Source organism: Aplidium turbinatum, chromosome 1, assembly GCF_918807975.1.
Source record: "Aplidium turbinatum chromosome 1, kaAplTurb1.1, whole genome shotgun sequence".
NCBI lineage: Eukaryota > Metazoa > Chordata > Ascidiacea > Aplousobranchia > Polyclinidae > Aplidium > Aplidium turbinatum.
This window is the reverse complement of record NC_137472.1, coordinates 42,869,699-43,013,877: the sequence shown is the minus strand read 5'-3', so window position 1 is coordinate 43,013,877 and position 144,179 is coordinate 42,869,699. Positions and strand designations below refer to the sequence as shown.

Genomic DNA, 144,179 nt, shown 5'->3' with positions numbered 1-144,179 from the left:
TGAAACATTGTGAAGCAATTCTCAACAGGTGTGATAGAAGTCTTACGAACGATGGTGCAATCTTGGCTCATTTTTTAGGAAAAATTCCATGACGTAATACGCTAAGATTCAGTAGACCTGAACGGTTTTTATATGACATTTGATTTAGTGAACTATTGTCGGGAACATAGCGGCCCCTAGTTATGACAGTCTAACATGGCATAACTAAAAAAGAATTGACGACAATTGTGAGCCAATGAATAAAAACACACGATACACAAACTGTTTGAATCACTCACGTTTAAGTTAATATGCAAATACAAAGGGCATGCAAAGAATGAACAGCAATAAGAATAGTACGCGACGATACATGAAATTGGTACCATAGGTACACGCTAAAATGACGCTATATACAATTGTTGCGATAATAACTGACTGTTCTGGGCTCAGACAAGTGTCGGCCACCGCAGACAAAACCAGGCTCAAACCCTAACACTTACGTGTTCTTTACGGGGGCGAGGCACGAAATATCCCTCAACACACAGTCTACTTTCACTTTCCCCGTACTCTCATCATAGTTGCAGACGGCAACTTTAGCTCTACGAACCACAGGCTTCCCTTTCCTAATTTGTGGAACTACCTCATGCACCCTCCCAAGTTGATACTTCCCACGTTTACCAATGTCCTGGAGAGAACCTACCACTACAAGTTGACCAGGCTCCAAATTCTTGGCCATTTTTAGCCATTTTTTCCGGCCCTGAAGACCTGGCAAGTAAAAATCGATCCATTTACTCCAAAACTGATGAGAAAGTGACAAATTGAACCGATAATCCCTTCTTAATTGGTCACGATCATGTGGTTGCCCAACAGCACAGTATGGGTCTAAGTATGGGGTCAAAAGTGAGGCAGGGGTGATGACAGTAAAATCCCTAGGGTCGTCACTCAAAGGTACCAAAGGGCGTTCGTTCACGATCCGAACGGCACTGCCTGTGTACGTAAGCAGTTCAATAAAATTGGGCTTACGACTTGAAGAGTCCAAAATGTGAAAAAATGCAATTTTAAATTGTTTAACCATTGCCTCCCAGGCGCCACCTTGCGCCGGAGCATACGGTCTACGGTATACGAGCATACAGTCCAAAATGTGAAAAAAGTACTTGGTCATATCGGCCACGAAACCAAATCTACTAAGCCGAAATCTAGCCAAGACATCTGCCAGAGGGTTTAACAAGTCAGGACCCGAAAACATTACATCATTAACACAAGTTCCTCGAAATTCAGACTTGCCATCGTAAACAATGCGCTTTTTTAATTGTGACGTCACAAAGTATGGTAAATACCACTCAAATCCCTTTACATTTTCTGCTTCACCAGCACGCTCGATATAACCATTAGATTTAAGATCCTTCATGGTGTCAGTAAGGAAATCACGAAGTTCCGGTTGTTTTAAAGCCTTCTTCCTTAAAGCAGCAGCTCTATTTGCCGTCAACATAAAATTGTTAGGTAAATCAATATCTTCCTTCAACGGTACAGGTATCTCAAATCGACCATCTTTCAACTCAATATTCGGTTCAACAAGTTCTCTAGCCAAAATGTCATTGCGAGACAATTCACAGGTTTCATTTTGCAAGGTCAAATCCTGAATGACTTTGTTCAGGTCTGCTATTTCCATATCACGAGACTCAATTTTACGCTGAAAGCCAGAGATGACATCCGACTCTGAAGACGTCTGCACTGTGCACACATTAGCAACGCTTTCATCTAAGGGTGACTTACCACCACAAGCCAACCAACCGAGAGGAGTGAGTAAAGCATGCGGTTCACTACGATTTTCACCAACACGCTCTTCTTTAGCCCACATCAAATAAGCGTTGTCGTTGCCAATCAGTACATCTAAAGTACCGTACTACAATCATTCAAATGAAACGTATTCACGTCATGAAAATGACAAAAACCACTTAAATCCTGCTTATGCGGTAAAGTTTTAACATCGTCAGCCCAAGTTGGGTTAACCACCGAAGTTATATCACAAAACAGTTCATTCGTCTCTAACGACTGGATGTTGAGTTTAACAAGGTTAGCACAAGTAGGTTTCTGACCAGCCAGAGTATCCATTTCAAACGACGCTTTATCATACGGTTTAAGGCCAAGTTTGCACACCAAATCACTCGAAACAAAAGTCAACTGCGAACCAGGGTCATGCTGACAATACACCAACTTCGATTTGCCAGTCATTGGATTCAAAACACGAGCAGCAGTAATGCGGTTAAAGGCTGCTTTAACATTTCCAATCTTAACATTACGCACAGGAACTCTGGCACCAGCATCATCTTTGCTGACCGAATCCAGAGAATCACGTGACGTCACATAAAAATCATGCAGAAGAAAATAGTGTTTCCTATCGTTGTTAGGCCCACATTGACGATAGTTGTTTGCGTGATTACAGTCCCTAACCATATGTTGGCGCAAACAATTCAAGCATGTGCCAGCTTTCACAATAACATCTCTCAGATCTTTAGGTGTCAAGCGCAAAAATTCTTTACAATTAGACAAAAAATGATGTTCGACTTGACCCCGTGACGAACAATAAATACATGCCGGTAGGTCCTTACGTCTGGCCTCACCACCGCGCGGTGAGCCAACAGCAGTCGAGTACTGCGAACTACCTGACAGCACATTATCATGGGGTTTTACCGACGTCTGCCTAACCGGACATGAAGGCAATTTTCCTTTGCCAAACTTTTTGAATTGCTGCGACTCACCAGAATCGGCCATTAGCATAATGCTAAAATCAGTCGACTTGCGCGTTTCCTCCCGTACTACAAAATCGAACAAACTCTGAAAAGTAGGCTCATCAGTGCTACCATACTGATCACCTAAAAAGTCAAGATAGCGTTGTTTAGAGTCAAACGGGAGTCGCTTAGCCAAATCCAAAACAAAACGTCCTTCCAATTTATCTCGCTGACCATAAGCTTGCGCGTAAAGCAGACACTGCGACAATTCATCTTTAAACTCTTTCAAATCACTGGAAGAGATCGAAGTTAATTTGCTACCATAGCGGTACTTTCTAATTTCTGGTTCGACGAAAAGACCTCCACGAACTCCAAAACGTTGAGACAAGCGAGCTATTGACATTTCTATCCTGTCTTCCTCTGACAAGCCAGGAGTGTCAGAAACCAAATTAGCAATCGTCTGCGCAGCTGTCTTAACACAAGCTGCTTGTAACAAAGTCAAACGAGTTCCCTTTAAAGGGCGAAGCTGCCATCAAGGGGTAACACGATTTTTAAAGAAGATAAATGGCATATTGTTACCATCGTAACCAATCAAGGCCGCCTTATCGAAAAACGTCCTACTATTTTGGTACGGTATTCAAAAAAGCAATCCTGTTGTTGTGAACTCGATTTAGCGGGAGAAGACAAGCTATTTTCCTTAAGGGGCTGACGGGGCTCAGTCACATGCACAGCCCGATCAAGATCCTCACAAACGTTAAAATCAGGAGACGCGACACGCCTCTCACAACCACCCAAAGCTGGGCGATCAAAACCTAGTGGCGCAGAAAACTGTGAAGGGGCAAAACATTACTTCTGATAGCGGCCCCGTGACCTGTACGATCTGGGGCAGGAATTCGGCTATAATTCGCAGGCCTTGGCTTTAGATCCTTCGGAAGATCCTTAGCAGCGGCCCCAAGACCTCCTGAAACAGCTTGAAAACATGTGGATTGTACTGGACCGCTTACGGATTGAACAGGTGTCTGGAAAGGGTTATTTAAATTTAACCGCGATTGATGTTCACTTCTGGAATGCCTAGAAGATCCCTTCTTAGAGCTACGCCGGAAGCCCGCCTCTGATCGATATTCAGCTAAAGCTACCTCCTTACGTTGTTCAGCCCTCAACTGGGCGTCTTTGAGTGCAAACTCAGCAGCTCTTGCTTCGGCCTCAGCTCTCACGGCAGCCTCAACTTGAATGGCCTCAGCTCTCGCGGCAGCCTCAGCTCTCACGGCAGTCTCAGCTCGAATGGTCTCAGCTTTCGCGGCAACCTCAGCAGCTCTCGCTTCGGCCTCCGCTCTCACGGCGGCCTCAGCTACTCTCGCTTCGGACTCGGCTTGTATCTGGAGCTCCTCTCGTCTTAGCTGTAAGTTAATTTGTGCAACTATCCGTGACGAGCTCTCAGACATCCTAGTGCTTACATTTGAGGCGCTATCCTCAGGATGTATGTCAGCATCCAACATATCTGAGAACTCACTTACTTTTTGTTCGAAGTTATTTTTTAACGAGTTAAATTCGGGATCTACCCTATCACGAAGTTCTGCCAAAATTGCAGAGTTGAAAATTTTACTCAAAAGTGCATGGAAATGCCGTAAATCCTCTTCCAAAGTAGAGAACTTAGATCTAAAAATTACCAGTTCCTGCTTATCACTCAAAGAACCTAGGGCTACAGAAAGTTCTCCAATTTGATTCAAAATATCCCTTCTAAGATGCCGGGCCTCTCGAACTGACTTAGCCTCATCGTTAATGGGTCTCTCCCCAGAATGGCCTGCCCGACCGAAAAGAACATCATCAGCCTTAAACTCAGTCGAGTCGACGGCGGTCGAGTCCCTGTCGCCACCGAGTGTAAACATATTAAATGTTGGGGCTAAATTTAACAATTAAAAAATTAAGTTACACAAACACACAAAATTATTACAGTAGTCACAAAAAAACTTAACTGCAAAGACCGTAAAAATACAAAAAGAATTTAAATGAACAATACCGTAGTTGTAGGGGTATAGGCCTATATATGAAGTCCTCAAGTTCCACAAAACTTGCTTGGATTCGTCCACTTGAATCTTCAAGCACAGATCGATTGTCTTTAATCTTTTTTCTTGCTAATGAAAGTCAATGTTGTTTTTTCTTCAAAACCAACAAAGAAACGCCTTTAATTTTTAACTTGAAGTTCTTCTGCACCAACTGAGAAGAAAACGGCTTTAATCTTTTGCTTCTGTAGACTACCAACCAACAAGATCGTCTTATTTTGCTTCTTTAGCCAACCCAGGTAGCAACAGTCATCGTGCAGCTGGCGTCATCAGGGCGGCGAGCGCTCACATTGGCGACATCGAAAATCGTTAGCGGTAGGCTAGCGCTTGAACGGCGAATATCGTCATGAATTTTTTTCTTTAATGTTTATCGATTTCTGCTGGCTTCACGCCATCGACTTTCGCGCGAGAGACGCGCTTTCGATGTTCGCTCGTTTTCCGCTGACAACGCGCCGTCGAGTTTCCTACGACAGGCCTTAGAAAAATTTCGTCCTCATACCGTTGTAGTTGCACTTGACTGAAGTCACGTGCCATTTCAAACAAGCGGTTGGTTTGAGTTGAAGCCTGTTTGTCCTTTGTCTAATTGTCAGTGGTGCCACTCCTAGTGTTTTTCACCAGATCTAGTGATTTTGGATTGCATCTAGTGTTCTAGTGTTTTTTTTTAGCGATTTAGCCTTATGTTGATGTGCATAAGTTTGGACAGTGTTTAAAGTAGCCTTATCTATTTTTTTTTTGGTTGTATCAATGTGTTTGTAGTGCTTTTCAAAGTGGACAGCAAGTTTTTTGTCTGGTGACACCCAATGATGACCAAATTTGAGATATTTAGCATAAATACTTTAAAGAATACACACAAAATTTGTGTTCGATCTTAACGCTAGTCCGCTAGCCAATGGCTAGTGAAAATTTGCGAGGACTAGTAGAAATAATGCAGTAGGCTACTATAGTCCGATTGGCTAGTGAAAATATTCGCTGGTGAAAAGTTTTGGTTTACAAAATGGCGGTTGGTGGCGTCACTCTGAAATACTGCAAATATTTGCTTGCCAGAGGCGAAATTGCGCGAAGAAGGCTGCAAAGTCGGTCAATGAGCACGTGACTACTTTTTTCTCGCAACTTTGCTAGACATGACACGTGTAGTAGTGAGCACGCCTGCACAGAGGTCAGAGAAGCCAGCAATCCAAAACACTTATCTTAATACGTCATCAGACAAGTGAAAAGTCAGTAAACTGGTCGGACTAGTGAAAAATCGTGCGGGCTAGTGAAAAAAAAGTTAAGATCGACCCCTTGAAATTTTCAAATGAATGTGAAAAGTGTTTAAAGTAGCTAGCGTAGCCTACCGTACCTTATGGTAGGCTTGCATTTTGTCGGCTTACATTTGATGAGTATGGAGTTCTTAGACTACACTACCTCAGAGATTGTGAGTAATATTGCATTTTTGACATTATATTTGCAAAGGCCAAATTTGGGAAAATTTTGTTCGCCCCCCCCCAAAAAAAAAATGTTTTACTTTCCTACGGCTATGATTTCAGGTCTCTCACTATCAAGGAAATTCAGTTCTATTTCGAAATTTTAAGGACTTTTAACACTCACTAACGCCATTGACTGTCATTTTAGATTTAAGCTTTGTCTGTGTCCTGATTTATATTTTAGTTATAAATTGCTCTATCATGCTCATGCGTCTGAATATCAACCTGGTGCATCAAAACGTTTAGCTGCTGCTTCTTCAGAAAGTGAGTTAATGTTACATTACAGATGTTCATGTTTTTTTTTCGCTTTGCAGGTGGTAACTACGGTAAATCATACTTAAAAAAGATTAGAACCTTCTAATTATTCAACTGCTCAGTTTTAATTTTTAAAACTTGTTTGTTTTGCTCTAAACGCTTCCACATAGACTACATTTTGTGTGCAGAAATACTTTAGTTTGTAAAATAGAATCATGTTTATTAGACCAATTTATGATGATTTTTAAAGCATAACCTAACGATTAACCAATATATAGAACGTGTAGTTGTTTGGTTTGAGTTCACGATCTAGAGTTCTAGACTTGGCTTGTTACCTTGTTCAGTTTTAAACTGACTATTGAGTAACGTGTGGATGTTCATTTAACAGCGATGGAAAATAACAACGGTTGGAGAAAACGATTCTACCGAAACTGTGGGGAGAGTTATGCGACTTTTAATGAATGACGATCTGGCCGCTCAGATTAATTGGACTGGAAAAAATGTAAAAACTGCCTTTCTTGATCTGAAAATAAAAAAAGTGTTATTTGGTAAGTTTGTATTTATATAATTGTATATTTAAAACAATGAAAACTATTAATACTACAAAAAGTGCTCAATGCCAAGCAAAAAGGCAAAGCAGAGCGAATTAAATCAAATATAGTTATTACTATCTGAAGCCTTTACAAATTGTTTCACCTAACGGATCATCAGAAGGTCTTATTCAAATAGAATTCTATTTGAATATATATATATTTGAATATATTTGAATATATTTGAAATAGATTCTATTTGAATAAGACCTTCTGATGATCCGTTAGGTGAAACAATTTGTAAAGGCTTCAGATAGTAATAACTATATTTGATTTAATTGTATATTTACGTAGTTTTACGAGCTATCGTCAGTAATAAGTGCTGCCAATGCTAACACCATGCATACTACAGTACGATGGTGGAAAATGCCAGGCCTCATTGTTTTTATGAATGCAAGTTAAATATAAATCAAATCAACTGAGGATTGACAAATTGGAAGTTTTATCAAGGAATGGAATATTTTTCTGTAATATAAACGTTAAAATGTGACAACGTCCAGTATTAGATTAGCTTCTACTATTTAGCCCTGCCTTCCCAATATCACATGCGTGGTTGTTGTTGCTGGATAAAACATGGGTTTCAGCAGTACCTTATCACAAAAGATGCTTAATGCTGAGTTTATCACTGATGAATTACCGGTATATTATATATATCACTTATGTTATCGAAAGCGTTACGTAACGTTTTGCTTGAACCTCCTCCCCCCAATTAATGTGACGCTAACGTAACGCTTTGCATAACCCCCCCCCCCCCCCCCCGTCGAAGGCGTTACGTAATATTTGAACGTTCCCTAATTACAATTTTTTGACGTATTTTTTATATTACTACCCGTCTTGCTACGTCATTGGAGGTTTATACTAATATACAGTACATTTAATTGTGAGTTAGTAGTGTAACTAAGTTGTTGTGAGCGAAATTGTTTTCACAGAGAGCTCATTTTGTATTATTGCAGATGTGATTCGAAGGCAAGCTAAGGCGAAGGACAAAGATATCGAATCTGCAATGAAGCGATATTTGAAGGCGGCTGGTGACAGAAACGAAAAAAAAAGAACTGGGCAAACAAAACTTCCGGCGCAGATAAAAATTCCGACAATACATGAACGCTATCTGTTTTTTGATTGTTTGTTGACCTTTTAGTGTTCACTTTTAATATGTTTACTGTTGTTATTCAAACGTGTTTTCGGAGGGGTGTTTTGCCGCCAGTCCTAATCCCTAAAATTGCCCCGAACCCAAGCTCTTTGGCGTCAAAACGACCTGTTCCCAGTTTTTTTTCATATTTACCTAATGGATGTCGAAACGCAATAATCACTAGTGATTGTTGATATACTGCATATATCGTACGTGGGTTTACGATTTTTTCATGCAATGGTAGGCTATGTTATGAGGGTTTGAATTTTGTGTTATCTGGCTTTGAAGGTTACCAGCATGACAGCCACAACAAATGTGCAAACGAAAATGCGTTGTTGTCGTCGTTCAGGCGGCCCTTCCCTATAATTGTGGTTGCCGTGTTGGCAACCATCAAAGCCAGATAGCACGAAAAACTCATTAATTTGAATTTCTCTACTGGCTGTATATTAATCTTTATTACATCATAGAGTACAGTGGAAGCAATAGTGTTCTTGATGTTGCTGTGTATTTTCTTCCAGTGCTGTGATTTTGACGTATTGGAATACCTACCATATATGCTTATTGGTTATTTGTAAAAGCCCCACAGCTGTTAAGTGAATTTTGACAGTTTTCGCGCAAACAATAATTTTTAAGGAAATAATAATAATAACATTTAATAAAAGCCCAACAGCTGTTAAGTGAATTTTGACGGTTATCGCGCAAACAATAATTTTTAAGGAAGAAATTCTATTAAAAAAAACTTTCTTGGTTTTCGAAACTAGTTGTATAAGTATAACTTTACAGTTATATATTACTATTATATATATTATAGTTATATATAACGATATATAACGATATATAACTAAATATAACTATGTATAGTTATATAACTAATAACTATAGTTATGATAGGCCTACTGTAGTATGTAGTACACAATTCGTTTATAATCGGAAGTAAATTTTACTTACCCTTAACCTAGGGTAAATCGTGCAAGCAAAAATTTGAATCACACTCACACCCATTATAGTTTCGAAAACCAAGAAAGTTTTTTTAATAGAATTCTTCCTTAAAAATTATTGTTTGCGCGATAACTGTCAAAATTCACTTAACAGCTGTTGGGCTTTTATGAAATAACCTCATGTTTATAGTCTAGCTTTGCTCTCACATGGCTTGGACTTGTAAATTGTTTTGTTATTTGTATTACAAATGATCATAAAAACCGCCATTCATTAATTACTGAAACATTTTTTAGCGTTGTAGGCTATTACGAAAATGGAGCTGTGGGAAGACTGTGTATTAAAAATCTTCATTGTTTTCGTTGTTTTACATTCTTGAATTGCGCCTGGCTTTAACCACAAAAAGACAATTAATACACAAAATGCTTCCAAAAGTTTTAGTGTTTTGTTTTGGTAATTTCGCAAAACAACAGCTGCTGATGGTGGCCGAAAAAAAGGGCTTCAGCAGGGCGGCATTCGTCAGCCAAGCGACAGCGCGCGCAGCCGGAAAAACGTGCCAGTAAGTTTAGCGAAATTCGTTGACATACAGACAGCGCGCCGTTAACTGACTTGAGCGACTTTCGTGTTCTAGGCGTTTACTCGCCTTCAACTTTATTGTCGATTTTCGCCAGCGTTACGCCGGTTAAACGATGAGCAGATCGGTGGCGGCTGGCTGGCGATTATCGCTGGCGCGTCGCCAATAACTTCGCTAGCGTGGAGCTGGCTAGACGCCAATCTTTGCTACTTGGGAACCAACCAACAAGATCGTCTTTATTATTTATGGTCACAGCGGTAAACCATAATCTCTTCGTGGGAAAATTGTAACATAAGATTCTCGGATCCGTTCGTCTGTATGTAATGACCGAATAAAACACTCTTTTGAAACCGTCTATTAAAAATTGTATTTCTGTAAAATTAGCCACCTGGCTGTCGAAATTGGGACGCAACACCGTACACCACTAAAAACTTGTCACTACAACAAACTACTTAGATAAAGACGGAATTTTCGTCCAGCTGGCAAGCACTAAGCAAACAGTTAAATATGCGACCAACTTTCAAGCAACCATTTTACGAATGACTAAAATACATTGCTATATCTCAAACTCACGTACGCAGTTACTGTGACGTCATAGTGAAACATTGTGAAGCAATTCTCAATAGGTGTGATAGAAGTCTTACGAACGATGGTGCAATCTTGGCTCATTTTTTAGGAAAAATTCCATGACGTAATACGCTAAGATTCAGTAGACCTGAACGGTTTTTATATGACGTTTGATTTGGTGAACCATTGTCGGCAACAATAGGTTATTCCTGGTAGTTTCGCATACTTGTAGAGGCTTTTGACTCAAGGCCAGTTATCGAGATTGGCAGAGGGAAGTTTTCCGATTGTTGAAGTGTTGTTGCCAAGAAAATTATTCCATTCACTAGGTGCCGCTGAGTGGAGAGCAGTCTTGAAATGCGTTGCTCAAGCGCACACCCCGAGAGTCGAACCAGCGCCGCGTGATCTTAAGCCGGGCGCGTAACCATTGAGCTAACGTGCTAAGATAACATAATATAACATAATTTACTATACCGGTACGCATATATTATCATATATTATCATATTATTATCAGCCTGAATGAATGAGGAATGATTACTATCTTTACTCTTCCATGAATAAGTTACTATACCGCATTGTATAATTTCATATTTGCCAGATAAGAATATATCACTAACGCATCATGTTAATGGTCACAGCGGTAAACCATAATATCTTCGTGGGAAAATTGCAACATAAATATAAATTTCCCGTATCCGTTTGTCTGTATGCGATGACACGAAAAAATACTTTTCTGGAACGTCTTTCGAGATTTGTATTTCAGCAAAATATAGCCACAGGCTGTCGAAATTGGGACACAACACGGTACACCACTAAAACTTGCCACCACAATACAAATTACTGAGATAAAAGAAGAAAATTTCGTCTAGTTGGTAAGCACAAGCACACAGTTAAATATTCGATTCAGTTTATGATTCTTTCTCAATGGTTGGTGTCATTTTTATCTTGCTCCATTTTAAAGTTGTTAAGTTCGGACGTTGCCGCATTGCTTTAACAATTGGCACTCCAGTTATTTGAGGAACGAGGAGACAACTGATTCCTTCAACTAATTCATCTATCTCAAAGCTCACTTGGTTAGCGCGTGACTTCTGGAACGAAGAAGCTTCAAGATCAAGCGGCGCTGGTTCGACTTTTGGGGTGTGCGCTTGAGCAACGCACGTTAAGGATGGCTCTCCATTCAGCGGCATCTGATGGATGGAATAATTTCCCGGCAACAAGACTTCAACATTCGGAAACTTCACTCTGTCAATCTCGGTGACCGGGCCTGCATCAGTAATTCAAAGCCTCCACAAGTATGCGAAACTGCCAGGATTAAGCTCTGCAAGAAGCTTTCCCAGTCCGAGGATAAAGATTCAATCAATCAATCTACGCTGCTTGTTTCAGCTATCCATCCTGCCATAAACGAACTTGTTGCCTTAATGAGGGTTTTTGCCATCGTTTCCTTTTGACCGTTTGATTGCTGTCTTTCATTTTCACAGTACCGTCGATGGAAGAAGACAGTACCGTTTCTTTTGCGTTCCAACAATGAAAAATGAATTAAATTGAACTGACTTACAGTATTTAACCATATTTAACCAGTCTTTGGTTTCATTCATTGCAGCTAAAACGTAAATGTAGCGGTTTCTGGTGGATCAGCCCATAGTGTTTTGCGCATGCGCACAACCCAAGCGTGTGTTGCTAACTTCACAAAATTTTCACAATCTGCTATCAGCGTGCATTGTTGAGCTGTGTGGGTTTATTCGTTGGAGTTTGTATGTATCCGCAGTGATCTGAACCCGTTAGCTACCAAAATGCCTGCAATTCAGGATGCTTACAGTATTAATGTTAGTAATAGATTTGATTTAAGAGATGATTCAAAAGAAGATCAGGAATCCGACACCTGTGAAGAAATTGACCCTCTGGAACAACTTCGTTTAATTGAAGAACGAAGACAACGTGAGCGTGAACAAAAAAAGAAATTAAAAAATCAGCAAGCTAACAAAAAAGTACAAAGCGACAAGCGAGATGTACAATTTCGAGAAAACAAAGATGTGAATGTTCCAAGCAAGAAAGACTCTGCTGGTATGTTTTGCCATTTTATTTTAGTTGTCAAGTCAACTAAAATTGTCATTGTAAACATTGTTCCTCAGTTTATAGCACCATTCAGACATAAACTAAGGGACATAAAGCGAAATTAAAGTCAAGACTGATAGTGAAATCGACTTTAAGTTAGGCTATGTTGCGCACAGTGAGATTAATGATATGGGATGCAACCTAGTTCGTACTCTGAACAGTTCGTACCCTGAAAAGATCGAGAGAAAAAATTAAAAAAGCGGAAGTCGCTGATCGCAGTTTTCGCTAACCCTTACCCTAACGCTAACCCTCGCTCATCGCAGTTTCCGCAAACATTTTTCCGCAGTTTCTGCTAACCCTAACCATAGAGTAATCTATGCTCTAACCCTAACCCTCGCTGATCGCAGTTTTCGCAAACATTTTTCCGCAGTTTCCGCTAACCTTAACTATAGAGTAATCTATGCTCTAACCATAACCGTCGCTGATCGCAGTTTCTGCAAACATTTTTCCGCAGTTTCCGCTATCCCTGACTATAGTGTAATCTATGTTCTAACCCTCGCTGATCGCAGTTTTTGTAAACATTTTTCCGCAGTTTCCGCTAACCTTAACTATAGAGTAATCTATTCTATTTCTATGACCCTAACCCTCGCTGATCGCAGTTTCTGCAAACATTTTTCCGCAGTTTCCGCTAACCCTAACTATAGTGTTTTAGTGTAATCTATGTTCTAACCCTCGCTGATCGCAGTTTTTGCAAACATTTTTTCGCAGTTTCCGCTAACCTTAACTATAGCCTAGAGTAATCTATGCTCTAACCCTAACCCTCGCTGATCGCAGTTTCTGCAAACATTTTTCCGCAGTTTCCGCTAACCCTAACTATAGTGTAATCTATGTTCTAACCCTAACCCTCGCTGATCGCAGTTTTTGCAAACATTTTTCCGCAGTTTTCGCTAAACCTAACCCTCCAGTTTGTTTCAAATTGTTTGGGGAAACTCCAATCAGCGACATCGGCTTTGTGCTATTAAAGTGCGATCAGCGACTTCGGCTTTTTTCTATTTTTTTTCTCGATCTTTTCAGGGTACGAACTGTTCAAGGTACGAACTAGGTTGCACCCAATGATATGGCGTCAAGCAGGGTGACATTGTTTACTTTTATACTTACTAATTGGTTATATATTATATCATCTACCGGTACATACCGCCTTTTTATGCTTTTTTTACTCGCAGTACTGTATTAATTTTAGTTTAATTTGAGGTGAGTAGAATTAAGGCAAGTTGAGGAAAGCAGCAATGTGGGCTTGACAAGAGAGGATTCGTTAGACAGATCGATGTGGAAGCAGGGTGTGAAGGCAGTTGGAGGTGAATCCGGCCACCCTCATTAATGGGGACATCACCGGATTAAAACTGAACTATCACTAACTACTTAAAACTAGAAAAGGAGCTTCCCGATGGCAATGGAATAAGGTTGCTCTGGGAAAGGCTACTGTACCGTACGTCCCTAAAACTTTTCTTGAAAAACAACCTTCCTGGTGTACAGTGGGTTCACCAGCCTGCGGACAGTCACCAACCTGCGGACACCGACGGTTTTTCATTAATAACTGCTTTTATTCTTCATGTTTCCATCTGATTTTTTGCAAGTACTCTCAGCGGTGCTTCAGTCACACACAAAAAAAAAATGAAAAGTTTTGGTTAAAAAACAATCATTCTAAGACGACTTAACCAAATTTTCTGATAAAGCATGCATCTTTTTTTCTTGAAATCAGTTTTTACTCATTTTCGCATATACAAACATTATACAAAATCCTCCAGGCGAAGCAACATGATTTTTGCACATAAAACTCTTCAATGCTTCTTATCACTGATGCGTGAAAACGGGGTTTCCAACTGACAGTTTTCTATTAGAAAATCACGTTTTTGTTACGACTATCTGAAATAAGGCGGCGCACCAGGCTACGGACACTTCAGTTTGGCTGCCAATAAGCTACATCATCTGGTGAGGTAACAATAATCTGCCGTAGGCTACACTGTACTGGTATATAGTTACTCTATGTTGATGTTGTAGGCCTACAGTAGCAATTCAATTCAATTTATTTTTCTTTGTCAGAATACAAAAGAAATGATATTGTGAAAAAGAAATACAGTAACAAAACCAACATCGAGAAAGGGTTAGTTTATGCAGTAACTCAATTAAAGATTTTAGCGACTTATACTCCAAGGTTATGTATTAAGTTATTGGTGAGATATTATAGCATTTTTACTGCATTTTCAAAATGTACACGTTGGTAGGATACTTAAAATTTACTAATAACTGCAGTAGGCCTACAAGCATGCCAGGTCAGAAAGCTGTAAAAAAATGTTCGTTTACGCAAGAAGGTCTGAATACCGCCCTGAAAGCTGCACAACAAAAAATGTCTTTGTGAGCAGCTGCTCTTATAAGCTATACAGAATTGGATAGGACTAACAAAGCCTTGATAGGTTATTCCTGGTAGTTTCGCATACTTGTAGAGGCTTTTGACGCAGGGCCGGTAACCGAGATTGAAAGAGTGAAATTTCCGATTGTTGAAGTGTTGTTGTCGGGGAATTATTCCATCTATTAGGTGCCACTGAATTGAGTGCAATGCTTAGCATGCGTTGCTCAAGCGCACACCCCGAGAGTCTTCTTCGTTCACGAAGTCACGCGCTAACCAACTGAGCTATCGGGGCGGCGAAATGTAACGCTTTAGTGACGTAGCCTACTTCTCATTTCAAAAGATGCTAATGAAATAGCAATCAATGAATTCGAAGTAACGCACTTTTTTATAAGAAATCTTAGTTTGTTTTACTTTAACATTTAGGATATCGACGTCACGATATTTAATATTTACTGACAAATCGTCAGTTCCAGTAGCGGTACATAATAAATTGTTAGTGAAGAAACAGCCGTGTTAGTCTGCTAAACAACAACACATAAAGACTGACTGGGAGAAACGTTAAAACCAACACAAAAATGATGTCTTTGTATAGTAACGTAACAATGATTTAATGCTTGAGAAAAAAGATAAAAATTAATCAACAAAATTAATTCTGACAAGACCAGAAGTAGAAAATCTAAAACAGCTCAAAGATATAATGCTATCAGAAACTCTAGCTTGTAGTCTAACGCAAAATCTACACCTTTTTTTTCATACAAAAACTCAATCTTTTTCCATTTTTTGCTTTAGCAAAGTCCAGGGTCAAGAGTCCTTTTACTTTATCGAAGACTTTTAAGAATAATGACGTCATATTTATGTCCGCAGCTTGGTTCTCTGTCCGCAACTTGGGGATTTCTAGGTTGTCCGCAGCCTGGTGCTTTGTCCGCAGCTTGGTGCTCAGAGTAGGGTAAAGAAAATGAAAGAAATGGTATTAACTAAACCAAGGAAAGTGACCATATCGTAGACGTAAGTAGAACAGGAAATTTCCAATCTTACAAAAAAAAAATTGGCGTTCTAGCGTCACCCAGTCAAAAGTTATAGCAATTTTAAGAAAAGTGTCCGCATGCTGGTGAACCCACTGTAATCTTTACTCAATGTCATCAGCAAACATTTTTGGAAATGTTAACAATTAGACAGTGGTTATTTGACCGGCGCCGGTCTTTGAATCTGAAACACTATTTGACCGGTCATGACATCACTATATAGGCCAGGGGTTCTTAAACTTTTTGAGCCGCGCCCCCCTTTGACGTGCCATCCAAACTTGCGCCCCACCAAACTACAAAATTAGCAAACATTAAAGTGTAATGACTACAGGAACTTATATTTAGCTTTCATCAATGTGAGGGATGTAATTGTTTTTCGGAAACCAAAAGTTTAATTTGAGGCTTTGTAGCTGATAATGCACACTTCAGATCGGCTTCACAATCAATAAGTTTGTTTCGATGTTTTGTTTTTATGTTCAAAATTGTAGAAAAGCCACTTTCGCACAGATAAGTGGACGAAAACGGAAGAAGTGTGCGTATCGCCACGCTACCCACTCCCTTGTATATGTGCAAATATTTAACCCAAAAATCAGTTAGTGGCATTGCTTCATAATCGTCTTTTGCAGTGGAGTTACACTTTATTTCCAAAAATTCCTCTTGCAAACCGTCAGGAAGAATGTCCTCGTTAGCACGAAAGGGATTTCTTGTCATCTTCCATTCTGGAAGGTCGGTGTCACCCAAGTCTGGGAAATAGCGTTCGAATTCTTGTTTCAAAAGCTGAAGGTGAGCCTCCACTTCAGCCTTAAGCTCACCTTTCAGTTCAAGTTGCTTTTTGTCAAGTGCAGTATTTAGGTTGGTAAATGAAGCTGCATTTCCTATTTGTATTCGGCGGTGCCACAACCCCAGCTTTGCCACAAATGCTCGAATGGAATCATAGCTAATAATCCGGTTAGTATTTCTGCCCTGCAAGAGCAGATTTAAGTTATTGAGGGCCTCGAAAATGTCCACGAGGTATGCCAACTCCAGCTGAAACTTCTCTGATGAAAATGGCAGAAAGAGATCTTGCTTCCCATGAGCTTCCAAAAATAGCATCAGTTCATCTTTCATTTCATACACGCGGGCTAACTGATTACCTTTCGATATCCAACGAACAGATGTAAGAAAGAGGAGAGTCTTATGGTTCGAATCCATATCCTTGCACAGCTTGGTAAACAGTCTCGTATTGAAGGCACTGGTTTTGACGAAGTTGACGGCTCGTATGATTACTGTAAGCTTATCTTTCATTGCAGCTGGTAGAGTCTTGGAGGCCACAGCCTCACGGTGAATCACGCAGTGAGATCCAATGGCATTGGGACTTTTTTGCTTTATCCTGGCAATAAATCCACTTAGTCACATGCGTTTAGTCACATAGTTTGACATCGCTCGCGCCCCCCTTGTGAACCTTTTGCGCCCCCCAGTTTAAGAACCGCTGATATAGGCACTTCTTTCTTTTTCTCTTTCAAAGCAAAAGACGAGAAGAGTGCATATATAAGTTCTAAATTCGACAATTATGTTCAACTGATTCAGTGGCGTGTAGGATACGTCTTGGGCTGGTCTTCCAGAGGGGATGAGTTCGATACTACGCGGAAGCGTTTTTTTTTAAATTTTAAACTAAATTTTGACCCGAAGTGACTCAATCGTTACGCTGTTGCATTTTTGTGGTCAATTTTTAATTTGAGTAGCCTACAGCCCAATTTTTTATGTCTTTTCAACTATGAGTAATAAAGTTAAAGTTTTTAATTTTCTGAAATTTGAGAATTTCTCTGGGTAATTTTCCGTTCGTCATAAGAGGATGTGACCGTTAGGGTGCATCGTGTGCCCCCAAAAATTTAAAAAATGATCGAAAACAAAATTATTTTTTTGTTGGTGAGGCTTGACTAAAAAAGCAAAACTACAAAATTTCAAAGAATTTGGTCAATGTCTAGGTGCTCCACATCCCAATTGTCCGTATCCCCTTGTTAGCTTGACAATAGGGTGGATTGCAGGCATAATCCATATATTACACTGGTCTACAAAAAAAGATTTTTTTTTGCTCCATGAACTTTGAAGACTGATTTAGAGTAATTTTGGGGTGCTGAATCCGAATCTGACCTCAGATTTATCCTATCACGTCAGTTTGTGAGATATGATAACAACAAATTGTTACTTTTGTCAAAAGTGGAAGATTTGGCGTTGCGTTCACCACCAACATATGCAGTGCTATAGCGAAAGGTTAGTGTTAGACAGGCCAAAACAGCCTTTAAGTAAGGTTACTGGCTAAGCATTGCCATAGGCCTGCTAAAAATTTTGTAGTTTTATGCAAAACATTGATGGGGGAGGGGGTCAGTTATACTTTTAGCCTCCCTTTTAGCTTGTTATTACTGCCTTGTTAATAAGGTTGCTTAGAAAGCAAATTGGTATCAAAATTATAGTTGGTGAGTGTATTCCAGCTACTTATGCACCACATGACCTGGATTTCTGGATATAGCACAATGTGTAACGTGCAATAAACGCAACGTCAAATCTTCCACTTTTGACAAAAATAACAATTTGCTGTTATCATATCTCACAAACCTGACGTGATAGGATCAATATGAGGTCAGATTCGGATTCAGCACCCCAAAATTACTCATCAGTTTTCAAAGTCCATAGAGCAAAACTCGTGCTGTTATGTTAAAACAAGGTATTCATGGACTATAGGGTCAAATTCCTGTATTTTTAACTGCAATGTGGAGGACCTAAACATTAATATTTTTTGCTGAAACTTCATATTATTGCTATTTCAGTGAAACCTCACCATTGAAAAAAAATAATACAAAAAATACGAACATTGGGGCACATGACGCACCCTAGTGACCGTGTTTGCCGAACAACGTATTACATTTTTGCTCTCAACAAGTTAGTTATATACATTATACAATGTTTCTTTTAAAAAAATGGTAATGGTATGTAATGCATCGCTCGGCAAACACGGTCACATCTTCTTATGACAAACGGAAAATTACCGTACCCAGAGAAAATCTCAAATTCCAGCAAATTAAAAAACTCTAACTTTATTACTAGGGATGGGCAATTCAGAATACCGAATCCAGAAGGATTCGGATCCTAAACTATCCGAATCCAAAACGGCAATAAAACCGGGTAATAAGATTCGGTTTTAAAGATATCCATAAGTCTTGTGCAAGCTGTCAGCTTGAGACAGTGAACTGAAAAAAGTGTGGTTTACTCACTTTTTTCTTTGCACTGACACCATCCGCAGTTCCGCACCTTCAAAAAACATTTTGCATGCGTTGTGCGCGCACGACGCATGCAACCCTACGTCACTCGCTCGCATGAGCAATCAAAGAAACTAAGCGCGCAATTTTCTTCACGCTTTGTACACATGCACAATCGTGCAATGCTTTTTTCCAATCCACGTGCGTATGCGATTCTGCGATAGTTTGACTGGTAGGCGTAACAACGTTGAGCAGATGCCCCGGCTAAAGGAGTTTTTTATCTCAGCATATCTGGGGACTTAATTGCGGTCAACAAGAAACTTAATTAAGTCCCCCTTTTTTCTAACTTATTTCAAACTTTGCGCGCGATAAGTTTTTGTCCAGAAGTTGAATTTTCATTTTGCATGTTTAGTTGTTTTCAGCAATATGTCCTGTGTTTTGCCATGCTAGACAGGTAGTCACTACCTTGTCTAGCCCCCTGAAGAAGTCAGTCGTGTCTGATTGACGCAACGTCGGAATAAAAGCAGATTGTCACTGTATACATCTTGTGATAGTTTAGCTTAATTTGCACCAGTAGAACATCTTATATCATTTAATTTAATGCCTGGTGAACAGCCTCATTCAATTTTCAATTTTGAACATACTTATTTGCCATGATTCAAACTGCATTGCAAGTATAATAACGCCTGGTCAATTGTAAACTTTCCCTGCTTGTTATGCAATATGCAAAGCTCATGAAACAAAGTCTAAATGCTTGAAAAGTCAAAAGCTGTACCCTGGGTTTTTTTTCGGTAATTTATCGGTTATTGACCGATTTTTTAGCAAAATGTCCGAAAAAATATAGTCAATTCGGTCAAAATGTCCGAAAAAATAGTCAATTCGGTCAAAAAGGAAATATTTTCATCAGAAAAAATGACCGAAATAAATAGAAAATGACCGAATTTTTTCAAGTCATTTCGGACAAATGACTGAAAAGTTTCAGCAAAAAAAATAAACCCAGAGCCGTACTACAGTACACCTACCAGTACCACCAATGGCAATATTCAAGCTTCATTGTTTGACAGACAGTTAAACAACTGTAAATAAAGTAACGTCAAAATATGTATATTTGCGACCAAAACCATTAAACATCTCTCTTGTCATTTTTTAATTTAATTTTTACATAATATGATGAGTGTCTTTGCTTCAAACGTTATGAGAAGTCTTGATTGCACATTTTATTGGCTTTAAACTCAATAGTCTTGGTCTGTCTTTCAAGGGGCGCTTCTCCAGTTGTTGTGATACTGATATGTTATGATACAGTACTACTGGATCACGGATGTGCTTTTTCGCCTCACTAAAACAATTGTTGGCAGGCACCACCCTTTTTTTACATTGATTCAACGTCTGCAGGCATTAAATCAGCATACAAAATGGTTGATTTGCTAACTGTTCCCATAGCAACACTATTTAACATGTGTTTGAAATTAGCATCAGCACGTTTTTTGCCAGTTCCTATATTGTTTGATTACTTTTCCATTAGGGTGGCCTGAAACACACTTTTTTAAATTAGAATAAAAAAAGTGTTTTAAAAAGCTGTCGAATGAACCTAGAAATCATTTCCCAAAATTTTAAAGAGTGGTCCCCGCTGGCCTTGTCCCACCCATTCCAAAAAGTCAAATTGCCATATCTCGTAAACTACTAAGACAGAAGGGTCAAAGAAAGCTTAAAAGAAGCAAAAACACAAAATTTCTATCTGTTAAAGAGATTTTTTTTATCAGTTGCACTATAAATTAAGATTACTAAGTTATATCAGCTCTGCTGAACAGTGTATTGTTAATTTCTGCTTTTCAGCAATCTATGACTGCCACAGGTCAATTGATATAAGTAAAATGGCAAATCAAGGGGTCTGACAGGTGACTAGGCCAAGCAACTTGATAGAGGTATTTCACTTTTTCTACTATTCTCAACCAAAACTTTTTGTTTTTTATTGACAATCTCAGTGCAGATCAAGACTGCGCTTACAATTTGTTTGGCACTGATGGTTGGATCTGTTAATATAGAAGCTGATGAAGCTTGACCCAATTGTGCACTCAAGGTGGCTAACCTGGCTGTTTTCTTCCTACATTTTGTATACCGTACTGCAATAGAAAATCCCTTACCTACTTCAGTGTTGCTAACAAAATTTTGGATGCTGATATATTTTCTGTCCTGGTTTGAAATAAAGCAAAATTAGGCATGGATCAGAAAACTTCTACAATACGCTTATTATAAAGATCATAAGATTTCCAAACAAAAAAAATGTTGAGATTGCCTTTGAAGTTGTGCAAAAAAAATGGCCTTTTAGCACATTTTAAACAGGTTAGTTTGGTAAAGCTTGCACAGGAGGACGAAATTTACAGGCAAGTTGTAAACAGAATGTTATCACTGCTTGGAAGGACCCCTCAATTGAAATTAGGCAACGATAACTTAGACGGAGGGTTTTTGGAAATAGAAAATCAAGACAGGCAGAGCCAGAAAGCAGCAAGTTCAATTTGGAAATTTTTGAACTCTTTTCCGAAGATCAGTACGAAAGCCTAGACATTTAATAAAATAGTGAACCTGGGTTTTCCAGGCCTTTGCAACTTGAACATCCATGTCACAATCTAAACTGTAGAAAAACATGTCAAATTTGTAACTCAAGCATCCAGTTTAGTTGCAACATTTGAAAGGGAGGAGACATCAGTTTTCACAAATATATAGGGAATCAATTCAAAGTTTCATATAGATGTTTTTCAGAATTTCAGTAATACGTTTTTATTTTAACTCCAACACATGTGTCAGAGTTAGTTAGAACTATTAACCCCAAAACATTTCATATTAGTAGCAAATCTTAGTAATTAAAACCGCACAGTACCCCTGATAATATGTGATGCGACCTAAACCAGGTGAAAGGCAAGGAAAAGTAGAAATTCTTTCTGTGGACAGCAATTTAGACATAGACAACTGGGTTTGTTAAGAGTATTATAATTATGTGCTGCATATATATTTATATTGCACTATTTGGCATAACTATTGATACAAAGTACTATCCTTATCTTATGATATTACTGGTACATGCAATATTTTTAAACACTCAATTTGTTTAGTTTTGGGAAAAAGCGAAAAGCAATTTAAGCCCAAGAAGGAGTCGTTTGGGCGTGACCAGACTATAAATGAGGATAGACAGCCATCCGGAGATGAAAATCGACGGCCTCCACGTAGGAGAGCTGAACCTCGCCGTTTCCAAAAAGGTGATGATGGAGACCAGTTTGGAAAGTCCTATGACGAGCAGGGAGGTCAATACGGGCGAAGAGGGCCTCCTCCCTCGGAAGGAGATGGACGAGTGGAAAAGCGAGGAGGCAGTGGGAGGTCAGTATTTGTTTTCAAAATTTGACATATTTGTATCGTGGTAAGTTCAGCTACTGTACTTCATTCGTTTATTGGTTAAATCAAAGGTTGATTATTATTATTCATCATATTTGAGAATTCACGCCACTTTTCTAGTTACAAAATCTGAGTTTTACTGCGTCGTCATTGGCTCCTGCTCATGTGTGAGCAGTGATTTCGCTTTTTATCAAGACAATATCATTCATGATTGGTGTCAATGATGAATGTTCCTTTGAAATTCCAGTCAAGATGGATCAAGTAATGAACAAAAGTCCCAATGTGCATTCTGCATATTGTACAACTTAAAATTATTGGGATATCTTTGCAATGATAAAGATTGCAATTTTGATTCAGATACGAGCGATACCGAGGTAGTCGTGGTGGAGGAAGAGGACAGGGTGGTGGGTCATACGGATATCGTTACCGCAACGATGGTCGGGATGACCGTGGTAAACGTGAGTTCGATCGCCGCAGCGGAAGTGACCGATCCGGCGTGCGACCAACAGAGAAGCGTGACGGAGGCGGTTCGAGAAATTGGGGCACTCCTGGAAAGTAAGAAAAAGTTTATGTTTTTGATTCGTTGACATAGCATTGCGTCCATGTCATGTTGCTTGCCTGCTGTTAATTTCTTTTGTTAGTGAGAGTTAGTCATTGCATTCGTCACTAACTGTTATACTTGGCTTGGGTTCTTAAAGACACCAAAATAAAACATTGCCATATGTTAGGGTAATTTATACAATACATATGTTAAGTAGTAATTAATGATGGGACTAACATGCCTCAATTTTCTCAGTTTTGTATCAAAATTTTCTTTATTTTAAGCGAGATTGAAGAGACTACGAACGAGGTTAATGTGACTAGTGAGGAGGTCGGAAACTGGGCCGACCACATCGACAACGAGCCACAAGCGAGTGAAGAGAAGCCAAAGCAGTGAGTTCTCGATGTTTTTTTAGTTGCTTAGTTGCTTGGAAACCAAGTATAGCAACTTTTTGTTGGTACTTTTAGTTTTAAGCCATTATTATTTTACATGGTAACATCATACATCGGCAATAAATGACATTTTAACAACTCGAAGTTCTAAGTCCGTACATACGCCACGCTTCAACTTCCAGTCCAGTGTAGACTAGAGTTTTTCGCACATTATTGCAACGTCTTTTGCAGAGAGGAAGAGACTAAAGAATCTGAAGAGGAGGTGGAAGAGCCAGAAGTGGAATTGACTCTGGATGAGTGGAAAGCGATGCAGCGATCGCGCAAGCAGGAATTCAATATCCGCAAGCCAGGAGAAGGTGAGTTTAGTAGCATTGTGAGGAGATAAGTGCGTATTTCGTTTCAGCCTGAGCAAATTCAATGCTGTGTTTAGAGCCGGCTTTGATTCACAGCAAGATAAATGTGCAGTTTATCTTGATTTTGATGTTGGCGATTGACATGTCGTTTTGGAGAACACGCACTCCATGTTTCCATTGTATACTGATAAAGAAGCTAACTGCAGTTTGATTTAATGTTTTGATTGTTTATACAAAGCTGTTGCTTCTGTTTGGCGCAGTGAAAGTTTCCAATCTACTTTTCGTATCTCAGGCGAAGACAGCAGCAAGTGGGGAAACATGAAGATGATCCATGCTTCCACAGTTAAGACGGCTGAGCCTGAGCTCATCCTGGAGGATAGCCACAAAAAGGCTCCTGCTAAGTCACTTGTTGAAGTTGATATCCGCTTCACGGATATGCCCACCAGAGGAGGCAGAGGTGGTCGTGGCAACCGAGGAAGAGGAGGCCGTGGTGGCTATAGAGGAGGATCACGTGGCGGTGGAAACAGACAGGGGAACCGATACGTAAGTAGTTACGTTGCCAGTCAAGATTGCTGTTTTATTTTTTTAGTCTTTTTCTTGCCTGTCGTCAGTTAACTTGTTCTACTTATGAGCCAATTGTTTGGCTTTGCTGACGATAAGCTGTTAGCGGTTCGCTGCTAACCTTTTTTTATCACCAACAATCAAAATCTACTCACACGGACCTTTTTTTCGCAGACCCAACAGCTTCCACCTGATCTGAACGACGTGGAATTTCCCACTCTCCCCGCTGCATAAAAGCCACGGAACCTATCACGATCCCTTCACTTATCGGTCCAGATTGACAGACTTCCACAGCAACTCGCATGTCCTATTTCCCGCTTCATCCTGTGTTTGCTTCTAGTTTGGATGTTTCGTGTATTTTTGTGGAATCATGTGACAATCGCGAGCGAAAACAAACTCCAACAATGTAGCAAGATTGTTCTGCTAAGCCTTGTTGCGCCATTTTGCGTGCATATGATTTGTAGCATATGTGCTTGTTTTACTTAAATAAACTTAAACCAGCACCTTTTTGTTACTTTTCCACATGGTGTTGATGTCATTATATTTGTGTGTTTTGTTATGACCAGCAATTTGTCTGCGTAAGAAGATCTTGGATTATGTGCACTAGAAAGGAACGTCTCTTGCTGATGAGTGACAACATTTTAAGTATTATCGATATCAGAACTGCTGTACGATTTTGAGTTAATAGGTTGACGAACGTCATCAAGGAAGGAGTGAAAAAGTAGGGTTGTTCGAAGCAATCATTTCGTTTGAGGCGAAATCTCAATGTACAAACGTTAACATGTCGAAGTCATTTTGCACCTTGTTAAAAAATTTGATAATGATTGACAAAACGAAACGTGCCTCGCGGATGTAACTTCCAGAAGTTGCCAAATTGTTTACTTATCGATTTGCAGATGTACCGAAACGTCAAATGAAGAATCGAGACTGTTCGACAGTTTGTTATAAAAAGTTTGCAATTCACGGAGAATTTTAAGTTTGTTAATCTTAACTTTGCATCTTATCGTTTGATGTTGATTTGAATTCTAGGGATGCCAGATACGTCCATCCCTTTTCTCTTTGATTGTATTCATGCTCGTTGGGGTTTCAAAACAAACAATATTTGCGGTAAGCGCAATCACTGCAAAGTCAATTTACTTCGTTTTCAATGTTAGTACCGTGCTGGTGCTTTTCACTCCATCACAAGCATTCATTCGTTGACGGCAATATGCTGCACCGTTTTACTCAATTATGCAACTTCATACTCTTCGAGAGGATGACATCTTTTTCTAGCCTACAGCTTTCATACAAAAGAATTTGTTGGTAAGACCCATCACTGCAAACATTGGATAGAAACTTGTTCAATATGGCGTCATGTAGACAAAGTGAAACTTGATGAGGAACGTGTATCCGTTTGTTTGAATAATTTCTCTTCGATTACGTCATGTAAATGGAAGTGATTGACAGGTTTTGAACTTTCTAGAAAGCGAAAAGAAAAAAAAAAAAACTTTCTACACTGGTGTTAAACTCGAAGGGATTAACAGCGTACATCATTACCGTATTATAAGATTACTTTGGAAAGATACAGGGTGATCAAGCCGAGTGTAGACTAATATTTCTTGAAATAACAGTAGCTTACATCCAATCAGGAAAAAAAATTACACAAAGAAAAGTATAAATAAACAAAAAGTACTTTTATTTTTCAATATATCCTCCCTTTGCCTTCACCAAACGCCTCAGTCTGTTGTGCACTTGACTATGGTGTCTGATGATATTTTTTTTCCAACAGGTGCGCAATTTTGCCTTCAGAGTTGTAACGCTTGAATGATTTGAAAAACACTTTTCACTCTGAGATACTTCATATTGCAAAGTCCATTGGGTTTAAATCAGAGGTGACGAACCTGCGGCCCGCAAAACAATTCGACAATCTCAAATGGTCATCTGTTTTCGGCAGCACGTACCTATGCGAACAGTTCTTTTCTAAAATGCACTTTACAAAAAGTCGTTACAGGTCGAGGCTGACAGATGAAAATCTTTGTATGCAGTTGAGTGTTGCCACATCGTCTGTTCGACCTAATATTGAACGCTTATTCAAGCAAAAAACTTTTCAAAAATCCCACTAAGCAAAAATTCAATGCTTCAATGTTATTTTTTAATATTTTTATGCTTCAATGCTGCATTAGATAGCTTAATTCAGCTGTAAATGATTCGCATGGGCTTTTGTTTGTTGTTCGAAAAAGAAATTTCATTAACTGATTTGTTGCTTCGGAGTATAATGGTAGAAACATTCAGTCAACTTGAGCAAAAAGGATAGAGCCAAAAAAAGAAGAAATCATACTCATATGAAAGCAAACACTTCGAAAATTAAACTTGTCTTTATTATCAGTGCAAGTACTGTTGCTCTATCCTTTTTGCTCAAGTTAATTTTTTTTTATTTTTTACTGTTGTATATTTCGATTCTGCGTAAGACTTACGCAGAATCGAAACATACAGCAGTAAAAAATAAAAATAAGATAATTTCAACTGTGGGTTTTATTACTTTCATCTGCCGTTTGTTACTTTTCATGAATAATATCTTGAGTCGCTTCTAAAAGATTTCATAGTAGGTTACGATTAAAAAGTTGTGTGGCCCGATAACTCATGTGTAATTGACAAAGTGGCCCGCGACTGCCAAAAGGTTCGTCACCCCTGGTTTAAATCAAGAGAGGATGGAGCAATAATTTCTTTGGCCAAATCCTGCCGCATTCTCTTTAGGGAACGTTCAAATATTACGTAACGCTTTTTTTCCGAATTTTTGACCTCCCCTCCCCCATGTAGGCTAACGCCAACGTAACGCTTTTTTCAATCCCCCCCTCCCCCCATGTAAAACGCTTTTTCACTACGAATTCAGCACAAAAATCTACCATTCCGTACTCGAAAGCGTTACGTAACGTTTTGCTTGAACCCCCTCCCCCTCGAAGGCGTTACGTAATATTTGAACGTTCCCTTACACCAATCCTGGACAAGATTCGCTGTGTCGGACGTAGCTCCATCTTGTTGAAGAGTTATTCGGTCTTCTCCAAATGTTGCATTGATCCAGAGAATCAATTTCTCCAACATTTTGAAATAAATATGTTGATTAACTTTACTCCCTCTTCAATGAAGAACAGGAGAGTTTTTTTACCAGTTGAAGTTTCCCCAAACCATCACAGAGGCTGGTTTATGTCTCTGGAACATCAGCCTTTCATTCAGAGAAATGCCGGTACCTTCTTTATTTTTTTGCATAAATACGGTCATTTTGATGATTATGCACAGCCTGGAGAGTGAATAACTGTTCGTCCGTCCAAAGAACTGGTGGCTGCGTGCCTAATGCGGAACAGACGGTTTGGGAGTTTATACTAAGGGGTTTGGTGAAAGCAAAGGGATGATATATTGTTTATATACACTTTGTTTATATATACTTTTCTTTGTATTTTCATATGTGTAATGTTTTTCCTGTTTGGATGTAGGCTACTGTTATTTCAATAAACATTTGTCTTGGCTTGATCAGTGATCACCCCGAAAATAGTATAATCAATTGAAATTCAGAGTTGTTTTATTTTTCAACATGGCACAACTAGATTTGTGTGGCCTTCAATGCATTGGTGGTTTGCAGGCAGACTGCAAATATCTTTTTCTAACCTCGAGTGGAGGCCCAAAACTTGTTTTGTCCAACAACGATCAAGATTTGTATTTTTTTGTATCCAGGCTGACGCCCGATGGTTAAAGATTTATTAAATGGATGGGAAAGCAAGGAAGCCAATGTTTGTGTCCACCTTTAAGTATCTTACCTAATAAGACACAGCTGCATGCTGCTGAACGGTGTCGAGGGGACGCGTTTTGGATCGTCTTACCCGGGCTCTCACCACTCGGCTATGCAGCTGGCAGCACCTTTGCATCGAAAGACGGGCATATCCACTGTGTTGAGACAAGATTTTGAATCCTGTCATGTGCTTCTTTTTTGTGTCAGATTCAACATCTGTGTCGCAAAAAAATTTTGGCTTATTTTTTACACTCAGAAAAAACCAACAAGTCAATTATTTTTGTTTCGGGGTCAATAATAGCGTATTCAACTGAATCTGCGTGATACCTATAGAAAATGGTACTTTTTGTTCGGCAACGTTATTTGCAGCGTGAATAAGCAGAAATTCTTGACAGATTTCTTGAATTTGTCGACTCATGGTTTACCTTTTTCAAATTGCGAAGAAAGCTCACTTTCATCAGAATTGGTAAATTTTGTAGGGTCTAGTGCAGGTACCATGTAGGCTAAAGTTTAAGCGAAAAGTATTCATATCCTGTTATAGCCAGTATACGTGAGGAACAAGGTACTAGTGCTAGATTTAATAGAAAGCATTCTTTTGTTGTGTGATTCTAAGCGAGGCTTTAATTGTGGTTTAAGTTGCATTTACAATATTGGTTTTTAGGCTTTCGATATTGGCTATGGCTGTCATTCATTACTACATGTGTGCTTCTCTCTGTTTTTGTTTTATTTTTTGCTATCTGTTTTTTGGGTTTTGTGGCCGTGCTAACTACTGATATATAGCCTACTACATAATTTTTCATTCAGGCACGTTTTAAGCCTTTCAAGGTTTTGCCACCTTTTCCCGTTCGTTAACGTGCTGGTAGGTTTATATCGATTTTTGTAGTTAGTATCTTTTTCGTCCCAGACGCGTTAATGGCGAAAAATAAAATGATTGATTGATTGATTACACTGTATAGTGTAACAGCTTCAATGGCGTTGCCAGGTAAGGAGTTTTTAGTCCTTGACAAAGATCAAAACCCTAACGTTATACCTAACTCCAACCCTAACCCTTCTTAACTATGGCAACACCTGATTGTAACCACGGCAACCAGTGTGTAAAAATAGCCACATTGTTCAATATTCTCTGCTCTAACAATGACGAGCGAGATTCATAATACAAGGCTAACTATATCCTATATACACATGCCATTTTAGCCAGGACAGTCTTACCATAGTTGAAAGGCTGTGTCCCAGTCAGGTAACCAAAAAACTTGAGCATTCATTTTTCCAGCATAGCAATAAACTAATACAGAATGCTGTGATTGGTTTATGAGCTTAGCAACTGAAGAGTGATGTTTGGTCTAATGTATGAGTACTGATGGTAATTTGTGGCACCAGGTTGAAAAAATGGTCCAGTAGTGCCGTAGCTTATGGTACCTTTAAACATCTATTATTTGACGTGGTCAGATATTTTCAGATTTTGTTAGACATTTTAACTGATTGTAGGAATATTGTTAGCCCTACCTTAAAATATGTACTCTGGTTATGGGTTGATTGCTGGCATATTTGCTAGTTGATAATTAATGTAGTGTAGGAGATGAGCCTAGCTCTTACGGAAATGCATTTCCAAAAATGTAGCTTTCATGGCTGTTTTGCCGAAAAAGGTTCTCGACTCCTGATGTAGAGATTCATTTTCATGAATAATTATCATGAAGTAAAATAATGTTTTTTTTTTAACTATTGTACCTTCTTCTTCGTCGTATGAACTGTTCTTCCGGACTATATGTTTGGGCATGATGTCATCAGCCACTCGACAGTCTTGTCATCCAGGGCCTTCAGTCCAAGCGTTCCATGTGGTGGTTGATGGATTGGGCAGTCATGAACGACATGGTCTACTGTCTGATCTGTGGCACCACACTCGCATCCCGGTGAGGGAGCCAGGCCCCATCTGCACATGTCTGAACGAAAGCGACCGACGCCGGTTCGTAGGCGGTTAAGCCGGACCCACGCAAGTCTTGCGAGGGACATTCCCCGAGGGTGGGGATCGACGTCGGGTAGGAAATGATGGAGTCGGGAGGTGTTGTTTTGCCAACATGTTCCATGTGTAGTTCGTCCAGTGTGCCGCAGTTATTCCAAGATCTTCAACGTTGTTCAGAAGCTGTCGTGCGGCGGGCACAAATGGGTGTCTTGATTTCAGTCGCTGCTGTCCTCCAGGTAGGCGCTGGAGTGTAGCCTACTGTGGAAGAGGTGGTTGGGGTCCAGTGCGCGACGAGCAAGGGAAATCATGGCTCCTTTACGGCGAAGCTCAGCAGGTTGGATGCCTGCAAGGATGGGAAGGCAGTCCGTTGGAGTGGGACGCAGGCATCCAGTCACAGTGCGTAGTGCGTCATTGATGGCGGTGTCAATGTGGCGGGTGTGAGAGCTGCGGCACCACACTGGTGCGCAGTACTCAGCGGTAGAATGGAAGAGGGCCAAGGTAGCTGTGCGAAGGGTTTTTGCATCAGCTCCCCAGCCGCCTCAAAAGTGCAACGCGCGCCGATAGTTTTTTGCGCAGTGACTCCAGGTGTCGTCGGTACGTGAGTGACCTGTCCAGGGTTACGCCGAAGTAGGTGGGTTCGGCGCAGTAGGGGAGGTGTTCGTCATCGGTGGTGATGTTGATCTCACGTTTTACTTCCTTGTTGTTTAGATGGAAGGCCGCCGACACTGTCTTTGCCTTGCTGAGCTGTAGCTTCCATTTCTGGAGATATGTTAATATAGTTGACATGTCCTGGCTTAGGTTCCTCTCCATTGACTGCCAACCTCCGGCTGGATGCAGGAGAGCCAGATCGTCTGCGTAAGCATACTTCCTGGAGATGGTGTCAGGCAGGTCATAGATGTAAGTGTTAAAGAGGAGGGGAGCCAGGACAGAGCCCTGTGGGACGCCATTCCTGAGTCGACGTAGTCTACTTCGTCGGCCGCTACCGGTGGAAAGGGTAAAGCTGCGGTTTTGCACAAGTTCCATAATCATATGGACCATGTGCCTGTCAGGAAGGAGACGGAGTAGTTTGCAGGTAAGGCCGCTGTGCCATACAGTGTCGTAGGCAGCCGTGAGATCGACAAACACGGCGCCAGCCTTCTTTTTTGCCGAGAAGCTGTCCTCGATGTCTTGGGTCATCAGAGTGTAGATAAGTCTTTCGACACGGGCGTAGATAAGTCTTTCGAGTATCTTGAAGGGGATACAGAGCAGAGAGATGGGGCGGTAGCTCTTCGGATCCCCTGGGGGCTTCTTCGGCTTTGAAACTGCAACCACTAGGGCTCTTCTCCAGATTCTTGGGATGCGCAGGTGACGCAAGCAGCAGGAAAGGAAGTCTTTTAACCAGGACCTCATAGAGGGGGCAGCTTGGAGTATTAGTTCTGGGCATAGGTGGTCAAGGCCCGGGGATTTGCCTGGCTTTAGGTGCTGGAGGGCGGAGGCAATTTCTTCTGGGGTAAACTCACCAGAGATGTTGCCCTCGACAGGTGTTGGGACCTTCCAGAGGTCCGTCATTTCCTTGAGGACGGACTTGTCTGATTCACGGTCTCTCGTTCTGTGCACTCCATTTTTCACAAGTTGTGAGGCGATGGCATTTGCTGAAATGGGGCATTGGCGACGAGAGGCACGTGATCTGCCAGTGAGGTTGTTGAGTGTACTCCATGCTGTGCGGCTGGAGTGCGTGAAGTCGATTGAGTCTATGGCTTCTGTCCAGCGCTTCTTCCTCTTTGAATCCAATCTTGCCAGCAGGGCTGTTGGTGGTGGCGGTGCCCTGGGGGGAACGGAGGAAGTCGCGGTAGAGCCTGTCGCACTCTACATCCCAGCAAGGTATGTAGTTTTTTCGTCGACCTCGCGGGATGGAGTCTTTTGCCGCAGATATAATTGCATCACAGAAGTCCTGGTAGGCTTCATCCACTTTGATGGTGCGTGGGGATAGGAGGTACTGCGTAGCTTCGTTTGTGAGGAAGCTGTAGTATTCCCAATCGGCTTTTCTGAAGTTCCATCGCTTGACAGGCTTGCTCGGAATAGGTGTGGCAAGCAAGGTGGCCGTGATTAGTGAGGGTCGGTGTTGAGACCTTGGGAACTTCTCTAGCACACGTCTGTCCGGCTGGCGATCATCGGGGTCATCACTTGCGAAAGCCAGGTCTGGGTTCGTGCCAGTGTTCCAACGATCGGAGTGGAAGCTCGGTGCGCCCTTAGGATCGTATAAGAGGGCGAGGTTGTTGTTGGTTGCCCAAGCGGCCAGACTTTCTCCGTCGTTGTTGATGGAGTTGTAGCCCCAGTCAGTGTGGTGGCAGTTAAAATCGCCAGCGTAGAGGCTGGGGTGGGGGAACACTGGGATGGCTGTTGATGTTATCCGCGAAGGTGGGGGCTTGTAGACATTGACGATGTTGTAGCCTGCTACATCTACACAAAGCCACTCGATCTCCGATTGAACATGGGATTGGTCAACCAAGGACCAGCTCAGCCGGTCATGGACAAACGTAGCGAGGCCGTGTTTCCTGCTGCAGGTTGCGCCTGCGAGTGTGAAGTTGGTTATTACCAACTTATCTACAGATGTACAGTGAGTCTCCTGGAGGAGGATGATGAGGGCTTGATGCTTGGTGGCCAGGTGCTCGATGATGTTGAGCTTGCTGGCCGTGATGCCCTCGGTGTTCAGCTGCAGTACGGTGGGTCGTCGGTACTTTTCGACAGTGCGAGCACTGCCATGCCCTGAAAAGGGCATTTCCTTACCCACCCTGCGCTGAACAGTCTCATTAGCTCTTGTTTGACAATCTTCGTTTCGCATACGTGTTTTGCATAATTTCGTATGTTACTGACGGGGGGGACCACGTGAAGGTGCTTGTCTTCCTCCCCTTTCAGGTAACTATTGTACCTGAATCAAATCATAACCACTACTTGTTCACTGTTATGGGTTGCTATACACGTTATTTTACAGCCCACCACATGCAAGATGTCACAGCAGAGACTGTTTACGATGCATTTTTGAAAAGTTGAATTCAATATTTAAGGGCCCCTCTTTCAGTTCTCTCTGATAGTGGCCTTGTCTTGTCTAAGAAATGTCAAGAATTTATGACTATGTTAACTACGAAGCACCAAATTGCTTGTTCCTATAGACCACAATATTGTAATGGTTTAGTCGAGTGCTTTCACCTCATGCTGTTTTGTTTGTTTGTCGTATCCAGGCTAAGGCTTACACCCGGTGGTTGAAGATTTAGATAAAGTGGACGGGAAGGCAAGGAAACCAATCTTCATGTCCACCTCCAGGCATACCTTTAAGTGTCCTGCCAAAGACACAGTCGCATGGTCTTTAGTGGTGTCAAACCGGCGCCCTTTCGGTTGCCGTTCCAGGGCTCGCTCTCAACCAGGGTTGTCGGTATTTTACCCGACCCAAAAAAACCCGGGTGGGTTTTTAAAAAAAAAAACACTTAAAAAAACCCATAAAAAAACTCAGAGCATCATATTTGTCCAATTTTTATCAGAAAATTAAAAATGAACCAAAGTTCTACAAGGTACTTAAAACAAACTTCAAATTAGGACTTGAGAATGTGATTGTGAAGGAAATTTCCAAAGATAAATTGAAAATACAGTGGATATTTCTGTACACAAAAATCAAGTAATGCTACTTTGTACTACACTAAAACTCATTTATGCAAGAAGGCCTCATAGTTAAACAGCCATAGTGCATTACTTTATTGAGTTATGCCAGCATGTACTGTGAGTGAGAGGCACTTTATTGGTAAAAAGTAGTATTTGAGGTAAAATAAGCACGAATCTACCTTTTTTGCATCTTTTTCAATTAAAACCCAAAAAACCTGGATTTTTTTAAAAAAACCCATGCAGGTTGGGCTTTTTTAAAAAAACCCGGGTTTTTCTCAACCCTGCTCTCACCACTCCGCTATGCAACTGACACCTCATGCTAAAAATATGTTAAAAAGGTAAAGGTGGTCCAATACCTGATTCAAGTGTCGAGTATGAGAAGATAAGTTTCTCATTGTAGTAAGCCTTCGGCACTTCGGAGAGTAGAGTGGCCAGTTCCTTTCTCTCGGCCGCCTTTCCTGCAGTAATTATGCCCACCCAATTTATTACACCCTAGGTAGAGGTGAATGGTGTTTTCAACAACCAGCTGAAGCCGGGAGTCGAACCAAGTTTGTATAATTGGAAAGCCAACGCCTTATCCGTTGTGTCATCCCACCGTGAAATACCTTGTACATTATGTATTGGAAAAACTTGTTTCATACCCAGTTTTCAAAAATCTATTATGGGTGACTGTATATTTGATACGTTGATCAACAGCCAGAAACATTGGCAGTTGAAAGATAAATCAATGCTAGGCACATAATCTTTTACACGTCCAAAAAGTAACCTCAATTATGCCCATTGCCCATGTTGTGCAGTCAGAGATGGGCGTGATCTTGATCTTCAAGATCACTTTTTTTTAGGTGATCTTGATCTAAGATCGCTTTGTTTTGTGTGATCCTGATCTTGAAGAACAATAAGATCAAGATCACTTTAAAATTGAAATTTACTTACTAAATAGAGGCATTTTTTTAGAACTCGTGCTGTACAAAGTAGTTAGTGGCAACTACAGTACTAACATTAAGCCACTTTTAATATGATATGTGTCCAACAAAAGACGATTTAGACTCTAGAGTCTCCATCTAATCTGCTCAGTGTTGCCATTTCAAAATTGAAAAAGTTTTCTGTGTTGGTCATAATAAAGAAGTCAACTTCCGTGTAGTTTATGTTGACGTATAATAAAAAATGGTTTAACTTTGTTCACAATTTCCATGTATGAATTTTAAAGAAATGTTTGTTTTCTTTGACCCAATTTAGATGTTTCAAAAGTCTAGAATGGCGGTGTTAAAAAATCTGGACTCTAGCCGACTTTGGACATGTAGCCTAAAGTAGTTTATTGCAGCAAATCAACCAGACTAAGACTTGTTTAGTGTCTGAGTATGGAGTGGTTTGTCTGACCGCAAACCTCTGAACTTTTTTGATAGCAGACAACAGTAGCCTAGCAGACAACAGATGGGTAATTGTGCAATAAACATTGACATAATACAGTGAAAGTTAAAACTACTTAGTAACACGAATAAAAACTCCCACATGAACCAGACAAAAATTTGGTAAAAAATGATGCAGTTCAAAGTTTATATTTATTTATTTATTATAAATAAAAAGTATAAAACTAATTGCAAATTTTGCGACCTTTTCAGTACTAATGTAACTCGGCCTTGGGTGTGCGTGTGACGTTGCGATTTTACGCAAATTACATCAACAATTGATAAGCCTAATAGCAACAATCACTGACTTATTACAATTCTTAGGCCAGCGATCGAGTAGTTAAAAGTTAGCAATACCAACTATATACCTTTACCCAGGTTGCTTATAGTAATTATTTTTTGCAACATCATTGATCAAAAACTTCATTTTTTTCAAGTACACAAAAAGTGATCTTGATCTTCAAGATCACCAATACTGGTGATCTTGCCCATCTCTGTGTGCAGTATTGGAATATGCTAAATCAGTTGCTATTTGTCGTGGACAGAACACATTATATTGATCATGAAAGCAGTCATTTTACATTATCCAACTTGTGCGGTCTTCATTTATATCACTCTTTACTGTATTTCAGAATAGATTACTTGGACCATCTAGCCTCACTTAGAAAGTTCTTTGTTATTCAAGATATTTTAATGGCATCTTCTCATTCGGATAGTGGTGTGTATTGTATTATTGAGTAAATTACTACAATGTCTTGTATTGAATTGGATATAATTAATTACAGTATGGAACTTTTGTTTTGTTTGAATATAAAGATTTCATAAAGTTTTGAGGCTTTTGGTTTAAGGCTGTATAAAATTAAATGTGCTTGTAAGCTAAAATGTTTTTTCAACACGTTTTGTTAAAATCTTCAAAAATATGAAAATATTTACTGAGTGACTTAAAATTAAACATGAAGCATACCATCAGATTTCTAATAGCTTGTTTATCACTTACGTTTGAAAACTGTGTTTAACTTTTAACTAATAAATATCTAACTAAATAAAATGAAACTTTGTTTAATTTTATTTAGAAAAACTTGAACTGGTGTTCTTGAAGTTAGGTCTTGCTGAAACTGACAATGAGCTTCAGACGGTGATCACCAAATTTCTTCCTCCTGTTCTTCTCATGGTCGGCAATAGTGACAGTGCAGTGCGAGCTAAGGTGCTTTTTTACATTCACTGATGCTTGTCTGGTTGTGATATGTATTTAAATTTAACAAGTCTTTTGCATTGTCTAAGATGGTACCCAGACATTACAATATTAAATTGTGGGAAAAGCATGATATAAGTCTTATAGCCTAGGCCCTAGACATTGTTTTGAAATTATTTAGTAACTTTATGAGATGTATAAATGTGACATGAGTTCTTTATACAACAGTAACATGTTGCTCCAATACATAAAGAACTAGACTTTTTAAAACTTCCACGCTTTTTAAGTTTTCTTTTAGTGATACAATGCATAATTTCAATGTTATGAGAGATTATTCATTGTTATTACTTGTGCATATTGTTCCCACTAACATTTCCAGTTTGCAGCCAAGATGAATGCTTGTCATCTGTCTGTGCATGTTTTTTGCAGGTACTTGAGTTGTTAGCTCATTTGAACAAAAGACTGAAATCTCGTGAAAGCGTGCAACTTCCTGTAGATGTACTCCTTCAACAACTCAATAACAGTTCGGTTGGATTATTTGTAAAAGTAAATCAACAATCAATCTTTGTCTTTTTTTTTAATAGTAACAAAACAGTGCTCAAGCTTTAAACATTGGTAGTAGGTATGTGAAGTTTCATGTAAGCTATTTGCAGTGTATGATTAAATTTTCAATGCTCTATTAATATATGCACTTGCTTTTTTCACTTGAATTGTATTTTAATGTTTTACATAATTATAGAACTTCACCATTTCATACATAAAAATTGGATTTCCAAGACTATCAACAGAAGAGCGCATTGGACTGCTGCCATTTATCTTCACTTCTATACAAGTATTGCTCAAACAGTATAATATACTTTTGTTTATGTGTTGCTGGTGTTGTTTTGTATGATATAACTTTAAGGTTTATTTAGTCGTTTTTTCCTTTATCTAATACCTAGCTCGATTCTCAACTAATATAGCCTATTAGCCTATTCAATTTAGTTTCTAACTATTTTAATTTGAAATGTTTTCTGTAACCTTTGCCATGCTAAATGGGCAATTTTTTTGTTTTTTGTATTATACTTCAAAAGATGATTTCTTCTGGCAATTTGAAGAACATCTAGCATAGGGGTGCACAAAGTTTTGTAGCCATGGGTCACATTTCACTATTCTCAAGTCTTAGCTGACCACTCATTTTTGTCCTTGAAATTAGAAAATTTTTGAATAGGATGTATTCTTATTGCATTACAAAATAATTACCAACCAAAAGCCACGCACGTTTCTCTGCATTATTCTGACTTGTTGGTTTTTCAGGCTAAATGAGACCTTTATACTGTATTGGGCTACAAGTTTTGGAATTCATGTCGGTTCAACTACAAAAATTCCTGGAAATCAGTTCACAACTACCGTATTAAGTTTTTCTTCATCATTAGCGATATGACCTAGGTTATGAGCCCAGACAAGGGCCGCACACATTGTTCCTGCGCCTGCACTTTAGGCACCCATGATCTAACAACACTGTTACGCTACTCAGTGCTCACTCTGCGATGTGCAATGAGCTGGACATCTTCTAGGAATCAGTACAGTACAGGCTTGTAGGTCAACCTCTGGATATTTTAATATTTTCAGTCTGCATTTCCAAATACAACATTAGTTGATTAACATATTTTTTTATATTGTCATTTCGCAGGGAAGGCCTTCCATGCAACAAGATATTTTACTTCGTCTTTATGTGGAAAACCTACGGCTTGTAACTTCAGACCATTCTTCTGAACAACTTAAAAGATTATTTGACTTTTCATCTCACAGTGAAGTGACAAATCTTGTTATTGATTACTGCTTTGATTTTCTCCTTCTTCCATACAGGTTGGCTTACGAAGATTAGAACATTCTGAGAAGTTTTAGTTTTTTTAATGAAGTGTTGAAAAAAGATTGGCTTTTGTTTTACATCGGCGCCTTCCTTAGTAGAAGTCACAACTTAGGTTAGCAAAATTAACAATGCAAATGCGTAAACAAACCAATGAGGAAGCCTTAAAAGTTGATTGGGTGCAGTTCGTACAGATGGTCGTCTTTGGTTGTGTATTGTCACTCACATGTGTCTGTTTCTGAGTAAAGCTAATGTTCTGACACAAATAGTGATCTTTTCAGTGTACGGGGATCTTTATGTGAAAAAGGATAAACTTTCATGCGAAGCAGATGGTGTGACTCTGGTAAAATGAAAAACTGATGTATAAGAATTTTAGTTTTGATCATGTGCGGCATAAATCTCCAAGTAAAGCCTAATTTTTACAAATTCCAAACAATGTATTTTATTGCTTGCTTTCAGCTTTTCCAACCTAACCGAACCTCCTTCTGGCTTGAGCTCAATCACGATGAAGCGGTTGACAAGTGGCGACTCTACACTGACACCCGAGATAATAGAGCAAGTCAAAGTAAAAAAGAAAATTCTCTGACCAAAATATTTTTCGAAATTAATGGTAGCCTACACTACAGCCTACACTTTTGATTTTATCAACCAAAACCCAACTATCTAAGATTAACACTTCTTTTAGCGTATTTATTTTTTGTACTTGTTTAGATTTCAATTTTGAAACTCATCAAGGCTGACCTGCTGAATGTTGATGATGTCGTGTGCCACCTTGTTGTAGCTAGTGCCGACACGAAACACACTGTGACAACAATGGCTGATCTTGAACTCCGTCGCCATATTAGGTACTGGTAGGATATAAGAGAACCGGAGTTGCCTGTGCCTGATACTTACGGTATTCCCAAAGATTAGTTATTACTTTAGTAAAGCTATAAAAGGGTAACTACAGTTGGCATAAAGTAATAGGTTTTCAGTGTACGCTATGCAATTGCAGTTAAATGTTGTAAAAGTGCTTCTCACCACTTTGCTTTTTTTCCAGCGACGTGAAATGGAGCAACGTGGACTCGAAGCTATACCGGGTTTATCTGGGTGATGCTGCCATGGCAACGAAGAAACCACGTGACCCGGCCTCCAAAAGACAACCGGCTGATATCAGGTTTTATTGTTTCTATTTTGCATTTGACAACCGAAAATCCTGTCGACGTCTTGAGCTACGCTCTTTATTACGAGCAGCGCTGAGCCACGACACGCAATTGCTCATGATTTAGCTTTAACGACGGGTTTTCTGAAGAGTTTTTTTGTTGTTTTTTTCCTAATAGATTGACTTATCATTTAGAATGAAACTGAAGATAGTGACGATCCTGACTCGCTCCGACACAGCTGCTCTTCGATTCCCGCACACCATTCAACTCATCTACGATGGATTGTTTGGAAAAACCAACTCCAAGCTTCAGCTTCTAAGTGTGCAGTTTGTCCACAGCGTTGTTGATAAGTAAGCGTTGGAATAGTTGTGGAAAGTCGCAGATAAATACATATGTTTCCTTTTTTGTTATTAACTATTATGGGACAATAAGTCACTATTTGCGAGATACTAGCACTCCAGTAAACAAGAAAAAGTGTAAGACTTTGAGGTACAGTATGTAAATTGATAATGAGAAACGTGCCAATTATGCACCACCTCTTCGAAAAAAATTTTTGTCCACCCGTGGCCTTTAGTAGTGTTACGGCTAGCTATGTCACATTTTGTGAGCAATTTTTAAAAAGCTTACGTTTGTTTACTTGAACTTTTCAAAAGTAAAGAATTGCAGTGTTTATTAAGGTTACTGACAGTTCGGTAACCCCACTTCCGTTTAACTGCATCGATGTACAATTCGATGTACAAAATCAAGAAAGCCATTTGTACGCGCTGCACAAGACCTTCTGGCAGCCTCTGGTGGAAGCCCTAGCAAACAGTGGTGCCACGCGGCGTGGTGTGAACAATGGTTAAGCAGCACGTCCCCACTTCGCCAAGTATTCAGATCCCCGTCCGAAAACCAGCTGGGACATGGCCTCTCTAGACTTGCCTCATCAAGGCGTAACCGTTTGCTCACTGGTGTTGGACGCTATGGTGCAGACATGTTGCGCTGGGGCTTGGCAGAGAGTGCTGCTTGTGAGTGTGGCAAAATGCAGACGGCAGCCCACATTATCAAGGATTGCCGGCTATATAGACCACCCCATGGTATGGAAGGCCTAATTTCCATCGATGACGACACCAGGCAGTGGCTAACCAACGGATGCCCTGACATATAGCGACAATACGAGAGAAGAAGATGTACAATTGTACATTATGGCTAGGCCATAGACCATGAATATTAGTTTTAACTTTAAAGAAGTTATTTTGGGTTGATGTGGTGCATTAGTGCAGTACGTTTCATGTTCTTCAGTTGAGATGTGGACCCCCAGCTTTATATACTGTATTTCTTCGTATGTACACCAGCGTGACACTGATGCAATGACTGACGAGCCAACTGGAATTTTTAATCAAACTATTTCATGGTCAGTTGGTCACAACAAGTAACGCTATTTTTTCTTGTTAAAGATGCTCAGATCAAGTTGTCATGAAGAAACAATCTACTTTGATACTGGAAGCATTGCTCAAAGTAACTACAGACGCGAATGTGGCAGGAGCATGCAGGGGTCTTGCCTACATTGGCGTGGCTAAGTTGTGCAGAAAAGTGTCTGACATCTTCCAACAGCGTATCTTTCTCGTACAGTCGATGGTGGACGCTCTTGCTAAGGTAAGTTATCAAATGCCTTTGCAGATACCGTTAAAAAATTAGTGAAAAAACTTCTTAATTTTCTTTTTCTTTTAATTTTTTTCTTTGTTTTATTTAACCGGTTTGGTGGAGTGTCCGGCTCTGAATCGGTTGGCATGGGTTAGTTACCTTGTCTCAGATTGTCTGTCCGAGTCATACCAAAGACTTTCAAAGTTGTATTGAATCTTTGTTGCTGCTTGGCATTCAGTAAAGGCACTTCAATATTATTAGTGTCAGTATATCAATATTGCCAAGCATGTAGCGTAACGCAAGATGCGTATTCCTATTAATAAGTTTGTGTGTAGGAGGACGATCCACAACTGAAGTCATCCATCCGTGAGGCGTTGATAGCATTCTCCTACATCCTCCGCGACATCCCGTCATCCCATGCTACCGTGCAACTCATTGTGGAGAGCAGCATCATAAGTGAGTTGCGGGTTGTTGTGGACGTAAGGGGTAAACTTGCTTTCTGACGTCTGAAGCAAGACTTCCATCTGCCACAGGTTTTGCATCGCTTTGCTGCACGTCGAGCAATTTTCTATTTAGAAGGCGAGACAGTGTTTTACTTTAACACTATCTCGATGTTTAATATTTTTTTGGGATCAATAATAATCGGTTTAACCATGAATTTAAAGTTAAAGTTTTTTTTATCACCAAGCTTACCCAAACAGTCAATCGCGGTCCACTGATAGACCACCGACTCATCCAAGTCGACCGCGAGATTTGTATGGCCTAAATAAAAAAAATCCTGTATTGGCTTTTAATAAATCACCTGCGCCTTACAATAAGCTTTATAGTAAGATTAGTCAGAAGCCTTGTAAGTTTGTAGTATGCTCAGTAAGCAGGTTCTACTTTTCAAGGGGTACGATTTGAACGTATGACATGCTCGTATTTTCGTCAATACGAATTGTTTTTTTTTGACAATGAGCTGAACGCTACTGAGAGCTAGCGATAACAGTGACTGTGGACATCTAGCCAAAAGGAAACAAACCAAGACCTACATGGACATCATACAAGTGAAGGTTATTTTTGTTTGGTCTCAATGCCAGTTTGTTTCGTATGCAATGCAACGGTGGCGTTGACAAAGAAAAACATTCTAACCGTGCACGGGTTCTTCGAGGAACGCCTTTACCCGTCACTAAAATGTTAGATTTCAAAGCACAGCTTGCAATACGACAGTTAGTCTTCACCAAGCATAAAAACCATGGGAATGCTGCGACTACAATATTGCTTCATGTCGTGTCAGTTACATCCTTGCCAAGCACAAAAAGCCATTCAAAGACGGCACAGGTAGCAAAATCCGTCAATGTAAAAATTGCCGGATTTATTGCGATATTGTGAATGAACTTCTTGTCTTTATGGCGAATTCTCTTAAACACGCGCCTTGAAAACCATTGAAAAAGTGCAATCTTCCGGCAATACTACTACTGTATAATAAGGTGTGAGGGAATGGCTGTTTCTTCGTATTTGAGTGCCTCCACAAAGGACTTCTCTTTTTCACACTCAAAAATATATCTGTTTTGTTTCGGCTGCTGTCTTTCCACATGAGATGCATTCGACTTCCGTGAAAGAAATATATGTGCCTTCATCCTTCTAAATCCTGCGGGTGTTGATTTTGTAAAGTACTATATTTACTTTCGTTTTGATAGTCAGTTTTAGACTTGAATTTATCAAATCCAGCTGAGCTTTAGCTTATTCCTGAACGCACTTGTTACAGGCAATGATGAACAGCTACAGATGGTTGGTATTCACTACGCGTCGACCGTTTTCCCCAATGACGATGTACCATCACGTTACCAACTTCTTCTTGCTATAGGGCAAGGTCAGTTGTGCTGGATTTCATTGAACAATTTGTGAAAGTTTTTATTTTTTATGCAGAGTTTCCCCTCAAACGAATCGGAAATTGTAACTTATGTTTTTCCATTTCAGGGTCAGAAGTCGTATCCACTCACGCCCGCAAAGCCTTGTTCGGCGGTGACAGTCGTGATGATGGATCAGCAAGCACCACAGCATTACCATCCTTTGTATCGATGGTGGAATATGTTCACCAGAAGGTAATGTGTACGTTGTTGCATGGATACACCAGCACAGCGGCTTATTTTACACCATGGTACTTTACGGTACCATGACAGTTGATCGAACGACAACTTATGGAACGGCAATGAGATCAAGTGGATTGGGATATGGAGGACAATCACCCAATATCGTAATCCTCCAAGTGTCCCTACCATTCGATTAACTGTCAGATCACGTACTTGGACATGTACAAAGTTACTGTCTGACGAGTTTTTGTCGCTTACGAATTTTAATTCCCTAATTTTAATCCCGTTAGCATTTAACTCCGGACAGAATCTTAAATCTCTCCAGCTCAACCACTAATCATCCATTCCATCTACAGACGACAGGCAGACTATCGAGCGGCAGGGGGCATTCGATAGGTGGCCGCATCGTCCCATACCTGCCTTCCACGTTTCTGGCCCTGGTCAGGTACTTGCGCCGGTGCATGGCAGGCGAGACGGAAGATGATGACGATGTGGTTGTTGCCGGTAAAATTAGGTGAATTGATGTCGATTAAAAACTCGATTTGAAATGAGCTGCGTATGTTTTACCCATACAGCAAATCGGTGGTTTTTGAATCAATGTAAAATACGACCGATTTGCTGTCAGGGTAATTCTCGAATATTCAAGCGAAATTGTTCTACTTGTATGTCCATGATGTGTGTTTACAAATGCTTTTGTCCGATTTTGTCCAACGCGATTTGTTTTGTAATTCACGCCCAGCCTTGTGACCCAAAAAGGTTGCCAGCCCAAGTATTCATACAATTTGGGTGAAGAGATTAATTTTTTCAACCGTAACAGACAAAACCAAGCAACAACACGGCTTTAACATTGATGGAAGAAACAAAAAAAACTTTTTCTTTTGTCTTAGCTTTTTCATCGTGTTAATTGCCGTGTTGCTGTCGAGTTTCGTCTGCTTCAGTAATAATAGTTTAAAAAAGCTGTAGTGTTAAAGTTTACGTCGATGTGCACTCGTCTCGATTTCCAACTGTTAGCGTTAAACATCCGATAGCGGTTAGGTAGTAATAATGCTTCACTAGCACGTTTATCACAGGACGATGGTGGCGGAAAATCCATCAAAAACTGTTCAAGTTTTAAAGAAATACATCGATTTGTGCTTGCAGCTTTCAACTGCGGTATCCGGTGAGTAAACGAATTTTTATGGCTGTGTCATCAGTGCTTAGACTGGCGCGGGGGCGCCCCGCTGATCAATTTAGCAATCTCTTCGCTACTGTACCAAACATCTCCTTGGCATATTGCGTAAGAATTCATCTTGTAGAGAATTGTTTCGGCCACCCCCAATCTAGCCACGTCTAGCCACGCCACCACCCAATCTAGCCCCAAATCGGCCACCCCCACTAGTGGGGAACAAACCGACGATGGATTATGATGATTTAGTACGTTAGAAGCGCAAGACTTCTGTCTTCAAATATTTGACTTGTTCTCTGCAGAACCATTGGTGTGCCAGGGAGAATGTTTAGCTTTTTTGAATAATACAAATCGGATTATAATAACACTTTCAAGTGCATTGAAAGGAAGTAGAATAATTTGTATGCCGTTCCGAAGTTTAGTCACATGTAATTGTATTTTTACATATTTCAGATCCAATTGTGATGTCATACATACTTGAGGGAATTGCGTCATGCCCTGAAACCATCACTGCGGAACAGTTGCTTTTGCCGCCCTCTGGTGACACGTCTGATGTAGTGGCGTCGCGCTTGAAGTGGCTGAAAGATCAAATATATCACACGAATGACAAGGCAAGATATTGTTATCATCTGGTTGAAGAATATTGTTGGATATTCTGATAAATTACATGCGTTTGCTGATATACACTTTACTGTTGTTTTAAGAAATGTGATTATACACATTCTATACAGGAATATAATGGTAATTTAGTACAAAATAGTGTCAATAAAAAGTTTCCATAATCGTTGATTTTCAATCAATTTTCGTAGTTTTTCTAGGCCAGGGGTCACCAAACTACGGCCCGCGAGCCGGAACCGGCCCGTGAACTGATTTCATCTGGCCCGCCACGTGCTGCGGAAATAACAGCTGCACTACAACTGTTAAGGAAAAAAGTTACCAAAATTTTTGTAAAGGACTGACTTTGCTGTTTATCATTAGGCCACCATAGCCCACCACAAATGGGTACAGCCTGGGCCAAATTTGGAAAGGTGCAATGTTTTTTCAAGAGCACGATGCCCTGTAGTGTATCACAGCAGGGGATAAATTTTTCAGCAACCTTTCGATTTTCATCACAACTTTGCTATTCCACCGCTAACTTCGTTATTTATTGTGCTCAATTCAAGTCAATGGAGGTTCTAAATAATTGTATATCTTTTCGCAATATGCATTCGGCCCGCGGCAGTTAATCTCATAGCAATCCGGCCCTCAGAGAAAATAGTTTGGTGACCCCTGTTCTAGGCTGTGCTATGTAGCGTACACAACATGTATTGCATATTGCATTTATTGCAAGATTGTTTGAGAAATTTGGTTTTGTCGCTTCTGAAAACAACGACGATTGAAACCCTAGTTTTAAGATATAACGTGTGCTTGTGCAATCACTTACTACACGTTTTCATTTGCTTGTACAGATCCGAGTGTCTGCTGCCGAGTTATACGCGATAGCATTGCGCAGAGATGTTGGTTCTCCACAACGCTACCATCGATTTGTTTCCAATGTACTGCAAGACGCCAGCAGCCAGGTTTGTGTTTTTGCACCACCATTAGTCGTCATATGAATCCCTGGTTTGTTGTAACAACTCTCCCACCCTGTATGTTTGTCCCTTACATCAGTGAATCGAACTGTGCGTTGGAAGCTTGTGGTCTGACCTCTACGACAAAGTTGCGACTGTTCTTCATTGCTGTTTGATCAATATTGCTTCATGCCTATTTTCTAAAATTGTTTAAACGTCACAGTGGAAGTTATATTGTTTATGATACCCTTTTAGAAAATAACTATAGACGCAAGCTAGCACATGCTTCTACTATATGGCGTCAGTGAATTGCAATATACCGAGTGCATGTTGCAGAGATATGAAGTCAAACACGGGAGCCTGTTGTTGTTAGGCCACCTTGCTGGCGATTGGTTGAATACAGAGGAAGTTGGTGAGGGACAAATCGGTCGACGTCACTGCATCACGAAGATCATTTCATTATTAGGTTGGTTCATCTTGAATAGTGCGGAATGAGTCACGTGATTAAGCGACGCTAGTTCCAACCCTATTGTCCTGTGAAGATGAGCAGCGCTCTCCGTTCTACGGACAATAGAGCAGCTTGAAAGCAGCACTTCAACAACGATGGTTGTTTTTTGTCTGCGGCAGTGCTTCAAAGCTCCAACAGCCATGCGAGACTGTCACCATTTACCTTTAGAAAGTTTTTCCGCTGGTGAATAAAATTAAAAAAGCATTTTCATTCCGTTTGCGATAATATTATCTAAGTCGCTTTGTCATCTCAACGACCTGTGAAGCCATTTGACTTAAATTGGTTATTTCCTCATCAGTTGACGCGGCTGCCGAGAAACGTGACGTCACAATGTGTGGTGCCGCATGTTCGTCCATTGGTGAGATAGGTCGAAAAGCAGTGTTGCCCATTCCCGACGGTGCAAAGGAAGAATCAACTTCATCAGATGATAGTGCGACGAAAGAAACAACTTCGCAAGGTTGGTGATATTTATATACTTTTTAGAAATAAGTTAAATGATTTACATCAAATATAGTTGCTACTTTCTAAAAGAGGGATCATCAGAAGGTCCTTATTCAAATAGAATGCCTATTTGATATTGATTTATTAAATGATTTAAATGCATTTCTATGACTTAGGCTTACAGGACTTGAATTCTTCGTTAACTCACGCAGTTACATCGCAAATTAGATGTAGCTTTTATTGATTTGTTTTTACTAACTTAACACAAGAGCAAACGGCATTTTTTAAATTCATTTTAGTGACGAAACGTGACGTCGTCAACGTACTGCTGTCACTGTTGACCAGTCAAACGTCACATAAACTACGGGAGGTTGTGGTGCAGGCTCTTGGTCGTCTCCCAGTGGGCGATGAGCATTTCCCTCACACTGAACTTATTCTAACTCGACTTTTACAGACTTCGGAGGTATGGGCTTCTTAGTACATTTTTTTAACTTGTTTAAATTTATATTTAAAATGTAGGACATTTCACGGTTATAGACCTATCGTTTCTACGCAATAGCCACTGACTTTTCGTACGAGTGATCCACTTGCTCTCTATTTCCGTTGACAATCTTTATTGCCTCAGTTGCTACTTGTTCTTTCAAACGCTATATATTCACTTCCTTGTGCGAGATACCTTTGTTTTTGTACATAGTAGATTCTTTCATGACATGACTAATTTCTACGACGCCCGTGTAAGCCAATCCTGTGAAGCTTTTTATTGTCGGTTTTATGAATTCCCGTCAAACTGTTGGCCTGGGATGAAATGAAATTTGTTGCTCACAGATCAAGGACGTGGAGCTCAACTTCAGCGCTGGTGCAGCATTATGTAGTGTCGCGTTAGGCTCGCAATCGCCGGAGCAGTATAGCAGGTGGCAAGAGAAGCCGAGTCGTGACTCTGTCGTCACTGATGGCGACATGATGCAGTGGCTTATTCAGAAAGTCCTAACTGAGTATGTTGGCCATCGGGTTCCAGCAGTGAGACAGGTGCGAATCCACTCTTAAAAAGTTTTCATGGCGACAAACTAATTTCGTTCCTATTAAAAAACAAAAGCGCTCGAAATTATATTATGGTTTGTTAGAAAAGTTGATGATTGAAAAGGACGTTGTTCAGGATTTTTCTTCACATGAAATTGTTGGTTTGAATCTCAGGCTTCGTGCATCTGGCTGATGGTGATGCTTAAGACTGACTCGTGTATACGTCATCCTCACCTGCTGGATCGCTTGATGGATCTTCAAAACGCTTTCCAATCGCTTCTCGCAGAATCAGATGGTATGCCATTGCTTATATCTTGACTTGTGTTCGCCAATTGAACACATTTTGTGACCACAAAAGTAGAATCATATATGTCACACTTGTTCGCTCAAATCTCCCAATCAGACTTCCGACCCACCTCTCAAAACTCGTCTCACATGCCACTGTACGTTGATGACGTCTGTTTTTCAGGTTTCTTAGTAAATGTGGTAAGATAGCCCTTAGGTTATTTTTAGCAGATCATTTATTCTACAGAGTAACGACTGGATTGAAATGTCAGATAGCTTTTATCGAAAAGACGTTGTTTTGACGCACGCCAAACGGAGACCGAGGCCGTGCTTTCAGCAAGGGACATGCTTGAAGGGAGACAAGCAAATTGGCTTGCTTAATTTACGCGTCCACTAAATCTCAATCTTCAAATTTCAAGCATAGCCTAATTTTCATCTGGATTTAAAAAATACATTAAAACTTATGCGACTGTAAATTACCGTTTGAACTTGATCCAGATCTCACTCAAGACATCGCTTCAAAAGGCTTCGGGCTTGTATACGATCTTGCTGGTACGGACTTGAAAAAGGTGTTAGTGGACCAGCTCGTCGAGTCATTGACTGGATCATCCAGCGCTCCGACTTCTAAAGTCCGCATCATTGGTCAGGAAGGGAGTGGACTCTTCCATGGAGGATCAGTGCAACTTGGCAAAGCTCCTGACGGGTTGAGACATAAATTTCTTTTAATCTTAGTTTACTAAGTAAATGTTGAAGAAAAATGGATTTGTGTATTACAGAATGATGCTAAGTTGTGAAAGTGCGGTTTTTAAATACAGTGTGCGGTTGTAAAATTTTATGATAATTCACTCAAAAGCCTTGTCGCCATTATTCTTCTCTTCGCCATAAAGGTCTCAACGTTCACTTTTATAAATTCGTGTGCAGTTTTTTTCCATTCATTTGTGTAGCTTTTCTTTTGACTTATATTCATCTTCAGTACAAACCTCTCCACATACAAGGAGTTATGTTCGCTGGCGTCGGAACTCAACCAACCTGACCTTGTCTATAAGTTTCTCCATCTTGCAAACCATCACCTCTACTGGAACACTAAGAAGGTTTGTCTTACAATTCAGCACAACAACCAACGACTGTGTTACAATGCAACGACAACAACCAAAGATTAATCGATAATACTTTTTTGAAGACTGATCATTAATCAAGTGCTTCTTTTAAAATGTTGTATAATTTCATGTTTCAGGGGGCGGCCTTTGGAGTTCGCAGCATCGCCACGGCAGCCAGGGACCAGTTACAGCCCCATCTTCCCCGCATTGTGCCCCGATTGTATCGCTACACCTTTGACCCTCAGCCCTCGGTGCGATCGGCGATGACATCGATTTGGAATGTACTTGCTGATGATTCAAACAAACTGGTGCGTTTTGGAGAGATCATAAACTTCGTCCACAGCATGAAAATGTTGATTACTTGAATTGGAAAGCAAAATGTTTATCTTAAGTTTTTTTCAAGTTCATCATGTTCAGTTTTAAACTCACATCTTTTGAAATTGAGCAAAACTAAATTCTTCACTAAAAAACGTACCGGTAATCAGAAACCAAAATTTTTGTCGAAACGAAAAGTTCCACTTTGTTTTGAACATCCCTAAAATCTGCCTAGTTTTTTTTGCAAACCTGAATCATACGGGATTAAGTATGTTCTTAACCGACCGGCGACGTCTTTTGGCTTACTAGATAAGAGCTATTGTACCCAAGAAAATAATTCACAGTAACACGTCCACTTGGTGACTTTGCATGATGTCCGGTTTAGGTTGCAGAGTATCTGGAGTTGATCGTGGACGATCTTCTGCGCAGCGTCACTGACAAGGCGTGGCGGACGCGTCAGGCCAGTTGCCACGCGCTTACCAAGCTTCTGCAAGGCGGCACGACTCAAGGAAATTCGAATCCACTTGTTGCCAGACTTGCTGAATTGTGGCACAACATGCTACGTGTGCGAGATGATATCAAAGAAACTGTACGAGACGCCGCACAGGACACTTGTACTCAACTAAAGAAGGTAGTCCTTTGTCTTGCTACACCCGATTGCCGAGAAACACATGTTCCTGATGCATTGTATCATGCAGGTCACCATCCGCATATGCAACGAAATAAACGGCGGCTCCCTACCAAGCGACAGTTTGGCTGAAATTCTCTCTGTTCTACTCAACGACGGCTTGAACAGCAGCGTGGCTGAGGTCAAAAGCTTGAGGTGATTTTGTTTCATTTTTAGAACGTAAACTACTGTATAAAAGTTATTGACGCCTTCTGGACAATGGATATTTTCCTAATGAAGTTTTTTAATGACTGCGCTATTTTACCATATTTGATGGAATAAAAAGCCAAAAGTTCAACTCTCAGTTTGAGATTGAACTTGTAGGTCTTAAAGCCTTGACAAATTTAAAGCCCCATGTGATCTGATTTGGTTACTGCATTATCGTAATTCTTTATGTCTTTTGTTTTGTTTGAATTTCAAAGCTGCTGAATGAATAACGTTACGCATATGATCCTTCAGTTTGTCGACTCTGGTTGAGATATCGAAGGTGAGCGGTGGATTGATCAAGCCCTGCCTTGCACAAATGATAGGAAAGCTTCTAGAAGCTCTCAGCGCCACCGAGGCACCGGTAAGATTACAACTTAATTTTCATGGACGATATGGCTCTTCGTTCAAGTCGGTTAGAAAACTTTGCCATATATTTTTAGACTAGCAAGTCTCTCCAAGTTTATTAGATTTATGATATCTACTTCTACAGACTTTGGCGCTTGTAGTTGACACAGCACAGACAGCACGTTTCACAATTCTACTTTAAATGCTGGTTTGTTTGTTTCTTTACAATGCGCCAGGTGCTCAATTACGTGCACACACGCAGCAGTGGCAACACGCAGGAGGTGTTGGACAGCGTGCGTGTGCAGTCAGTGAAAGGCAACCCCCTCATGGAAACCACCGCCCGATGTTTGGAACAATGCGACGAGGACACAACGAAGGAAGTGGTCGCTGTGTTGGTGGATGTTGCAAAGCGTGGGGTTGGCCTGCTCACGAAGGTGAACAATTGTAGCGGTCGAATAGTAGCAGCTAATTTGAATTTTCTAACCTGCCTGATATTGTTAACAAAAGTTTAGTGGCCGTGTCTGTTGCGGTTTTAAAGTTACTTTTTTTGTTTACGATTGCTGTGGTTCATAATTAAGTGCGACACTGCATCAGTTTTGTCATCATTTGTTGCTGCCAGTACTTATCCACTACTAACCTTCAACAGGCGGGCAGCTGTCACGCCATTCAAACAATGGTCTCCGTGTGTGGGAAGGACTTGACACCGTTCTGTGGCAAACTCATCAGTGCATTGACAACAGGTAAGTTGATTGGACAGTAGCAAGCACATCCTTCATTGGCAAACTTTTTCATCATATCAATAAAAGATCACATTTGTTCCGATGGAAACTTTGTCAGAGCAAATTTGAAGCAAAGAAGTCGCCTGCGTCACATGATAAACATTGGGTTGCTTTCCTGACGAAAAAAATACCTGGTTTCATCACTCTAAAAAACAAGTAGGAAAAATTAATACGCATCAAATCGACTTTTACTATTTTGTGGTCGACACACCCTTAAAATGCTTTCACCACAGTCCAAGTTATATTCCTGTATTTTCATGCAAGATTGTGTCGATCTTTCCACAGGTGTCCAAGATCGTTCCCCGGCGCTTCGTCGCATTTACTCGCAGACTATTGGCGCCGTGGCATCTGTTGCAAGTGACAACTCTGTGGAGAAAACTCTACTTAAGATGAAGCAGTGGTATATTGATAAAGACGGTAGGTATATACTGTAACTCCTGTCACCGCAATATCAAGCTTTGTAAGGAGTAGCTCTAATAAGATGGCAGTAAAGTAAAAGTAGTAGAAGTCCAGTTTTAATCCGGTGATGTCCCGGGGACATTGTCCCCGTTACCGAAGGTGGCCGGATTCACCTCCAAGTGCCGCAATCGCCTTCACACCATGTCTCCACATAATCTAACGCGTCCTCTCTTGTCAAGCCCACCTTGCTACTTTCCTCCTCAACTTGCCTTTTCTACGTTTTCTTGGTTAAAGTAAAGGCATTAACTATGCCAATGTGGATATGTTGATTGTTTGTACCTAGACAACAAAATCTGTCATTTTTACAGTGATTCAACGTTTGCAAACATAAAAATGACAGATTTTGCTGTCTGGGATGTTTGTTCTTGCATCTTTTTTTAAAGATTTCATTAAAGCCTCGCCGGATCACACTCATTAATTTACTGGTCGACTTTATCTTTCAGACGAAGATACGAAGCATGCTGCTGCCAGTGTCATCCATTCGATTGCTCAGAAGTCCCCGGATGTACTCAACCGTCATGCCACTGTTGTGCTACCTCTGGCCTTTTACGGCACTCACGAACAGAAGCAGCTAGATGAAAGGTAACCTAGAATTCGTTGAATGTTTCCTGATGTTTAGGCTTCAGAAATTTTGTTGTTTCTGTCATGAGAATATATGTTTGAATTTATGCAATATATGAGTATCTTGGACCTTCAAAGTAGATGTAACTTTCAAAGTTTGATGTGCACTGGTATTCACATTATTTTCTTTAACAATTACGTTTCATTTTGTGTCGCATGTGTATTTGACCTTACGGCTTTAAATTTTTAAGTTCACTGGCATACTGAAAAAATCCACGATGTTTCTCGCTCTTAGTGATTGGTGAGAGTCATTTGAAAACTACTGCAAGTTTCCACAAACGTTCCCGTGCAGTTTAAAATCTTTTCTTAGTTGCAATTATTATTCTGCTGCTTCCAAACAAATTTTATAACTTCCATGATTTGACAGGAACAAAGAAACCGATGTTTCAATGATGTGGAAGGAAATATGGGAGGAATTCACTCCAGGTGAGGCTCCTCCGTCTGGTTGGCTTAGTTAATCTTTGATCTAAATCAGGTTTAAATGTTTTAACTTGTTAATTAACAGCAAAAACCGACAAGAAATAATCATGCGCTGCTTAAGGTTTCACGTTAAAACAATCCCGGGCTTGGTCAACCGCATACTTATTCAAATAGAAATTCTGTTTTTTTTTCTGTTGATTGAAACTGAAATTGCTGTTAAAATTATTGGCTCTGGCTGCTGCATTGCACATTTTTATTTTCAATTATTACCTTGATTCTGATATGTAAATGTACACATTTGCATGATAAAGCTTGTTAGTGAACTTTTCACTAGTTTTCATTCACATTCACTTTCATGACTTATTACTATTTTGATTATCTTGTAGGTCTCGAAACCGCCTTGCGATTGTACATGGGTGAGATAACTGAACTCTGCTCTACCTGTCTTCAATCCACCAAATGGCTCACCAAGTCACAAGCCGCTGCTACACTTTCTCACATGGTCAAGAAGCAACATTCTCCAGCGGTTGTCGACTCTCATCTTTCCTCCATTCTGCAGGTAGATTGTACAAGCTCTGAAGTTGTGTTCTTTGCCATGATCGAGACCAAAAAGTTCGGCTTTCACCAGTCTGGTTGAAAAAGCTGTTATCGTTTGCTTTATAGTTTATACACAATCTTTGTGGTATCTGAGTTGAGAACTGCATCGTCGTTTTCTTCACCAGGTGCTCTTGGAAGGTTTACGTGGTCGAACGTGGGAAGGCAAGCATCATTTGATCGAAGCCTTGCGAGATGTGACTGTACATTGCAATCTCAATGAAGAACAATTGACAGCGGTAAGAATGAATCCAAAAGCAGCAAACCTTCATTTATCGAATTTCTATTGTTTTGGGCTCGCAAGCGATTAAAGAAATCACTTTCATTGATTCCTCAGGTGGTGACAACTCTGGAGGGCGAGAGCCAACGTGGCAAGCCGAGCTACCGCACCATTGCAGCGTCATCACTTGCCAGTGTTCTGGAAGCACAAAAACTTGACGCTTTTGATCGATTTTGGACGATTGCGTCTCCTATCTTTTCTAAAGTATTATTATTTTTTAATCTTTTGTTGTCGTTTTTCTTGGTTGTAGACTGTGAATGTTTATGCGAGAGTATTGTGCTATAGTTAATTCTGGTAAAACGACTGGAACTTTTGTACCTCGATGTCCAACCGTTCGAGCCAGGCAGCAAAATACGTCATTTTTACATTAATTCAACGTCTGCAGACGTTGAATATCCTGAACTATGGTATTGCCAGAACCTGTATGGTGGATATATCGTTATGTAACGACACACACTAACCAGCCAATGTTTTTAAACTTTTCATCCCAAACGTTGCTGGACGTTGAAAGGATGTAAAAGTGGAAAGTTTTGAGTTAGTAAATGAACCCTTTAACACGTTTTAGTTTGGGATTTGTTGACTTGTGGATTCCCCGTCAGTGTTGTCACCGAAATATTTGCAGGGCAATTCTTCTGGGAACAGCAGTGATGACGACAACGACAGTTCGACCAATCAAAAGGATTCTTGGCAAATGAAAGAAAAATATTTGAAATCTCTTTCCCGCGCTTGGTCTGCGGCATCTCAATCCACTCACGGTCAGGCAGCCGAGTCTAAATTATGGTGTCATTGTGTCAATATCTTATGCTTTGTATTATGTCGGACCTTTCATCACCACACTCCTATGTTAAGTCCGTATGACATTTGCCATCAACTAATACTACGTAATATGACTGTTCATACTTCTTATGTCATCGTCATCTTCAGTTTATCCAAACCTAAGATGACGATCTTTAATTTTGCTTTCATCACGTTTTGAGACAATCCCTATTCTTCCTTCCAAGTGGATTGAAGTTTTCTACTTCTTGGTGTGTTTGTTGACATCTGGTCATTTTTGTGCGTGGAAAGACAAAAATGTTCTCGTCTCTTCGTGATGAGTTTTCCATTTTTGCATTCACGCAGTTCAGCACACTACAAATACCTAGACAGCAAAATGCGTCATTTTTACATTTATTTAACGTTTGCAGACAATGAATCAATGTGAAAATGATGGATCTTGTCTGGGTAGCAACTTGCAGAATAATGAACTTTTGACCTCAGGCGATCACTTCAATAAGGTTTTTACCGTATTGGGAGACTACGCATCACTGAGCACCCACGCCATGAAAGTGACGTCTCTCCAGTGCATTGCCTCTATGCTTCCTCACGTCATAGACCTCCATGCGTGCCACCCAACAATGCAACCTATAGTTTGTGACGTTATAATTCCTCCACTGTGCAATTCATTGGGTATGTAGATTGTAGAATCATGCTGGCCGCTTGTATGTTGTCGCACAAGGTTTTGATAATTTGTTTTCTTGTGAATTGTGTGTGACCATGAGAATCTTTATTCTCGTTCTGAGAAAACCTCTGTGGAAGCTTTAAATCTGACAATTTTGCATAGTTGTACAATGTATAACTTTATTGCATGGTTGTCTACATAGGCATGTCGAGCTGTTTTTGAAGTATGTTGTTTAAGTGGCAAGTACACACCCCGAGAGTCGAACCATCGTTGCTTGGTCTTCTTATTGCTTCTAATAACCTTTGGTTGTTCGTAACTAAAACCATGTCTGTTGCTTTAGAAAAACAGTGATTTTGTAATAATTATAATCTACGCTCGTCAAAATACAGTAGAATTAACCCATATTTGTCACAAAATAGAAAAACAAATGTTCTACTTTCTTGTTTACACGTCCGCTTTCAGGTGATATCAAGTTTGCCACAATAAGAGAAGAAGCCTTGACTGCGATGAAGCCTCTGGTCGACTTCATGCTATGTACGTAATGATATTGTACACCGGGTAAATGGCTGAGTGGTGTTGTATGCTCACATTTGAAAAACGTTAGTGTGACGCCTATTGCTCATATGTGGCTGTGTTTTCGCAAGGCACTTAATAACTTGCTTGAAAATAAACACAAAGATTAGGTTGTTTTTTTTATTCACGTTTACTAAACTAGAAAAGAGCAAGCCTTGAATGGGACAAAATGTCGTCTCTGCAGTACTTTCTTTGACGGTCAATGATACTACCTACTGACTGAATCCATATTTTCCAAGTACTATGTGCCTATGGCTCTTCAAACCTTTGTTGAGGTGAACTTACCTTGGATGATACTAAATTGAATTGTGTAGCTATCATTGCCAATCCTGCTTTTGCATCTTCCTGTTCTAGCATCCCTTATCCCATCTTCTTAGCCGATTATTATCTATTTTTCATACTACCTTACATGTTTTTGTTAAACCAAGTGTCTGTAAAACTAATTGCAAGGTTTTTTCAGGTAAAGAATGCCAGCCTGACAAGCAGTTACTTCAGCCTCTTGTTGAGGCGCTGACGTCATCACCTCTCTGCACAAGCTCCTCTCCACAGTATGACGTTGTCATGAAATTGTTGAAGCGTTTATCTGAACCTCCTCCAGTTACATCTATGATTACTGAGGACACTTGTTGAAATTGTTTTAATATTTTTTTTAAATATTTGTTAGTGTTGAATGCGTGTCAATCCTTGGCGACGAGTTGTTGCCTTGTTGAGAGCTTTTTACCGATTTTAATGCATTTAAACTAAAACTTTCAATTGTTGCAGCAAAAAGATTGCTTTCAGGTCTTCTACCAATCTTGTAAACGTTTTGAGCATTTTGGCATGCTGAACAATTTGAATATTTCAAACGGTTCAAAACTATTAAAGGTTTTAGTTTGAATTCAAAAATTTAAAACTGGTTGAAGACCCAGGTATACCATCGTCGTATGAGGGGTTAATGACATCACACTTCAACTTTTGCAATACAGTCAGCAAACTATTGTAGTTTAGGTGGATGCGCTCTTTGTACCCACCCCACCAATCACACACATTTTTTCGATATATAAGAAGTGTGCAATAAATCTGGTTATTAATATTTCACTGTCGTTTAACCCTATCTTAGTACGAGCTGTTTTCGTACGCGGAAAGTACGTCATGGGCTATTTTAGCCCGTGCTAATTAATCGCTAATAACAGAAGCTATGAAAATCACAGAGACAAAATATTTCACAAGATAATAGCCATGTGATTGTGCATTGTGCGTATAGAAATTAAATTTTTCCAACAAATTTATTGAAATAAATTGTTTGAGATGAAAAAACGTCAGAAAGTCGGTTTTTATTCTAATTTCCCGAAAATAGCTTCAAAATTGGCCGTTCGAACGCATATTTTTGATAGCATTACATAGAGTAATGCTAAACTAAACACCTTCAACTGGGTCATCGTAGTAAACGAACCACTTTTTAGTTAATATAATTTCCGACTGGTAATGATATCGTTACAACTTAACGTAACCCAGCATGAAAACAAGAAAGCCTTCTCATAATGACCTCACCACACAGGCTATAGATTAGCTTCATTCTGATGACAAGCTCCTACAGATGGTCAGACGAAAGTAGTTTCTAGAAATACTGCTACTGCAGTTTTGAGAAATAAAAGACTCTTTCCTCGTCATTTTAAAGTTTTGTAGCCTACCACGAATCAATGTGAGACTTAGTTAAGCTCTCTATTCTGTGAATGAGAAAACAGCAAGATCAAGCGGCGCTCGTTCTACTCGGGAATGTGTCGAGTGTCGATGGCACCTAGTAGATGACATTGTTCGTTGTTTTGCATCAAATCGGTAGACATTTAAGTACGATATTTAAAATCCATTTCAATCAGGTAACAGGCTAAGCATTGTAGCCTATCTGGTTAAATCCAACAATAGCGTAGGCTCAACTAAGACTGCTGAGAGGCTGATGACTTCCTGCCCTCCAATCTAGCATGGAAAGACCTGCTCATACGACGACTACGAACTAATGTTATAGGCAGAAGTGGCCACCCGCTACTTTTAAGAGTAGTGCGCTACCGCTACTTGGACCAAACTAGCGCGCTACCCACTACCAATTTACAAAAGTAGCGCGCGCTATCGCTACTTTTGTATAAAAGGACACTGGGAAACACTCTTCAAGTTCCTAGTGACGCAAAAATGACCTTGAAAACGAATGTTTCGAAGGGAAATTTGTTACGCATCTTTTAAAAACACGAGCATTTCAAAATGAGAGTCACTAAGTCCTGCCCGCTTTGGCTTAAGCACATCTTTTCCAACAGAAAAAAGTCTCCCTACCGCAGCACTGGAAGGAATGGGGTGTTGTATTTAATGAACAGATGTTTTAACTCGGTATTCGAAAAGCTCAAGGACTTGCTCCTGCAACCAAACCGATTATATAGGCTAGCCTATATAATAAATAAACAGATGAAACCAAGCAACCACACGGCATTTAACATAATATATTAAACTGAACATATACTATCTACGAACGTTTTCGGCCATACACATGTTAGCCCTTTTCAAGTAACAAAAAAATAACTGATTTTACATCGATATTGAAATAAATAACTGATCTTCACACTAAATTTAGTGTGAAGATATGGTAGTTTTGCATACTTGTAGAGCAGGGGTTCTTAACCTTTTTTGTCTCGTTTACCCCTTGCCGAATGAAAAAAGTAAAATTTACCCCCACCGTTTTGGTGGCCTCTTGTGATGTCATCGTGTCCAGTCAACCATGCTTCACACAGATAAGTAGTTGGAAAAAGTATAATAACTTCGAATGCATGCTTAGTTAGCGTAGCTGCGTAGGAAACTCTTCGACTAATCCCCACCAAAACTTGGAATAGTCACCATTGCACGATAAGAATTTGGAACAAAGCGTTGTTGAACATTGAAAATCAATCAATTCATCTTTGCAAAGATCATCGTCAGCAATACTTTCTAACTTGACTTCGAAAGGATGAGTTATCCAAAGAGCAGTAGGCTACTGTTAAAACTTTCACCTTCGAAGTAACCGCCAAAGTTCTTTTTTAAGGCGACAAGGTGCAGCATATGTCGACTTCGAGGTCAGAAATCTCGTTGCGACTTTTTAATCATCAAATGTCGGAAAATTTGCGTAAATTCCTTTTCGAACTCTTCTACTCCACAGATCTAATTTTGTCTGAAAGCCCTCAATTTTATCATGTAGGCCTACATCTATAATGGTAACACTTTTTCCTTAGAGAGCCACCGAACTTCGGTGTGATAAAGGAGAACAGAGTGTAGGCTACTGAGTACTGATCCCATCTGATCACAAACCACTTTGAAAAGACGATGATTAAGAGCACGTGCCCTGATAAAGTTCACACATTCAACCACATGCTTCAATACTGCTTTCAAATATTCTGGAAAGGTTTTACCTGCCAGTGCATGTCGATGAATAAGGGCACAGTGAGTAGAAATGATGTTCGGTGCGTGTTTTTCCCCAGAGTTGTAAAGCCAGACTTAGCACCGAGCTACTGTGGCAGTGGCTTCACCACAAGGGTTGTTTGGTTGCCTATTTGCCAGTGATGTACGCGCATACAAAAGTATTGACGCCGTCAACGCAAACGTTCGAAAAACTATACGCCGTATGCGTCAACGCAACTTGTAAAAAAAGTTGGCAGCGTCAGCGCATACACTAGCACAGTAGCGTAGCCAGCAATTTTGAAAGGGGGGTTTCGCCTAAGACGACACTCAGCGGCTGGGGTGCCTCCCCCAGAAAATTTTGAAAAATTAATTTGAATTTGATGCATTCTGAGAGCATTTTCAACAGAAATGTGGGTATGAATATTCCTGTAAAATGGTGCCGTCCGGTGGCATAGCAAAAGGATAAGATCATGTTTTCTTCGGCATTTTTCGGAAATAAAGCTAAGTCTCTATGTTTTCTTGTTGCTAATTCTTGGCTGAGATGTTTGAATGTTTAGTATTGGCAAAACTCGCTCTTTTAATGCAGTTTTGTATAAAATTAGGCAATTTTTTTTTAGACTGAAAGCATCATTCTCAATATCGTGACGTCACACGCGTGCCAAAAGGGGGGGGGTTGTAACCCCCAACCCCCCCCCCCCTTGGCTACGCCACTGCACTAGTGCAAACTCATTTTGTTTGCTAGGTGCCAAACATTCACACGGTATAAACCACTCGAAACAAACAAGTGCCTTTGCCGGTTATTTTGAATTTCCACGAAGAAACACAAGCATCTGAAAGTGTTCATCTGACATTTTGCTGCGTTTTGGTTTCAATATGTCTTTGCCCATTGAAAACATTCTTTCAACCGCAACACTGGAAGGTATTGGCGTGTTGTAGCGAAAAAAAGTATTTTGGAAATCTTTCGTTGGAAAAGCGCCTACGGTTAATGGTCCTTTGTGTGGCCTCTCTTCCAAGTACGCTTTTACAACCTCGTCTATGCTGTCTTCGCCAGTGTCCTCATAAAGAGCATGGAGTAGCCCACGGGGTTCGTTGTAGCTGGCTTCCTTCGTCTGGTTGCAGTGGCTTTCAGCCTGAGAGTTTTTTAACAACTTTGATATGTGGCGAGTGCCTATCAAGAAAATTCTAGTATTATACTAACTGTCGCTCCCTAAAAATCCATTATAAAAAACACTATTTTTAAAATGATTCCGTTTGAATAAGACTGATGTTGCTTTTAATGCCATAATTCTCTCAGTAAGCTCTATGCTTTTTTCTGATAAGATTTTTAAAAAGTGGGTTAATGGAAGACAAAACTGCCAGGCACAAGCAAGTTTAGATTCTGAACTGCACAACTCTTTGTTATTAGCATTCAGGGATAGTTAGCATTAGCCTACTAGTGTTATTAGCAGTAGGCTACTCAAAAGCCTCTCACAATTGGCCCATGGATGTATGTTTTGCTAAACTGCTCATCAAGTTACAAAACATATATAATTACATACTTACGCAACAGAATGTATAAATTGCCAAGTAAAAATTACCTTAGCTTGATAGTCTACTGTATGTAGGCCTACACATTACTACGCTACATAGCCTACAACAAGAATAACCGGCAAAGGCAAAGTAATGTACTACATATAACATACAGAGTACAACATCATGCAAGCAATCACGGTCGGAGACTAAATATTTGAGTTTGTTTAGATACATAGGCTGCACTGCTCATTGCCTGAGAAGTTTCTGATTTGCCCCAAAATCAAAGACTTAACTAATATAAATTAAAGTGCTCACAATTGCTTACAAACGCCTTCAACACTGTTTGACTAAAAATACTTCACACTACGAAGCCAAGTCGTTGTTTACATTTTACATGGAGCGACATTACCAACCTACCTACTTGCTTGCTTACATTATATTCCTGTTCTGACCTGTAATTTACTAATTTCTCAGTAGGCCTAAGTTGTTTTAACTAATTCTTTTTTTTTTCTGCAAGACTTCAGTCTCCACGTGGGACTCTAGCGTCAAAGGCAGTAGTGCGATATACAAACAAACTCCAGCTGACTGAAGAATTATAGATGACACTGTGACACAACACTAGAACAATGGGCAATTGCAAGACGTCAACATTTCGCAGTTTGACAAATAAAATTGCAAACAACAACTAAGACATTAAAAAGTATGCGTTGACGCTATGCGCTAAAAAACCGCGAAAACTTTACGGCGCAGCCTCAAGCGCAAACTATTCAAAAAAATGTGGCCGCAAGCGTTAGCGCAAACAAAAAGTCTACGCCGCAAGTATGCGGCGTAGAATTTGCGGCGCATACGTACATCTCTGCTATTTGCAGAGGTGGGTACCCGCTACTTTTAAAGTAGCGCGCTACTCGCTACCGCTACTTGGGCCAAAATAGCGCGCGCTACCGCTACACGCTACCAATTTACAAAAGTAGCGCGCTACCCGCTACTCGGCCAAAGTAGCGCGCGCTACCGCTACTTTTTGCGCTACTTTTGTCTAAAATGACACTAGGAAACACTCAAGTCCCTAGTGACGCAAAAATGACCTTGAAAACGAATGTTATCATTCGTTTACGCTGTCATTTTAACGTCGTTACAGAAAGCACATTCTAAGGGAAATTTATTGCTACCGGTACCGTAGGCTACGCATCTTTCAAAAACACGAGCATTTCAGAAGGAGAGTCACAAAGTCTTGCCCGCTTTGGCTTAAGCACATCTTTTCCAACAGAGAAAAGGCTCTCCACCGCAGCACTGGAAGGAATGGGGGTGTTGTATTTAATGAACAGATGTTTTAACTCGGTTTTCGAAAATCTCAAGGGCTTGCTCTTGTCCGAAAAAAAGGCGTCCACAGTTGCTGCTTTCTTCTGCACCGACGTTTACGGGATGGCGCCAGCACTCCAAAAAATACATTCTTGGAGTCATGACTGGTGTTGGTGTCACATCTTCTCGGTATCAACCTGGCTTGATGTCTCCCGCAACAGTCGAATTACATCGATCTTGACTTTTTCTCGCAGTGCGTCAGCATCATCCGTGGAAACGTAGCCTAGTGCAGAAATTGTAGCCACAACGTCTTGAAGGAGGGATGAAGACATGATGCCATAACGCATTTCATGTCGTTAAAGCACTTGCTAAATTGTTTCTTCACCCCTTCAAGGACTTTCACTTTCAACTCCTCACAGGTCACAAGATCACTGATCTCGGTCAACTTCTTCGCACAAATTGTGATGGTTGGAAGCAAGACTCTGTAATGAGATGCGGGAGAGTTGAGCCAATTTTTGCGTTTGAGCCCATATTTCCGATTGTATGGTTGCTGGTCCAAATGTTGTGTGCTTATGTTGAAGTAGAACCAATTGGCTTCCAATCACTCTGATTAAATGTTAGTCAATATCAAAAGTATTTTTAGAATTTAACTTTAAAAAAGTTTTGCCAAATGGCTCAACTCTCCTGCACCTACAGGAGAGTTGATCATAGTGTTAAGGAGAGTTGAACCGGATAAGGAGAGTTGATCCATGTAATGTAGAAGTTCAAAGTTAGAGTAGCAATGTTCTGCAAAAGCCTCATAAACCTTGTGAGTTATAGGCTAATTTGTGCTTTCGACAAACAATCAGTGCAGTTAAGAATGACTTTTTCTGTTAAACAGTAAGCTATCTGTAAGCCTAAAGTAGGCCTTACTGTATATTTATGCACCACAGAATTTTATGAGTGCAGACTTTTTTTAAAGAAAACATCAAGCTTGTAAGCAGTATGCCATAAAATACACCGGGATTTCTACTCGTAGTAGCTCTGAAGAAGATCTCCAGCGTGCTGCTGAAGCAAATGAACGTGGCACCTGGATTCGATCAGCTGCAAACGAATTTGGGGTCAACAACAGGTCCACTTTAGAGCGATATATTAAGAAACGCAAAGAAAAACGTCATGACAATTTTGGATACAAGAAATGTAAAACAGCTAATATGATATTTACAATGGAAATAGAAACCGAGCTAGCCAATCACGTGAAAGACTTGGCCTCTACCTATTATGGCTAGTCAAAAGACAAATGTCGCATGCTTGCCTACGAATTTGCTGTGAGAAGTAACGTTGTTATTCCCGATAGCTGGAAAGAAGACAAGAAAGCAGGACAAAGCTTCTGGTTGGGATTCAAAGATCTCCAAAAGTTGTCGATACATAGCTTAGCCTACTCCTGAAGCGACATGATTAGCAAGGGCAACAGCATTTAATATTTTTCTCGGCAGCCGATTTGTAGCAAGAATTGACAGCGATAGACACGTGTTTCGCCCATGAGGCTGGGCTCATCAGTATGTTTGTTTGTTTTTCATATCTTTATCCTGCACTGCGGGAAAGCGGACTTGAGCGCTATGCATCGGTGTACGCCTTCCGACGTACACCTGACCTACGCTGCAGCCAACGGCAATGTCTATTTCCGGTTGTATATACTCTACTTATGACTTAAATTTGGTACTACCCATTACTCGAAATCGATCACTGGGTAGAGGCAATTATCGTAAAGTTTCTTGCCCAGAGAAACAACAGCAAGTGCGAGTGGCTGGAGTCGAACATGCAGGCTCTCGACTGCGAGCCCAACGCGCTAACCACTCGGACACTGCTGCCTAATAGATACACTGTTGGTACCTTCTTCGATAAACTTGCAACTGAATGGATTGCTATCATTTCCAGCCACAAGACATATAGCCTGTATTTAGACTACGGTACTGTATTTAGGAAAAACAAGTTTTACTCAATGTGTCCGCCATTTGCGTCGATAACAAGTCGGAGACGCTTCGAAAAGGACCTGCGAAAGTCACAAATAACTCTTTGAGGTATTTAGGTCCATTATTTTTTCAGATTAGCCTTTAGCGCTTCCAAACTTTGGTGGTGTTTAGTCGAAACCTTCTTCTCCAGGTAAGACCAGATACCAAAGTCCAGGAGGTTCAGGTCTGGAGATGAAGTTATTCCATTATTCCGTGGAAATGAAGAACGGCACATTATAGCTGAAAGCCAGTTTTGCGTTCTTTTTGCTCCATGTGAAGGGACAGAATCTTGTTGGAATGACCAGTTAAGTTTTTTTGAAGTGTTTCTTTGCCCAAAGCAACAATGAACCCTCAAGAATATCATTTCAGTAGTTTTCTTGGTTCAATTTCACTCCTTGGTCCAAAAAAATCAATGGACTCCTTCCTGCTGATTCGTTGACTGCGGCTGACACCATCACTGCTTTTGCCGCCCCTTGTCTCCGAGTGACTACCCGGGGTTCCATGTAACCATTTCTTGACCAAACACGATCATTTTGACTGTTAAAATGATGCTAGACATCAAATTTCTTCTCATCGCTGAACACAAGGTTTGGCAGCGTGCCCCCTCCTTCAATGCGTGAGAGCAGAATTCTGGCTCTGGAGAGACGTTTCTCAATAGTATTAACATTTAGCAACTGTTTCTTCATGTGTTTAAATGGGCTCATCTTCAAATCCTTCTTGAGATTTGTGAACAAGGTTCCATAGGCCACGTTCGCCTTCTTTGCCAGTTTTTGAATTGGATCTCTTGTAACGTTAATTATTGATGACCCTTGTAATAGATAGCCTAAGCCGTTAGGTTAGCTATTCAATCACAGTATAACAAATAATTCAGCAAAGATAGCTTGGGCTCTCTTGTAGAACTCACCACAATGCCTGAAACATTTGCATGATTGGCTAGACTGTTTTAACAAATAGGTTGAAGCAAAAGTCCAGTTGTTTTGATGCTTTTGCTTCAATAATTAACTGTTGCAAGCAAGTAGGCCTATAGGCCAATCGTTTTTAAACATGAAACAACAATTTAAACGCTAGATCTGTAGATTTGAGAAAAAACAATTTCTTTAACTAAAAGGGAGAGTTGAGCCATGTGGTTCAACTCTCCTTGACGTGGTGGTTCAACTCTCCTAATCGTAGCCATTTTGAATTTAGCGTGGATTTCTTCAAAACGCTTTTAAGAAGCTGCATGGTAATTGTTGCATACAATCACCTTTTCCAAAGGTACCCTGCACTATATTTGTAATTTAAATATCTTTTATAGATCTAGAGTTATTTAAGCAAATGCTGAACTTTGTCAAATCTACTTTTTGATACATTTTTTGCATTTTCAAAGATAACTTTCCGTGGCTATATCTTGAAACCTTCTTGATAACAGTGAAGCTGTAACATTGTTTTTTCATACCACTAGTGACAGTAGAGTGCAATTGTGTTAAACAGAATTTCTGCTAGAGGTGGTGGTTCAACTCTCCCTGTGCCTCAACTCTCCTGCATCTCCCCTACGCCTTGGACTCGCCCTGGAGAACGTCTATTCTAAAGCCTGGCAGATAGGCTTCATCACACGAAGATATTCGCCAAAGAAGTTGACGTCAGCTAGAAAAGACCGAAGCTTTGCAACCAAACCGATTATATAGTTGCTTGACCACGCCTACTTTGGAAAAAAAATAGCACCGCTACAGCAGCCGCTACTCCAACTAAAAAGTAGCGCTGCTACCGCTACTTTACCAAAAAAGTAGCGCGCTACTGCCCACCTCTGCCTACTTGGTTTATCTTAGAAATGAAAATGCATTTGTTGCACTATCTGTCACGGAATCTGAAACATTGTTCATCAAAACGACATTTTCACAGACCAGATTGTCATTCAAAATTGCATTTTTTTTAGCTTTTGTTGGCTGCATAGTCAAGTGGTGAGAGCCTTAGCCTGGCGTTCGAAACGTCGTCTGTTAGACACTGCTCAAGAGGATGTGGCTGTGTCTTTGGCAAGACACTTAAAGGCATGCCTAAAGGTGGACACAAAGATTGGATTTTTTGCCTTTTCTGGCCTGCACTTAATCCTATGCTAAATCTTCATCTGCTAGACGTAGCCTAAGCCTGAATACCAAAACCGACTCACCATTTTGTGCACGTGGCTGAGATTTTCGGACTGCATACCACATTATCTACCAATGTGCTGTATACCCAGTGGCTCCGAGAGGGGGGGAAGTCGGGCCAGTTTCCCCCCTAGCAAAACATTGTAAAGGAAAAACGAGTAGTTTTTTGTTTTTGCACTTTTGAGGGGGGCCTATTTTTAGTACTAAAGAAAAAATGCACCAACTAAATAATCAACAAATTCTTAAATGAAGTGCGTAGTTCCAAGTATTTCTCAATCATTGTAAATGTCACTCTCGATGCTTCTCATCAAGAACAAATCATTTTCGTGTTAAGATAGGCGGTGTTGAACAGCTTCAAGACGTAAAATCTGAAGCTGAAATCATTTCTGTATCACTGAACGGTTTCGATTGTATTGATAGTTTCAACTTGAAAACTGGCGATGTTTTAGCTAAGCGGGAACTATTTTTGTTTGACAACTGAACCTTAACTTCAAAATCTGCGTTGGCCAGGCATAGGATGTTGTATCCAACATAAGTTATCTGGGAAAGTTAAAGGTATCAGTCCAAGCACGATTAAAGAAAGTAAATCCTGTGTATTTTTTGTTTATGGATCATCATCATCATCAGCCATTATCTCCGCCTGCAGCAGATTGCGCATCAACATGAGTTATTTGCTTCCAAGAGTGGCGATTTTGAGCCAGCTCGCCCAGTGTCGCCAAGTTGAGTCCGGTCCATGATTGGATGTTGTCTTGCCGTCGTTTTGGTTGTCTGCCACGTTTTCTTTTTCCTTCCACTTTTCCTTCTGTGCAAACTTTGCTGATTCCGAATTATGATCTTTTAGTGTGGCCGAACAGTTTTAAAACTTTTGATTTTATTAACTTATTGCTGCAATTGGATGTAACTTTGCCATAGTTAAAAGATTTTCTGTTTTCGTGTGGTCAAGTAGCCTTTTGTTGGTCATGCTTCTCATGATGTGATTTTGGATGGCAGTGAGTTTTTTCTTTATTAGAGTTTTTTGTTTATGGATGTTGTTGCTTAGGCTAAATCTAGTTGGAATTCACAATGTTGCCTACAGACAGCGTTGTTCAAATATCTTATCATTTTTGGAGTAATTGATTTATCTGTAAGCTTGTGGCATCTTTAAAGTTATAGCCCAGTCAGAGGAAAAATTCTGAAAAATCTAAAGAAAGCTGTCCTATCATCTTGCAAAGAAAATTGACTTCGAGAATGTAATCAAGGCGTGGTGCAGTCAAACCCAATGCTTTGCATTACCCTTTTGCACTTGGAGCTCCAAAGACGTTTCTTAAATGCATCAAGTTGGAACCAACAAGAGCTTGATCGTAAGCTGAGTCAATGCTAAAGTAGCCTACAACTAGCAGTTATGAATTTGTGACTACTTTGCATTATGTGGATTACGGTCCTAATCAAGATTCACTGATGCATTTAATGGAATTAAAGGAAGTTGTAATCTAAGTAAGAGAAAGCTGAGAAGAGTAGGCTACTACTCGCAAGCTAAAGTTGCAGTGGCAATTATAAAATTAAAAGAAAATGACTTTGTTTTCCTGAGGACAGAACGCTTTTATAAGTCCACTTAACTAGCTGAATCATTCGAAGGAAATGTATTCTACCCTACATTGCAAAGAATTCGATAGTTGTTGAAATTGACAAACGTATCAACAAACTTAAACATATCGTCGATGAGTTTGAAGTTCCATGAAAATTTCATGGTAGCCTATGTCGTGAAGTTGCGGGCATGTGGGACAGATTTAAACCATTTGTAGGCTACAACAATGACATTTTTCAAGACATTTTGGATGAGTTGTTACTTTTGACGGAAAGCCACACAGCAAACTTCAGCTGCAAACCAGAACGAACCACCTCATAATCTCTACACAAGGAATCGTTGATTGCAACTTTCGAAAGGTTTTTCTAAATAGTTTTGTTATGATTTTTTTGTGTTACGGTAGCTACCTCCAACGGTTGTGCTTTGAGAACGTGGTTTTAGCAATTACTGAAATTTGGAAAGAATTGTTTGCGCTCCAGTAGGCCTATGACTCAAAACCGATTGAAAAGCCTAACTATACGAGCCTAACTATACTCGTAGCCTACATGTTGTGCATCAATTCAGACGTCGCAAAATTTTATCATTTGATGCTGTGATCCGTAACTTTGCATTGCAAAAAGTCCAGAAAGAGTTGAATTAAATCAGGGATGTCCAAAGTCCGGCCTACGGGCCAACTCCGGCCCACGAGACGTTTTTGTATGGCCCGCGCCTGTTGTTGTACAATGTGTTATTTTTGGCCTGCAGACACACAAAAATCAAATAAATTCAACTTGCAGTTTTCAGAAAAATTATTGTGGCTGTTGGCCCGCGAACACTTATTATCAAGTCTGGCTCGCGTGGAAAAAAGTTTGGACACTCCTGAATTAAATGCCTGATTGAATTATTTTCGTTGCCTGTCGGCCAATTGTGTGTTTACAAAGTTTCCTAGACAAAATAGTTTGCCTCAATGGCATTTTTGCTGCAAGTGTAATCCAGTGATTATATATTGATGATTTTTACATTGAACGAAGTTCTTTTCGTGCTGAGGAAAGTAGGCTAATTTCAGCTTAACACGAACATGCAATGCAATATTTGCTAAAAAATATTATGGGGCCCATTTTTCGTGTTGTTTCCCGACCAGTGCTGACTTCTCTCGGAGGCCCTGTGTATACCATATGTAGATTGTAAACCAAACAACGCTCGATCAATACACATGGCTGCTGTGCTCTGGCTTGGCTGCTGTGCTGCTGTATCCATTGGCTGCTATGCCTGGATTTTACAACATGATCTGCCGCGGCTTCAAATGCAGGAAGGAGAAGCCTGAATGGGACAAAAATTGCATTGATTGAATATGAAAAGTTTTGTATATATGATAATTTTTTATGGGTGTAGAAGTCATGTCGTGCAGCCTTCAAAAAAGACTCCTTTAAAGTGGTGAACACATTTCCCCTACTCCTTTTTTACAAATTAATCTTTTCGAGATTGCTTTTTGGGACGCGTTTCCGCTGTCAAAGTTCAGAGGTCAATCTCGAGTGAAAGAAGCTATTTGGTTTTTTTTTGGAGGCGCTGCTTCGTAGTTCATACTTGTGATTTGGAATGGATGCTGTTGGACTGAAGCGGACTCATGGTAGGTTGGCGATTCAGTAAGCTTCCAAAGTGTGGTAGATTAGAATAAAGCAACGAGGTCCAGAATGAGCAAACATCAAATGAAAGGACTATTGTGACATGCCTTTTGCAAATCTTCCAGTTATATTAGTATGGTAACGCTACGGTAGCTGCCAAATACTGGTACCACAATGTGTATTGTACTTTTTGTGTTTAGAGCAGTTTATTTCATTTGAGTGGTAACTACATCTTAGTCATTGTGGTAGTGTGCTTTTGGTTTAAAGTAGAAAATGAATAATTTATCACTGTGCGGAAGTGCAGCTCTGGTCGATCCACTTAACATGAACAACCACGTCCTCAGTTTAACCAACCAAATGCCATCAACGGTGGCTACAAACTTGTCTAATTCAACTGGATCTCCGGTTTCTTCTTATTCTTCATGTTAGTATTTGTTTACATTACAGTATGATCTTTTTCATTTATGTGTAGCCCAATGTACCGTAGGCTACCACAGGTAAAAATTATATCAAGTGTCGCTGATATCCCTTTAAGCTTTTCATACATAGAAAGCAACATTGTTAAATAATAAAATTTCCAGCCTTAAAAGCCAATTATGATTTCTAGGTGTTTGCCTCTGAAGAATATGGCAATCCTTTTACTGTAAAATTTGCGTACGTAGTTTATCACCTCATCGGCATTAGAAAAAAGTTCTTTGAACTACGAAATCAGACACACTAATCAATTATGGTTCTTAAAATCTTAGGATGCATGTTAAAGTTAAAGAATTCATTGATATAAACTACGGAGCTGGTATACAAGTTCCCCCCCCCCCCCCCTTGGTAACTCATGACAAAGACAGGACTCAACCAAACATATAGGGTGAAACTACGGTACTTTACCTTTGCTTTACTGTTCACACACTTCAATCCACATGTTTTGGTCAATTCCTCTTTGTCATGAGTTACCAAGGGGGGGGGGGGGACTTGTGTACCAGCTCCTTAACTACATAACAATCTGTATATTATTGGTATACTTAACTCGCTTGTTTGACGATTTTACATTTTCTGTTTATATTGTAAGAATCACATAAACATTTTATTAGCTTTGCATGTACGGTATGCAATTTCAAATTTTGTTTAATTTATACCGTAAGCTTTGATATTTTGTCGTCTTAATAGAATATCGATTTAACTAAGAATTATCATTGCAGTGGCTGTGAGTGGCAATGCAAATGTAGTCAATGCAAATCTGAATGCGATGCCTTCACTTGATGAGTCAAAAACAAATCTAATTATAAATTACCTGCCTCAAGCTATGACTCAAGAAGATCTACGCAATCTTTTTAGCTCAATCGGAGAACTTGAATCATGTAAACTTATTCGTGACAAACTTACAGGTATAAAAGAATTATTAAACAGTTGTACTTTAAAATTAATATTTCTTATTGTTCATTGGTTCTTATTTTTAGTAAAGTTATGAAGTTTTCTGCATTTTTTTATTGAGGTTGTTTTATTTTCCATATTATAAGTTCACACTCACAGCACCAGCTGATTTATCACAGCGGATTTGATACTAGATATGTTTTTAACTTAGATTATGTTGAGTTAATGTGCAATTATATTGTTCACTACAGTATGGAAATTGCTTAACAGAAAGTTTCATTTTCTTATAAATTATGTGTTGTTGAAAGCTTGATACAAAACAACTTACTTTTGTTTAAATATATTTTGTGCTTAAGACATTATAACCAAACACATCATGAAATATTTTCAATAGCTTTGATAATGATAACATACCTGGCATCAGACTGGCTTATTTTACAGTCTCGACATCAAAATGACTTGAAGCCTTTCGAAAAGATTATAACACAACATTGCATTATGTTCACAGGTCAAAGTCTTGGATATGGTTTTGTGAATTATGTAAAGGCCTGTGATGCAGAAAAGGCTATTCACTCTCTCAATGGACTGCGAATGCAACAGAAAACTATAAAGGTGCAATCTCTAATGTCAAGATTGATTTTTAAATTGTGGTATTATATTTTACGTTTCCACAAGTGTTTTTGTGTGAAAACTTTGTTGTATAAATTATAACAAAAATTGCATTTCAGGTTTCCTTTGCCCGACCAAGCACACCACTCATCAAAGATGCAAACCTCTATGTAAGTGGGCTTCCCAAGGCAATGACCCAAGAGGATTTGCAAAGAATATTTCAGCCATTTGGACGAATTATCACATCAAGAATATTAGTTGACCCAAGCACAGGTATCAGAGTGAAGTAGTTGTTGAAATACTACAATTCAACCGTATTGTGAAGAGTAATGCATGTTAACATAGAAAGTAAGATTACTTGGAAAGATCACACCCATTGATATTTCAGTCAAAAATTTAGCCAGTATTAAATTTACTGTATAATATAGTGTAGAGAAAGAATTAACAAACCAGTTATTCTGGTTTTTAAGCAAAAGAAATAAATTTGTTGTCAATACCTCTTTAATAAAAGTGGAAAAGTTATTTTGTTAATTAATCAATTATAAATGTTATTGGGATGGTTTGCATATCATTAACCTTAACATCACCATATATGACTTACGTAAAAAAAATCTTCATGGAAGAGTTATCTCTTTCATATTGTCGTTATTTTTTGGTTATGTGCACTGCTTTATTTCATTGTATTTTCAGGCATGTCACGTGGTGTCGGGTTTGTGCGATACGACAAGCGGCCAGAGGCAGAGAATGCGATCACATCCTTGAACGGAACAATTCCATCAGGAGCAAAAGATGCCATCACTGTCAAGTTTGCTAATAATCCTTCCCAGAAAAATCAGCAAGTCTTGCAAACACTCTATGCTGCTGCATCACCCACACGACGCATTGCAACACAGAGTGCAGGACCAATTTATCACCAGCCTCGTAATTTTAGGTAAATAATTTTATTTGAATAAGGAACTTCTGGTGATCCCCCTATTAGCGTGAAGCAGGCTGTAGAGGTTTTAGGAAGTAATAACTATGTTTGATGTAATTTGCTCTGCTTGGCTTTTTTGCTTGGCATTGAGCACTTTTTGTAGTATTGATAGGCTAGTATTGATTGGTTAATTCTATTATGTATCATATATTTCAAGTTGCACTTGACAGAAATGACTTGTTCAGCTATTTTGCACATGTAAGTTATTTTTATTTTATGGTGCACTAAGCTGGTGGTTCTCAACCTTTTTGGGTTTACGGCACCCTACAGAAGAGATAAACAGTTAGTGGCACCCCTGCACTCCTGCAGCGGTTTGTTGGAACAAACCTTAACCGTTTCATACCAAAGACTTTAAAAATAGTATTTATAATCATTAGTTAGCACATGATTTCGTGAACAAAGAAGCTTCAAGATCAAGCAGCGCTATTTCTAATCTTGAGGTGTGCGCTTGAGCAACGCATTCTAAGGACTGCTCTTCATTCAGCGGCACCTAATGAATGGAATAATTCCCCGGCAACAACACTTCTACAGTCGAAAACTTCCTCTGTCAATCTCTGGAATGGCCTGTTTCGGTGAGTCCGATTCGGTGAGTCCGATCTCTTAATGGGGGATTTTTTCAGTTTTTTTTAAATTATCGGGTACCGCAGCCTAATTATCATTGCCGTTTTAGGGTTAGGGGTTAGGAGTTAGGGTTAGAGGTTAGGAACTCACCGAATCAGACTCAACGAATCGGACTCACCGAATAGTAGCAGACCCATTAATCTCGGTAACCAGCCATGCATCAAAAGCCTCTACAGTATGCGAAACTACCAGGAATAACATATCAAGGCTTTGTCAGTCCGAAAATGAAGATTTAAAACCAATTAACCTCTAATGTGCCAGTGTGGAAAAAGTGGACATGTTTGCTTTGTGCCTTTAGGAAAGCCAATTAATAATAACAACTTCAGAAATCAACATAAATAAAGTAACACAGCAGTTTTACTTGAAGATTGAATGCCACTCTGAAACTGCATTTTGAAAAGAATGCAAAGTAGGCTATTTAATTATTTCAAAGTCAGTATGCAATTTGTTTGTTTTCTGTTAGAATCCTATTTAGCCTATATGTGGGATTGTGGGTGCACATTTGTTGAAGTCACTCTCATTTCTTCCTTGACTATAAGTAGCCTTTCAATTTTTCTGTTTCGATGTTCGTCAAAACAAAAAATCCAATCTCGCATAGATATGCTGTGAAAAGCTGTAGTAAAATTACCAATGCCCTTTCTCCAACCCTTCTGATGCAAAGAAAAGTCCTTTGCATAGCATGTACGAAAACTGAATCTATGTCTGGAAGAAAAAGTTGTTGTTTCACGCCGTCAGACAAGATCTTGTGGTTGAACTGTATTTCAAATTCAGTGGTAGTCTGTGTTTTCCAGAAGAAAAAAAATCCCAGCCTAGAAATTGGCTTCCTTGCTTTCTGCATCTAAATATTAAGCAGTCAATCTTCTTACTGCAGCCCAGAGCATCACGCAAGCTCTTGCCATCACAGGGCATTTGAGGAGATGTTGTATCGTTTGCTCCTGTCCACATTTGCAACTTTTGCTTCCCAAAGAATATCCCCAGTGTCGTATCAACGTCTTACATCTTCCAATACCACTTCTTAAGCAATTGAGGTACCGGGCTAGTGTCAGCCCAGCTGCCAGATCTAAGGTGAAATGCGCAAATTTGGGTTTTATTGGGGTTGTCACACAGGTGGTTCTCCATGTAGTATGTTGTCAGCCCATCCAAAGCATCGCTGAGTACTCTCTCCGTGGAAGACAAGTGTTTGTGTTGCGTTGTTATACACAGATCGTGAGCGTATAGGAAGCTTCTCGTGAGCAGTCAGTGAAACCTGAACTCTGCATAGAATCAACACAGGAACAACAGGGTTTTTCTCTAGTAGTTTTGTAATTGAATTCATCCATGATAGGTTAGTTGATTATAATATTAATTGCAGTATGAAGCGATAACAATTGCAGAACAATGAAACGTAATTACATTTACAAGGGAAATAGTTTAATACAGTACTTTACTATTTGCATAGTTATACCTACAGTTTATTGTTAATTATGGCGATTTAAACATTTTTTAAGCAATAAGTGTATTTATATATATTTGGCATGATACAAAGAACTTCACAGCTTGAACAAGTCAGACTTAAAGTATCATGTTCTTGTGTTTATTCATTTATTTTCTAAATTTTTTTTTTTTAGTTATAAAATTTACCCCATAATCCAAGTTTGTTAATAAGTTGTAACTCTGTGAAAGGTTGCTGAAAAATGTTTTTTGACCATCAGCTTTAGGGGCCTGACATTGTTTGCAAAGAATGAAATATTTTAGAAAGATCATCTAAAGGAATTAGTTGGAAATGCCGCTTAACCACCTCTCAAATGAGTGGTGGTAAGGTTAAATTTTTATCCCTAATTACTTATCTCCACGTTATCCAGCATCAGAATGTCAGTTCATGATTTGCAACCTATGATTGTTGGATTGGTAAGAACCAATGGAATGATTCACGCACGTTTTGATCCCATGCTAAAAACCTTTTTCATGAAAAAGTTTATTTCCTGTATGCAGTGTCTGTAATTCAAAGATGAAAGTAGGGAAGTTTTCACCCTCGATTTTTTTTGGAAGGTGTTAACTAGTATCATAACTGGACTGACATTATCCATTTTCAATCAGAGGCTTTTTTGCATTACTGTCAGTGGTGCTTAGCCTTCACTTCTCCATGCAATATAGCAACAACTCTCTAACCTAACTGAGATTGCAGACTTCTATTCAACACTGCATGAATGACAGTGAGTATAAACCATTAGAGACTGGTCAATTAGCCTAGCTGAGTTGTTTCATGATTAACCGATCAATTAGTGATATTAATTCATGCTGCATAATTCACTGCCTTCTAATATGAAGCTTTTTAGCTGCATGCCAATAATACGGAGCTTGTATATTGATCCTTATCAATTGCAGACCAGGTGTCAACGATCTTCTATCTAACGTTAACATGGGGCTAGGTGTAAAAAGGTAAATTATATGGCAACTAACGACACTATTGTCTTTGATTTCCACGCTTTGATTTGTTGTTGCTGTGAGTTGATATTTGTCATTTACTTGTTGTCACTACTCGTTGTGTTCAATGTTTTGTTGCTTGATTCAATCTGCCGCCCGTGGCACACACTTTCACTTCCTCACGGTTATTTTGAGTTTATTTTTTTTCAAGTTTTGTTTCTTCTCGGCCAATTCACAATTAACTTTCGTTGACATTGCTTAAGTTCTTTTTGTTTTTTGTAGTACGACGTTGTTCTTTTCGCCATGCTGTTCTTTCAATTCATTTCAAGTTGGAAAATGCAAACGATGTGTTCCCAAAATTGATTTCGTTTTTATTCGATCTCAGTTGGCTGCTCTCTTGTGTTGGCTCATTTCATTTTTTTTGCGACGACATTGATTCTCGATCGATGTCGTTTTCCTGACCGCCACCACTCTTGTTATTGCAGCTGCGTTATTGTGTAGAGGTGCAATCTTGGAAGAAGTGGAAAACGAAAGCGTGTCTGTTTGACAATCGGCCCTCCGACAGGATTGTGTTGCTTTGAAATGTATGTTGAGCTATAGCTGAACAATCAATTACTTTAATAACAATTATGAAATACTAGTTATGAGGGAATTTAATCACTTCAATCGTACTTACGGTTGAAGTGATGTGTTTGTTTTATAATCTATAACTTCGTTGTTCGTACTGACATAGAGCGTCACCTTACCCGGATGTTCGTGCTGCATCATTGGTGGCTGCATGTGGTATTCCTGGTGCTGCTCCCGCGTTGCAAATTGCCAATCCTGCGGAGTACGCTTTAGCGACGGCATCTGTCCTTTCTCCTGGCTTGACTGCCGTTGATCCGTTGAGTGGACTACAAAGCGTTCCAGCATTCCCAACAGCATTTCAAGTTCCAAGCGCTCCACTGGCATTGTCTCGATCAATCCCCGTCTCGTATGCTCAATTCGTTCAAACTCCAGAGCTCGGTGCCAGTTTGACCAACATCCCTTCATTAACGCCTATGCCTTCCGCTGCTCGTCCTCCCAGTCTTCCCGTTGTCGCCCCCACACCTGTTCTCACGCCAGTGCCTGCCACCACTGATGCTGCACCAGAGGTTGCCGCCACGTCGGAGTTGACCACACCTGCCTCAGCATCATCATCGCCATCAACTGTGCCAACCACGTCATGGTAAGATGTGTTACAACTTTCAGTTGTGCAACTTTTAGGAATTCAAGTATCAGAACAGAGTCCCTTGGACTAAATAGTCGTTATCTGAAAGCGCAGAGCGTTATTTTAATAAAATACTTTTTATCTTCCATACTCTATAGCTTTGCCGCTTTGGTACGGAAACGCGTAGCAAACAAATAAAAAAACACTCCGCTTGACTATTTTCTGTAATTCGTTCGAAAGTTTAAACTCTTGAAAGATTACTTTGTACATTTCTTTTTTAATTATGCAAACATGACATCAAAATTATGATACGTTGTGTATTATTCACCTGTCATCATTTGGTTCTCATAATTACAGTAATATTCGTTTCCTCAGGTTACCAACTATTTTCTACTTTAAAGTATATGCGTGAATCTTGTTTGACACGTATAAGTTAATTTTTTAAAGTGGATAGCTCAACGTTTACCACGATTCTGCTTCGATTCAAAACAGAGCAAATACATTGAAGTAAACATATTTCCGTTTGATGCAGTGGTTCTCGACTTTCGTTATGTTACTGATTTTAAGGAAATTATTTTTTGGCAAATATGTGCGGATTTTCCAACATGGCTGTTTGTCCTATTAAAACGTATTTTGATAGTATTTATTCGCGATGAATCACAAGTGTGGTATTTCCAACTTAAAAAGCATCAGTCGTATATTGACTCAAATCAGTTTACGGAAGTACCATTACATTTCAAACTACCAAGTTTCAAACCATTTTGGTAAAGTTTTAAAGTCGAGAATCGCTTTTTTTTATCATAAGTGTAACTGTGTATGTCATGCAAATGTGCAAGCAAATTGTTAATACGATAACTTGGCAAGTGTTTGGTTGCGACTGCAACTGCAGAATGATGTTTGTTTCTTTTGTTTTCATTATTATTTTTGCTCAACATTTTTTTTTATTGAAACCAATCATCATTGAGTTTGAAGATCATGTGGTCGTACATGATCGCGATGCTACCAAAGACCGGAATGGCCCGTTTCGGTGAGTCCGATTCGGTGAGTCCGATTCGGTTAGTCCGATTCGGTGAGTCCGATCCCTTAACGGGGGATTTTTAAATTTTTTTTTAAATTATCGGGTACCGTAGCCTAATTATCATTGCCGTTTTAGGGTTAGGGGTTAAGGTTAGGGGTTAGAAGTTAGGAACTCACCGAATCAGACTCAACGAATCGGACTCACCGAATAGTAGCAGACCCACCAAAGACGTCTGTAGCCGACTCCATTAAGTTGCTCTATTGCTGCCAACATGCACGGTTTAATATATTGTGTTGCAGTCATTTTATTTTCAAGTCGGTCGTGGCTCTGACAGAACTAGGAAAGGTAATTTTCAATGGAAATCCACCCCCTTGCCTGTCACTTGCTCTACCGTTTTCATTTTAGAAGCCTTCAACACTTGGCAAATCAATTTCCTAATTTTGCTTGCTGATTCTGCCTAAAAAACATTCTAACTTTAAAGAGCTTGCAACAAATGGCTGTCAAGGGATATTAAAGATTCACATGTAACAAGAACGTTTTGGCGTAGCGTAGGGGTAATATTAGACGTAGCTTCTAGATAAGGTTTGTAGGAAGTGTTCAAAGTATTTTAACAGTAATTGATATTCTCTTATTAACAACATCGACTGCTTTCTTTCATCGTAGGTTGGAGAACTAAGATATTTTGCAACACTACGGTATATGTTTGTTTTTAATTCGTTTAGCTTGGCTTTTGTAGACAATACTCGATGGCATAGCACTTCCTTTCATTGTAATGTATCTTCTGTTGTATGACGGTTTTGTATTCTTGGGATGTGTTGCTCGGTGAATAGTTTGGCTGGCTAATATCTGGTTTGATATACTGTAAACTTACCTGCGTTTTCAGTTTTAGCCAAAGTTTGAAACAGATTTTGTTCAATATTCAATTATACATTTATACAACCCTAACATTCGCACTGTCTTGTCAAACTTAAACTTCTACTTCAAAGCATGGTAGCGCCGTGGTCAATCAATTTTGTATATGTAATAATTTTGGTACATCATGTTTTGTCATTGGCTGAATGTATAATTTCTTTAAAAGCACTAATTTTTCACAAAACTTGTCCTCTTCGGAACGTTTTGTGTGGCATGATTTTGATGTGTAATTTTTACAGTGTTACTAACTTTTTGTTGCGATGCATGCTTTTGGGTTGGTAACTTTTTTTCAAGGTAACGCACGAAAATTTTTATATCATTTCTGTGAATGTTTTTCTTTTTCTAAGTTTAAGTTGTTCATTAATTTAATTTTAGTTTGTGTTGATTTAAATTGTTTGGAAACGTGACGAAACAGAATAAGAATTTTCGAGCTATAAGCTAATAAAGTCTATGATAGGTACTCCCCACTCTCCCCTGACATTCTCTCTACAATGGGGGTGCCAAGCGCATCTGGCACGTCCTCCACGTTGATCGGGCAAGCGTCGACGTATGGCGTTTGCATATTCGTATACAACTTGGCACCCGAGACGGACGAGAGCATTTTGTGGCAGCTGTTTGGTCCATACGGCGCCGTCACCAGCGTCAAGGTTCGATCGTATGGAAGTTATCTTCAATTAAGTTTTCCATACAGCTTCACCTTGCTAATTTGTTTGCAGATTTCTACACACATATGTCAACGATGGAAAATGTGTTTTTTTGCCATATTTCTATCTCTGGCTAATTGTACTATGTCGTATTTGAATTAGCGTTGTTTTGCCAACGCATAAACGTCACTGTTGTGACTCTTAAGTTGAAAAAATCTGTCATTGAATGTTATTTCATGCTTTATTAAATTGGGATCGAGAATCTCATAACCTGGTATTGAATTTATGTCCCGCGTGGCAATCAACAACAGTATCATTGCTTACTATAAAACGTTTGTGCGGTTTTAGATCATCCGTGACTTTCAAACGCAGAAATGTAAAGGGTATGGTTTTGTGACGATGACGAATTACGAAGAGGCCTTTCCTGCAGTGTGCAACTTGAATGGCTATAAGCTTGGTGACCGTGTTCTCCAGGTAAGTCATTCTTCCTTCTCAACGACAAATAAGTTCAAAATGCAAATGACCCAGACAGCAAGTCAGTCGCTTTTAAATTGATTCAACGTCTGTGGACGTTGAACCAATTTAAAAACAACTGATTTGCTGTCTGGGAAGCGGCTTGACCACGTTGGAACTATTTATTTGCCGCTGCACTGTGCAAGCATTCAGAATTGTGCGTACCCCTGACAGTAAGTCAGTCTTTACCTAGATTTAACGTCTACATACGTTCATTTAGTGTAAAAAGTGACTGGTTTTCTACCTGGGAAGTAAACCCGACCAACCAGCTTGGTGTAAACACTGCGATGGTAGCATGAGGCGTTTATTGCTCATTTCCTGCTTTGTTTCCTTCATCTGTTGGCAACCACGCAGCGTTTTCGACAAAACAGAATGCAGAAGACGTTAAGGCTTAACGCAGCCAACACTTGCATGTGGCGTTGCTTTCATACCAAGCTGGTAGCCTGTTCTGCTGCCGCCCTTTGTGACTCATCATTAACTAGAAAACAGCGCCCAGTAAAATTAGTCTCCCTATTTTTCACAGGTGTCGTTCAAAACTACGCGGCAAGTGAAGTTGATGCACTAGGTGACAGTATGGAGTCGTGCTTTACGAAAAAGTTCCTTTTTATTTTTGCTTTGTTTCATCACCGATTTGTTGCTTGAGCATTTGTGACGTCATTTTTAAATATTTATTTGTTGTGACTTTTCTGTTCTGACGTAAAGCAGTCGTAGTGACGTAGTTCCTCGAGATGGACTCCACGGTTGGAACAGGTGTTGAATGTTAACTGGAATGGTGGCAGAACAAAGCTCAGCACGTGAAAAGGAGAAAAGCGGCCGATAGTGACGTCACTGTGGAAATAGTTGAATTAGCATCGAACGTCGAAGCTCTCAATTTTAACCGGGTTCCTTTCATTTGGTTTTTTCTGTTTCTCGTTTTTGTTCGAAACCTGTGTTTTCTTCTCGATTTGTTGTTGAGCGATTGGTTGATTTCTTTCGTGTTGCTTTATTTTAACTATGTTTTACTCTGGCCAGCGATTGGGCGATCCGCCGTGGCTTATATTTTTAGTTTTTACTCGTTTCAGTTCCATTCGATGACGTCACTGCCATCATTTTAAAGGAAACCCCTCGTTGTGCATTTGCTCTAAAAGTTTCCGCCAGCCCTTGAAAACAGCGAGAACGTGCAATCAACTGACTCGACGATCAAATTTGCCGCTCTTGAATTTAACGTCTCGCGATGTTAGATCAAGCCCAGCCGACATAAGTTACCCCGCCATGCGTTGAAACGATGCAAAACAACGGCAACTTTTGCCGTCTGGGACGACGCAGATTTGTCGTCGATAGACTCATTTTGTTACTCTGACATTCCTACCGCTCCCACGTCCAATCAATGACAAGCCAGGTGCCTACTTGCCACTATGTCAACTTGGAGTCCTAAAATTGACGGAAAGTAGAGTAGCAGCTGTGTCGTTGATCCAGATTGGAGCGTAGCAAGCATGTACTGCCTGTGATATTATGTCGTCATCTTGCCACTCGATTAAACGTTTGTTGTAACCGGAAGTCATGACGCGTTGTGTGGTTTGATCACGTCCTCCCGCGTTTTACTGCCAAGTAACTTCACAGCTACCTCGCAGTGTCCGCACGCTGGGCACACGACATCCAGTGGCTTGGTTTTGAATCTTTATCCTCGGACTGAGAAAGCCTTCGATAGATTATTTTTAGTGGTTTAGCATACTGGTAAAAGCTTTTAGTCAATTAAGCTTATTGTTGCTTCGAAGAATAAAATTGGAATCATTTCATATTAACATACAGAAGGGGAGACCGGGGATAGTTCGGACGCGGGGATACCTCGGATAAGGCATTTGACGTCACAGTAGAGTATTGTTAAATCACGTTTACCAAAGCTTTGTGGCTCCATTACAAATCAGGATAAAGTTTGCAAGTACGTCTGGTTTTCTTAGAAAGTTGAGGCCGAAAAAGTAATTTTATCAGTGATATCAAGATTTCAAAATTGTACGTGTAAGGTCATAATTCCGTTGCAGTTAACCAAAACAAACTTTTTATTGATTGAGGTTGTAGTTAGAAAGCAATACTCAGATAAGCAAGTGATGATTTTGACCAGCAGTTAATCAGGTAGCCATATTTTCTTCATTTACCTGTAGTCACGTGGTCGGGGATACTTCGGATTCAATGGCCGAAGTATCCCCGTGGAAAAAAATCAAACTTAAACAAAATCTTATTTTCAGATCTTTTGAATAATTTATTGGATTTTAAAGACATAATGGTTCGGACATATAAAAGAAAAACAAATATTCTGTATTAACTGTCAAATCAACTCAAAACGTCTGCATAAAATTGCTGTCCGAGATGACTCCAGGCATGTCCGAAGCTACCGGGGTAACTTCGGACATTTGAGGATCGTAGAAATTATGCTTTTTATAAGCATTTCCGGTTTGTTGAAACAAACGATACTTCAACCCTTTTTTGGCAAAGCTTTAAGGTTTACAACAAAATAACATTTACGAACTTGCTGTGTAATTTAAAAAAAATATGGGCTGTTTTCAAAAAATTGTCCGAGCTATCCCCGGTCTCCCCTAGAGCAGGGATGCAGATAGATACCAAATCATTAAGGTTGGATGTAATTGTAAAGTGAGGAAAGTTATGTTTGTTTTCCGGGCTTTTTAACAGCGTTCTAAACTGTAGGTGATTATTATTTTTCAGCCATTCTAGAAAGGGCCGTGCGGGTACCGGTTGGTGATTTCAAAGTGGTGCCAACAAGGGAACCACTGACATCGACGGTCATCCATTTTGGTTTTAAGATCATCGATGTCAATTTGAAGTTGGATCAGTAGCTTTCAAATGTCCTCAGTAAATGGCTATAGCAGTATAGCCTACACTACGAAAATAACTTTCACATACTTTGAGCTTTGTATAATAGGCCTATAATGAACCTACCGGCAGCTGTAGTGTTTTTATTACATTCAAAGCAAAAGTACCCAAGTCTGTTAGACGTTCTATAAACAACATTTCCCACTCAAATGATAGCGCCTTTTCTAGCTTTTGAAAAAGAAAAAGATGGACGCAATCAGAAGAGCAGTCCTGTCTACTTCAGGTAGATTGTCCGCCCCGTTAGTTCAGTGGTTACGCGGCGCTGGTTTGACCTCGGGGTGTGCGCTTGAGCAACGCATTCTTACGACTGCTCTCCGTTCAGCGGCACCTAGTGAATAGAATAATTCCCCGGCAGGAAATCAAGGCTTCCGAGGATAAAGATTTCAAAAATGGAAAATTGGTAGAGCTTCATTGGCACTGAAGTGTAGGTTTTACAAATCACACCAAATTGAGTCATTCTGTCAACCCATTTAAATTGAAGTCGCCAAGGCTACGATCTCCATTGCCATAGGCTGGCCTAGGGCTATTTATTTTGCAGCTATAGAATCAAGTGTATCCTTAAAAAAATAAACTTTGTGATTAAAACCTGCACAAAGTGCAACTGTTATTTTCAAAGTTCAATAAATAAAAAATGTAGACTTGTTGCCTTCGGTGCTAAAACTGTTTATTATCTCTTGCATGCAAGGTAGGCTAAATCCACCCTGAAGAGTTCTATAATCGTTCAGACTGTCCAGTTTTTTATTTCTGAACTTCACAGCTAAAAAATATAGGCTACCGGTACTGAACACAACAAAGGTTTAGAAAAGGGTGGAAGCAATGAAACGTAATCATAGGCCTCACTTGTTTGAGATTGTTTGTCGTATCCAGGCTTACACCTGGTGGTTGAAGATTTAGATCAAGTGGACAGGAAGCCAATCTTCATGTCCACCTTCAGGCATGCCTTTAAGTGTCCTGCCAACTACACAGCCGCAAGCTCTTGAGCGATGTCGAACCGGCGTCCTTTCGGTTGCCGTTCCAGGGCTCTCACAATGGCGCAGTGGCCGAGTGGTTAGCGCGTTTGGCTCGCAGTCGAGAGCCTACATGTTCGACTCCAGCCACCCGCACTTGCTGTTAATGGATAGTACCAAATTTAAGTCATAAGTAGAGTAGACAACCGGAAACAGACATTGCCGTCGGCTGCAGCGTGGCAATGCCGGTCTTACCCAGTAAACATTGATTGTTGGGGCAACATTGGCAAGAAGTTGGCCGCAACATTGGCAAGATGCAGACGCCAACATTGGCAAGATGTTTTATGCACCATTTGGATGCATCTGGCCAGCGTTGGCGTCTGCATCTTGCCATCGTTGGCGTCTGCATCTTGCCAACATTGGATTATGCATCTTGCCAACGCTGGCTTCTGCATCTTGCCAACATTGGCTTCTGCATCTTGCCAACGGTGGCAAAGTGTTTTATGCACCATTTGGATGCATCTGGCCAGCGTTGGCGTCTGCATCTAGCCAACGCTGGCTTCTGCATCTTGCCAACGTTGGCTTCTGCATCTAGCCAACATTGGCTTCTGCATCTTACCAACGTTGGCAAAATGTTTTATGCACCATTTGGATGCATCTGGCCAGCGTTGGCGTATGCATCTTGCAACCGTTGGCGTCTGCATCTGGCCAACGTCGACTTCTGCATCTAGCCAACGTTGGCTTCTGTATCTTGCCAACGTTGGCAAAATGTTTTATGCACCATTTTGCTTCATCTTGCCAACGTTGGCAAGATGGCTTGTGCACCATTTTGCTTCATCTGGCGCCTAAATTCTGGTTGACTTTTATGCACCATGATGCTGCTTCATCTGATCTATTGACTATTGTGATGCCCGCGCTTTGACCAAGGTTGGCCATGCAAAGCAAGCTGGTGCATAAAACATCTGAACAGCATTGGCATCTACATTTGCCAAACGTCTCTGTACTTAAACCTCGCTCATCACCAAAAGTTTATTGTTGAACCTAGCTAATCCTTGGGCGAAAGAACAGCAGCAACACGGATTTATAAGCAACACTTCTCCCTTTGTGACAAAGCAAAGTAACAGCCGAGCTTCGTATATTTTCACATTTATTAGAAACAAGCCACATCAAATCGTATTGACAGATGGAGATTCATTGCACATCAGCAGCTTTTTCTTGTGTATCTTTATCATTGTGAATTCCTGCGAATGAAACAAAAATATTTAAATCAAGAGGGCTGTTTGGCAACAGTGTAGGAATCATAGGCGTAACCAGGGGGGCAAAAGGGGCAATGCCCCCCCAAATTTTCAAACTTTGGATTCCGAAGTTGAGCCCTTTGTTGAAAATGCAATAAAGTTTGTAGAAATTTATATCGTTTTCCAAGAGATCTGGCTATTAACACCCCCAAGGACTTGTTTTAGACACACAGAAAGACACCAATAAATTTTCCAAATCGTAAATCGCCCAAAATTTACGCGATTTACATTTCTTTGAACTAATTTGTGGAAGCAATTTCAGAATGGCTTACTCTGTTGGGCTTTTGTGTAGTTATTGAGTTTTTGTTTAGCTGTGTTTTTGGTGTTCTCTAATTTAGCCGCAGTTTTTGCCAGTTCGTGTGTAAGAGCTATCTTTAATAAGTTAATAGCTGTTTATCTGCTAATAAATTTCATACAAATATTACCCTAAAAGTGTTTTCAGAAAGCGCTATAATCCATTATTTGAGTGTAATTTTTCAAAAATTTTCCGGGGGAGCATGCCCCCGGACCCCCTTAGAATACGCGTGCCTTCGGCACGCTCTAACCCCGCTACCAGTTTTATTGCTTCAACCCACCAGGATACGCCACTGCACATCAAGTGGCGATGGCTTTAAATCAAACACCTTGTTGTTCTCTTCAATTCATCAAATATTTGGCCCCCCCAAAACATTTTTCTGGCTACGCCACTGTGTAGGATTTTGATCAGTTGTCGTTCAGGATACTACGAAGTTAATTGACAATCTGCAATATCAATGTAATATCCCTCTCTCCAACGTGCGTGACAAAAAACTTATCATTCGATTCTGCGCCACGCAGAGCAATAATCAAGTTCAAATACATTCTAATTGCGTGTACAGTAGTTATTCAACAACTAAAGCAACACATGCGCTGTTGTCTTTCAAACATATAACAAGCTCACCAAAAGTTAGTTTTTGCCGTTTTCAGCCACCTTGCCTGTCCTTCCAATTTCGAAATCACTCTGAAACTCTTCATCAATTTGCTGCACGGCAGCAGCTTTGTCGTGCGCCATCACCATGTCTAATCATGAAAGTAAAAAAAGAAGTGTTAAATCAGTATATAAATGCCGACACAGCCTACTAACCACCATGTTCGTTGTTCACATCACTGCGAATACACCACTAAAACATTTTCATACATTACTCAATACTAGGGATGGGCAAAATAGAATAATTAGCTATTCTAGAATATTCTAGAATACTGAAACCGAATATAGAATACAGATATCTATTCTAGAATAATTGATCGTTTTTACCATCAACACATTTTAATGATTTTATAAAAGCAATGAACATCACAAAGTTCCTTATTGCAGTGTAACAAATTGAGGCTTTTTAAATGTTCACCAGTCAAACGGGATCTCATCTTGGTGGCAGTTAGTGTTGGGCGATAACTCGTAACTGCAAACCCTTACAAAAACGTTGCCGAGGCCAAACGGCAAAAGTTGAAATTGCCTCGGCAATTGCTTTGAACGTTTATTACGAAAAAAATTGTACCAAAACATGTAAAACGAAAAGTGAAAAATATACTAGAGTAGTCCATCACGACCGCACTGTTTGATTTGTTGTGATGTAATAATGCCAAAAGTAGCGATAAAGCGAGCAACACGATACGCACGCTGTTACGGTACGGTAATTCACATTAAATAACTCACGGGGAGGAAAAGTAAGTTAGTTTTGGGTTGATTCAACGTTTGAGTCAGCACAAATCGATTTAATTTTCCCGGCGGGTTATATTGCGTAACAACAATGCCCAAAAAGAAATTTACATTTGTTTTACATTAATTCGACATCTAGCGACGTTAAAGTATCATAAAATAACGTTAATTGCTCAACCAGGTACCGGTAACAAATTAATAGCTCCCTGCGAGAAGATTGCCTCGATTTACGTATGCACTAACATAGTTTCGGCACAATTGGGATACTGCGAGCAACACAAAGTCTATTTGATAAAGAACTAGGGTAGCTGTCAGAATCGGAATCATCAGATGCTTTATCGGAGGATGAGGTTGTCGCGTCATCACTGGAATCAGACACATCAAGAGGCTCATCGCTTGGCTGTAAATCTATACTGCCTTCGCCGTTCGCAATGAAGCGTGCACGTTTTGCGACTTTCGTGCTTTGATACCCATCCACACGCCTCTATCGCAGAGCTCCATCAGGGTGTTGACTAAGGAACAAATCTATGGCTGTGCCATAGCGACTGGCAGGAATGTCTAGTACCCTAACCTTACAAGCGCTCGTGTGGCCTCGGCATTTTTATTGCCGACGCTAATTTCAAAGACTGAGAAACTCTTTTCTTAATTAGAACAAAAATATCGAAAAGTATCGAAATATCGAGTATTTTCAAATATCGTATCGTTTTGTTTTTTTCAATATCGCCCAACAACCAACACTAGTGACAATTAAACCTGCACTTGAAAAACATCTCTCAGAAGAAGCAGATGTGGCAGTTACACCAAAATATTGCGCTTGACAAGAAAGATCTCTAACAACGAAACTCGTACGTCTTTCCTATGCCGAATTGCACTAAATCGATAAACAATTCTACTTTCGCTGCAACGAGACCAGACGGAGCGGTACGGAGTCGATCGTTAAAGCAGTTTCAATTATCCGATTTCATATGGATTTTGAAACCGGTTAGGCTTCACAACCGGTTGTTCTATATTCGGTATTCTATTTTGACCATCCCTACTCAATACTCTTCACAATTACATCATACATTAATCAAAAGAACAAAATGGCATAGTTATGACATAATCATTTAGTCGTAGTAAAAACATTTATCCGTACTCACCAAGAACAATCTTTTTCAGATTCTTTTTTAAACAATCAAACGAGTGCTTAGACTTCACGACGTTTTTTTTTTCCTTTCTTTTTTCTCGACATGCTTTGAACTGTGTTGTGTTCGATATAATTAGTTGGTAATAAGTCCACTGATACAATCGCTTGCATTTTTGCCAACAGCTTGACTTAAATTTGCTACCTGCAAAATGTAAATCGAATGTAATGACAGGGGTTTCATCCATCATATTAAAAAGCTTCAGCACTTGTTACAGACATTTTCGACTGTTACAAATGACAGCCAACGTTTAAAGTTTATTTTGGGATTCCAGTCGTCTGTTTTGTTGCGTATGTAGGTCGCAGTGTAGGCTACTGTAGGCTATGTTGTCGCAATGGGCGCAAAATAAAACATGTTATTATTATTATTATTCAGTTGACGGCAATGAAAGCTACATTTGCAAATACTCTACATCCATCACAGACCTATCCACACGACATAAAAATACAAACACATTCAAGCAGTCAGGCAAACACTGCCGGAGCAGCAAAATCAAAGATTGAGCAGAACCCTACACATGTTGTGGGACATCACAAGCTCTGCTACTTTGCTGATATCTTCTTAGCACTCATCTAGAAGCACTGGCACTAAATTTGTCACGAGAATATTTCATATGAAAGTTTTCCATTGGTCATTGAGTTTTATAACTTTCTCTAAATTGAGTTTTATAACTTTCTTTAAATTGTGTAAACGTAGCCTAGTGACAAAAACGACTTTACACAATTATTTCAGGTTTAATGAATAAAAGACATTCACTTACCAGGTTTTCATAAACATTGTCGTAAGTCATTCTTATAGTTTCATTTTGATCATTTCTAAAACTTCTTTCGGCCGTAATAGGCCTATCTCAATTGAATTCGATTTTTTATATTTTCGATGCAAGAAGCGAAAATTCCTCTTAGCGCTGTTCACATAAGCATTGTGCTTTCGGCTCTCCACGTAATTGTGTATTGAGCACAACCGCCATGCTTGAACAGTCGAAGTGAATCGAGTGACGTCATAATCCCTTTAGCAAAGGATTAAGTCATGGCCTCTGTCTTCCTTCATCAAAACAAACCAAGTTCTTCTGCTAAATTGCATCTCCTCACGTTGATATAACACATCGCCGCATTCTAAAGCTTTGTTGCCTCTTTCACTTCAACGCGTCGTATTGCCCAGTCAAAGTTTAAGTAGTGACGTCATAATGGAGTTTTCACAACAATTATTGTGCCTGCAGTGTTGTTCTATGCACCGCGGGAGTAGAAAAAACGATTTGCCGGATCGTTGAAAGTAAAAGTAGCAATCGTTTTGTGAAATCTCGCTTCAAGAAATTGAGGAGAGATTTCGACGCAACATGACTGCTCCTGAAGCTGGCCTATTGTGCAAGCTTTGCTACATTTAAAGTAAAGACGCCCCTTTGTTGGCGACACGAGAATCTCACTCACGTGGTCAAAATCAGACAGTGAGCGAGACTGCTCTCAGAACAAAATCAACAAGTGATACTGCATCAATCGATTTTTTTTACATTGATTCAGCGTCTGCAGACAGGTCAGCAGCGCGGCGGCAGTGCAGCCGCAACTCAATGATTACATGATCACCACAATCATGCTGCTGTGTCGAGCGCTACTAAACATCAACAAGTGAATTCGATTAAGCTTACAAGTTGTTTTAAATTTTCTTGAACTGCACGCAAATTTTGAGGTTAGTCCTGAAAAAATGTTTTCAAAAATATTACAAAACATTTTAGTATAGTTAAACTTGAAAACTAAAAAAGCTTTTGTTGAACATAAGAAAAAAATGAAGACCTGGCAACTTGAATTAGCAACCACGTTTTTAAGTTTATCGCTTGTTAGTTACCTTACCAACGTCTGCAGACGTTGAATCAATGTAAACAGAACGGATTATGCTAGTTGGGTATTGGAGGCGCCAAAGCCTAAACTTTCTGGAAGTGTTCTCTGAATCACAAGACATTTATTGCACTAAATTATCTGAAGCAATTGAATATGAACAAACGATTTTTATCATGGCGTTGTTGGTACAAGAATACGGTATGCGAAAGAAACTGTGTTTTTCCACTAAACCACATGAGTCATTTAGTTAAAGAGTCATTTTATTGTTGGCTATTAATATTTTCAAAGAATAAATCCAGTGAAGCTGAAATAAAGTAGCCAACGTTGCAATTGTTTATTTTGTAGAAACGCGTAGGGCGAATGGAAACTTTAAACTGGTTCGGTATCAAGCACGTTATCGCGTTCGCGTTTTGTTGCTCCTACCTTTTTCTAGACCTCTGCTCCGTTTGGCATAAACAAACTTGGCAAACTGTTGGCTACACTTCTGACCAACTCTGGTCTTAACTATTCATAGTATACTTGTACGGTATCAAAAAATAATAACAGCATTGATAGCCTATTATAAAAATGTAAAATTGTAGCAAAATCATGGTATACATTTGCATAATTTTAAAGAAAACACCGAAATTGTTATGAATTGGCACAACGCTGGCAATGCTTCTGACCGATGTTAGCCAACCACACAACTGTGTTTTGAAGCAATACCACATGAAAAGAAGTTTGTGTTAGTAATTTTAAAGATTAAAACAAATAAACCTGAAATAAAATCTTTGAGACCTTTTTGAACGCATGATAAGAAATAAGTTATTGAAATTGATGGCGTATTGTTGGCAAAATGTTGGACATAATTGCCAATCTTGTGCCCTCACATCCAGCATATAGCCGACATTGCAATTGTTTATTTTGTGGAAACGTGTAGGGCTAATGGAAAGTTTAAACTGTTTGGGTATCAAGCACGTTATCGCGTTCGCGTTTTGTTGCTCCAGCCTTTTTCTAGACCTCTGCTCAGTTTGGCATAAACAAACTAAAATGAAACTACTTTGTTGGCAAACTGTTGGCTACCCTTCTGACCAACGCTGGTCTTAACTATTCATAGTATACTTGTACGGTATCAGAAAATAATAACAGCATTGATAGCCTATTATTAAAATGTAAAATTGTAGCAAAATGATGGTATTACATTTGCATAATTTTGAAGAAAACACCGAAATTGTTATGAATTGGCACAACACTGGCAATGCTTCTGACCGATGTCAGCCAATCACACAACTGTGTTTTGAAGCAATACCACATGAAAAGAGGTTTGTGTTAGTATTTTTACAGTTTAAAACAAATAAACCTGAAACAAAATCTTTAAGACCTTTTTGAACGCATAATAAGAAGTATTGAAATTGTTGGCGTAATGTTGGCAATGTTGGACAAAATTGCCAGCCTTGTGCCAACATACCCAGCATATAGCCGACGCTGGCCCAGCAATCAATGTTTGCTGGGTAGGGTATTTCGGGCCCTGTGCAGAATATGCTTTGCGGGCCCCAATAACAATGATCTAATTCAGTAGCGTAGCCAGGTATTTTGAAAGGGGAGGGAGTGGTTTGACGGTCGGTCACCCAGTGGCTGGGGCCCCCCCCCAGAGAATTTTGAAAAATTACTTTGAATTTGGGGCATTCTGAGAACATGTTCAACAAAAATTTGGGTATGAATATTACTGTAAAATGGTGCTGTCCGGTGGCATAGCAAAAGGATAAGATCATACTTTCTAAAGCATTTTTCGGAAATAAAGCTATGTCTCTATGTTGAGTCTGGATGCAACCTAATTCGTCCCCTGAAAAGATCGAGAGAAATTTTGAAATGTTTGCGGCAACTTCGATCAGCGACTTCGGCTGTGTTGTTTTTTTTCTCGATCTTTTCAGGGTACGAAATGTTCAGGGGACAAAATTGATTGCACCCGTTGAGTCTCTATGTTTTCTTGTTGCTAATTTCTTTGTTGAATTTTTCCATTGGAAATGACAAAATTACTGCATTTTCTGAGTAAATTGCGGGCCCCCTAATTTGCGGCCCTGTGCGATTGCACGGTTTGCACACCCCAAAGGCCGGCACTGAGCGTGGGTCAGGTGTAAGTCGGAAGGCGTACACCGATGCATAGCGCTGTTTGAGAGATTAAGTTGAAATAAGCTACTGTCAACTACAACAAGTGAAAACTTTACTTTGCCAATCTATCTCGGTAACCAGGCCTGTGTCAGTAGTTTGAAGCCTCTGCAAGTTAGTTATACGAAACTGTCAGCAATAACCTATCAGAGGCTTTTTTAGTCGAAAGATAAAGACTCAAACCCACCAACAATGTCCCAGATTTTCTGAAAAAATAATGACCCCTTCAAAAAGTATCCTACGTCCTTTAAAAGTTTTTGAAAAGATCCCTAGCGTAAACGTACCTCCTGTTAACACTAGATACGTCCAATTACCAAACAATGCAAACAAACGTTTTGACTTTTTTACCAATGGCTTAACGTAGTCTCATGGTAGCCCTACTTTTGATAAGTCTGTCCTTTCAAAGCTGCCCAGAGCCCATAGGTCTTTATGATATGTTTAATGTTTTGTCATGCTGTCGTCTATCTGTTCCTGTATAGCCTACTGTAGCTAGGATAGGCTACTGTTGAACAGATAATTTTCACAACGCTGGTCAGTTGCAAACTCAATATATTTATCATCTTTTTATCTGTCATTTTGATATTTATTTTCTGTTATACAAACGAATTTGTTTTTACACAAGTCAGTTCAATCATAAACAGCTAAACATCGATTTCAATCATTGATTGATAGATCATTTTCAGTTAACCTGAAAGCAGCAGTTGTGAACTGAGCAAGCGACAACTGAGCAAGTGATAACTGTGCTAGCAACATTAAACTAAGCAAGTGGCTGAAGTTGGTAAATGATGATACTGAGCAAGCCGAAACTTGGAATATCACAATAAGTCAGTGAAATGAGTTTGACAGGCAATGACTAAGCACGTCCGACGTGAGCAGGTAAATCTCATTTGTTGACTTGGCACTAGCTGGTGTGAACTTGCTGAGTTGTCGCCTGCCGAGTGGTTCGACGACTAAATTAAACACGCATAACAACATTTGAAATTCTACATAGAACTCAGATTGCAATTACGATTTTACCAGAGCTAAACTTTTGTAGCAGTTTCATAGACGTTTAGGTTATTGTTTTAATCTGAATAAGCTTACGTTTTATGATTGCATTGCTTACTGAACTTTCTTGTGGATTTGAGTGAGAAATCCATGTTATAATAATGATTGCTTCTCAACAGCTTCGATTGCTTCTCAACAGCTTCGATTGCGCGGGAAGCGGTGCACAGGCCGTTCATGTGGCTGTTATAACAGCCAGCTGAGCGAGCTGTTGACCGACACCAGCATTGCCTTGCCTGATCTGTAGCTTTCCAGCAAGCACCATTGCTAAATACAGTATTGCTGAATGTACATCTTCAACCACAAAGCTTCGAAGTCCATGTTACTGCTTTCTCGGTAGCCTACTGCCTGGGATTTCATTTGAAAGAAAATTTGGAAGATTTGTTTTCACGTCACTGAGCGATGAATTAACGTTCAAGCAAACTGTCTTTTAGAAATTGTGGTTGATTTTAATCGCGAAGAACATTTCAGTTCACCGAAGTGGTTGCCATAATCTTATATTTGGGTATTCATCCGATTTACAAATACATCAAAATTGTTTCAACATTAAAACATTGAGAACAATAAATAAATCTTTTAGTAGCAATAACCTATGATACATATTAGCAAAGTATCTCCATTGTAAATGTTCGGATGTTGTTCTTTTCTATTTTTGCAAAAAAACGTCTCGCTTATTGCTTCGTTCACTCAGTCCCAAGCACTCGCTCAGGCTTTCAGCGTGGGATTTAGTGGGCAGAAATTCTTTAAGTGCATCTCAAAACTAAAAAATTAATACTATAATTAAATATCGATTTGGAAGTAAACACTTTGCTGTGAGGTAAAATGTGCCTTGTACGCATAGCTGCAGGAGAATAAAACATTTTGGGGGTCGAACAAAATTGTGCTAATATACTTTCAAAAACGCAACATTACTCACAATCTCTGAGGTGGTGTATAGTCTAATACAGGGGTCGAGAAGTCGATAGCCTAACCTTTTTAGATAATAGAGCTATGAAAGCTACATTTTGGAGATGTATTTTCGTAAGAATAATATAATGGTTTAACACTTGATACAACCAACATGCAGTGGCAGGTGGTGAGTTGTAAAAGTGGGGCCATGTGTTTTCTGAAGATGAGAAAAACAGTAGGGGAGTCTGGGGGACCTTTCCCAGAGATTGGTCAAATAACTCCATAGTCAACAACTTGGCAGAGTACGAAAACACAGGCAACAAAACGTTCAACCTACAGTAGGTAAACAAAGCTGACTTAACTTTAATTCACATTCATAGACCGGTCTGTGCCCCTATTACCGTAAATAAATCATCAAATTAAATCTTTCTTGCATCAAACTTGCAACTTTAAACAGAACTACTTTTAGTATTTGATGTAATGTTACAATGGTATCATAGTCAATGTTCTTTCAGTATCATCGTTACGTTAATAACTGGACATTTTTGCCCAAATATTTTCGCAAAAAACTGCATTAGTAGGATATGGACAAAAAACCTAAACAGGTTTCCAGTGCTAAAACAGAAACCTCATAAGGTTACCAGTAGCCATCAGCAGGCTTTCAAAGTGGTACCGATAAAGAAATGCAAGCTAGCATCCTAATGAATAGCCTATCTAAAATAAACTTACAGTAGCCTACATCTGCTTACCAATTGCTTTCTTTTACATTTCATTTCTTCAAGTACTGAATCTAAGCTTAATATTCAGCCCAAATTGCAATAGTTTCCAAAATCGACAGTAGCCTACATCTGCTTACCAATTGCTTTCTTTTACATTTCATTTCTTCAAGTACGGTACTGAATCTAAGCTTAATATTCAGCCCAAATTGCAATAGTTTCCAAAATCGATGATAATTCATACATTTTACATTTATCGGAAAATATCAATGTATCTCATAAATTATAGCAACTATGTAAAGTTTGTAAACTAGTGAGATGTCGAAAAATCATGGTAAGATTGATTTGCCCAAATAACTGGACATTTTTTCCCAAGTTTGCAACGTTTTTTTTTTTTTTTTTTTTTTAGCAGAAGAGTGACCGCCCTCCCATCTCTTACCGCTATGCTTGTACGCAAAAAGAGAAGTGGAGTCACCTAGGCAAATTTAATTGAAAGACTGCACAAGAGAGAGAGATAAGAGAGACAAAACATGAAACTTTCAAGAAATAAATGATTAAAATCCTTCTGTGGTCGTGAAAGAAGACTTTCTATTTGCCAAACATTTCTGGGACTGCAAGCTTTCTACATTTTATTTAAGACTGTTTTATTTTTTAGACTTTAACTTGTACAATGTCCATTTCGTCGTACAAATTTTACGTCGATGAAACTTTGGTGACATCCACCCCAATTTTCTTAGATCCACTACTTACCCATCTATAACATCTTTATCTACTTGCGCACGTCAAAAATGCTTTGTTGAAAAAAAAGAAAAATAATCGATAAAATGAGTATTAGGCCTTCATAATAAATACCTTTTATGAAACATTTTAAATAATTCTGATGTAAATTGTCGTTGCTTATATAAATAATGTTTTAATGAAACTTCAGCCTACATAATCTAACTAAGCTAATACGTAAACAGAAAGCGATTGCTCCTTCAGCAACCTTTCACAATTGTACGATCATAAAAAATCTTTACAAAGGTCAAACATCTTTTTCATGAAGCACTATAGCCTACTCGCAATACTCATTTCGTTGTAACCTATCTTTAAACTGCAATGCACAAAGTAAAAGCTCAGAGACAAAATGACGATTTTTTAAAATTCACTTGCAATCATATTTGGAAGTACTTGACAACTATTATCATTTCAAATACCACAACCGCGTGTAGCCAAGGTATTTTTACTCCCTACCTGCAGTAGATAAAATGGGTAAAACATTGCTTCATACTTTGTCCGTTCGCGGCGCAACATTGAAGAACGAGCCGCTATCTGAAATTGCATCTCTCCTACAATCGCCCCCGGACATGTCCTGACTTATTCGCCCAAACTTAGGTTACAGCACGTGCACGGTACTTTGAAATTGCTCGACTCGATTTTGCAATGAACCTGTCATTAGGGCAAGATTTATATTGAAAAGACATTCTATAAAATTCTTGTTTTATGAATCACAGTGTCAAAAACATATCTTGTTATAAGCATCATGCTTATTTGCTATTCTTATAATTTTTTCCAAGAACATCGTCTATCATTCAAGCAACCCACTTTGCGATTTTCATTACATCCACAGACTGAAAGCTACACATATTTTCACTACCGTGCTCAAGCTAAAGGGTTTATTGCAATAAAAAGAACAAACAAGGGTAGACCGACCTCTGCAGCACTAACGCAAATAGCTACTATTCCTTTTGTAAAATTTAAAGGAGCTTTTGTCGAAACAGATCTGGAGTCGAATCGAATACTTGTCCTGATGAACACCCAAAGTTTTCAGTATTCCGTTTAAATTTATTTGTTGCAGAGTAACATATTTTGGACCAAAAATTTTATTTTACATAATTCTTATTCTGCAATGTGAAACGCTGGCCTAGAAACAAAAAAGCAACGAAATAACAATATCCTAAGCATATTTTTGCAAGGCACTGCATGAAAGCAAACATACATTCTTTCATTGATTTTTATGAGTTTCTTTTGAGCCCTGAATAATTTAAATGTTGCAAAATCAAATATACAAAATCGAAATTTACAGTGTTTGCACGAAAAATAGCTGACGCAAATTACACAGAATTTAATTTTTTTTTGTACTGCTTTTGAACGTATATTTTTTCCAGAAATTTTTATCCAATGATATAGCCTACGGTAACAAGTAGGCTACAAGCTTTATCATGGACATTATTCTAAGAATGTGATAAGTTATGAGGTATATGAAACGTCAATGATGCAATAAGATTATTCATATTTTTCTTCTGGCATTTTCTGAGCATTGGGTGAGTATTTGCAGGGAAAATAATTCATAAAACGTGATGTCCCAAATCATCATGGGGTTGCTTCTGTGTGCCAATGAATGTCAATTGTTGTCAGCATACAAATATGTTTTGGTTTCTTTACACAGCACGACCGGACGACCAAAAAACTCAGTACCATGCTTCTTTGCAACTTTACTGAGAACTTCATCAATGCACTTTTCTTCTTGGCTATTCCACTGAACAAAAACGAAGACATCGCGACACACACTTTTCATTGCATCAAACGTGGATGACATCACCATTCTTTGAAGCACAGGACCGTTGTCTGAAGCCCAAGTTATTAAAACCATTTTATTCTGCTTGAAGTCATCATCTCCTGCTCTGAAATCCACATTCAAAAGTGCAAACCTGAAAAACACATAAAATGTGTGATGGATAAATGTATCAATCTCGTCATGGTGTGTTGAGGCATCTCACAATGATTGCTAACAATTTTCTATGTCGACACCCAGTGTATGAGAAATCAAACGACACTGATATCAAATGAAATTAATTTGGATGAGAGTATGAACTTTGGAAAAGCGCAGTGACTGGACTGGACAAAACTCGGAAACTTTGTTGCCTAAGAGATTTGCTCAATCGAAATTGAGATTCTCATTACGCACTATTAGCAAAGATGCGGAGCAAGTTTAGGAAATTGAGTGAATTTTTGTGCAATTTTGTTCTTGATTAAAGAAGGGTACTTTCAATCTTTTAAATGCATTGTTTCTACCTGACATCAATCAGTAATGTCCAAAACCAAGCATTTTTACCTTATATTAGTATTACTACAGCTAGGTTTACCATATTAGCTTCAGTTCATACTTCAATGTTATATTACTGAAATGAAGGCTACGTATTGTGACAAAACTAAGAAATACAGTACGCTACAATGCTCACAACATGAATGACGATTTGTCAGCTTTAAAAATAACAAAGAGAAGGAAGTTTGTTACTCAAAGCTGTGGTAGTTTTTGTCTGACTTTCTTCTGAACTTGTCATCAGAATTAAATCAACAGAATTAAATCAACCTAATTCATATTGAATTTCAGACTAAGATCATGGAAGCCTTAAGAATCAAACGTAAAAATCCGTCTCTCAACTGGCAGTTATTCGCCTGTGGCTCATCGTTCCTTTTGTGTGTGTTCTAATTGTTTGTCAAATGCCTGTAGTTTACACCTCATGTGATCTGTTTCCACCGTATAATTTACTTGTAATCATTCCTGTGTCACTCGTTCAGTTTGTGCTTTTCAGTCTGGAGTGTCGTTAGTATACAGTTACAGTTATAGTGCAAAGTAAAATTTACCTTACAATTTTCATTTTATTTATATTGCAGATATGTAATTCCTGATGAGGACACATGTACGTGTCGAAAACGTTTAAGTTTATTTTAATTATGTTATATTTGTGTATGTAATACATCATGTTAAACCCGCTGAAGTTACTTTGTTTTATTTCTTTCTGAAAAAACTCAGACAAAACGTTTTGCAGCTTCAAACATAAATTACTTTCTCTTTGCTATCTTTTAATTCTATATGATCTCACGTGTCTATATTTCTGCAACCCAATTTCTCCACTCACACCAAAACTGAGCAGATTCAATGTGGACCAACAAAGTGGAGTTAAGGGTATGCGCCAACCATCACACTGCCGCATCACTATAATCAACAACGGGGCTTCTCAAACTGGGAATTGTAGCCCAAAATTGAGTTAAAAATCGTAATTTTAGGGTTAAGAAACAAATTAAACAGTTATATAAATTAAAAGTCCAAGTCCTGTTCTTCACTTACATAGCTTGATCATCGGTAAATCCCTCCACAAGTCGTTCAAAAGGCTCATTTTCTGATTTTTCAATAATTTCATCCAGAATCACTTTTTTTGCACCTTTATCAAATTTGAACCGAGCCCCATTGGCTATTTTAGCGTGGACCTTTTTGTATACATGTTGAACTTCTTCGTCAAATGCAACTCCAGATTTCACCATGTTTTTATATACGATGTATGATAAGTTGATAACAATACTTGACAAAATGATCTTTAACTGAAATAGATAGGCCAGTGATCAGTGATGAAAATGTTATATGGCAATAGACAGAGTTAATATATATAGTAGAGTTATATAGTAGAGCAATTATGGCCTACTAAAGTTAATAATCTACAAAAGATTGTGATGCATAGGCCCAGTTGCGACTGACTCGTACAGACGAAGGCAGGCCCAAAAGTTCTAATTTTATGACTGGGATAAGAGCTACAACTACTCTAAAAATTTAACTCACAATGATTAACCTAATTTTATTTCTGACATGGCAAACCTCTAAATCCAGTAGATAAAACAGAGTTAAAATTCAGGAAGAACATTTTCGAATACCTAACCTAAGGATTTGAATCTATTCTGAAATAGCTATGCCGAATACAGAATATCGAATTCGATTCAAAATATTTTAGCCAAAAAAAAAAAACGAAGCAAACTCATTGCAGTCAAGGTGTTGTTTGCAGCAGCAAACTAAGCCCATTAAAGAGTAGGCATAAACTAGTTCTGGTTGGATTTTTAATTTTTATCCTCGGACAGACAAAGACTCTGATTCCTGGTAGTTTTGCATAATTGTATAGACTTTTAACGCAGGACCTGAATGAAGATCAGTCGTGAACTGCGTTGCTCAAGCGCACAGCCCGATAGCTGAACGAGCTCCGCTTGATCTTGTTCAAGTCAAATATTTTTAAACAAAATTTATTTTGACGTAAAATATCGTCTTAGTTTCGATGACGCAACAACTTACTTTTGCTGTGTGTTCGAAGCGCTAGATTTTCAATACGCAGAAAGCGCTAACCTTCTAATCTATAACATGTATCACGTTTCATCAGTATAATTTTAGAAATTTTGTCAACTATTTGTTCCGGCATTCAACAGCAACAGCGATTTTGCTGGCGTTCAACAGCGCAAATGAATTTCGTCTCTTTATGATACAACTGTCGTTATTTTGTTGTTTCTACAAAAATACAAAAGATTTTGTTGCGACAACATAATGGCTTTGAACCACTGGCAAAGTCATCGCGATTGACAGAGTAAAGTTTCCGCTTGTTGTTGCCGGAGAAATATTCCACCCATTGGGTGCCGCTGAATGGAGAGCAGTCCTGAAACACGTTGGTTAAGAGCACACCCCGAGAGTCGAACCAGCGCCGCTTGATCTTGAGTCGGCGCGTAATCACTGAACTAACGGAGTGGACTAACAATGATTTAATTATCAAACAAGACGGCTCCTGTCGCTGTTTTGGAGAGGCTGCAGTATCACTATTTGCTGATTCAAGGCTTACGTCGCCATACTCCATTTTATTCCTTCATAAAATTTTACTGCATTGTTTTTATTTGAATAAATATCTAGGATTCTAGGCTTAGTTTAAAAAAAAAGGACTTTAAAGCTTTCTCTAAATAGCAAGTAATGCAGCTGTTGGTACAAAAACTCTCAATTAAAACATCACTATTTTAAGTAGGAGTAGGCTATAGGCTAGCCTCCTAGTCACTTAACTTAAGAACAGGTTTGACCGATGTTGCTCTAAGAAATGATTCTTTGCTTCTTAATACTGGCAATTTATAATCTAACGTAAGTCACATGATTATGAAGCCTACTAGGAGATATCAAAATTGCTGTACTCAAATAAGGCAACGGATCAGATAAAAATAATATTAATTACGATACGGCAGTTCCAGAAATATGTTTCGGCTACTTCATGCCCAAAAATGATTCCTATGTGTAACAAATGGTAATGAGAAAATCTAGAACAAACTTTCCCATTGTAAAATCGGTTGCACCACACTGTTCTGATTGGTTCTTTGATAATTTTGTTTATTGACCACAACCAAATTTGGAAAGACGTGTGTATCATGAAGAAAGATACACATTACACAATCGGGACATAAACAAAAACGTCAAAGAAGCGTCCTTACACTAGCCCACAATCGAACAATAGCTTTTCGCGCTTTCAACCCATATAAGGTAAATCAAACACCAAAGCAATTGAATCTCTCGCACATTGGTCAACTGCAGTTGCAGTGTTGTCAGATTCTTAAATAAACTTGTCACCTAAAATCTCATTAAATTTCCCATAATGCCACAAAGCAACGCCAGATTTTCAAGTCTTATGGATTGAACAGTTATAGCCTAATAAACAAAAACAACACATTATTGTCTTATTAATGATGCTCTAAGTATGTGGTAGGCCTACTATTTCAAAAAAAATCACTAAAATGAGTCAAAAATATACACTTTAGTTCCCTCACTTTTGATCGTCCAACAATTTTTTTCTTTTCAGACTTTGAGTTGAAAAGTTCTAACATTGTCAATTTGAGAGTTGTAATGCTGACTGTAGTCTTTGAGGTTTAAATTGTAGCAAAATGTTGCACAATGCACCTACAAAAGTGGGCCTATCATTTTCTCACTCTTGTAATGTCTGCTCAAGGCCGTTGGAGAGGAGATAATTTGGCCTCAGTACCAATGAGACTGTGCAGTTTTACTGTGCAGTTTTCACTGTGCAACTGTATGCCATTTATTATTTGTGTATTATTTTTGTTTGTTTATTCGAATATGGACATTCTTGTCTGACGCAAATAAACAATAGAAATGTCATTTGATTTTTATAACAGTTCTTCAAAGCGTCACCACCAGTGGCGTATATTCAGGCTACACTTCAAAGCGTCACCATTAGTGGCGTATATTCAGGGTGTTCAAGGTGTGCACTGAACACCCCAAGAAATCCAGAAAAAAAGAAAACTTCCATCGGTTTGTCGATGTTCTTTACTTTCATGATATTCTAACATCTTGCTGCATGCTGATTGCTTTCTTTTCAATTGCAAAACTCGTCCCCTTCTAATTTTAATACTCCGACGTTTGAGGTCATTGCCTTTAATTTTTTTCGGTCATTACCTTTAAGCTGGGTGTGCACTGACAGGTTGGCGAGTGCTATTTAAAATAAACAATTAAGAAAAATGACGTCACAAGGCAGCAAAAACAGCAATGGTTTTAGGTCAGCCAGGCTGTGCACTCGCTGATCTGCACACCTTGGCGCGTCATTGGGGGAATCCCAGGCAATAGCAAGTTTTGGCTTGTTGGATTAGAGTTTGAGGTGATCAGAGTTGGAAACAAGATAAGATAAAATGTTTTTTATGCACCAAGTGCCAGTGACGTTCGGTGGCTTAAACCGTTGAGAAAGCAACTTGGAAATATGCTGCAGCAAGGTAGTAGGCACGAAGGGCGTAACCGTCGGGAGAAGCCCGAAGGCGCCCGAAGGCGTGTCGCTCTAGCTTCCAGCGGGGGGTCTGGGGGGCCTCCCCCAGAAATTTTTGAAAAATACTTCCAATTTGGTGCGCTCTGAGAGCATTTCCAAAACAAATCAAAAATAAAAGTCTGTCAAATTGTGCTGCGCCTATGTCGTGATCATACATCCATTTAATGTTTAGAAGTCATAAACAATCTTAATTTTAACGTTGCAGGACCAAAATCCTGTGTTAGACATGGAATAATAGTTGTCTAAATGTTTAATTCGTCATGAATGTTCATTCTCAGATATTCAGTTAAGCCTACACTACAAAAACTAACACCTAGGCCTAAACATTACAACCGCAAGCAATTTGTACAAAAAGCTGGATAAGTTTGCCTCCTGCGTATAGAAGCTTAACAAACTAAATATTGCACCCGCACCTGAACGTTCATTGGCGAAGTAACGTTATATCAACGCTGTAAAAAGGGTAAAGGCATGACTATGAAAGCTAGTACAGTAGGCTAAAGTACATGGCGAGGAGACATCAAAAACAGCAACAAGCTTTTTGGCATTATGATGCTGTGCGTGTACCGTGACGAGATACCATTCTGACGAGTTAGTCTAGTCGCTCTAGCGAATGTATGCATTGACGTCACTGGGAAAGCACAACTAACCTACCATAACCATAACACATCTGATTGGCTAAGCAGCTGGTGACGTTTTGCAAAACGGGTGAGGATTGGTTAAAACGAAGGCGTTTTTTGACATTTTTGAATCTGAAAAAGCAAGTTTGATAGTTGCTTCCCTGGAGCCTCAGTGATTGTTTCTGACAGAAGCGTTTGCGTTAATTGGCATTTATAGGCAAGACATGCGGTTTGGTGAGGACTTAGACTACTCACAAGCGTTACGAGTAATTCTAGTCACGAATACAGTAATTTTCAAGTTAAAATAGACGTGATAAAAATAATAAGTTAAACCTAGAATTCAGTGATTATATTTTGCATAGTTTTTGCTAAGGTAAGCACTGCTTTCCTTGCTTTTCCTCACCGATCGTCACTGCCAAGTGCCAGTAAATTAGGACTAGCTTGTCTGAATCTGCAACAAAGCTTATGGCAACAGCCAATATCATTGATGCACCATTCTAAAACAACACATTTAATCGTTTTGTAATTAGAGTGTTTGTATGTTACTTACTGGTATTGTACCTTATTGCTGAAACACCTTAATTATGTAGCAGGTGCCAGCTGACTCAACTCAAAGTCGCTTTCTGTGTCTCTTGGTTTGTCTCGCATTAATTATTGCCTATGTTTGTTTCGTCTTGGGTGTACCACCGGTACGGTATATAATATATATATTAAAATGTGAAGCCAATGAACAAAATGCTACCGGTACTGATAATAAAAAAATTGGCTAGTGGCTAAAGCTGCGTTTCGACTACATCCGTTTTTACTACATGTTTGTTTTTAATTCGCTTGTACATTTCTCAAGGTGTTGCGACCGTGCCTAATCCTTGCATGAAGTAAATCATTTCCGTCTCGAGCACGCTTTAACTTTCGCGTTTTTTCAGACTCCTGCTGTGTTATGGCAAGTAATATTGTTCGTTTTGATAGTCGGAAATAAAAACTGAACTGAAGTATGTGACTTTAGAAATGCAACTTAATGTTTGATATTATTAAGTCTTTCATTCAATAGGCGCTGTCAAACAAATATCTATTTTGTATTCTTCTCCATTCCGACAACATTATTTTTGTCAGTTCTGTTCATGTTCAGAATTTGTGCTGAAAATGCTCTCAGAACGCACCAAATTCAATGTTAATTTTAAAAGTTTTCTGGGGGAGGCCCCCAGACCCCCCGCTGTTGCTTTGCCGTCACTGAACACCCTGTCAAAGTGGTCACGGTACGCCACTGGTCACCACACATCTTAGTTAGTGATCTTATTCTCGTCATTCTCTGTATGAATTAAATTTCAGCACTGTTACTTCTTTGCTATCAGCGGGCATATAGCCAAGGATTTACAACCATATAGCTGACCAAACGTAAGCTACACTTGTAAAATTCTTATTCTAGTGAGTTAGATTTCAGTGGTATGGCTATTTTGATGAAAGCTTTGTTTGGATTGTGCAGTTTTTGATTTGTCATCGCCCCAGCATTGACCATTCGAAGTAACTATGGAACCTAGATAGTTAAAATTATTTAGCCTACTTATTAGACAGGTAGGCCTACGAGGCTCTATGCTATGTTCTATATTTTGATGGTGCAGAGCCTACTGGAATTTACCAAACCTAGTGGTTAACAATAGAAAGTAGGTAGCCCACTGTATGTTTTCAGCAACTGCAACGGACGTAAAACAAAAAATATAGCTTATTAACATAAGAGCTATAGTTTAAAATACCGGTAGCACAATAGCGCCAACAGAGAGGGCCAGAAGGTACCTTTTTGGACCCGAGCGCGGGGTAATATTAAAGGGTCTGTCATGGAAACTTCAAGAAACCACCCTTAGGCTATATATTGAATATATCGCAGTGTGTTTCTTTGAGAAGTGTCTTGATTTGAGGCCCACGAATCTCATTGGTACTGAGGCCAAATTATCTCCTCTCCAACGGCCTTGAGCAGACATTACAAGAGTGAGAAAATGATAGGCCCACTTTTGTAGGTGCATTGTGCAACATTTTGCTACAATTTAAACCTCAAAGACTACAGTCAGTATTACAACTCTCAAATTGACAATGTTAGAACTTTTCAACTCAAAATATAAAAAGAAATAAATTGTTGGACGATCAAATGTTAGGCAAATTAAACTGTATATTTTTGACTCATTTTAGTGGTATTTTTGAAATAGTAGGCCTACCACATACTTAGAGCATCATTAATAAGACAATAATGTGTTGTTTTTATTTATTAGGTTATAACTGTTCAATCCATAAGACTTGAAAATCTGGCGTTACTTTGTGGCATTAGGCCTATATGAAATTTAATGAGATTTTAGGTGAGAAGTTTATTTAAGAATCTGGCAACACTGCAACTGCAGTTGACCAATGTGCGAGAGATTCAATTGCTTTGGTGTTTGATTTACCTTATATGGGTTGAAAGCGCGAAAAGCTATTGTTCGATTGTGGGCTAGTGTAAGGACGCTTCTTTGACGTTTTTGTTTATGTCCCGATTGTGTAATGATTATCTTTCTTCATGATACACACGTCTTTCCAAATTTGGTTGTGGTCAATAAACAAAATTATCAAAGAACCAATCAGAACAGTGTGGTGCAACCGATTTTACAATGGGAAAGTTTGCTCTAGATTTTCTCATTGCCATTTGTTACACATAGGAATCATTTTTGGGCATGAAATAGCCGAATCATATTTCTGGAACTGCCGTATCGTAATTAATATTATTTTTATCTGATCCGTTGCCTTATTTGAGTACAGCAATTTTGATATCTCCTAGTAGGCTTCATAATCATGTGACTTACGTTAGATTATAAATTGCCAGTATTAAGAAGCAAAGAATCATTTCTTAGAGCAACATCGGTCAAACCTGTTCTTCAGTTAAGTGACTAGGAGGCTAGCCTATAGCCTACTCCTACTTAAAATAGTGATGTTTTAATTGAGAGTTTTTGTACCAACAGCTGCATTACTTGCTATTTAGAGAAAGCTTTAAAGTCCTTTTTTTTAAGACTAAGCCTAGAATCCTAGATATTTATTCAAATAAAAACAATCCAGTAAAATTTTATGAAGGAATAAAATGGAGTAGGCTATGGCGACGTAGCCTAAGCCTTGAATCAGCAAATAGTGACACTGCAGCCTCTCCAAAACAGCGACAGGAGCTGTCTTGTTTGATAATTAAATCATTGTTAGTCCACCCCGTTAGCTCAGTGAATACGCGCCGACTCAAGATCAAGCGGCGCTGGTTCGACTCTCGGGGTGTGCGCTTAACCAACGTATTTCAGGGTTCTCCATTCAGTGGCACCCAATGGATGGAATATTTCTCCGGCAACAACACTTCAACAACAACCGGAAACTTCACTCTGTCAATCGCGATGACTTTGCCAGTGGTTCAAAGCCATTATGTTGTTGCAACAAAATCTTTTGTATTTTTGTACCAGCAACAAAATAACAATAGTTGTATCATAAAGAGACGAAATTCATTTGCACTGTTGAACGCCGGCAAAATTTGAACGCTGTTGCTGTTGAATGCCGGAACGAATAGTTGACAAAATTTCTAAAACTATAGCCTACTGATAAAACGTGATCCATGTTATAGATTAGAAGGTTAGCGCTTTTTGCGTATTGACAATCTAGCGTTTCGAACACACAGTTAAAGTAATTTGTTGCGTCATCGAAACTAAGACGATATTTACGTCAAAATTAAATTTTGTTTAAAAATATTTGACTTGAACAAGCTTCGGCTAAAAACTAAGTTCGCTTCTAAAAACCTTGAAGCGGAGTTTCCGGATAAACCGTAAGAAAAATGAAACTTTAACCATGCAAGTAGGCTGCTATGCTGGTCTGTCAAGTCAATACCACACTAGCATCCAACAACACGAGAGCCGTTCACGAAGCACTGCGGGTTGACTATAACTAACACTTCGATACCAAAATAAATCCGCTTTTCACTTTAATGTCTGTTTATTTTTGTTCCATTCTGTTGCCTTGTTACAAAAATTGTATACAAATAAAATCTCTTCAAAGGATATTGCACTATTGATCGTCGAGCATGAAACAGCGACTGCATTGCGTTGGCTTAACTCTAGCCTACACATTATTACTGTTCAATGTATAGAGGTAGTCGTTATTAAATTGTAATAACGTTTAACAGGTAAAGATTTGGAAAAGCTTAATCAACCGCACTTTAAGAAGAATACGTTCGCCCGTTAGCGCAGTTGTTGAGCGCCCGACTCAAGATCAAGCGGCGCTGGTTCGGCTCTCGGGCTGTGCGCTTGAGCAACGCATTTCATGACTGATCTTCAAAAGCCTATACAATTATGCAAAACTACCAGGAATCATAGTCTTGTCAGTCCGAGGATAACGTCTAAAAATCCAAACAGAACTAGTTTAGGCTTACTCTTAATGGGCTTAGTTTGTTGCCACAAACAAAGCTTTGACTGCAATAAGTTTGCTTCGCTTTTTTTTTTTTTTTGGCTAAAATATTTTGAATCGAATTCGATATTCTGTATTCGGCATGGCTATTTCAGAATAGATTCAAATCCTTAGGTTAGGTATTCGAAGATGTTCTTCCTGAATTTTAACCAGTGACGTTCGGTGGCTTAAACCATTGGGAAAGCAACTTGGAAATATGTTGCAGCAAGGTAGTAGGCACGAGGGGCGTAACCGTCGGGCGAAGCCCGAAGGCGTGTTGCCGAAGGCAACACTTCCAGCGGGGGGTCTGGGGGGCCTCCCCCAGAAAATTTTGAAAAACACTTCCAATTTGGTGCGCTCTGAGAGCATTTCCAAAACAAAATCTTCGGACTTTCCCAGTCCGAAGATAAAGATTCAATCAATCAATCAAACTGGGATTAGTCTAGAATGTTGGCTGCTTTTTTAGACTGAGCACAAAAACTTATTGTCAATGTCATCTGTAAGCATTTACGACATGCATTGGACTGGTGCACTAGTAAAGAGCAAATAATTAGCTTATAAATTAAGCTAGTCCATTCTTGAAGAACACAAGTATGTTTGCTCTGAACTTGTGATGTCAGTCTATTGACCCAAAGAATTTAAAAAACACTTGTGCTGTTTCAGTACTGGTTGGTTAATGTACCCTTTGGAATTGCATGTCTTATTGTAGAATCTATGTTTTTTTTGGTAAGAGAACCAGCTTTATTTTCAGCGTACTCAGTAGCCTATAGTTACAAGCCCGAAAATCACTCATGCGTAGAGGCTGTATTCCTTTCGCCTGAAACCAAAAGCAGCCGCTATGAGATACGCATTGACGTCACTGGGAAAGCAAGTTTAACCATAACACCAGATAACACATCTGATTGGCTAAGCAGCTGGTGTCGTTTTGCAAAACGATTGAGGATTGGATAAAACGAAGGCGTTTTTCAATGTAAGGTAAGCACTTTTGAAAGTTGATTTCCCTGGAGCTTCAGTGATGGTTTCTGACAAAAGCGTTTGCGTTAATTGGCATTTATAGGCAAGAAATGCGGTTTGGTGAGGACTTAGACTACTCACAAGAGTTACGAGTAATTCTAGTCACGAACACAGTAATTTTCAAGTTAAAATAGACTTGATAAAAATAATAAGAAGTTAAACCTAGAATTCAGTCATTATATTTTGCATAGTTTTCGCTCAGGTAAGCACTGCTTTCCTTGCTTTCCCTCACCGATCGTCACTGATTTTAACTCTGTTTTATCTACTGGATTCAGAGATTTGCCATGTCAGAAATAAAATTAGGTTAAACATTGTGGGTAATCATTATGACTTAAATTTTTAGAGTAGTTGTAGCTCTTATCCCAGTCATAAAATCAGAACTTTTGGGCCTGCCTTCGTCTGTACGAGTCAGTCGCAACTGGGCCTATGCATCACAATCTTTTGTTGATTAATAACTCTACTAGGCCATAATTGCTCTACTATATAGGCTAACTCAACTATATATATTAACTCTGTTTATTGCCATATAGTATTTTCATCACTGATCACTAGCCTATCTATATCAGTTACAGATCATTTTGTCAAGTATTGTTATCAACTTATCATACATCGTATATAAAAACATGGTGAAATCTGGAGTTGCAATTGACGAAGAAGTTCAACATGTATACAAAAAGGTCCATGCTAAAAAAGCCAATGGGGCTCGGTTCAAATTTGATAAAGGTGCAAAAAAAGTGATTCTGGATAAAATTATTGAAAAATCAGAAAAAGAGCCTTTTGAACGACTTGTGGAGGGATTTACCGATGATCAAGCTATGTAAGTGAAGAACAGGACTTGGACTTTTAGTTTATAGGCTATAACTCTTTAATTTGTTTTGCAACCCCAAAATTACGATTTGTAACTCAAGTTTAAGCTACAACCCCCAGTTTGAGAAGCCCCCGTTGTTGATTATAGTGATGCGGCAGTGTGATGGTTGGCGCATGCACTTAATTGACTTAACTCCACTTTGTTGGTCCACATTGATTTTGCTCAGTTTTGGCGTGAGTGGAGAAATTGGGTTGCAGAAATATAGACACGTGAGATCATATAGAATTAAAAGATAGCAAAGAGAAAGTAATTTATGTTTGAAGCTGCAAAACTTTTTGTCTGAGATTTTTCGGAAACTTGCCATCAGAATGTAACCTAATTAACCTAACTGCGAGGAGATGTATAACATATGTAACATGTACCATGTTTTTAAGCAACAAATTTATATTTTAATAATTTAACCGAAACTTATCAGAATTGCAAAATGCATTTCAACGCTGCAAATTCAAAACCTAAGTTCTGTTCTCACGAAATTAGGTCACGCTTCTTGTTTAACCAATGTCACTCACAGGGAATTTAGCTCAACACAGCTGTATTTCTAAAGCGACACAACTATGTAACCGGTTTTGCTTTCATAACTCTCACGATAGGCTATCACTGATAAAAGGTATTACCGGTATATTATGAAATAAGCGGGAAATTGAAAAATGGACACACTTACTGACAGACTTGCAAAGCGAACGGACTGAACACGAGAACGAGAAGGTAAAATTCACGACAAGAGAATGTCGCTCATCTGACACCGGCCGCAATAAACTAAATTGGTTAGACATATTTCTCAATTTCCCGAACTTGTAACAATTGATTCATAATAAAATACATTTAATATTCCATTTACTTGTTTAATTTTTGTAGGAAATCATACCCCTAGACAGAAGCCTAAATTACCCTTGTAGCTAGAGACTCAGAGTCTCTCAATAACCAAAAGTCTACACCAAAAATATAGTCAACTATTAGCAAAACCCTACATTGTGCACTTAGATCAGATAAGCAAAACCCTACACATATAGGTAACTTAGATACAGAGCACCAGTCAGAAAAACACTAAAAACTGATATATTTCGACCAATCAAAAGGGAACATTTTAAGACTGAACGAAACATAAAAGAAAGTTAAAAATAAAACAAACTTTGAATCTGGTCGAAAAAAACTGCCAGCAAGAATTTGAAAACAAGTATTTTTTCGGCGCTTAAGTCTGAATCCAGTTTTGATAAATGCAGCTTTAAAACCTACAAATCTGTCTGACAATTCAGTTAGATTGGTCAAAAAATTTTAATTTGTTTTTTGTTGATTTGTTCTCTCTATTCATCTTACCTTATCACAATTACGCTGATTTGATTCTGATGACAAGTTCAGAAGAGCGTCAGACAAAAACTACCACAGCTTTGAGTAACAAACTTCCTTCTCTTTGTTATTTTTAAAGCTGACAAATCGTCATTCATGTTGTGAGCACTGTAGCGTACTGTATTTCTTAGTTTTGTCACAATATGTAGCCTTCATTTCAGTAATATAACATTGAAGTATGAACTGAAGCTAATATGGTAAACCTAGCTGTAGTAATACTATTATAAGGTAAAAATGCTTGGTTTTGGACATTACTGATTGATGTTATGTATAAACAATGCATTTAAAAGATTGAAAGTACCCTTCTTAAATCAAGGACAAAACTGCACAAAAATTCACTCAATTTCCTAAACTTGCTCCGCATCTTTGCTAATAGTGCGTAATGAGAATCTCAATTTCGATTGAGCAAATCTCTTAGGCAACAAAGTTTCCGAGTTTTGTCCAGTCCAGTAACTGCGTTTTTCCAAAGTTCATACTGTCATCCAAATTAAATTCATTTGATATCAGTGTCGTTTGATTCCTCATACATTGGGTGTCGACATAGAAAATTGTTAGCAATCATTGTGAGATGCCTCAACACACCATGACGAGATTGATACATTTATCCATCACACATTTTATGTGTTTTTCAGGTTTGCACTTTTGAATGTGGATTTCAGAGCAGGAAATGATGACTTCAAGCAGAATAAAATGGTTTTATTAACTTGGGCTTCAGACAACGGTCCTGTGCTTCAAAGAATGGTGATGTCATCCACGTTTGATGCAATGAAAAGTGTGTGTCGCGATGTCTTCATTTTTGTTCAGTGGAATAGCCAAGAAGAAAAGTGCATTGATGAAGTTCTCAGTAAAGTTGCAAAGAAGCATGGTACTGAGTTTTTTGGTCGTCCGGTCGTGCTGTGTAAAGAAACCAAAACATATTTGTATGCTGACAACAATTGACATTCATTGGCACACAGAAGCAACCCCATGATGATTTGGTGCATCAACTTTTATGAATTATTTTCCCTGCAAATACTCACCCAATGCTCAGAAAATGCCAGCAGAAAAATATGAATAATCTTATTGCATCATTGACGTTTCATATACCTCATAACTTATCACATTCTTAGAATAATGTCCATGGTACAATTTGTAGCCTACTTGTTATATCATTGGATAACAATTTCTGAAAAAAAATACGTTCAAAAGCAGTACAAAAAAAAATTAAATTCTGGGTAATTTGAGTCAGCTATTTTTCGTGTAAACACTGTAAATTTCGATTTTGTCGATTTGCTTTTGCAAAATTTAAATTGTTCAAATGTTTAGTGCTCAAAAGAGACTCATTTTTTTCTCAAGCTTATTTGTTACTTGGCTAGTATTTCACATTGCTGAATAAGAATTTTTTAAAATAAAATTTTTGGTCCAAAATATGATTCTTTGCAACAAAGAAATTTAACTCAAAACAAAAATAAACCAAGATAACAAATATTGCATCAAATAGTAAAATATTTCTTAAGTTTAACTCATGAACTCTTGTTAACGAATAGTATGGGCTATCACAATGCTCAGGTTCGCTTACCTACGTCGTCTGGGTGTTTGAATGACGGCATCCAGGCCGGATGGCGACTGTCAAAACAGCGACTGTCATAATGGCGACTTCATAATAGCGACGTAATGAAGTGAGCGACTGTCAAAACAGCGACTGTCATAATGGCGACTGCATTAAAACAGCGACTGTTATGATAGCGACTTAACACTTTAAACCGAACCAAACCGAACCCAGCTACTACAAGGCAGAGACCTGACTCAGCGAATGAAAAGATACGTGACAATGAACACACGAATCACTGTTGTACAGCAAAATCGAGGCCAGTATGATCTGCGGCAGTTCCTTCGAGCCCTTGCTCACAATTTAGAAATAAACGTGGCTTGATTTTTATTGCAAGACTTTTGGTTGTTTTAAAGTCCCTTTTGGTTTCAATCTTTTTCTAGACCCTGAATTTTATTGCAAGGCTTGACGACTTTCTGTTGTTTGGCTTGACTAGCCTATTTCTTTTTAAATCATGTGACTTCTATGGATAGTCCAAATGAAATGTTGTTTTAAAGTCCCTTTTGGTTTCAATCTTTCACTACGCAGTGTTTGCCTATTTGTGCGTGCATACGTGTGTAGAGAGGTGTGGGGGATGGAAGGTATGTGTGGAGGGGGTGAAAGAGTGCGTGTGCGCGTAAGCCTTGGATTTAATAAAAGAAGTGAGGTCGCTGTTGTGGCAGTCGCTGTTTTTGATGAATCGCTGTCGTGTAGTCGCTCTATTGACAGTCGCTGTTTTAAATGAATCGCTGTCGTGTAGTCGCTCTATTGACAGTCGCTGTTTTAAATGAATCGCTGTCGTGTAGTCGCTCTATTGACAGTCGCTGTTCTGACAGTCGCTATTTGGAACCCGAGCCATTTTTCCAAGAGAGCTTGACAGGCCCGTAACTAGCTTGGATCAGCAGGGGGGGCAAAAAGTATTCTAGAGGGGGCCCAACTTTTACCTTCCGAATCATGTACGAAAACGACGTTTGTACACAATGTGGGTATATTCACGCAAGAACATTAATCGTAGGCCTAATACAACGTTTACATTAGACTAGTTTATCATAGAAACAGTCAGTGGCGTAGCCAGGAATTTAAAAAAAAAAGGGGGGGTTGACGGGCGGCGGGCAAAGCCCGACAGCGTCTTCGCCAAAGGCGACACCCAGCGGCGGGGGGTCTGGGGGGACCTCCCTCAGAAAATTTTGAAAAATTACTTTGAATTTGGTGCATTCTGAGAGCATTTTCAACAAACATGTGGGTATAAATATTCCTGTAAAATGGTACTGTCCGGTGGCATAGCAAAATGATAAGATCATGTTTTCTAGGGCATTTTTCGGTAATAAAGCTAAGTCTCTATGCTTTCTTGTTGCTAATTCCTGGCTGAGATATTTGAATGTTTGGTATTGGCAAAACTCGCTCTTTTAATGCAGTTTCGTTTAAAATTAGGCAAACTTTGTTTTAGAGACAACATTCTACCCAGTAGCGTAGCCAGGAATTTTGAAAGGGGGGGGGGGAGGGGGTTGACGACCCAGCGGCGGGGGGGCCTCCCCAAAATTTTTTTAAAAATTACTTTGAATTTGGTGCATTCTGAGAGCATTTTCAACAAAAATGTGGGTATGAATATTCCTGTAAAATGGTGCTGTCCGGTGGCATAGCAAATGGATAAGATCATGTTTTCTTCGGCATTTTTCGGAAATAAAGCTAAGTCTCTATGTTTTCTTGTTGCTAATTCCTGGCTGAGATGTTTGGTATTGGCAAAACTCGCTCTTTTAATACAGTTTTGTATAAAATTAGGCAATTTTTTTTTAGACTAAGCATCAATCTCAATATCGTGACGTCACACGTGTGACAAAGGGGGGGGGTTGCAACCCCCAACCCCCCCCCTGGCTACGCCACTGATTCTACCACACCCTTAAACACACAATGTTTACAATTAAACACAAGAAAATTGAGTGTAAAACTGAAAAGTCAGCGAACAGAGCTAATTTAACATAATTTTTTCCAGGGGGTGCCAACGTTTTTGCAGGGGGGGCTTCGCCCCCCCTAGTTACGGGCCTGGAGCTTGAACACTCCGCTGCACCCCTGGCACAGGTATCGACAACCGGTGAGTTGTGGGCCGTGAGTGCCTTTAAATATTACTTAAAGAGAAAGGCATAGGCCTATTGTCACTGTCAGTGTCACTATTGTCGCAAATCAGTAGGCCGATATTTTTGAATTAGCCCCCCTCCCTTATTTCTTTTCTGGGTGAAGTGAACAAAAACAGTTATAGCTTTTTAGTTTCTATAAGTCAGATTGTTGTTGGTTAAATTACTTTCTAGTGGTAAGTAACAGTTCAAAATTTATGCAACGCTGGTACATTAATACAGATTAGGCTACGTCAAAATACCACTTTTCATGCTTAAGTTTCCATTTGCACGTTTCGTTACCAATCATGTTGAGCGTGAAAACATGGCCAGACTTGATGTATATCGCAGCCACTAGCATTGACACGAATGGTCCAGGGAGTAATTTTGGACCAGGGCACGGAATCATTTTAGGTACCCAAAAGCTTGTTGAAAAACCTGAGATATTTTTTATTTATGTAGGTTACTCGTTTTTGCACTCTGATAGTTCAGGTGTCCTTCCTTGTTGAGCAAACACCAAACTTTTTCTTGGAAAAGCTTTTTGGAGACTTGGAGAGAGCAGAGAAGGAAAACTTTTATTTTGTCTGTTGCGAGAATAGTACGGCACAATTAGAAACAATACGAATAAAATAGCACCATAACAATCCAGATAGCACAACGGACAAGATCCAGCGAAACACTATGACGGTCATCGAGTCAGCTGCTTCCCTGTTCCTAATGTGAAAAAAGTCAAGCATCGGCAATTACGTTAACACAAGATAGCCTAGGCTGAAGCCTTAATTTCCTCAGAGAAGGTCCGGAATTACGTTTGGTACCGGGCCCGGCCTGTTTACTCAGCAACTCTCATCGTAGCTACTATAATCCATCATCCCGACAGCAAATAAGTTCTTTTTTACATTAATTCAACGTTTGTGGACGTTGAATCATATGTAAAAAAGGGCTCGGGTTCCAAATAGCGACTGTCAGAACAGCGACTGTCAATAGAGCGACCACACAACAGCGATTCATTTAAAACAGCGACTGTCAATAGAGCGACTACACGACAGCGATTCATCAAAAACAGCGACTGCCACAACAGCGACCTCACTTCTTTTATTAAATCCAAGGCTTACGCGCACACGCACTCTTTCACCCCCTCCACACATACCTTCCATCCCCCACACCTCTCTACACACGTATGCACGCACAAATAGGCAAACACTGCGTAGTGAAAGATTGAAACCAAAAGGGACTTTAAAACAACATTTTATTTGGACTATCCATGGAAGTCACATGATTTAAAAAGAAATAGGCTAGTCAAGCCAAACAACAGAAAGTCGTCAAGCCTTGCAATAAAATTCAGGGTCTAGAAAAAGATTGAAACCAAAAGAGACTTTAAAACAACCAAAAGTCTTGCAATAAAAATCAAGCCACGTTTATTTCTAAATTGTGAGCAAGGGCTCGAAGGAACTGCCGCAGATCATACTGGCCTCGATTTTGCTGTACAACAGTGATTCGTGTGTTCATTGTCACGTATCTTTTCATTCGCTGAGTCAGGTCTCTGCCTTGTAGTAGCTGGGTTCGGTTTGCCCGTTGAAGGGCTTCCTCCCGTCTTAAAGCTTCGATGAATCGAAAGATGGATGGATGATGAGTTTCCGTTGATCCCTGAAACGCATTGTGCCAACTCTCTAGCTGGTTGTTGGTTCGTGGCAGTCCCGCATCTTGTCTGGCTTTCACACTCCACATATGTACGGGAAACAATGGCTGTCGTCTGTCTCCCCGTCTGTTTCTTCGGCCCACGTAGTTGTCTTTGAAGTAATTTACGAGAGGCATTACTTCTGCTGGGTAGTCTGCCACCAATTCATCAAAAGCATTGCTCACTTCATCCACTGGTAGAAAGGCAAGAGCAAGGAGCATTTTCAGTGCCATCCAAATATTGTCGTTTTGCACATATAACCGTTGCAGTCCGTTTTCTTGAATCTTTCTCCAGAGCGATTGTCCCAAGTGAAAGTAACAGCCGTAGATGTGCGTTTGAGGAAATGCTTCAATGAGCGCAGCTTTGGAAGCTAGTTCAAAGTCGATCTGTACACTTCTTGGAGCGAGTCCAGGTTTCAGTGATTTGATTTCAGTCCACATTTGAGAGTATGTTACTTGTTGCTTATTTGGGAGTAGAACAAAAATGCAGGGAAGCACATTGTTTCGTATCATAGCATGCACAGTGTATACTTGATAAAAAAGGGATGGTGACACTTTGAATGTACCATCACACATCCAGTGTTCGGAATCGTGTAAGGTTTGAAGAAACTGATCTGTGCTGAAAATAAGCATCCGATGAACATCTCCACGCCCACTGTCATAGAGCAGGAAGCCACGCTGGTCTGTTGTTTGTCTCAACATATCAGGTATGAACAGTTCTCCTACATTAACAGGAGCTGGGGGGTTGTTGTCTGTTGCTTTCCTTTTCCGTCTGATGGTTTGACGCAGATTTGTGGAAGAGCCAACAGCTGCTGCAACTTCTTCATTAACTTCAGTCATTGCATCCTGCACGATTCTTCGTGGTGGATCCCGTGTTCTTACTGCAGCTGTTTTTACTCTGTTTTCAACTCTCCTGGCTGCCACTTCCGTAGAGTTTGGTGGATGCGTGTGGACGCCACTGCTCACTGGGGGTTGTTGTTGCTCACGATACTGAAGGCTTGTCGTTAGGCGACCTTTACAACCTGTTTTAGCACATCTCCAATTGATTGTATTTATCTTTGTTTTGTCGTTCCTGTACAAAAAGCCTTCATAACTTATCATGTCACTTCCTTTTCTTGAAATTATAAAATCCATTGAGGCAAATTTTTCAAACGTGAAACTCACCAAATGAAGACTTTTCACATGTTCTATTTAAAATATCAAAACACGTTTATGCTCACAATTTCGTTTTGATAATGTTAGCCTATTCATGAAGTTTGACTCTGTCGAAGCTGGTATACAAGTCTCCGCCTTAGTCAAAACTAACACATTGAAATTGACCAAAAATGTAAAATAAAACTTTGTAAAAAGCAATTAGTACAACATATAAAATACAGACACAGGAGCTAGTATTCAAGTCTATGCACCAGTCAAAATGCCATGACGTCATAGATTGGAATTGACCAACAAATAGAGGGTGAAGTAGGTACATATAGTGCCTTCACTACTTTACCTTTGCTTTGCTATTTTCTAACCCTACAAGTTAAGGTTTAAGATGACAAAATAGCAAATGAAAGTTACAGCAGCAAAGGCATAAAACAGCTTTTGCCTGGATGGTATTCACACACTTCACCCTATATTTGGTCGATTCTGACTCATGACGTTTTTGACCAAGAAGCTGAGCATCTGTACTTCCAATACCTTAGCCTACTAATTCTAACTGTAAACTAAAACTACCCTAAAAATACTTTACAAACTTTATCACAGATCAACTAGACTAGGCAATCATTGTCAAGCTGGTGCCATACAGAACCACCCAATTTGGCCTCCAAGTCAAAACCTGCTGACTGGCATGATATAAATCCAAAAACTTCTCGCTATAGCTAAATTGAAAACTAGTTGTGTTCAAATTTGGCATTTTTATGGCACTTAAAGTGTTAAGTCGCTATCATAACAGTCGCTGTTTTAATGCAGTCGGCATTTATACAATCGCTGTTTGGAATGTCGCTCACTTCATTACGTCGCTATTATGAAGTCGCCATTATGACAGTCGCTGTTTTGACAGTCGCTATCCGGCCTGGATGCCGTAAAAAAGAACTGATTTGCTGACTAGGCAAGCCAATCCTGAACCAATGTAGAGCGTACAATCGTTATCGTTGTAATGAGTTCCAGCTTCGAAAAGCTTCGCTTAGCGCTTGCCACGGATATTGGAAGCGTCAGTCACGTGGAATATGTAAATCATTGAGGCATTTGGTATATTGTCTAAAAGTTTTTAATGCACCAAAAACGATACCGGTAGTACATTTAGGTGTCATAGATTTTGGGAATTTTTAGTTAGTTTTATTAGCGTCTTAGTCTTCACAGCTCAACTCATTGGCATCAATGTGCCCGCTTGATTGCAGCCTACCAACTTTTTCTAAAAATTGCAACAATGTCAAGTCAAGTCAAGTCAATTTATTTTGTTTCAACAGCGCCATATACCGTATTTACTTGATTGTAAGCCGCGCTTGATTGTAAGCCGCCCTTGATTGTAAGCCGCATATGATAGTGTTAAAAATTTAATGTAAGCCGCAAATACTGTTTACACGCAAAGCTGAAACTGTTTACTGTTAAGTACCATAAATAAAACTGACAACTCCTTTTTTTCTTTCGAATGCACCTCATAAATGCATGTGACAATTTAAAATGCACGTCACAACTTCCACGCAGTGCGGCAAAACGGCATCCAGGCCGGATAGCGACTGTCAAAACAGCGACTGTCATAATGGCGACTTCATAATAGCGACGTAATGAAGTGAGCGACTGTCAAAACACCGACTGTCATAATGGCGACTGCATTAAAACAGCGACTGTTATGATAGCGATTTTAAACCGAACCAAACCGAACCCAGCTACTACAAGGCAGAGACCTGACTCAGCGAATGAAAAGATACGTGACAATGAACACACGAATCACTGTTGTACAGCAAAATCGAGGCCAGTATGATCTGCGGCAGTTCCTTCGAGCCCTTGCTCACAATTTAGAAATAAACGTGGCTTGATTTTTATTGCAAGACTTTTGGTTGTTTTAAAGTCCCTTTTGGTTTCAATCTTTTTCTAGACCCTGAATTTTATTGCAAGGCTTGACGACTTTCTGTTGTTTGGCTTGACTAGCCTATTTCTTTTTAAATCATGTGACTTCTATGGATAGTCCAAATGAAATGTTGTTTTAAAGTCCCTTTTGGTTTCAATCTTTCACTACGCAGTGTTTCACTATTATTTCAATCTTTCACTATTTGTGCGTGCATACGTGTGTAGAGAGGTGTGGGGGATGGAAGGTATGTGTGGAGGGGGTGAAAGAGTGCGTGTGCGCGTAAGCCTTGGATTTAATAGAAGAAGTGAGGTCGCTGTTGTGGCAGTCGCTGTTTTTGATGAATCGCTGTCGTGTAGTCGCTCTATTGACAGTCGCTGTTTTAAATGAATCGCTGTCGTGTAGTCGCTCTATTGACAGTCGCTGTTTTAAATGAATCGCTGTCGTGTAGTCGCTCTATTGACAGTCGCTGTTCTGACAGTCGCTATTTGGAACCCGAGCCTGGAAAAATATTGATTTAAATATTTGACGTCACTGCAAGGCAGAGCGAACCATCACTTACGATCGCACAGAGTCTATACAGGATCATCAATAATTAATTAAACTTCGAATAACGGAATTTAACATCAATATTTAGCGTTACAATATTAATAAATTGAATATTTGTTAATTTTATATTTTTTAGGCCTAAATTTTATAGGCCATGAATGAACATTTGAATAAAAGAATAGCTATAATGCAGAGCTCTTCAAATCGGGCAAGTCAAACAGTGGTTTTTGCAAGGACTTAAAAATCAACAGAATGTTGTTCTGGAGAACTCTCAAATTGCACAAAAAAAAATTGGAAATGTCAAAAATCGACCCGGTCAAGGTTGTCCTCGAAGCTCTGGAACTTCAAAATTGATAAAAGCAACCAGAGAAAAGGTGCTAAGAAATCCCGAGAGATAGATTCAAAAACTGGCAAAGGAGGCGAATGTGGCCTGTGGAACCATGTTCACAGTTCTCAAGAAGGATTTAAAGATGAACCCATTCAAACACATGAAGAAACAGTTGCTAAATGCCAATACTATTGAGAAACGTTTCTCCAGCAGAGCCAGAATTCTGCTTTTGCGCATTGAAGGAGGAGGCAGGTGCCAAACCTTGCGTTCAGCGATGAGAAGAAATTTGATGTGTAGCATCATTTTAACAGTCAAAATGATCGTGTTTGGTCAAGAGATGGTGATGTGGTACCCCGGGTAGTCACTCGGAGACAAGGGGCGGCATCAGTGATAGTGTGGGCTGCAGTCAACGAATCAGGAAGGAGTTCATTGATTTTTGTGGATCAAGGAGTGAAATTGAACCTAGAAAACTACGAAAATGATATTCTTGAGAGTTCATTGTTGTCTTGGGCAAAAAAAAACACTTCGAAAAACGTAATTGGTCATTCCAACAAGATTCTTCCCCTTCACATGGAGCTAAGAGATCGCAAAACTGGCATTCTGCCAATGTGCTGTTCTTCATTTCCAAGGAAGAATGGCCTCCTTCATCCCCAGATCTGAACCCCTAGACTTTGGCATCTGGTCTTACCTGGAGAACAAGGTTTCGACTAAACACCACCAAAGTTTGGAAGCGCTGAAGGCTAATCTGAAAAAAGAATGGACCAAAATACCTCAAAAAGTTATTCGTGACTCTTGCAGGTCCTTTTCGAAGCGTCTCCGACTTGTTATTGACGTAACTGGCGGACACATTGAGTAAAACTAATTTTTCCTAAATATTTATTCATTTGAGAATATATTATATGTTTATTACTCAAAAATTGTCTGCCATTTGTTAAACACAGCTGTTTGAAGTTGTAATGTTAATTATTGATGACCCTGTATTTGTGATGTCACAATTTTACTTATTCCTTCGGTACCTATTCAATTCATATCTAACCTGTAAGCAAAAAGTAGAAATGGAGAACATACAAAAACTTTATTTTTAGTGGCGGGTTTAGGGTGGGCTTGAGCCCCCTTAGCCCCATGCTGGGTGCGCTATAGCTGCATACAGTAAAATGTTAAGCCAATGAGGGCACAGAAACCGAACCTAGCCTAGGGCGCAAGATAGCCTTGCGCCGGCCCTGACTGTTACCGTGGCCTACGATTACAGCTAGGACTATGACAAATGTTTAACTAAGCTTTCATTTCTTTGCATTATTTCCTTCATAAATGAAAAAAGGAACAATTTTTTATACGAACTGGTGTATTGCGAATGCAACTAAACAGCCCACGAAAAACCACATGCATACTAAAAGTGAAACAATTCGCCCGCTTTTTGCACGCCAAAACGTTTTTTCACTGAATGTTTTATCGCTCTGAATGATTATCTAAACTCTAAACCATGGGTCTTGAACTTTTTGCACTGTGCCCCCCCTTAGCGTCACTTGTAAAACTTTGTGCCCTCCCTTTCTTGTTTAAGTTATAAATCAAAGTGAAGCTACATAAATTTTACATGTTTTGGATTTTAAAACAAACAAAGTTTATTTTCTATTTTGCGTCATACGTAAATCAAAAGCTCAAGTCGAGCACAATCTACTTTTTCTCGCATTAATGAGAAGGAGATGTCGATGCTTTTTCGATGCAAGCAGTTTAATTCGTGGTTTAGCAGAAGCAATGCAGATCACACGTGAGGTTCAATGTTAAGTTTGTTCCGAGCTCGTGTTTTCACACTTGCAAGCGCTAAATAGCCACTTTCACACAAAAACGTAACAAACAGCCATTGTTACCGAACAATAGACTAAATCAGGGCTACTCAACTAATGTGAGCAAAGGCACATTTTGACAAGTTGAATATTTTTGCGGTCCGGTGAATATTTCATATGCAACCACGAAAATTAAACAGCCATAGCCTACGAGCACCGAAACACTTTTCAGGTAGTATGTAACACGACTTGGATTTTTGTTTGACACAAACAAAGAAAAAAAAAAGGAAAAAATGTGTTGTGTTTCTTTGTAGTGTGGCTGTGTGGATCGCACATGAGAGAAGACGGCAAAGCGTTGGGGGGTCTGGGAGAGAAGCCCCCAGTTCCTTGAATAATCACAAAAATTGCTATTCCCTAATGGAAATCTGTTTAAAGAGACCCTAAAATGTGGCAATGATGTTATTCTTCCAGAAGCTCGAGGTCCACATTCAACACCCCGCAGAAGGCCCTGATTCGGACCGTGGTCCGCCAGTTGAGTAGCCCTGGACTAAATAAACGAATAAGCTCTGGAGAATACAGTCAAAGTTAGGTCACATTTCCAGTCAATAATCGTGACACAAGGTAAGGTGTGTTACCAACATTTCTATTTACGACTTCTACAATACAATTACATACTAGTGCAACAGCGTACCATATTCGCGCCCCCCTTGAAAAATCTTCACACCCTCCAAGGGGGCGCACCCCTCCCCCCCCCAGCTTGAAAACCACTAGTCTAAAGGGTTTTATGGCAACCATTAATCAAAGATGAAGAGCCAATTATTGTTTATATTTGTAAATAAGAATGCAAACGCATACAGAAAATTTGTCACACCAAAGACAATATCTTCAGAAATGTTGATATACTTCACAGTTGTCTTCAAGGTTGCTTTACAGTCATATTGAATTCGTAGAGTGTCATTCAAACACCCAGACGGCGTATGTAAGCGAACCTGAGCATTGTGATAGCCCATACTATTCGTTAACAAGAGTTCATGAGTTAAACTTAAGAAATATTTTACTATTTGATGCAATATTTGTTATCTTGGTTTATTCTTGTTTCGAGTTAAATTTCTTTGTTGCAGAAAATCATATTTTGGACCAAAAATTTTATTTCAAATATTTCTTGTGCAGCAATGTGAAACGCTGGCATATAGTAACAAAAAAGCAACGAAATAACAATATCCTAAACGTATTTTTGCAAGACACTGCATGAAAGCAAACACACATTTTTTTATTGATTTTTATAAGTTTCTTTTGAGCACTGAAAAATTTAAATTTTGCAAAATCAAATCGAAAAAATCGAAACTTACAGTGTTTACACGAAAAATAGCTGACGCAAATTACACTGAATTTAATTTTTTTTTTGTACTGCTTTTGAACGTATATTTTTTTCAGAAATTTTTATCCAATGATATAACGGCATCCAGGCCGGATAGCGACTGTCAAAACAGCGACTGTCATAATGGCGACTTCATAATAGCGACGTAATGAAGTGAGCGACATTCCAAACAGCGATTGTATAAGTTGTTTGTTTGTTTGTTTATCTTTATCCTGCATTGCGGGAAAGCGGACTTGAGCGCTATGCATCGGTGTACGCCTTCCGACATACACCTGACCCACGCTGCAGCCGACAGCAATGTCTGTTTCCGGTTGTCTACTTTACTTATGACTTAAATTTGGTACTACCCATTACTCGAAATCGATCACTAGGTAGAGGCAATTATCGTAAAGTTTCTTGCCCAGAGAAACAACAGCAAGTGCGAGTGGCTGGAGTCGAACATGCAGGCTCTCGACTGCGAGCCCAACGCGCTAACCACTCGGCCACGGCTGCCGACTGCATTAATGCCGACTGCATTAAAACAGCGACTGTTATGATAGCGACTTAACACTTTAAGTGCCACAAAAATGCCAAATTTGAACACAACTAGTTTTCAATTTAGCTATAGCGAGAAGTTTTTGGATTTATATCATGCCAGTCAGCAGGTTTTGACTTGGAGGCCAAATTGGGTGGTTTTGTATGGCACCAGCTTGACAATGATTGCCTAGTCTAGTTGATCTGTGATAAAGTTTGTAAAGTATTTTTAGGGTAGTTTTAGTTTACAAGTTTACAGTTAGAATTAGTAGGCTAAGGTATTGGAAGTACAGATGCTCAGCTTCTTGGTCAAAAACGTCATGAGTCAGAATCGACCAAATATAGGGTGAAGTGTGTGAATACCATCCAGGCAAAAGCTGTTTTATGCCTTTGCTGCTGTAACTTTCATTTGCTATTTTGTCATCTTAAACCTTAACTTGTAGGGTTAGAAAATAGCAAAGCATTTTTATTGCAAGACTTTTGGTTGTTTTAAAGTCCCTTTTGGTTTCAATCTTTTTCTAGACCCTGAATTTTATTGCAAGGCTTGACGACTTTCTGTTGTTTGGCTTGACTAGCCTATTTCTTTTTAAATCATGTGACTTCTATGGATAGTCCAAATAAAATGTTGTTTTAAAGTCCCTTTTGGTTTCAATCTTTCACTACGCAGTGTTTGCCTATTTGTGCGTGCATACGTGTGTAGAGAGGTGTGGGGGATGGAAGGTATGTGTGGAGGGGGTGAAAGAGTGCGTGTGCGCGTAAGCCTTGGATTTAATAAAAGAAGTGAGGTCGCTGTTGTGGCAGTCGCTGTTTTTGATGAATCGCTGTCGTGTAGTCGCTCTATTGACAGTCGCTGTTTTAAATGAATCGCTGTCGTGTGGTCGCTCTATTGACAGTCGCTGTTCTGACAGTCGCTATTTGGAACCCGAGCTGATATAACAAGTAGGCTACAAATTGTACCATGGACATTATTCTAAGAATGTGATAAGTTATGAGGTATATGAAACGTCAATGATGCAATAAGATATTTCATATTTTTCTGCTGGCATTTTCTGAGCATTGGGTGAGTATTTGCAGGGAAAATAATTCATAAAACGTGATGTCCCAAATCATCATGGGGTTGCTTCTGTGTGCCAATGAATGTCAATTGTTGTCAGCATACAAATATGTTTTGGTTTCTTTACACAGCACGACCGGACGACCAAAAAACTCAGTACCATGCTTCTTTGCAACTTTACTGAGAACTTCATCAATGCACTTTTCTTCTTGGCTATTCCACTGAACAAAAACGAAGACATCGCGACACACACTTTTCATTGCATCAAACGTGGATGACATCACCACTCTTTGAAGCACAGGACCGTTGTCTGAAGCCCAAGTTAATAAAACCATTTTATTCTGCTTGAAGTCATCATTTCCTGCTCTGAAATCCACATTCAAAAGTGCAAACCTGAAAAACACATAAAATGTGTGATGGATAAATGTATCAATCTCGTCATGGTGTGTTGAGGCATCTCACAATGATTGCTAACAATTTTCTATGTCGACCCCCAGTGTATGAGGAATCAAACGACACTGATATGAAATGAATTTAATTTAGAGAACAGTATGAACTTTGGAAAAACGCAGTTACTGGACTGGACAAAACTCGGAAACTTTGTTGCCTAAGAGATTTACTCAATCGAAATTAAGATTCTCATTACGCACTACTAGCAAAGATGCGGAGCAAGTTTAGGAAATTGAGTGAATTTTTGTGCAATTTTGTTCTTGATTAAAGAAGGGTACTTTCAATCTTTTAAATGCATTGTTTCTACCTGACATCAATCAGTAATGTCCAAAACCAAGCATTTTTACCTTATATTAGTATTACTACAGCTAGGTTTACCATATTAGCTTCAGTTCATACTTCAATGCTACATTACTGAAATGAAAGCTACGTATTGTGACAAAACTAAGAAATACAGTACGCTACAGTGCTCACAACATGAATGACGATTTGTCAGCTTTAAAAATAACAAAAAGAAGGAAGTTTGTTACTCAAAGCTGTGGTTGAAAGAACAAATCAGTAAAAAAACAAATTAAAATATTTTGACTAATCTAACTGAATTGTCAGACAGATTTGTAGGTTTTAATGCTGCATTCATCAAACCTCTGGATTGAGACTTAAGCGCCAAAAAAACATTTGTTTTGAAACTCCCTTTCTAGCAGTTTTTTCGACCAGATTCAAAGTTTGCTCTATTTTTAACTTTCTTTTATGTTTCGTTCAGTCTTATAATGTTCCTTTTTGATTGGTCAAAAGATTTCAATTTATAGTTTTTTTCTGACTGGTGCTCTGTGCAGTGTGCACTGTGCAGGGCATATCTAAGTTACCTAAAGTTATATATCTCACAGTTATGTTAATTACAGTATATTCTGACAGCAAGTTTCTGAAAAAACTCAGACAAAACGTTTTGCTGCTTCAAACATAAATTACTTTCTCTTTGCTATCTTTTAATTCTATATGATTTCACGTGTCTATATTTCTGCAACCCAATTTCTCCACTCACACCAAAACTGAGCAGATTCAATGTGGACCAACAAAGTGAAGTTAAGGGTATGCGACAACCATCACACTGCCGCATCACTATAATCAACAACGGGGCTTCTCAAACTGGGAATTGTAGCCCAAAATTGAGCTAAAATCGTAATTTTGGGGTTGTGAAATAAATTAAAGAGTTATATAAATTAAAAGTCCAAGTCCTGTTCTTCACTTACATAGCTTGATCATCGGTAAATCCCTCCACAAGTCGTTCAAAAGGCTCTTTTTCTGATTTTTCAATAATTTTATCCAGAATCACTTTTTTTGCACCTTTATCAAATTTGAACCGAGCCCCATTGGCTTTTTTAGCATGGACCTTTTTGTATACATGTTGAACTTCTTCGTCAATTGCAACTCCAGATTTCACCATATTTTTATAACTTATACGATGTATGATAAGTTGATTTATACAATACTTGACAAAATGATCTTTAACTGAAATAGATAGGCTAGTGATCAGTGATGAAAATGTTATATGGCAATAGACAGAGTTAATATATATAGTAGAGTTAATAATCTACAAAAGATTGTGATGCATATAGGCCCACTTGCGATTGACTCGAACAGACGAAGGCAGGCCCAAAAGTTCTAATTTTATGACTGGGATAAGAGCTACAACTACTCTAAAAATTTAACTCACAATGTTTAACCTAATTTTATTTCTGACATGGCAAGTCTTTAAATCCAGTAGATAAAACAGAGTTAAAATCCAGGAAGAACATTTTCGAATACCTAATCCAAGGGTTTGAATCTATTCTGAAATAGCTATGCCCATGGCCACCTGGAGATGGTGGCCATGGGCATAGCTTTAGGTGGCCATGCTATGCCGAATACAGAATATCGAATTCGATTCAAAATGTTTTAGCCAAAAAAAAACGAAGCAAACTCATTGCAGTCAAGGTGTTGTTTGCAGCAACAAACTAAGCCCATTAAAGAGTAGACCTAAACTAGTTCTGGTTGGATTTTTAATTTTTATCCTCGGACAGACAAAGACTCTGATTCCTGGTAGTTTTGCATAATTGTAGACTTTTAACGCAGGACCTGAATGATTGAATGAAGATCAGTCGTGAACTGCGTTGCTCAAGCGCACAGCCCGAGAGCTGAACGAGCTCCGCTTGATCTTGTTCAAGTGAAATATTTTTAAACAAAATTTATTTTGACGTAAATATCGTCTTAGTTTCGATGACGCAACAACTTACTTTTGCTGTGTGTTCGAAGCGCTAGATTCTCAATACGCAAAAGCGCTAACCTTCTAATCTATAACACGTATCACGTTTTATCAGTAGGCATTAGTTTTAGAAAATTTGTCAACTATTCGTTCCGGCATTCAACAGCAACAGCGTTCAAATTTTGCCGGCGTTCAACAGCACAAATGAATTTCGTCTCTTTATGATACAACTATCGTTATTTTGTTGTTGCTACAAAATACAAAAGATTTTGTTGCAACAACATAATGGCTTTGAACCACTGGCAAAGTCATCGCGATTGACAGAGTGAAGTTTCCGCTTGTTGTTGCAGGAGAAATATTCCATCCATTGGGGGCCACTGAATGGAGAGCAGTCCTGAAATATGTTGGTTAAGGGCACACCCCGAGAGTCGAACCAGAGCCGCTTGATCTTGAGTCGGGCGCGTAACCACTGAGCTAACGGGGCGGACTAACAACGAAATATCAAACAAGACGGCTCCTGTCGCTGTTTGGAGAGGCTGCAGTATCATAACCTATTTGCTGATTCAAGGCTTACATGTCGCCATACTCCATTTTATTCCTTCATAAAATTTTACTGCATTGTTTTTATTTGAATAAACATCTAGGATTCTAGGCTTAGTTTTCAAAAAAAGGACTTTAAAGCTTTCTCTAAATACCAAGTAGCCTAATGCCGCTAGGCTAGGCTACTGGTACAAAAACTTCACTATTTTAAGTAGGAGTAGGCTATAGCCTTCTAGTCACTTAACTTAAGAACAGGTTTGATCGATGTTGCTCTAAGAAATGATTCTTTGCTCCTTAATACTGGCAATTTATAATCTAACGTAAGTCACATGATTATGAAGCCTAATAGGCGATATCGAAATTGATGTAGGCCTACTCAAATAAGGCAACGGATTAGATAAAAGAAAAATTAATTACGATACGGCATTACGAAACTTCATGCCCAAAAATGATGTCTAGGCTATATGTAACGAACGGTAATGAGAAAATCTAGAGTAAACTTTCCCATAGTAAAATCGGTTACACCACACTGTTCTGATTGGTTCTTTGATAATTTCGTTTATTGACCACAACCAAATTTGGAAAGACGTGTGTATCATGAAGAAAGATAAACATTACACAATCGGGACATAAACAAAAACGTCAAAGAAGCGTCCTTACACTAGCCCAGTGGTTCCCAACTCGTTTTTAAAGCGACCCATTTAAAAAAAAAATTCAGTTCGGTAAAATCTTGCGACCCAAGCGAATTGCCGTAATATTTTAAAAGCCATACAAGATTGTGTTGCAAACAAACAGCACTACAAAAGCAGTAACTTTTTCCGAAAATAATATGTTTATCAAATCACTAATGAGATAGCTGTGCTGACTTGCTGTCAGTGAGTTTTTGAAATCGAGGCGTTATTTTGCTTAGGCATAGCCGCATGTCGGCTTTAACTTCCAGCCGGTTTCGCTGTTCAGTTTTCAATACACACATGGCGCTGAATCCAATCTTACAAAGCCAAGTTGTTGCAAATGGAATCTGATTTTGAATCCCTAATTGTGAAACTGTGGGATACACTTTGTACATGGAAGCCCAAAAGTGGATGTGTGCAGAATCTTTGGGGTATTTGTCTTTGAAGGACGCAAAAGAAATACGGTTTGCTACTTCTGTCGTTATGTCCATAAACTGTTCTGCAACATGGATGGAAAGTTGAGGCAGATCTTTTCCAACAAATGGACCAATTATCCAATCACTTTGGTTATTAAGTGTTAGAAATTCTCCATAGTAGTGCACAAACTTTTTGGCAAACTGTTCCAGGTGTCTAATTATCGTTTGCTTAGTATCAACTTCATTGCCACAGATATATTGCGTTAGCTGAGGAAATATATCGTACTCATTTCTGGTGACATAAATTTTCCAGAATATGAGTTTTTTGTGGTAAGCAGAAACTTTTGCGTCGCGATTAATCACCGTAAAACCATTGCCTTGCATAGATAAATTTAAAGAATTCAGAGAGTCAAATATATCGGCAAGGTAAGCAACTTTTGCGTTGAAATCTTCTTGCAAAAACTTCTCGGCTAATCTCACAAGTTCTGTCGCCTCAGGAAGGTAGCAATCTCCTCTCGCAAACTACAAACTCGCTTCAGGACACGACCTCGTGACAACTATCGCACTTCTGTGTGCAAGAGCAATGCTTGATAATAATCAGAATCCACAAAGACGAAAACAAATGCCGATTTAGTGGACTTGTTTTGATGAAGTTTACACACTTCACATCATTCAACACTTCGTGCCGCTCTTGAGACAGCTTTTTTGCAGCAAGGCCTCTCTGTGGAGAAAGCAATAAGTCCATACAGCACTTGGGGCTTTGTCTTTGATGCGTTTTACCACACCAGACTATGCGTGGTCCAACGTGTGGAAAACTTTGTCATAGTTTGTCCGACATAGCGTTCGTGACATATAGTGCACGTTACAATATATATCCCGTAACTTTGTCAAGTTAATTTATGTTTGAGACTGAAATTTTTGTTGGGTTTACATTTAATAATAATAATAACAATAATAAAAGCGAAAATTGTTAAAAGTTCTTGCACTACGATCATGCTACAAAGCTTTCCGATGTCTCGACATGAAACGCTTCATGACTTGTGTTTATATTTTCTAGTTTTGTGATCGATCTCATCACGTTTTAAATTTTTTTTATTGTTAATTTTTTCGCCCAAGATACAATATGCCTGAAAAACAAGCGACCCAAAAAAATTATCAGGCGACCCAACTTTGGGTCGCGACCCATGAGTTGGGAACCACTGCACTAGCCCACAATCGAACAATAGCTTTTCGCGCTTTCAACCCATGTTTGTTTTGTGATGATCTCAATACTAGTGAAACAGCCTGCTGAGGTTTTCAGTGAATGGTAATTGTATTTCAAGTAATTTTCTCTACTTCGCATTTTTGTATTATTGCAATAGTCCTTTATTAACGCCTCAAAGAGTATTTGTTTATTATGTGTGCTTTTTTGCTTGTTTTGTGATGATCTCAATAAGGGTGAACACTGAACAGCCTGTTGAGGTTTTTAGTGAATGGTAATTGAATTGAATTGTGTTACATTTTGTGAAGTATATAGTATGTTTGGTGTCAGACTTGTCCATAACTGTGACTTCCTAGTTAACACATTACAATTTCTAACTGAAAAATTGCATTGTTCTGCGGTATTTGAAGGTATCAATAATGTTAGCTGTTTCCACGAGCAAAATTGATCAAGGGTTATCAATGCAATTAAAACATCACATCATTTAGGCCATTTATGAAACCAGGTGATACAAAAGCATGCAAATTAAGCAAGCCATACATAAAGATAAGTGTGCCGTACAGCAGTCACACATACAGTATAGATAATAAAAAAGTACATTATCACAGTATCTGTAAAACAAAATGATAAAATGAAGGCACCCGGAAGAGAAGTTTTATTTTTCATTCTTGATGACACTGTGGTCACATGTTAATCTTTATACAACAATTTATATAAAACATGAATAAAGGTTAAAGTGATGTTGGTAATTGTTGCGCTACTGCAATTAAATAGTTCGATCAAATGTAAGTTGGTATAGTTTTGTTTTAATTTCATTAAAGTAATAAAAATTTGATCTTGTATAGATATAGACACAACCTTCCATCCACTGAAATACACAATCGAACATTCAAAACGTTTTACATATTGCACAACAATATCAAAAACTTCTCTTGTTGGCAGACCTGTCTCCATGCATAACACTTTCTGTGAAAGATTCTTAACAGTGAAGTGAAATTTGCTGTATTCAAGATTTTTCTTAGCCTCTTTTAATTCTTTTGTCAGCTGTTCATTTTCGATCTGTAATAATAATAATAACAATATTTATATAGCGCCACATCCACAGTCAAACCATAGATATCTTACATATAGATATGCAACTCAGCAATCGTGGAATTATCGTCACGCTCGACTGACTTTATGGACACAATCAACAATCAAGGTTGCCAGCTTGGCTAGCGTATCTATGGTAGGCTATTATTGTACGGTTTGGGCTTGGCGAGTGGTGGCTTTTGAGCTCCTTTGGAATATTTTTGATGGCGCATATTTCAAGTTTTCACAGAATAGCCTACTATGAAAAATCAAGACAATAATCTTTCTTCACGTAGGTTATGCAACTTCTGTTTCATGATCGTTGGAACTATCATTTAAGCTTATTTCCAGTGACTCATTAAAGCTTGTTGTAGGCAGTTTACAAACCTGAGATAGAGGGGCGCCGGAACGATTTTAGAGTGAGATATACGATAGCGATAATTGTCAAACATTTTCAGGGGTTGTCGAGGATTTTCAGGGGTTGTCAGGCATTGTAGAGTAGCTACTTTCAGGCATTGTTGGGAATTTCCAGACATTGTCGATCAATATCAGTGGTTGACAGGGTTTGGTAGTCATTATGGAACATTTTCAGGCATTGTCGAACATTTTCAGGAATTGTCAAACATTTTCAGGGGTTTTCGAGAATTTTCAGGGGTTGTCAGGCATTGTAGAGTAGCTACTTTCAGGCATTGTTGGGAATTTCAAGGCATTGTCTAGGATTTCCAGGCATTGTCGATCAATATCAATGGTTGACAGGCTTGTCAACCATTATCAGTCATTGTCGGAAATTTTCAAGAATTGTTGAATATTTTTAAGTGTCAGGGGCTCTCAGGCATTATAAAATACTTTAGATTCTTTCTGGCAGGCATTGTCGGCAGTGGCGTAGCTAGGGAATGTGCCGCCCGGGGTGGATTCAGATTTTGCCGCCCCTTCAAGAAAAAGCATGTGAAAACAGGCCCGATTTAGGGGGGGGCAGAGGGTGCAGGTACCCCGGACCCCCCGACTTTTAAAGGGCCCCCCTACGTGAAAAAAATGTGATTTTTTTACTATTAGCTTTTGTGGTTTCTGCAAAATGCTGTGCAGTGCTGAATTGATGCTACTGTAGACGTCGAGGGGGTGTTTCGCGCCGTAGGCGAATTTTTTTGCACGGGGGCCCCTGATCTAAAAGTTCCCGGGCCCCCCATTAGCTAAATCCGGCCCTGTGTGAAAATGAAATGCGTTTTTTATCAGATTATAATCAAAATCAAAAATCGTAGTCTTTAAATGCCGCCCCCAGACGTGCCGCCCGGGGCGGTCCTCCCCTCCTTCCCCCCCCCCTAGCTACGCCACTGATTGTCGGACATCTTCAGGCATTGTCTAGGATTTCCAGGCATTGTCGAACATATTCAGTGGTTGATGGTTTGTTAGGCGTTGTCGAACGTTTTCTTGGGTTGTCGATCATTACCAGGTTTTGACAGGTTTGTCAGGCATTGTCGATACTTATGATAGCCAGGTCATTTAAACGCTGCTGTGTTTGTGTATACCGTAAATACGTTTACAACCTACGCAAAATAGAAAGGGATCATTCTGCTGCGCATGCAAAGCTGGGAATAAAAATGCATGAAAATGTTCGACAATGCCTGACAAACGTGTCAAAAACCAATAATGATCGACAATGCCTGGAAATCTTAGACAATGCTAGGAAATGCCCAACAATGCCTGAAAGTAGCTTAATCTAGAATGCCTGACTACCCCTGAAAATGCTAGACAACCCCTGAAAATGTTCGACAATGCCTGACAAACCCGTCAACCACTAATAATGATCAACAATGCCTGGAAATCCTAGACAATGCCTGGAAATTCCCAACAATGCCTGAAAGTAGCTACTTTGCAATGCCTGACAACCCCTGAAAATGCTCGACAATCCCTGAAAATGTTCGACAATGCCTGAAAATGTTCCATAATGACTACCAAACCTGTCAAACACTGATATTGATCGACAATGCCTGCAAATCCTAGATAATGCCTAGAAATTCCCAACAATGCCTGAAAGTAGCTACTCTACAATGCCTGACAACCCCTGAAAATGTTTGACAATTCCTGAAAATGTTCGACAATGCCTGAAAATGTTCCATAATGACTACCAAACCTGTCAAACACTGATATTGATCGACAATGCCTGGAAATCCTAGACAATGTCTGGAAATTCTCAACAATGCCTGAAAATAGCTACTCTACAATGCCTGACAACCCCTGAAAATGCTCGACAACCCCTGAGTATGTTCGATAATGCCTGAAAATGTTCGACAATGCCTCACAAGCCTGTCAACCACTGATAATGATCGACAATGCCTGGAAATCCTACACAATGCCTAGAAATTCCCAACAATGCCTGAAAGTAGTTAGCCTACTCTACAATACCTGAAACCCCTGAAAATGTTCGACAACTCCTGAAAATGCTCCACAACCCCCCAAAAAGCCGACAATGCCCGACAATGCCTGACAATGCCCGACAATGCCTACAATGCCTGACAAAGGGTATTTAGAGGTACCCTCTGTGACTGTGATTTGTTTTCAATCGCCAGAATCTCCATAAAGCAGTCCATGCGGAACGAGAATGTGACGTCATCACAAGCAATCCATACGTCAACTTGAAAACGAAGAAAGTTTTATTTAAACAAAAACCAAAAAAATATATTAAAAATAAAGTTGTTTTGCTGTGCCAAGTTTGAAGTCAATGCATACAGCCATAGCTACGCTGTTAGCCTTCAAACATCTTACGCACCACTGAGTTGCATATCTATATATAAGATATCTATGGTCAAACTATGCTCCTGGGCGCTGTACATGACAATGGTGATAATACGGTAATTTCAGTCATAATGTTCATTGAAGTAGAACGTTTTCAAGCGAGTTTTGAATTAATGCTTGCACTGCTTGATCCTATTTGAGGGAAAACATTTTCACTGGATTCTACAAGAAAAAATAATCTTAAGTAGCATAACATGTTGAAGTGTAAAATCAAGAAAAAAAACAAAAAATATGGTAGGGTACCGTATACTAAAAATGACATTACCCAGCCTTGTATCACGACATTTAATAAACCTTGCTCATAATTTCTTTCACTAACTTATTCTGCTTGTCGCATGCATAAAAAAACAGAACAGTCTAACCTAGATGGTAATGCCTACCTGGAACAACATTGTCTAGGTCCAAGGTGATGTCAGGGGGTGCTGCTTGTGCTTCTTCTACTAATCTAATCTTCTTACTAGGGTTTATTTCTAAAGGAAACAACTTGTTCTTATTCCTTTCAAAAATTTCAGGCCCATTTTTCCGATCACTGTCACGAAAATGGCAACTACACACCCTAGAAGAAGTGGTAGGTTCTTTGTCCTTGCGCCTTATCAGTTGCACCCAGCGTTTTTTCTCCTTTTCGTTGCTTGGAAAACGAAAAAATTTGTTGCAGTTATCCCTTTGGGATTGATGATTGCAATCAGGCACAAAACATTGAACCATGTTTCTGTTAACGACGATAGCAAACGAAAGAAGATCAGCCGGTATACTGCTGCAATGGCTGATAAAAGTTGTTTGGAACCAAGATGGCGGCGTTGCTACGTGATGACGTCACACTTACGCGCTCTATTGAATCTCTCGCACATTGGTGAGCTGCAGTTGCAGTGTTGCCAGATTCTTAAATAAACTTGTCACCTTAAATCTCATTAAATTTCATATAGGCCTAATGCCACAAAGTAACGCCAGATTTTCAAGTCTTATGGATTGAGCAGTTATAGCTTAAACAAAAACAACACATTATTGTCTTATTAATGATGCTCTAAGTATGTAGTAAGCCTACTATTTCAAAAATACAACTAAAATGAGTCAAAAATATACAGTTTAGTTTCCTCAATTTTGATCGTGCAACAATTTATTTCTTTTCATATTTTGAGTTGAAAAGTTTTAACATTGTCTATTTGAGAGTTGTTGTGAATCCTGGACTATATGCCCGCTGATAGCAAAGAAGGTAACAGTGCTGAAATGTAGTTCATACCAGTGGCGTAGCCAGGAATTTTGAAACGAAGGGGGAGTTGACCGCCGGCGACTGCGTGTTCGCCTAACACGACACCCAGCGGCGGGGGTGCTGGAGGCCTCCCCCAAAAAATCTTGAAAAATTACTTTGAATTTACTGCATTCTGAAAGCATTTTTAACAAAAATGTGGGTAGCCTATGAATACTCCTGTAAAATGGTGCTGTCCGGTGGCGTAGCAAAAGGATAAGATCATGTTTTCTGCAGCATTTTTTGGAAATAAAGCTAAGTCTCTATGTTTTTTTGTTGACTTAGATATTTGAATGTTTGGTATTGGCAAAACTCGCTGTTTTAATGCGGTTTCGTTGAAAATTAAGCAAACTTTGTTTTAGAGACATAAAGAGACTGAAAGCATCTTTCTCAATATTGTGAAGTCACACGCGTGCCAAAAGAAGTTGAAACCCCCACCCCTTCCCCCTGAGCTACGCCACTGATTCATATAGGCCTATACAGCCTGTTTTACCCTGAAAGGGGGATCATCAGACTGATCAGAAGGTCCTGAAAAATATGTAAAAACAATTTGAAAACCTTTGTAATTCTGATGTTTTCGAAACTATTCATTGAGGCAATTCTAATCCTGTTGAACAAAGATAGATGGTAATTGTGCCACACTTGATATGCATAAAAATAAGTGCAATAAGACCCGGCTTGTCTATCTCAAACGCGGAATTGAACATTCGGTAAGGATGTGGCCGTGGCGACTTCTTGGTCAAACTCAGAAGCACCGGGAGCGTCCACGTCTGGAAACCTTTAAAAACCCTTTAACGTGGACAAACCAGAATTTTGTGAATTTAATAAGAACAACGGACGATCGATCGTTGTGGAGAAACATGGTACCGTAGTCGACACCTTATTCAGGCATGGCCGGTGAAGATGAGGTTTGGTAGCAAGTATCGGCTACAAATAAACAATTTAAACTTCTAAAAAAATGTTTTCAATGTACAATCTGTTTTCGCCGTTTTGGTTTCAGTACTTTTTCCTTCTATTTGTGCCAAGTTGTTGGTTTTTATGGTGCATGCTCCAAAGCCACTATATTTTGCATGCTCGACCGTACCTGATGGCAAAAAGATACGCTTGAGCGCATGGCGTTATGTTCGAGTGACGTACAATCAATCACCGTGACCACAGCTCCAGAAAAGAAGTTCTGGACTCAGTGCTTCCACTTTGAAGGATTTTATCCCGAAATCGGGATTTTTCAACGCTTCGAAGGATAAAAAAGGGATTTGAAGAAAAAAAGGATTTTTTAGGGATTTTTAATAATTTTACAAGGAATTTTTGTCTTAAAAAGGGAATTGTTGTTTTTAGCAATTTTGAAGAAAATTTTATTAATATTCTCTTTAAAAAGTTCTAAAAACGACTGGAATAACGATGATCAGCTGGTTTCCATCGTCACTCGCCATCCGGAACCCCTCTTACTCCCTGTCCCATCCTTGCCTTTCTATCGCTTGATTTCTTTTATCGCCACTTTGGGAATTGGACGTGATTGCAGACGGTAGTGAGAGAGTTAGTTCTCAATTCTTTGAGTTAAAATTAGGTAATCCGTTGATTTACAGTTGAAGTTGAGTAGCAATAACAAAGTTCACTGAGGTTCGACGTACAGTTAGGTATGATAAGCTTAGGCTAGTGATATCTTTAGTGCTAGTGATATGTTTAGAAAAGTTAGTTTTTGCCTATGCTAACTGATGGTGTCATAATAATAGAGGCTATGTAGTAGCCTATGTAGCCTATACAACACGTAGGCTATAGATAGTGTACACAGTCAGACTGAGTCAGTATCATGAATAGGCCTAGTATCCTGGAATTTTTCGTCAGTCTCAAATGATTGTGAAGGCGTTACTGACAAGAAGAAAAAAGAGATAGCCTAGCCAATAGTGTTAAGTTAGCGGATTAGCGCATCAAGGAAACTAAACACAAAAATAAATTTGTTAATGGATGGATAATTCGTTGAAACTGGACATTTACCACCTGTACATTTTTGCTGTTAGGGATAGGTTAGGAGTCCGGGTAGGAAAGATGAGAGTGGTAATTGGTAAATGATGTCCAGGACTCCAGGTGGTAAATGTCCCAGAACCGACTAACTGACAAGCAGTTTTTTGGCTGGACAGTGAACAAAGGAAGTAAACCATGTTATTGTAAAATATGGGCTGCTTTTGTGCAGCCTACTGTTCTAATAAAACAACGTTGCTTCGACATACCGGTGCTACTGAATAAAATCGAGATTAAAATAGCTTTAACTGAGATTATATTATAATAACTTTAAAGTTGTATTAGCACCTTTTTTAACCTAAATAACGTTAAAAATAACCTCGTCTATGAAGGAAATTTTGAAAGATTTCCGACTGAGGAAAAAGGGATTTTTCAGGACAAAAAAGGAAATTGAAAAGGATTTATCAATTGTCAGAAGTGGAAGCACTGTCTGGACTTCTGGTAACTACAGCAAGGATGCCAGAGCTTGGTTTTTCCACCTAGATCTGGGTTTTTTTTACCACATCTGGGTTTTGAGTTTTTTTTTTTCATATTTAGGTAAATCTAGGTTTTTTTTGTTTTTAACTTTGTACAGGGCTTGCACGGTTTTAAGGCACTGGAAACCTCGGTAAATGGTTGCATCAGCTACCGTACTGTAGTTAGTCAGTGAGGTACAGTTGGTAAGCCTAGTCTAGTGAGTTGTTGTGAGCAGGTTTTAATTGATACATATATTTGTCATCATTTATTACGCTTCTCAGGCGTATTGGTATTAGGCTGCATAAGCTATAAGACTCAAATACGACTGTTAGTGTAGACCCAATGTTATAAACTTAACTAAACTCTTCTTCTACAGTACCGGTATTCTTAGAAAAATGAGTGATGAAAATGAAACACCCAAAAAGAAGCAAAAATTATGGTATGGACAATCATTTAAAAAGGACTGGCTAAAAGTACCTGAATTCAAAGATTGGTTGCAAATGAAAGAAGATGCTTCAAATAAAATCAACAGTTATTGTAAATGTTGCAAAGCCATACTGAAAAATGCTAATAAATCAATGTTGTTAGCTCACAGCAAGACTGAAAAGCATAAACAAAACTACAGTGCTGCAAAGTCTCATGTGAAAATCAATACCTTTTTAACACAAAATTTAACCACACAGTCAGATCAAATTGCCAAAGCAGAAGCATTGCTTGCTGGTTATTTTTCTGAGCATCATGTACCATTCACTCACATTAATCATCTTGTTGATGTTTGTAGGAAAGCATTTCCTGATAGTGCGATTGCAAAAAAAATAGATATGAAACGCACCAAGCTTTCATACACTATCCAAGATGGTTTAGCTTACCATGAAAAGTTGGCTATTGATGATATATGTCAAAATCAAAAGTTTTCCATAATCATTGATGAAAGCACTGACATTTCTGTTACTCAAGTTTTGGCTATTGTAGTACGATACTTTGACCAAAATAAAATGGATGTTGTTGATGCCCTTCTTGACATGGTTGTAGTAGAAAATGGGACTGCAGAAGGGCTGTTCCATTCTGTTGAATGTCTTTTTGGTAAAAGGAATATTCCTTTAAGTAATGTTATAGGATTTGGAAGTGATAATTGCTCCACTATGACAGGGAAGAAAAATGGTTTTCAAAAGTTGCTGAAGGATAAATTGCCATCAGTTTTTATTTGTGGTTGCATTTGCCACTCTTTTGCTCTATGTGCAAGCAATGCTGTGTCTGTGTTACCTTCATATTTGGAGTCACTATTAAAAGATTTGACATCTTACTTTTCTAGAAGTAGTAAAAGGCAGAATGATTTTTCTTTGATTCAAAAAGCTGCTGATACAGCTCAACATAAAATCCCAAAATTAGCACAAACACGATGGCTTTCTCGAGAACAGGTCATCAGCAGTATATTAGAGCAGTGGGAAGCGTTGGTTTTGTATTTTCAGTCTCAATGTAAGACTGACAAGGTTGATGGTGCAAAACGGATTTATGATGCACTTGTTAATCGTGGAACAAAGCATATGCTTGCTTTTTTACAATATGTTCTTAAAAAGGTACGGTAAATAGTCTCAACCTGGAATTTCAGTGTGAGCATTTTCGTTTGCACAAGTTGTATTTTATGGTTTCTACAGAATATAGAAATATTTTGAGTCTTTTCATCAGAGAAGATTACATCATGCACAGAAAATTAGGAGAAATAGATCCAAGCAATGCTGAAAATCATAAGAACATGTCAGCTGTGCACCTTGGTGGACGGACAATGGCCCTGTTGGAACAGGAACCCCTTTCTGTTGAAAGTGTTTGGAGATTTAAAACTGATTGTGTAAGATTTCTTGTGGAACTTTGTTTGCAATTTAAAAAAAGGTTTCCATTCGATGAAAATAGCTTGATTGCCAAGTTGAGAATTTTAGATCCCACCAACGCATCTGGTATGCCATCTTCCATTGCTAATGTAGCAGCCCATTTTAAATTACTGGTCACAGAAAACGAGTTAAACGATCTAGACGATGAATGGAGAAATTTCAGAATGATGATAGAGCTACACTCCAAGTGTGAGAAAAACAAAATTCCTGAGTTCTGGTACGAACTCCGAAAGCTAACTGATGGTGTTGATCAGCCAAAATTTCCTTTGTTATCTAATTTTATGACAAATTTGACTGTCTTGCCCCACTCATCAGCATGTGTTGAAAGAATCTTTTCTCAAGTTAATTATGTAAAGACAAGTACCACCAACAAACTTAAGGTTCAAACTACCACAGACAAAATTCTTGCAAAGCAGATTGTGACAAAAAACAATGGCACATGTTCATCATGGGAACCTGGAAAAGCGTTACTTCAAGATCTGAAAGATGGAAGTGCTTGTAACAAGAGGTATGCTCGGAGACTTGAGCAAGCGAAGGATGCTGAAGAAATGATCCAACTTTATGAAAATGTGGATGACTAAAAATTGGAGTAGTACAGCTATTTGTGTTACTGAACATTTATTTATTGTGAATTTGAGTTATTCTTTTTAACGTTATGTTCTAATGAAAAAGGCTAAGCAGGGTATATTGCTAAGAACCAAGTTAGTTGTACACCAAACTGTAAGCAGACATGATGATTCTCCTCAGCCGCAGTCTACAACTCACACAGCAAAAAGTTTAGTTCAAAAGTCAAAACTAACCTAAATAGCTAGTCTATTCAATCATACATCTAGTCAGTTTTAGAAATTTTGGTTAAACACACATTGAACCTTGCTAGCTAGACGCTTTACCATAAAGGTAATTTTGAGCCAAAATCTTTGCTGTAAGCCCATATAGGCTTACCAAGCTCTTGTTTTTGTATATAGTTATATTTCATATTAACTAGGCCTACCATATTGTATACTGTATAATTATATACACGTGTTATTATTTGCAGCTTTCTAAGGCTTCTGTGTAATGATTTAAAGTGGTGCTAAAAGCATATGTAGGTTTTTTTAACTGCTTTACTACATATTTTCTGGACCTGGGTTTTTTTTGTCTCATCTGGGTTTTTTTTAGCACACAATCTAGGTTTATTGGAAATTTGTCGCTGGCATCCCTGAACTACAGTCTTAGCATAGGCTAATCTAATCCTTACTTACCTAGGCTAGAACAGTTATTAGCTTAATGGCTGTCAACCTTTATCGATTATCTTTACTCCTGAGAAGTGCCGGATGGATTTCAATTGTTCCATGTATAAAAATTCATAAATTACGTACAATAACACTAGGCCTACACAAAAGTGATGTTCATTGATTGAATCTTTATTCTAGACTGGGATAGCTTCTTGCAGAGCTTAATCCTGACAGTTTTGCATACTTGTAGAGGCTTCGAACCACTGACGCAGGCCCGGTCACCGAGATTGACAGAGTGAAGTTTCCGATTGTTGAAGTGTTCTTGTCGGGGAATTATTCCATCCATTAGATGCCGCTGAATGGAGAGCAATCCTTAACATGCGTTGCTCAAGCGCACACCCTGAGAGTCGAACCATCGCCGCCTGATCTTGAAGCTTATTTGTTCCAGAAGTTACGCGCTAACCAACTAAGCTATTGGGGCAGACTGTTATAGCCTACCGAATTTCCTTTGAATGGCTACTAGAAATAATCAGAAGGGCTGATATTACCGTATTTCTATTTTTGCTGTTAGCCAGTCAAATTTAGAGGGAGTGGTTAGATAGCCCTTCAAATCCATTCAGTTTCACTTATGGTAGTTTGTCAATTTTAAGCTTGTTCGGATTTTAATTTTATTTATAAAGTACCGTACAGTAGGCTATAAGAACATAGCAGAACATAAAAATAATTAGTTTACAACAGCTCAAACAATGAGGTCAAAATTCAGAACCGGAACTTAAAAAGATTGATAAATTTTTAATCATATTTTTTTTCAAAAAATATTAATATTAGTTGCTTTTTTGATATTTTGACGAAAGACTTAGATTCCTAGAAAATACCCAGAAACTAATGTTTGTAAACCTTTGACGAGTACCGTAGTTAGGCTATAGAGATAACATGAATTTGCTTTGGTGAATAAGTGAAAAAATGAGCGCTTGCACAGCAAATCTCCACCTGGTGGCCTATTTTTCACCCAGTCATATCTCAAGAACCAGAATTATTTTATTTGTCATATAACACAAACATAAGAATAATTAGAGATTGTGGTATGCCATAAACTGTTATGTGCCATGTGACGAGGAGTTAGCAAAAAGACCAGTTGGTCATCAAGTCAGCTCCCACCTCATGATAAATGATGAAATAGCATACACATTAAATATGGTTTATCATCATCATCAGCCGTTCATGCCACTGCTGGCAGATGGCCTCCACATATGTTTTCACAACATTCTGTCTTTTGCTGTTCTCATCCAGGTGATGCCAATTTTTTCTTCTATGTCTTTTTTGTATGTTTATAAACCATATAGAAGAAAATATGGTTTATAAACATACAAAAAAGAAAGAAAAAAAAGATAGCAGTTGCCAATTATAATATATACCGTACCAGGGATATCTAAAGAGGTGGATATGAAGGCTTTTATTATGACTGACAATAGAAAGGCTTCTGCTTGTCGTAAAATGACAATTGGCACTGATGTACCGTAGTTCAATAAATCTTGTTATGATAACCTGCATTACGCTATTAGCATCAGGCATGGATATTCATTGCATGCTTGTGGTTATTTGTTAATTCAACTACCCATATACTTGCTTTACATCTATCCTACTGCAAAGGCTTTGTTAAGAAAAACAGCTTACTGGTAACTTTTCAAATTGTCTTTCGAAACAAGTCTTCTTTGAATATGCTCTACGTAACAATTGTTAAATTCTGTCTTTTGCAGCTAACTGTACCAGCTGCGCTACAAAACTTTCTGCAATTTTAAAAAGAATCCCATGTTTAACGCTCTATAAACTACCACCCTGGTAGTGTCATGAGAAGAGGGCAATCGATGTGAGCCTTCATACTGCTAGTCAGCTACCGCAAAATGACTTCGGACCTTTTAAAATTTTCAAGAAACACAAACATTTTATATACGGTACTTAACAATATCTTTTAAAACATCGACTTTTCTTAATATTTTGTCATATTGCCTTTGTTTTTAATGACCAATTGCAGGCGATTCGGTCATGTATCACTTAAACTTTAAAAATATTCTTGGGTCATCTTCTGGCATCAAACTTTTTTGAGCTCCATCTTGAGTGTGTCCAGATTTGGTGTCTTCTTATATGCCATTTTATTTTCACAATTTGCCAGCAATTTTTGATTGGATTCTAATCTGGACTGTTACCAAGGCATTGAAGCACATCAATACAATGTTCACGGAACTTCTTCCTCTTTGTGGCGTGGTGCACCACCATGCATGAAGACCTCGCAGCCATGAATGTGGAAGAAGTTCAGCATGTGCTCCTTTACACTTCCTGGTAAACATCAGCATTCATTTTTTTGTTCTTCAGCAAGGAATGCAGGCCTGCCCTAGTGCCCTTCCTCCATCATCAAAAACACTTCCCCACACCATGACCGAGTCCGGATGTTTGACAGTTGGAATCATAGGCGCCTAACTATTTTTTTGGCCGTTGGGGCGAAAGCGTGTTTCATCAGCAGCAACGTAAATTCAGCAAAATGTCACGCAGATGGATAACGTAATTATGTCGCCACACTAGGATTGCTTTTATTGCCACACTCGGAGTTATCGCTACGTTTGACCTACCGTTAATTATTATAAACAAAACTCGACCACTTCGGTTAAGCAAACACATGCCATGCGTCTGCGTTGGCTAGAGGTTGATGGACTGCGACTCTAAGCTAAGTACAACATAAAGTTTAGCAACGAACTAGATTTGTTAGCATGAAACAAGAGACGAAAAGGTTTACTAAAAGGTATACTGTAAATGGAATGACAATGTTTTGAAAATGGAATGCAAATACTAACTTGATCATACGCTTGAAATTATACCAGTTGAAAGTAAAATCATTGATGTTTACATCAATTCAACAGCATGTCACAGGCCTCGAAATATCCGGCGGTCATGGCGGACATGACCTCCGGAATGACCTCAAATGTCTGCCGAAGCGGATTCATTGGTCGGTCATAAATGACCGCCGCAAAATTCTTGACAAAAATAGAGCTAATGCAGCAAAAATATATTTTAAATTTGAATTGTTAAAATTGTTTGTTTAACTTTAACGCAAACAAATACGGAGCTGAAACAATTATAGTACCGTACAGGCAATTGCTTCAAAGATCACATTCGAGTGGCGTGGTTAGCCAGCTGATGGCAAAAGTAGCCATTTTTACATCATTTCAACGCTTTGCAATGTTTCCTTGAAATAAAGTTGTCTGAACTTTCCGCAGGATATGTATTCTAATTTTAACAATGAGGATTATTGCGTTACATTGATCGTTTGTTAAAAAGAAATGTCACAGAGAAGCAAGTCTCAGCTGGGTTCCGCACGTGCTTAGGCGAATGTGGCGACCTTATTCATGCTGATACTGATAGAAATAGAATTTCTGCACAGAAGGGAGGGTGTTAGACACATTTGTCTCACACCATTAGATAGAAATACAATTTCTGGTGAAGCTGCTGTATTTTACGAATAAGGTTCAGATAAATTGAGTATAGCAACAAACAGCTTATAGAAATGCAACGAATTATTCAATTGCAGTATAACGAAGAAAAATATACGTATAGAAGAATAAATAGAGGAAATCACTGACGAAGCTGCGGAAAGCCCAGGTTTAGCACCACCTAATAAAATTACAAACTCGACTACACAATACTGTGGTGTAATTTTGTGCAAAATCTACATGCAAAAAATATGTCCGGTTGAGACATTAAATGTCAGCTGAAAGGGCCATTCCGGTAGGACACGCTTGACCGCCGGAAAAAAGTACAAATTTTGAGGCCTGACGTCACCTTGAATAAATTTAAAAGTTGCTGACATCCATAAACAGCCCTTGAAAAAATGGTTACGGAAAAATGTTTGATTAAGTTTTCGACTTGACATTGCTCCCTTTTCACTACAATATTGCAACTTAAGACTGACCTGCTTTCAATTTGCTGTAAAATGCCTGTTTTCGTGTTGCAGATGAAACAAAAGATGCTCATATTCCCGCCTTTGATCGGGTTTCTATGGCAACGGTCGTGTGTGCGCCATGCAGTTTGTGCGAGTCCGTTACTGCGTTGATTATGCGTGTGTGCGCAATGTGATTTGTACCAGCCCTTGTTGTGTGGGTTAGGGTTACTGGTTACCTCGGGCTGAGACT

General features: G+C 39.2%; 8 protein-coding genes across 11 annotated transcripts; 4 read left to right on the top strand and 4 right to left on the bottom strand.

The window, feature by feature from the left end:
• The first annotated feature begins 11,968 nt into the window (after positions 1-11,968).
• On the top strand, positions 11,969-24,766 carry LOC145780253 (uncharacterized). Its single transcript, XM_082591959.1, has 7 exons — positions 11,969-12,341; positions 22,102-22,363; positions 22,736-22,933; positions 23,204-23,311; positions 23,543-23,667; positions 23,957-24,207; positions 24,400-24,766. The coding sequence occupies exons 1-7, from the start codon at positions 12,071-12,073 to the stop codon at positions 24,457-24,459; spliced, it is 1,275 nt and encodes a 424-aa protein (XP_082448085.1). The 5' UTR covers positions 11,969-12,070; the 3' UTR covers positions 24,460-24,766.
• Positions 24,767-28,427: 3,661 nt separating this feature from the next.
• On the top strand, positions 28,428-56,908 carry LOC145769959 (proteasome adapter and scaffold protein ECM29-like). 2 transcript variants are annotated; one of them, XM_082581525.1, is made up of 41 exons: positions 28,428-28,547; positions 35,614-35,699; positions 36,055-36,185; positions 36,603-36,719; positions 36,913-37,005; positions 37,846-38,021; positions 38,482-38,587; positions 38,734-38,867; positions 39,062-39,178; positions 39,359-39,514; positions 40,601-40,799; positions 41,123-41,243; positions 42,535-42,639; positions 42,747-42,871; positions 43,216-43,373; positions 43,930-44,018; positions 44,478-44,635; positions 45,473-45,583; positions 45,911-46,040; positions 46,381-46,539; positions 46,823-46,986; positions 47,349-47,549; positions 47,715-47,835; positions 48,324-48,528; positions 48,799-48,916; positions 49,060-49,230; positions 49,623-49,868; positions 49,936-50,060; positions 50,364-50,472; positions 50,693-50,890; positions 51,103-51,196; positions 51,521-51,652; positions 52,138-52,276; positions 52,683-52,741; positions 53,122-53,294; positions 53,458-53,568; positions 53,667-53,813; positions 54,232-54,364; positions 54,867-55,055; positions 55,510-55,581; positions 56,081-56,908. In XM_082581525.1, the coding sequence occupies exons 2-41, from the start codon at positions 35,675-35,677 to the stop codon at positions 56,248-56,250; spliced, it is 5,487 nt and encodes a 1,828-aa protein (XP_082437651.1). In that variant the 5' UTR covers positions 28,428-28,547; positions 35,614-35,674; the 3' UTR covers positions 56,251-56,908. The 2 variants fall into 2 exon arrangements, with proteins under 2 accessions (XP_082437651.1, XP_082437659.1); XM_082581533.1 differs by lacking the exons at positions 55,510-55,581; positions 56,081-56,908 and having other exon boundaries at positions 54,794-54,886.
• A 12,393-nt stretch (positions 56,909-69,301) lies between these two features.
• LOC145780237 (ELAV-like protein 1) lies at positions 69,302-80,880 on the top strand. 2 transcript variants are annotated; one of them, XM_082591942.1, is made up of 9 exons: positions 69,302-69,521; positions 70,291-70,476; positions 70,971-71,074; positions 71,191-71,344; positions 71,762-72,002; positions 75,802-76,275; positions 78,645-78,834; positions 79,180-79,305; positions 79,868-80,880. In XM_082591942.1, the coding sequence occupies exons 1-9, from the start codon at positions 69,371-69,373 to the stop codon at positions 79,907-79,909; spliced, it is 1,668 nt and encodes a 555-aa protein (XP_082448068.1). In that variant the 5' UTR covers positions 69,302-69,370; the 3' UTR covers positions 79,910-80,880. The 2 variants fall into 2 exon arrangements, with proteins under 2 accessions (XP_082448068.1, XP_082448075.1); XM_082591949.1 differs by lacking the exon at positions 75,802-76,275 and adding an exon at positions 75,030-75,083.
• A 3,193-nt stretch (positions 80,881-84,073) lies between these two features.
• Positions 84,074-88,714, bottom strand: LOC145780496 (uncharacterized). Of its 2 annotated transcripts, XR_014290660.1 has the most exons (4): positions 88,071-88,714; positions 87,266-87,454; positions 85,371-85,489; positions 84,074-84,397 (listed from the first exon to the last, which is right to left on the bottom strand). XR_014290660.1 is itself a non-coding variant. In XM_082592114.1 (3 exons), the coding sequence occupies exons 1-2, from the start codon at positions 87,498-87,500 to the stop codon at positions 85,377-85,379; spliced, it is 348 nt and encodes a 115-aa protein (XP_082448240.1). In that variant the 5' UTR covers positions 87,501-88,714; the 3' UTR covers positions 84,074-84,397; positions 85,371-85,376. The 2 variants fall into 2 exon arrangements, 1 of the variants encoding a protein (XP_082448240.1); XM_082592114.1 differs by having other exon boundaries at positions 87,266-88,714.
• Positions 88,715-95,821: 7,107 nt separating this feature from the next.
• On the bottom strand, positions 95,822-98,237 carry LOC145766045 (uncharacterized). The gene is made up of 2 exons (XM_082577702.1): positions 98,044-98,237; positions 95,822-96,622 (listed from the first exon to the last, which is right to left on the bottom strand). Exons 1-2 carry the CDS (start codon positions 98,235-98,237, stop codon positions 96,316-96,318), a joined length of 501 nt encoding a protein of 166 aa, XP_082433828.1. The 3' UTR covers positions 95,822-96,315.
• Positions 98,238-108,173: 9,936 nt separating this feature from the next.
• On the top strand, positions 108,174-111,270 carry LOC145779321 (uncharacterized). The gene is made up of 2 exons (XM_082590881.1): positions 108,174-108,409; positions 110,437-111,270. The coding sequence occupies exons 1-2, from the start codon at positions 108,216-108,218 to the stop codon at positions 110,741-110,743; spliced, it is 501 nt and encodes a 166-aa protein (XP_082447007.1). The 5' UTR covers positions 108,174-108,215; the 3' UTR covers positions 110,744-111,270.
• A 3,476-nt stretch (positions 111,271-114,746) lies between these two features.
• LOC145782284 (uncharacterized) lies at positions 114,747-116,287 on the bottom strand. The gene has a single exon (XM_082594075.1). The coding sequence runs from the start codon at positions 116,285-116,287 to the stop codon at positions 114,884-114,886; it is 1,404 nt and encodes a 467-aa protein (XP_082450201.1). The 3' UTR covers positions 114,747-114,883.
• A 7,542-nt stretch (positions 116,288-123,829) lies between these two features.
• On the bottom strand, positions 123,830-125,696 carry LOC145766035 (uncharacterized). Its single transcript, XM_082577690.1, has 2 exons — positions 125,503-125,696; positions 123,830-124,198 (listed from the first exon to the last, which is right to left on the bottom strand). The coding sequence occupies exons 1-2, from the start codon at positions 125,694-125,696 to the stop codon at positions 123,892-123,894; spliced, it is 501 nt and encodes a 166-aa protein (XP_082433816.1). The 3' UTR covers positions 123,830-123,891.
• Positions 125,697-144,179: the final 18,483 nt, after the last annotated feature.

Coding starts and splice junctions, on each gene's coding strand:
- LOC145780253 (XM_082591959.1), top strand. CDS start 12,071: ATGCCTGCAATTCAGGATGCTTACAGTATTAATGTTAGTAATAGATTT. Junction 12,342..22,101: donor AAGCAAGAAAGACTCTGCTG/GTATGTTTTGCC, acceptor CAATTTGTTTAG/TTTTGGGAAAAAGCGAAAAG. Junction 24,208..24,399: donor ACAGACAGGGGAACCGATAC/GTAAGTAGTTAC, acceptor TTTTTTTCGCAG/ACCCAACAGCTTCCACCTGA.
- LOC145769959 (XM_082581525.1), top strand. CDS start 35,675: ATGGCATCTTCTCATTCGGATAGTG. Junction 42,640..42,746: donor TCTTCTTGCTATAGGGCAAG/GTCAGTTGTGCT, acceptor TTTCCATTTCAG/GGTCAGAAGTCGTATCCACT. Junction 52,277..52,682: donor CAGAAGCAGCTAGATGAAAG/GTAACCTAGAAT, acceptor ATGATTTGACAG/GAACAAAGAAACCGATGTTT.
- LOC145780237 (XM_082591942.1), top strand. CDS start 69,371: ATGAATAATTTATCACTGTGCGGAAGTGCAGCTCTGGTCGATCCACTT. Junction 71,075..71,190: donor TGCAACAGAAAACTATAAAG/GTGCAATCTCTA, acceptor ATTGCATTTCAG/GTTTCCTTTGCCCGACCAAG. Junction 72,003..75,801: donor CACCAGCCTCGTAATTTTAG/GTAAATAATTTT, acceptor GTACTGACATAG/AGCGTCACCTTACCCGGATG.
- LOC145780496 (XM_082592114.1), bottom strand. CDS start 87,500: ATGATGGATGAAACCCCTGTCATTACATTCGATTTACATTTTGCAGGT. Junction 85,490..87,265: donor TCTGAAAAAGATTGTTCTTG/GTGAGTACGGAT, acceptor TTTCATGATTAG/ACATGGTGATGGCGCACGAC.
- LOC145766045 (XM_082577702.1), bottom strand. CDS start 98,237: ATGGTGAAATCTGGAGTTGCATTTGACGAAGAAGTTCAACATGTATAC. Junction 96,623..98,043: donor TTTACCGATGATCAAGCTAT/GTAAGTGAAGAA, acceptor TGTGTTTTTCAG/GTTTGCACTTTTGAATGTGG.
- LOC145779321 (XM_082590881.1), top strand. CDS start 108,216: ATGGTGAAATCTGGAGTTGCAATTGACGAAGAAGTTCAACATGTATAC. Junction 108,410..110,436: donor TTTACCGATGATCAAGCTAT/GTAAGTGAAGAA, acceptor TGTGTTTTTCAG/GTTTGCACTTTTGAATGTGG.
- LOC145782284 (XM_082594075.1), bottom strand. CDS start 116,287: ATGGATTTTATAATTTCAAGAAAAGGAAGTGACATGATAAGTTATGAA.
- LOC145766035 (XM_082577690.1), bottom strand. CDS start 125,696: ATGGTGAAATCTGGAGTTGCAATTGACGAAGAAGTTCAACATGTATAC. Junction 124,199..125,502: donor TTTACCGATGATCAAGCTAT/GTAAGTGAAGAA, acceptor TGTGTTTTTCAG/GTTTGCACTTTTGAATGTGG.